Consider the following 121,243-nt stretch of genomic DNA (forward strand, 5'->3'; position numbering starts at 1 on the left):
TTTTCATAATCAAATGACAAAAATATTTCTTTTATTTTAATATCGTATGAGTTGTGGCACTATCCAAAATGCACATATCTTCATTATTCATCTTGAATCTCATTGAAGACTGGTAAATTTATTTATCTTCATAAAATAAAAATGCATTGTAAGAAATAAAATAAGTAACAATTTTGCTAGAAAAACATAAGTCCCTTTTTTTTTAAAGTTAAATTATGGTAATTTAGAATTTAAAAAATTATATGATTCAATTATGATGAATGTTACAATAATTTAGTTTATGAAATTATATACTTATTAACCTTAAATAAATATTATACACAAGTATTAAAAACAAATATAAAATATTATAAAACATTAATATAATATTATTCATCATGTATAGATAATTTATTTATTGACAAAAATAATACAATCATTATATATTATTAATGTCTAAAACATTAACAAGAATAAACAGTTAGTATAATGACATTAAATAAGGCGAATATTATTTTTAGTAACAATATGATATTAAGATTAAATAATAGCACACTAATAGTAATTAATTACAACATTGTAAAATAGCACAATGTAATAAACAATATACAATTATCATAACAATGTGACCTTGATTATTTTTTTTTTCTTCAAATACATAAACGTAAAAACACAATAATTCGAAGTACATGATAACATATTGAAAAACATGAAATTAAACATCAATTAAGATCCTTAAAAAAATCTTCAACCTCCAAATGAGTAATATCATTGAGGTCATTAAAATCATCATCCCTTAAGGCCAGATTTGTTTCAATATTATCATTATTCAAAGGCCTTGCCTCAACATTATTTTCGAACGCCAAGTGTGACTCTATCCGAGCATTAGAAGAAGAGGCACCACCTCTATTTGTCTTTCTTTTAAAATAATTTTGATAAAGTCTTACAAAATGCTCAGGCGTCCGACATTCATTTTTCCAGTGGCCTTTCATGCCACAACGATGACAGTTACTTTTTGAAGGGCCATTTTGAGAACTGATATTGTTCTCCCTTTTATGTTGACCACCACCACGACGATTATTATATCGTCCTCTGCCATTGCCACGCCCACGCACATTATTGTGACCTTGATATTTATTCTGTCTTCTTTCAGACTGGCCATGTGCTTTTACCATATTTGCCTCCGGTAACGGAGCAGTTCCAGTGGGACGGGCTTCATGATTTTTCATTAAAAGGGCATTATGTTGTTCAGCCACCAGAAGGCATGATATCAATTCAGAGTATTTTTTAAAACCCTTTTCACGGTATTGCTGCTGTAATATTACATTAGAGGCATGAAAAGTAGTTAGTGTCTTTTCTAACATGTCCTCATCATTTATATTTTCCCCACATAATTTTAATTGGGAAGTTATTCTAAATACAGCAAAATTATACTCAATTACGGTTTTAAAATCTTGAAACCGTAAGTGAATCCACTCATAACGAGTCCTTGGCAATACCGTTGCCCTGAGGTGGTCATACCTCCCTTTTAAGTCTTTCCACAATTCAAGTGGATCTTTCACTGTCAAGTATTCCATTTTTAGGCTTTCATCTAGATGATGACGAAGAAAAATCATAGCATTTGCTTTATCTTGACTTGATGCTGTATTTCCTTCAATTATAGCATCACCAAGACCCTTAGCGGTAAGGTGAATTTCAGCATCAAGTATCCATGACAAATAATTTTTACCAGAAATATCAAGTGCCACAAATTCCAATTTTGACAAGTTTGACATGATGAAAATTAATTTGAAAGTAACAAAGATAACTTAAAAATTAAATTTCTTTAGTAGATATACCTGATATAGAAGTTAATTTTCTGAAAAATTAGAGCTTCGTGCTGATAACGTGTTGTAATATAAAATAACTTGGCAAATATAAAAGAGGGAGAAAAGAAAAAACAGAGAGCAGTATATTTTCTTCTTCTATATCTGTGTTCTTCATCCTTTCGATGCTAAGGATATTTATACACATATAGATGGTTTAAAGGAAGAAGAAAATTAGTGGGTTGCCCACTTTCAGTGGGCCCCACGTGTATATAATAAGATTAAGTGGACAATCCACTTCATAATAGTTATTTATAGATGAAGAATATAAATTAATAAAAAGGTTAAAAGGTATGTAAAATCAGAGCAATAAATTGATATCCATACATGTTCATTTTAGAGGAAAACCAAAAATCAACAAAAAATGTGGAAATATTAGTACATATAGCTACTGTGAAGTACCTCCGTCCCATATTAGATGGACATCTTACTAAAAATATTTATTCCATATTATTTGATTACTTACTAAATCAAGATAGAATTAATTAAATTTTTTCTATTTTACCCCTACAATTAATATGACATTTTGAATATAAACAATTCGCAATACTAGCTATTTTCATACTCTATGTATATTGCGTTGATATAAACAAAGGGCAAAATGGTAGAGTCTTCTAATATATTAACGATTTTTTAATCACCGTACAAAGTTGAAAGTGCCCATCTAATATGAGACGGAGATAGTAAATAATATACTTATCCACATTAAATGTTCATGTATAATTCAATAAATGCCCGATACATATCTTTAAATATATGATCATCATTAAATTATAGTTAATTAATATTTTCTCACATCAATTTATTACTTTATCATGCTAAAATTAATATGGTTTGGTGTAAATAAACTTTCTGGAAATAAATTAGTGGTAAATTTAGACCTTGGGGTTGATCGCATTCAAAAATATAGGTGCGCATTCATAGTACTCTATGTAACCTAATCACTATATAGTCATCATGCATTAAACAAATTAAATTCATAACACTTAATTAACGCATATGCATGTCCAACATCTTCAAATATAATTTTCCTCAATTTAATACTGTCTCCGTTCATTTTTACTTGTCACTTATTTCTAAAATAGATTTTCATTTTCGGTTGTCACTTTTGACATATCAAAAAAAGACAATTATTTTTCCCCATATTATACCCTTAGCATTAAGTACTATTCCCCAAATCATTTTTCAAGACCTAATACTACTAAACATCAATTAATAAAGATAGTGTAGTAAATAGCTATATCAATAATTATGTTCTTCATGTATTTGCAAGTTAAACAATGACAAGTAAAAATGAACGAAGGAAGTACAATGTAAAGATAGTGTGGTTTTCGATTTCTTCAAGAAATTAGGTATATGGGTTTGTGTTTGGACTATAGTAAATTGGGATGAGTGGCAGAGTCAAAAAATTTTAATAAAAAAAAATTCAAAAATAATAATAATAAAAATGCAAGAAGAACGTCAAAATCCAAACTTGAAACCTATGATCTAAAACAATTGCATTCCACCTTCTCTCCTAACAAAATAAATTTTACCCTATATATTAACATACAATAATTTTTCAATCGAAAAGATTGAATTGTGTCGATCCCTTCTGATCAAAATTGGAACCTTAGTTACACCTAAATGGTGCTAAATTCAATCAATTGTGCAGTATTAATTACTCTCTCTCTGTGTGTGTTTGGACGGGGGGGGGGGGGGAGGAGGAGAAGGGCCTAATTAAACTTGTTTTAAAAGATAACCCTACAATTCCAGGACAGCAGAACATGGAAGCATGTTAAAAACATAGGCAAGGGTCGTGCTATTTGCAGTTAAGCAGTCAATTAAATCCACCACAAATGATAAAAGCTAGCTTACCTATTTTCAGGAATTGTACATATATAGATTATGATTGAGGTTAAGACAAAGAAGCCTAAAAAATAATAATAATAGTTAGCTAGTGAGGTAGCTTTATTTGGTATTGATTAATACTACACGCAGTTGTACTTTTCCAAGCTAAATGACTTGAGTAATAGCGGCCAAAAATGAAATTCTCAATAGGGTCCGTTACAACTTTATTATAGGCTTATTCTATTAATATGATAATAATATTATAGGCTTATTCTATTAGTATATAATAATAATGAGAATGAATATACTATGGGGTCCATTATTCTCTGTATAAATACGTCCCATACATAATTGAATTCGTACGGATGAAATTAATAATTGTAGTTATAATTGTACTGCAGAGAATTAGAGCTAGAAATAAATAATATGCACGAAATGCCTACTAACCATGTTATGGTTACGTGAACCCAATTAATCAGAACAATCGTCTTAAAATAATTGTTGATCTAGCTTGAAGACGTTGAAGTGACCGAATTGGTTGCCTAATGTAATATACATCTCTTGTTTGGTTTATTGGTTATTACACTGGAGCAAAATTTACCCCCGAAAAATAGTGACCAAGGATCGGCTATTACCATGATAAAAAAAATCTCTTCCTGACTTTATGACTATTATACATGAAATTTTTCCTGACTTTTTCTTCCTCAGTATTATGCCATTAACAAAATTTAATTGCTCCAATTGATTAAAAAAAAGATTTAAAAGTAACTGCATATTGGGAGGAGGTGTTTGAATTATTTGAACTATTTTAGTTTTGTAATTGTTTAGTTTCTGGCTAAACCGACGCTTATTTCCTTAAAAAAGATCCTTAGGAAAGTTGAATATTCACATTTTAAGTCTTCAAACTAAAAAATATAATGCATGACAAGTTTTTACAAATAATTAGTACTGAATTTATTTTTAAATAATTTCCACGATGAACAAGCTAATAACATTACCATATTTTACTTAAAATATAGCGGTGATGAAAATACAAAATGAAGAAATAATTTTGTCTTGGTTGTTTATCAAGTTAGATATTATCATTTTATTTTGTTTTGTTTAGGTATCCTGTATTTTGAATTTATTGACCCGATGAATCTAGATTCACACCCGTATTTTCAATGCTCGAATACTACGATATGTCTGATTAAATATTATATTTGGATAGCAACTTGAATTGAGTAGTGTCATTGTCTTTGAAGAATACATCGGTGACAAAACTCGACAAGGATTAAATGTGTTGGAAAGGCATATGACAATTTAACAAATATGTAGTACAGACACCAGCTAGCTTAGAAAAGATTGAAGAAAATATTAGATATTGGAATTGAAGACTTGTTGTAGTACTTACCAGAACTATCTAACCTTTTGGATTTTTCTGTAACGCGTTTAATTATAACACAGCTAATAATAAATACACTTAAAAACAGTACATTGGTTAGAAAACAAGTTATTAGTGAATTCTGATTTGAACTTTCAATGAGAATATATCAACAACATCACTGTTAATTCTGTTGGTCAATGCAATCCCAATTGTACTAGCTGTTTGAACAAAGAAGTACATAGTATAATTCAATTTTGATGTTATTTATGTCTTTATTCGTTGGGAAACCACTACTAGAAACAAAGGTTTTTTTCCAACACGAATCAGTGAGAAATTTGTGTTATAGAACATAATTTTCCACTTATTTTTCATCGAATTAGCTCACTGAAAAAATACATAATGAAAAACAGATTTTCACTGAAATAATGTTAAACTTCCTAAATTTTACTATTTTTTTTCTCTCGCAAGATTCAATCAAAATAGCCGTACGAATAGCCACTCGACAATTTTCGTCGGAAAATTTCAGTGGAGAAACAATGATTTTTTAGTAGTGGACAGGCTGCACCTCTAGTTTTGGTATGAATGAACCAAAAGAGTGAGTTTGAAACAGTGCCATTTACAAGCTTTAGTACTGTTTGGACCTTATCTATTACTACTTGAACAAACGCATATGTTTCAATTCTTATCAAATGGTAAATTGTTCTTTTGTCATTTGGATTTACTATTAGTGGAAAGGTAATTATAAGCTAGAAATTACAGGGTTATTTCGACTTCTTTCTTCAATTCATTTGAGTTTAAAATCCAGTCAATGTTTTTAATGGAGTATTAATAATTTTATGTCTACAGTCAAGGATAAGAAAAGGACTATGAAAACAAAAATAAAGGGGGGAAATTAATAAATCAAGCATTGACTGGCACTAATTTATATTCAATCCCGTACCTGCCCCCACCTTAGACCAAACCAAAAAAATAATAATTCAGCGGTCCATTTGGGTTCTTTAAAATAAGCCAAAAAGAAAAAACGAAGCGCCATTATATAATTTTGAATTGAAATTTGTAATATAATAGATGTTACATGGTATTATAATACAATACGTACCTTTAGAACCCTTTAATGATGATACATTATTAAGTCATTTACTATAAGTAATTGTTAAATTTTAGTGTGGATGAGTAACTTTGAATTGCTGATAAATAACTTATAAATTATAATAACCGGTTAAATTATATTAGACGTGGGTAAGATTATTTCAGCAGGCTTAAAAGTTGAGAACTTTTACAACGGCAAAATTTTACCTCAGTAACAGCAAGTAAAAACCACTGACACATGAGGTTAAATAGAGTAGCAGTTCAAGTCAGTGAGATTAAAAAAAACAGAAGAGAAACGCACACTATGAAAAAGGAACAAAAAAAGCATCATTGCTAACTTGCAAAGCTTCGTACACAAAAGATGAACGTCCACATGATCAAGGGCGGCTTTGTCCACTTGCCACACAATTGCATGAAATAATTATTTTATCGATTATTATTTGCTATTTTTCTTCATATAAGTATAAACTATCAAGTAACGCTACTTAGTCTTAAGCAAATATGAGAACTTGCACATTTTAGTGTAAGGGACTTGGAAGAAATAATTGAATGTGAAATACAATTACGTCTTTGTTATTCATTCTATTAGGAAAAAAAAAAAGGAACATATATCAGGAATATTTGGAGGCAAAAGAGTAACTTCCAAATAAAAACACGATAGAAAAAATATTTAGGCAGAGCCAGGCTGTGAAACTGAGCCATAATTGGATCAACAGATATATTTAAGAGTATTAAATGAAAACCCAGAGAAATTTGAAAGCATTATCTGCCAAATGCCATATGGCAGCATGATGATGATCATGTTGATAGAGTTTAGAAGGGCAATAAGGTCAAATTGTGTAAAGGTTGAAGAAAAGGACTTTAAAGACTTCTGGGAGGCAGCATTGCCAGTACATAATTCCACTTTCTTACATTTAATCTGACAAACTCCACATGCCCATGTATCTGTTACAACTAGTAGTGACTTGAAAAAGAGAGATCCATTCTCCAGACTCCTTAACCCCCTACCCCCACCCCCCCAGGAGACCCACCTCTCTACTCATTATTTTGTCCACATGAAAGTGTGTAGAAAATGACCCACCTCTTCCACACATTAGGCGGACCGACTCACCTTCTTCATATCCACATAACTTCTTCTATGCATATACATATTTATATTTATATGTATTTTATCGTTGTTTATATCAAATTAATAAATATTAATTTTATTTTAATTTATGTTAGAATAAGATTAGATTACAGTATGATTTAGAGTAAAGAGAATTAAGTAACTATCTCTTTCTCCCAATCTGCCCGCCATCTTCTCTATCATTCAAAGCCAGCTACAAGCTGCTGCCTCTATAGTTTTTATATATATAATGCATATGCCACATTCATTGCTAACATTTCCACATTTCACACACATAAAAACTCTCTCTCTCTCTCTCTGTTCACAGGACATAACCTTTGTTAGGCAAGAAACATTCTTACCATTTTGTTGTGTGAATAAAACATCTGTTCTTGGGTCTGGAGATTTCTGCTACTCTGCAGCTGCATATTATTCTCAATCTCGAAGCACCACATTTGTGCTAAGTTTACTCTGACTACGTTTCTCTGTCTGTCCCTGCAAAAAGCTTCGTTTTTTTCCACCGGTAAGTCTTAACTTTCACCTCTAAAACAAATAAGGAATGCAATTCAAGAAAATGAGTTGCTATTAATTTTTATTAATGAGTTCAATTAGGCAAGTTTTTGAATATCCTCTGCTTGTTGTTCATAGGAAGTGCACAAGGCCATATGATTTCTGCCAATTTTGGACATTGAGAAAGCAAAAAAAACGTCTGCAAGAATGTTATCTTCTATAACAGAGGAAAATAAAGATCTGCATAAGAAAATTGGATGCATGAATGGATTATTCCAATTGTTTGATCGACACCATTTCCTCATTGGCAAACATCTCCATGGTCAAAATCACAAAAGGCTACTCCCAGGTACTCTTCCTGACCAAAAAAGATACTATATTTTTCCTATTTTGCATTCCTGCAAGTGAACAAATCAAATACCATAAAGCCTCTAAATTCTGTCAAGTTTGTTCTATTCTCCTTCTATTGTGTAGAACTTGTCTTTGTCAAATTATTATAGTTCTGTGACTTAGATTCTATAACTGAATTTCTGAATATATTAATCCTATTTTCCAAAAAAATTGAAAATTCGCCCAATCCTATCATATTTCTTGGTACGAGGGAATAATATCTTAAAAAAAAGTGGAAATACGTAATCATGGTAAATTAGAGGACCTGGCTTCAAGAAGAGATGAAAGGCAATAGAAAACCACTGTTTATGGATAATTAGCAATAATAACAGAGAGAGAAACAAAGTACATCATCAAAACATTTCATTCTCAAGATTATTATAGATGACTGGGGTTTAGAAAAGGCTGGAAATGTAGGAACCTAATCAAGGAATCAAATATGCAAACTTGGCTTTATTTTGAAGTATTTGTTCACAAACTCAGTTTTTTCATCAAGAGAAAAGAACGAAAACAAAAAAATTAAAATTGAAGATTCCCATACTCAGTTTTTCACGTCTTTGAAAAACAAATCGAACAAATACTTTTTTTGAAACTAAAAGAGAAATTTGCAAAATTCATGTTTTGGGAAACATCAAATAAATGCCACCTTAACATTCAGAATTGACTACTTAACCTAAGCAATTATCTTTAACATATGCTAACTACAAGTATCAGCATTCTGGTTCTTTTTGCCCTCTTGTATACTTCCATACACATTTAAAACAATCTTGTGTTCACGTATCCAAATACAGATATACTATTTCCAGTTAAGGAGTAGAGCATACAAAAACTGGATTTTCACTTGCTGAAGCATAAATATTCTGCATACACATTGTTATCTTGATAGAACTCTCATAAATCATATAGTTAGTCCCTTTAGTTTAATTAAAGTAGGAAATCTCACTACTGGTTCATGTGTCCTGAAGGTGCCATGGACAGGATGGAGACCAAATGTACAATGCAACCGGCTACGGTAAGATTTTGAACAAATTCATTCATCGAGATATCACTAAGCTAGCACACAAAACAAACTTACCAACCTTTCAATTGACAACTGCAGGAAAAGACTCCAAGGGAGGTAGCCAAGAACAAATTGTCGCATTCAAGTGAGTCATCCAAGGCCAACTTAAATCTTGAACAAAGTAAAAGGCCACAACAAGAGCAACCTTCCAGCAGTCAAAGAAACTTACTAGAATCTCCTTCGAAAACCCTGCCATACAAGCAACCAAGTTCTCCATCTCATTCTGGCCGGCGATCTCCTGATTTACGGGATGTTGTAAAAGACTCAATGCACAGGGAAGCCCGTAGTTTAGCTGTAAAAACTGTCACCAAAATAGAAGGTAAAGTCCATGTAATGAAGCACATTGATTCTCCAAGGCCATTTCAGCAGCCAAACTGTGGGAGGCCATCTGATGGAACTAGGCATGTAACTGCTAAGTTTCGTGAAGCACCTCGTAATTCAAGAGATGATCTAAAGCATTCACCAAGAGATCATCCACGTTTCTCATACGATGAAAGAGACTCGAGAGAAGTGATGCGTTCTTCAATAAGGCTAAAGGACCTTCCCAGACTCTCACTGGACAGTAGAGAACAGTCTTTCAGGAGCTCTGCCTCTGAATCCAGATCAAATTTTCTTTTAGGGGATCATAAAAGATCTTCTAGTGTTGTAGCAAAGCTGATGGGATTGGAAGCTTTACCAAATCCCATTCCCTCAAATGAAGTTGAGACAGTAATACCTAAGTCTTTCTCTACCAATGATTCTGTTTCAGTCTCGACAAAAACAGCTGAAAAGAGCAAGAATAATCAAGTCACACGGTTCCCTCAGATTAATGAAAAGGATTTCGGCTCCCCACGAATGAAATCTACCAATTTAATCATGAGAGTAGCATCAACTTCACGGCTTCCACTAGAACCTGCTCCCTGGAGGCAACCGGAGGCCAGCAGAACCTCCTACAAGTCATCTGCAAGAAACACAGATGTGGAACTGTCGATTCAGAGGCCAAAGCTATCTTCCTCTGTCTATGGTGAAATGGAGAAAAGGATAACTGAACTTGAGTTCAGAAAGTCTGGAAAGGATCTCAGAGCTCTAAAGCAGATTCTTGAAGCAATGCAGAAGACTAGAGCAAGGTTAGATGTCCAAACAGAAGAGCAGGCAGACTCTGATGCGAATTTGGAAATAGTGCAGAAAAGGCAGCAATGCAACCTGCTATCTCCAACCATAAAGGGAACTCGAGCACCAAAAAGGTCAGAATCTTTAAATATAACTATGAAACAATCCAAACTAAGTGATAACATTAGTATTGCTTGTTCCCCTTTCTTAACTGCAAATGTCTCCAAATTTCAAGAACTCTTCACTAAAGACCTTGTATATAACAGAGAGGATACAGCTGACAAGAAAACTTGGAAAGATGTGACACCTAGAGTGAAAAATGTCAGAGAGTCTGGTTGGCTTCTTCCTTCACCAGACAAGAAGACCAAAGAAGGAACATCAAGGGCAGTGCAAAACCCGACATTACGCCAACCAAAGGAAGGAAGCCATCCTGCATTAGGAAGGAATTCTGGAACTGTAAGTCCAAGACCACTACCGAAGAAGAAGCAATCTTGTCCGACAACTACATCACCAGAGTTCAGCAGGGTAAGAAGGCAATCAATTAAGCAATCCAAAGAATCAGGCTCTTCAAAAAAGAGAATGCAAGCAAAACCCAACAATCTGTTCCGAGTTGATGAGGAATTGAGTGAGATCAGCAGTGGCACAAGAAATTTCAGTGAGCAAAGTGATGCAACTTCTTTACAATCAGAAAGCAACAACAGTTTGAGCTCCCATGCAGATGGAGAAGTCACAAGCAGAAATCATTCCTTTAGGGTCAATGCTAAAAGACTAGAGGACTCTAAAGACAAAGTGAGTGACTTATCTTCATACATATATCTACTTATCCTACACATGACCAATTACTGACTTTTAACTTTTTTTTTCTTCATCCAGAGTAACATGGTGAGGCTGAATGAAGACAGACCAATGGCTGAACTTGCAATTTCTACAATTGAACAGCCAAGTCCTGTCTCAGTGCTTGATGCCACATTCTATGAAGAAGATTCACCATCTCCTGTGAAGAAGAAAACGACTGCATTTAGAGGTATAGCTACCATTAGTTCTGTAAAGCATCTGCTTTTGATGCAAACTACAAACAATCATGACTGTCCAGAAATAAACACTACGAGGAGAAAGGAAAGCATGTTGCCAAAGAGAGGAAAATCTAACATATTGCTTTGTTGAAAAATGACTGAATACTCAACACAAATAGCTCGATTAGTTAGCTAGTTTGAAGTGTTCACAAAAAGCATGTTAATATCTCTTATTTACTGTCATAGTTTGGCTTAGGCTTCTAAACCCCCTAAAAAATTGTAGCCTTTTGCTAAAACTCAAAATGGAAAAGATACACCTAGAATAGTTATCTAGGTGTTCAAATACTTGCAAAGAGCAAATTTTTATCTGCCTTGAATAAGATTAAGAATTACATGAGATCTCAAGTTAGGACAAGCTCCTACGACTGATTAATCTAGATGTTTATCTGCATTTTCACTATTTTAAAGAATTTGGTGAATAGTTTGCTTGATGTACCCAAAGCATAGGAGAGAAAGGCAAACCACAGCAGAATTATGTTACAATTGATTTTGAGGTACAAGCAGGATTTGCCTAATTATCTTTTATGTCCTTTCCACCTGAACAGTTGAGGATGCTGCTGATGAGTTATGGTACCTAGATTACCAGGACCATTCACCTTACAGCACGAGGATAGATCTTGGCACTGAGATCACCACCCAGAAGAAATTAGCGCGCATTAAGGACCTGGTTCACCAACTCAGACTTTTGGACTCCAGCTACGAAGCAAGTACGGACCAGCTTGGATCCTTGAGCCAGAATCATAATCCTGACCACAGATACATCACCAAAATACTACTGGCATCTGGCCTTCTCAAGGACGTGGACTCTGTCTCCACAGTCATTCACTTTCAGTCGTCTGGCCATATGATTGATCCAAAGTTGTTTCATATCCTGGAACAGACTGAGGAATGCGTTATGTCAGGAAATGGACACAGTAAGACAAGTGCTCGAACAGAGTTTAATCAGAAAATGCACAGAAAGAACGTCTTTGACACAGTCGATGAGATACTTTCCCGCAAACTAGCTTCAGAAAGCTGTTTATTGCAGGGACAAGATTGTTTAAGTGCACAGAAACTCCAGAAAGAACTGAAGTCAGACATAGACCAACTCAATGCTAAAAAGGTTGGCATGGACTCTGAGGAAGATGAATTGATAAGTATCCTAAATGCAGATATGAGGCATCAGTCAGATGATTGGACAAACGGTGAAAGTGAGATTCCATCATTGATTTTGGATGTCGAGCGCTTAATATATAAAGACCTTATTACAGAAATAGTTAGTGATGAGGCCAGAGAGCAGCAAATAAGAACAAGGAGGCATTGTAGGCAACTATTTACTAACTAAATATTCAAAGCTTATGTCCTCAATTTCATGTACAAATCTAATGATTTACTTTTACATATGAGATGCTAGCTAAAGCGAGATATAAGTGTGTCAAGGCAAAATTCAATCAGGCAAATGGAAAGCAGAAAAACAATGCCGTTTAATTTGCATAAACAGAAATGCTTATGTTCATATTTTAACCAAATTTCTGGGTACGTACTGTCAATCTTGTTTGACTGAAGTTATTCCAATCTATAATTTTTCACATAAACTCAAGTAGCTGTTTCATTTGAACAAATAAATATGTTCTCTCGGCACCACATTGTAAAGCTGAATTCAACAATCAAATCTTATCAATGATCTTTCTAGGGTTACGAAAATGGGAGATAACTGTAGATGCAATTTCACAAACTATCCAATATATATTTGTCCTGCACTTCCATATGATCATTTACGAGTACTTCTCCAGTTTTTATTAAATATACATTGTGTTTTACACCAACTTGCCTTTACCTCGAACTCGTCCCCACACCTTCCTTGACCACCAGCCTTCTGTTGAATTCAGCCTGAATCGAGAGACCGCCCAAAAGAGAGGAATTTTATTATTTTGTTCAAAATTTACCCGCACAAGTAAAATATAACGAGCAATTATTTTCGTTCCTGGTTGGATAAATAAAGGTGCTGTTGGCCTCCAATATTTTTGAGAAAAAACTTAAAAAAATATTGGAAAGTAGTATCTTATAATTGTTATTACTTGGTAAATATATGTGACAAACATCCAGGTTTTAAGTTCTACAAAAAATTAGAATTTTGGGCCAAGTTCTAATATTTGAGAATTTTTTAAAAATTTAAAAATTACCTCAAATTTTTATATTATATAAAAATAGCTCTCATTTATTAATTCCAACTAATATTTTATCGATCAACTTACTCCATTAGCATAGTCAACCAACATCACAAAAGAACATCTCTATCTAGTATAAAAAAATAGTTTGTCACTAACTTCTCCGAAAAATAATAATAATTTGAGTGACAAGATTGAAAAAAAAAAGAATAATTTATTTTAATGCGATTAATGTATTGTTCTTCTCCGTATTGTTATTTTGTTGTTGTTGTTAAATTTTATCAATTATTTTATAAGACTTTTTTTAATAGAACATGTTTATTATAAAATGATAATACAAACTTATAAGTATTTTTAAAATTTACGAATACAAAATAATATTTTTTGATATAGTCAAATATTATTGAGAAAATTTGTCGTCAAACGCATGATGAAACTTCACTTAAAATAACTTGTCAAGAATATTCGACAATTTGGGGTTAAACACTAGCTAAATTTATTGTAGAAATTAACCAATTTATTTGTAGCTAAATAAATATGAATACAACGTAAAAATGTGCAAGCTTCCGTAGCATAGTGGTAGTGCGTTCGCTTCGTAAGCGAAAGGTCGCGAGTTCGATCCTCGCCGGGAGCTTATTTGCTTTTCACGCCTATTGTCTATTGCACCCTCTACGTTGGGCCTTTATTTTCCTTTTGTGTTATTTGGGCCGCGAGCCTATTGTCTCTAGCATCTTTTGCAATTGGGCCTTCATTTTCTCTTCCTGTTAATTTTTTGGAAAAATTACCAAATTACACACCTTATATTCCTATATTTTCAATTATTTTCTGCCATGTAAAAATTTTAAAAATCTCTCTTCTTGTACATAAGAATGATGTTGATACATCGCGATTTGATACATAAGTCCTTTTCATGATACATCGCTAGCGATTTGTATCAACTAGCGATGTATCATGAAAAGGACTTGTGTATCAAATCACGATGTATCAGCGTCATTCGTATGTATCAGAAATCTGGAAAAAAAAAGGGAATTTGGATAATTACCAAAAAAGTCGGGATAAATTATAATTGAGATTTTTCACTATGAAATTTAAGTAAAATACCTAAAAAAAATTCCCACTTCCTGTTAATTCGATTGCTTTATGCCTTTATGAATGCCTAAAGCATATGGAAACCGGCTTAAACACATTTTTAAACTTATTTTGATGTTTTTCAAATACAAAAAGTATTTTAAGTCAAATGAACAAAATCATAAATTGGGCATTTTCAACGTAGAAGTTATTTGGAGATCAATTATTTAACCTTCTTATTGCTTGCATCTTTGAAAAATTCTTCCTTTTCCTTCTTCCATCTATACAAAGTATTTATGTTGTGCAATATAATTCACCATATATATAAAGGTGCATAAGTCGTTAAAAATATAATTCACCGTACATACGAGCTTAAATTAGCATGTTTATAAATATAGTTCACCATACATATATAAAGGTGCATACTCTAAGTTAGCATGTTTAAAAGGAAAAATGCGGACTTATCAAAACATTTGGGGGGATCTTAATATGATTTGCTTGATATAGTCTTGACAGACTAAAAAAAAAATGTGTTTATTTGTTTGGTTTGGGTTTAGTCAAATTATGAAAGAACAAATAAACAACAAAGGAAAAATGATTTTATATATGTTGGACATTGAGCTGATTATTGAATTACGACTCATAATTTAGCTCAATTTGATTTGCCTATTTGTTTCACTTAAGCAAACATCGAAATGGTCATGACCCACCTCATTGTTTCTAATTTGACTCATTTTAATGCGCCTAATTAAATATTTATAGTCCTCCTTCTTCCTCTCCTTCTACGTACAAACTTCTAATCATATTTTTCATAAAGAAATCTCTGATCAATGATACACAACTTATTCATTTGATATCTACACATTTAGATACTTCATCTGTTCATTTTTACTTGTCACATTTTACTTTTCAAGAGTTAAATTATATGGACTTTGATCAATTTTTTAAGATGTATGTTTTTACCATGTATATTATTTGAGAAGACTACAACTTATAGTATTTTTTGCATAGTTTTAAAATATCCAAATTAAAAATATTGGACTAATTTAATTCAATTTAGGTCTGAAAATTAATTAAATTAACTCTGATAAAGTGAAATGTAACAAGTAAAAATAAAAAAAGTAATCGAAATTATCAAAGAAGGCGGAGCTAATCATATTTTGTCTGGCATATAGGCTACAGGTTGATCCATCTATATATAAAGCCACAAGTTTCCTCTCTTATGTCTGCCAAATTAGAATGTAAAACTAGCGTAAGAATCCGTAAATTTTAAATCCATAAATAAAACTTCTTAAAAGGATCGTGAATATTTCTTGAAAGGGTCCTGATGTAAAAATTCCCTTGAATTATGGCAAAATTTTCAGTTTACTAAAGAAATTAGAAGCACATTTGGAATTTTCTGAACTTCATTATATGAAAGAGTGAATGTACAATAGTGATGATCAGCTACTTATACATGCTGTCTAACAAACTCTAACCACCTCACCATAACTAACCAACCAACTGAATTATAATTAACCACTAAGCATCTAACTAATTACAAGTAATGTCATCTAACTACTTTAACTAACTATTTGAACAACCGTCCTCATTATTCCCCCTCAAGCTAGGTGTACTAAAGACATTAAAGACACCTAGTTTGGATAGTAAAAAATGATGTTGAGACCTCCCCAAAGCCTTTGTCAGCAAATCAGCCTGTTGGTCTCTTGTGTTAATGTAGCTTGTCTTTATCAAATCTTGTTGTAATTTTTCTCGGATAAAATGACAATCAATCTCGATGTGTTTAGTCTGCTCATGAAAAACAGGATTGGTAGCTATTTGCATAGCTGCTTTACTGTCACAATGTATAGTAGTAGGTCCATCTATATTCATTTCAAGCTCTTTGAACAAGTTAGTTATCCAAACCACCTCAGCTGTCAATGTTGCTAGGCTCATATATTCAGCTTCTGTAGAGCTTCGAGAGGCTGTATTCTGTTTTTTTGATTTTCATGCTATTAGTGACTTTCCATTCTTCAAAAGATATCCGATTACTGACCTCCTAGTAGTGGGGCATGCAGCCCAATCTGCATCACAAAAGCCAGCGAGGTGAATCTTCTTTTCTAAGCTCATGAGCAAGCCTAAGCCTGGTGTTGTCTTGATGTATCTCACCACCTTCAGAGTTGTATTCCAGTGAGAAAGCTTTGACTTTAGCATAAATTGACTTAGGCATTGTATAGAGAAGGCTATGTCAAGCCTCGTATTGGTGAGATAGAACAATTTGCCTATAAGTCTCTAATATTTCCTCACATCAGTACACAATGCATTAGTGCCATCCTGAGAAAAATAAGCACTTGTAAGTTTCATGTTACTCTCCAAAGGTGTTAGTGATGTTCTAGCCCCTGCCAAACCAGCTTCAGACACTAACTATAAGGCATATTTCCTTTGGTTTATCACAATGCCATGTTCTGATTTATAGAATTCAATACCAAGAAAATATCTCATCTCCCCCAAATATTTGATCTTAAAATGATGTAGCAAAACCTGCTTTGTCTCCTGAATTAGTTTAGAATTATTGTCTGTGATTAAAAGATCGACCACATACACTAATACTATCACCATTGTTGTTCCTTTCCTTTTGGTAAATAAGGAATAATCCAGATGATTTTGAGTGTAACTTGAAGAGGATAAAGCATATGTATGTTTGGCATTTCATTGCCTAGATGCCTGTTTTAAACCATACAGTGACTTGACAAGCTTACAAACTTAACAGTAACCGTTTTCACTACAGGTGAAAAGCTTTCTTGGTAGTCTATCCCTTCGGTCTGTTATTTGGTCTTGAACACCCATTTATATCCTATAGCTTGCTTACCCGGATGTAACATCATAACAGTCCAAGTACTATTTTCTTCTCGTGTAGTAATTTCTTGCTTCATAGCTTCAACCCATCTTGGATTTTGACAGCTTTCCCATAGTTCCTTGGCTCAATATCTATAGACATTTTACTCAAATGTGCTTGATAAGGGGAAGAAAAGTGATTATATAATACATACTTTGCTATAGAATGCATAGAATCTGTCACATGACTAACATAATCCTTTATCCAAATAAGTGGATGGGATGTTTTTGTAGAAGTTCTAGGCCCAGTAATGGTTATTTGACTAGTCTCGGTAGACTCATTTATGACTGGAACAGAAGTATTACTATATCAAGCTTCATATCAGGTAATTCATCAATAGGTTCTGCATTTCCCATCATATGATTGTACCCATGATCAGAAAACACTAGTGGTTCAGGATCTGGTTGCATTGCAGATTCATTTGTCAATGATGAATCAACTCTTATGTCATCACAGTGAATGTATGTTTTTTTGGGAAAAATTGGTATGTGTTGGTCTTTCAACTTGCTGAATAGAAATTTATCACGATCTAACCCCGTAGGCCGTGACTAGTGCCCGAATCGGACACTCATATACACGTTTGTTATCTATAATCGATCAATTCCCATATGGCATAAAATTTATATAGACGAAGTGTCGTCTCAAAATCGTCACATATACATATATACCGAAACCACTTGTCTCCTGGAGAGTTATAATTATCAAAAATAAGATAGCATAGTGCGTAAGCCGACAAGGCTGCCACTACAAATGAGAACGTTCCAAAACATAAGTCATACTAGTACGATCGAACAACATCTATATAAAACCCACACATGTGTCTACAGACCTCTAAGAGTATTAACAATAGCATATGACGAGATAGGGCCCCGCCGTATCCCTAAATAAACAAATAAATACATCAAGAAATTGGTACCAAAAGTCTATGCTCCAGAATGATGAAGCACTCCAAATCAGCTGAGTGAAAATCCTAAGCTGGCAGATCCCCAAAATAATTATCTGTACCTGCAGGCATGAAACGCAGGCCCCCGAAGAGAGGGGAGTCAGTACGAAATATGTACCGAATATATAAAGCATAAAATACCATAAAGGAGATCATATCTGAAATAAAGATTCAGGAGATAAGTATCATAATTAATAAATCACTGTATCTGCGCCTTATGAAATGAAGTCATGCATATCATCATCATATATCGTATTCGGCCCGTTATGTGACTCGGTGTCATAATTATATCGTTATATCACCATATGTATATATATACCATACCCAGCCCTCTAGCAAAGGGCTCGGTGAATAGAGTAGTGTACACTTATATCGTACCCGACCCATTATGGAACTCGGTGCCATAATTATATCGTCATATCATCATAACATCATATTATCATATCACGTACCGACCCTCTAGTAAGGGACTCGGTGAATAATATAGTAAAATCTATACATGATAAATATCCGGCCTCTTGTAGGACTCAGTGGATAATACAATAGCAATATGCACGAATAGATATCATTAGCAACTTTGTGTAATTTGATCATTATCGGAGACTTAATGGAATAAGCAAAACAACCCATCATTTGAAAACCAAGACAATAGTCATTCCAAGTACTCTTTCATTGTCAATATGAATTACACCAATTATGGATTATACTAAAATATGAATTATTCCACAACATGAGTTATACCAACTAGGATGGCTGGAATCATACACATGAGTCAAGACATAACAATATAAATTCTAGAAATTAAGGAAGTTAGCCATCCGAGTGTATCTACGAATGAGAGTTTCTTTGGAATTTAAGCATGCATCTTTCGTTTGTTTCATATGGATCATTCCAAAAGAAAGAAAGGTTAGCTTTACATACCTTTAGCGTTTATACGTATATGCTGCCCAATATTGTCTCAACCTATATTAAAACGTTAAGCACTACGGTTAAGCTAGGGAAAGGCATAAAACGTACTTTATCGTTAGTAGGTTATTTCTAAAAATTTGGTCAGCACCTTTCCTATACCGCTCACTTTTCTCCCTTCCAAACCAGCCATATAATCATCAAGTAATATCAATAATCTAAAATATTGACATAAAACAAGATTTATTATTGACAATAAGCCTAGAATGTTGCCACCCGAATTATGTTACCAAAATAGTAAGTTCGGAAAGCCGAGTACCTCAAGTTGTATCTACATTTTGAAACTTAAAACGGCAAAAATGGACTTGATGACCCTCATGAAACTTTTAGATGTCTGTCTTAAGTTTTCAATCCAAAAGAATTCAATTCAAAACTCATTTTCTACAAAAATATATCATCAAAACACTAACAGTTATACATGAGGGATTTTTCAATCAAATATCTGGACAGAACTTGTCTTATGATTCATCCCTTTTTTTAGACATAATAACAACAAATATAGGTTCCAACATAAACATAAGAGTTGTAGATACGTGTATTAGCTTTCCAAAATATATTTATTTTCTAAAATCAAAGATCTACACAATGAGATATTCAAGAATTACTACTAGCTACGCAATCCCAAAAACGGATTTAAACACTTACAATCTCCATACACCTTATTCCTCCAAATTCAAGAATAACAACTCATCAGTAACATCAAAACAATATCAACTATTATTATACATCATTACTAAGCTAACTCCATTAATTTAATCCACCTAAAATAACTCCTTAACCCATAAATCTCAATAAATCACCAAACGAGTTTATAACGCTATTTTCTCCATTCTAATCCGTTAAAACTCTAAATAAACTTGTTAACAATGAAAAAGAGACTTTAATATTACCTCAAGTGTGCAGCAAACACATTAACACTTCTCCTTCTTGGCTGAATTTTAGCTCAAACTGAAGACAACGCGACGTACAACACTTTTCTCTTGCTGAGCTTCGAGATTCGGGGCTTAAATTGTGGTTAATTTTGGTGTTTCTCTTTAGGGTTCTCCTCTCTTACTCTCTCTGGAAATTTTTGAACATTTTGTTGGTCTAAAATTTGAAGGAAAAGCTAAAAAAATTGATTTAATGGCATGGGTATTGGGCCTGACCCGAGTTGGAATCGGGTTGAGCCAAATTCACTATTTATTTCGGCCTGTCAAACCTAAAAAGTTCATATCTTTTCATCCTGATATTATATTCCAACCCACGATATATGGTTGGAAAGCTATTTAAATTATCTACAACTTTCATTTTGAGAGTTTTCCCAAATTCTCAAAATTTGAAGGGGTTATAGCCTCCCGAAGTCAGATCACCCAAAAACGTGACTTAAAAAAATCTTTTTGATGGCTTCCACTTTGAATTGGCTCAAGGGTCCTTCTTGAGTTGTGTTTAACTTCACATATATTATCCATATAACTTGTCATTACAAATAATTTATGCCATTTTAAAATTTGAAATTAAAGGTACTTGAATTTATGTCTATTAGCTCACGAATAGTCCAAGATGCAAAAATATGGAATATAACATATGTGTTCTTTGAAAACAACATCCTTGCCTACCACAAACCTTTTCAAGCTCAAGCTATATAGTAAATGCCCATTTTGAGTAAGTGAATAACCCATCATAACACAAGTATCAGCTCTTGGGAAATATTTATCATCTTTAACCATCTTTATTGCATAACACATACAACCAATGATTCTCAATTGATCAAGGCATGGCTTGGTTTAATGAAAGAATTCATGAGGTGATTTACCTTGTAAAATATTTGTGGGAATCATGTTAATTAAATACACAGCTGCTAATATACATTCTCCTCAAAATTTAATAGGAATAGACCCTTGAAATCTAATGGCTTTTACAACTTCAAGAATGTGTCTATGCTTCTTCTCTACCACTCCATTCTGTTATGGAGTGTGTGCATAACTACTCTCATGAACTATCCCTAAAGAGGCAAACATTGTACTATATTCCTTATTGAAAAACTCAATACGATTATCTGATCTCACCCTTTTGACTTGCCTATTAAATCGAGTTCCAACTAATGCAAAAAATGACTTTAAAGTAGCAAACACATCACTTTTAAACTTCAGTAAAAACAACCAACTTATCCTTAAATTATCATCAATAATTGGCAAAAAAAATCTGAAACCATTATGTGTAGAAAATCTATATGGTCTTCATACATCAAGATAAATCAGATCAAAGATATCACTAGCCCTAGCCACTTGTAGGAAATGGGAGTCTAGTCTGCTTAGCTAAAGGACATACTACACAATTGTCACATGTAGCTACAGTACTACCCTTATTTATTAAATACAACTATTGTAAAACTCTGAAAGAAGGGTGCCCCATCTTGTTATGCCACAACATGCAATGTGAATCTTGATTATTAGTCCTTATCTTTGTCATCAAGCTGATACTAGTCTGTCTTGTAGGCTCTAAATATGAAAAATGACTAGGAAAGTAGTACAGTCCCTCAATTTCTCTACAAATCCCCTTCACCTCTCTATTGAAGAGGTCCTGAAAAACACAAAACTCAAGAAAGAATCGAACAGAACACTTTAGTTACCTAGTTAATTGTGATACTGATAGCAAGTAATTTTTAAACTCTGGCACCACAGGACATTTTCTAAGACATCTTCAGCTGATATCATACAACTTCTTGAATGAATAACTACTGTAGTTTGACCATAAGAAAGATGAACTTTCCTCACTATGTTACTATTAGATTCACTGACTGTATCCAATTTATCAAAGTTAGATGTCATGTGGCATATTGCTCCTGAATCCACTATCCAGTTATCTTGACCATTATGACTAGACTCATCTTGATCATAGTCTTTCATGGTATTAACATAGCTCTCCTTTTCTGTAGGGACTAATAATGCACTGAGATTTGTGACATTAACTGCCATGTTAACCATATCTCCAACTTTCTCTTCTTCATTGATCAGCCTTAGTATCTTCTGATATTGATCAGGAATATAAGTATACTTCAAAGCTAGTGCCTACAAGTTAGTTCTAACAGACTCACAATAATTTGAACCTTGTGCACCATATGAGTTGAAAATAGATTTTTTCTCCTCACTAATAGGTCCAAAAGCATCACTTCTTATTTCTTCATCACTTTTGTCCTCTTGAACATAGCTAGTAATGCCTTTTCCTTTGTTTGGATTTGCTTCTCGTGCAGTGTTTGTGAATCTAGATTCATCATTCTAACCAAATTTCTTCTTAAACTTCCAATCTTCACGGTATCCAATGAGTCTGTAGCAAATATTTTTAGTGTGTCCATATAGTTTACAGTGATCACAAAACAAATTCTAATTCACCTTCTTCTTATTATTGTAGTATCATCTACTTTCATTATCTCTATCACCTCTTGTGTTTCTAGATACATAATTGCCTGCATAATAGCTCTTTCCTGCATATAATGCTGTAGGTTTAATCACATCACCTCCTACACATATACCTGAATTGATTCTATGACTCTCATCTGATACTATCATTGCATATGCCTTACTAACAATTGGAAGTTGATTCATCACTTAGATTTAGCTGCGTGCATGTCCATACATCTCACTTAAGTTCATCCGAAAAGCAAACAACCTCAAATATTGCATGTGATCTATGTAAACTCTAGATCTGTCATAATTGCATGATAAAAGAGGTACAAGAGCATCAAACATATCCCACAACAATCTCAATCTTGTAAAATAAGCTGAAACAGTTTGATTACCTTGGTGACTTGTACAAATCTCCTTGTGAAGTTGATAGATCCTTCATCCATTGATCTTATCAAAACATTTCTTCATATTTGCCCATACTGTCGCAGCATCTGAGGCATACACAATTTCACTTAGCAACTCCTTCGAGACTGTATTCATAGTCTAAAAGAGATCAAACGCATTGCATTTTTTCCATTGCTCTTTTAATTCTGGTGCATAAGGATTCTTTCGGCATTTTCCAAGCACAAATCCAAGCTTGCCTTTTGCTCTTAGATTGATCATCAATGATCTACTCCATAATGAATAGTTTTCTGATCCAGTAAGATGAACAATGGTCAACATACATCCAGGAGTATCCGATGGATGTAGATACAGAGGATTTTTCATTTTCGACTCAATCAACTCAAGTGCTTCTAGAACTGGCCCAGTTGATGTTGTTGCTGTATCATTCTCTATCACCATTGTAATTGCAGAAGCTTGATCTACTCAATTCTTCTTTTCATTAATGAAGATCCAAAATCGAACTTCAATTTTGAATTAAAAATCACTGATTCTCTGCTCTGATACCATAAAGAAATTAGGAGCACATTTGGGAATTTCTAAACTTCATTATGTGGAAGAGTGAATGTACAACAGTGATGATCAGCTACTTATACATGCTGTCTAACAAACTCTAACCACCTCACTGTAACTAACAAACTAACTGAATTATAATTAACCACTAAGCATCTAACTAATTACAAGTAATGCCATCTAACTACTTTAACTAACTATTTGAACAATCATCCTCAATAGTTACATACCTAAATTATGCGAGATTCTTATTCGCCCCCCTCCCCGACCCTCTTTAACTTAGTTCAGGAAAAGTAATTGGACCCTCACCTAGTTTAGATGTGTAAAAAAAAAATGAAAAAATTTAAGTTCATAGATAATAGGACATGCACATGATTTAGGTGTGCAACTAACAATTTTTGCCATAGTCCAAGTTGTTCTTATGACTTATCCAAAATCATACAAAGATATGAAAGATGCCAAATTGAAAATACTCCCTCCTTCCATTTGTACTTGTTCATTACACTAATAATAAATGTCTATTTTTATTTGTCCACTATTAATTAAAATCAAGAGATAATTTACCATTTTATACCTATGTTGCCCTTAATATTAAATGCTACTATTCATTTCCAATGAATTCTCAAAAATATTGAATTTATTATATTCAAATGGTTATATAACAAATTTATCATTTTATAAATTATAATTTCTTAAAAAATATGTCAAGTCAAATCTGAACAACGAGTAAAAACAAACGGAGGTGAGTATATTTAGCATTAATTACCCCTTAATTATAGATAATTAATAAACAATAAGATAGAAACGATAGCATTTTTATTAGTCCTAGATTGCATCAACTAACCCTTGATCATAGACTAGCTCAAAATTTTTAAAAAGTCACGTTAGTAATAAATTTCTAGGTTTTTAATATATTAACAATATTGTACTACTGTATTAGTATTACAGTTGGAATGAGAACTAGGGTTAGGTAGCTATAGGCTAAATAATGTAGTTTACTAATTAAATAGGTACATTATTTTCGTAAAAAGATGTTATGTACATCCTATACATACATCTAGTCATCTATATTAGAGCAACAGAGAGAAAAAAAAAAATCCTGCATTTTATCTCAAAATTAACAATACCTTATAATATTAATTATTCCCCGCATATCCTTTTTTAAATTCTACGAAACCAAATATTTGCGAAAAAAATATCCATTAATATTTTTGTTTTTAATATAATTCATACTTCATTATAATCCATTAAAGTTGTTTGAAACTAAAGTACTCATGTGAAAAAAAGACTAAACCCTAAAAGCAAATTACCTACTGGGGACCCGCCTAGAAATATGAAAGCAATGCATGCATGTGGTCCTTTTTTCTTTTCTTTTCTTTTCATACGTACATACAGATTAAAAGAAAAAAGATGGAAAAAGCTTCCAAAACCCTAATTATCTTTTTGTACCACACTTCTTCAGTGATCTCTTCATCTTCTTTCGTCATATCCTTTTCATGAATTATTAATAGGACCACAAAACTATCTTTTCATTTCACTCCATTTTAAGCTTACAACATGTATATTTTTTGTTGGATCCCAAGGAAAAATAACATATACTAGTAGTAGTATTTATTTATACTTCAAATCTCAATCTCTCATCTGTCTCTTTCCAACTTAACGAACACCCTTCCCATTTTGTACTAAATCTACTCTTATCCCTATATCTTTCTTTACCTTCTCTTCACCAGCAGCAACTACTCTACCACATTCGGGTTTAGAGTACGATGGTCCAAACTGACTAATTTTCGGGGTGAAGATGATAAAATTTACACAATAATTCAGAAAATACGTAAAAAGTATAAAAGAAGTATTTGAAGAAAATATGACAATATCAGTATAATTTAGCCGAATAGATATAGAGAATTATCAGTTTCATATAGCAAGTCAACTTTAGTTGATTGAAATCAAAAATTTTAATAAGGGGATTCAAAAAAATATTGGAATTTCAACAATTTATATTGAGATTTAAAAAATTACTCTATTACTTATATACTAACATATACAATTTTCCAGCGGAGGGGATTTAATTGAACCTTTCATCATCCATAGCTCTGCCACTGGTCAACTTAACCAAACAGTGTAAAAATTCTTTGTTGTCCGTGCACAAAACATAAACTCATCTAAACGATCAAAATGCTGAAATTTTAAAAGAAGAAGAAGAGGAAGCCATCACTAGCTTAGGGCTCCTTGCTAGGGTTATGTATTTAGAAAATGTTGCATGAAACCATAATTAATTGCTTCACTGTGAACTGTGATGCCAAAAAGATATATATTGTCTCTGATTAACCGTACGTACAACTTTATATAGATAATACATTTTGAACCTGGGGTGCATTGAAGCAATAAGTGGTCTCAAACAATCCAATCATGAGTTTTATAGCTATAGAACTCATATATAGGAATAATTATGACCAAAAGAACATACATTTGTTGTTATATACTACTATATATTATGCTAGCTAGAATCGAATTATTCACTCACCGAGGCACATACCGTTGATGACCTGCTCTGATCTTTTATGAAATGATGAAATGAAACATCCGATCGACCAATAATATGTCTGCTTGGGTATCATGTTGAAATTATATGACCAATACGTTCTTCGTCTAAAAACTTAAGCTGTTATAAAGAGCACACGTTTGACAAGAGAGCAATTATTTAATGTCTATGGGAACTAGTACTACTTGACATGGGATTTTCTGAACCTGAATTATTCAACATTTGAAAGTTGATTTCTTTCGGATCAAACTCCGATGATGACGATGCTCCAACAATATTATGTTGATGGAAAAATTGGGGCAATCCTGGTGGATAAACAACAACTTGATTATGTGAACCTAATGGCATACTAGACATTAAATTGAAATTGTGAATGTCTTGATGATCATGTTGATGAGATAATGAATTTTCTGAATGAGCTAAGGATAAATTTGAAGGATCCCATTTCAAGAAATTGGAATTGTACCCCAAGGCATTATTATTACTATTATTAGGTGGTTCCAATGGAACATTATCCCAATTGATGCTCTTATTTTGATGAGAATTACCTCCAATTCCTAACATAGGATAAAGATTAGGGTTCAAATTTGCAGGAGGAATTTGCAAGGGAGGCAATTCGTCGATTTCATGCTTAGCTGCATCAAGTAACCAATCAACAACTTTACTTGGCTGATTAAGCCCTAATCTGTCTTGAAGATCGTATAATTGAATAGCAGTGGGAACTGAAAGCCTTACACGACGATCTCTTAGCCCTCTAACAGTGCAAACTTTGCTATGCCTGTCTTTACCACCAAATGCTCGCGATACACGAACAATTCTTGGATCCTTTAACCTTGTCCATGATGTTGTTGAATTAGACCCCTTGCTCATATTTCCATCGTCATTCGGGTTCCCCTCTTGCTTGTTCACTTCTCTTGTAATCATCTTATAATAATGTCTCTCATAATTGAGGGATGAAACAGCTTCACTAAGGTTTAATTTTCACTCAGACTAAAGTTTCGTTGTTCAATCTTCTTCCCTGATTTCTGTTTCATACAAAAATAAATAAAATTAAATATCTATTTAGTATAGACAAGAAGTAAGACTTATAATACCCTAAAAGAAATTTTCTGCAACTGATACAACAACAACAATAACGCTACTTAGTCATCAGATATTGAGTATCGGTAAAACTTGTGATAATGTTGATACTCATTAAAAGAAAATTAAGACAGATATTACTAGTATATATATATATCCAGCTTTCTGAAGAGAAAATGGAAATCATGAAATTTTGCTAGTGTTATAAGCACTTAGAAATTAATATGTACAAATTAATACTCATGAAGATATATAAGATATACTAGTAGTAAAGTCTCTTTTAAATTGGCTTTAATTAGGAAAGTGAAAAAAAATATATGATATGAAGGTAATAAAAGAATGAAAATTGGCATGCCCTATAATTTAGTGGAAGAAAATACCAGAGTAAACAGACTTACGCAATTCAGCAAACAGTTGCAAAGAAGAAATTCTCTTTGATTTCAGAGAAGAAACAATATATGGAAATTTGGATTGTATGTAGTAAGAGAGAAGATGCTGGACTCCAACCGACCATTTACATATTAAAAAGCAATGGACCACAGGTTGCCACGTATAATTTAGGCATATCTAACAGATAAATATTACATCTGTTTCAATTTAAAACGAATTTATTTGTCTGATTTTAATTTAGTATGATATTTAAGTTGAATTTTGTGTCTTAAACTAAATATAAATTAAATGTATTGAAATACTTTTTAACATGTCATATGAAAAGTTAGAATTAAAAAATTACAAAAAAAAGAACGACATTTTATGCAAAACAAATTAAAAAAATACTCCCTCTGTTCCATTTTAGTTGTCATGATAAAGTATGCACAGTCCTTAATAAAATATTAATTATGAACATTATTTGACTAAAATAGCCCTTATTAATTCTTTAGTCTTTATTTATTTATATGTCTTTTTATTCTAGAATAATTAATGGTAAGTGCAAAGATGGAGAAAAATAATTAATTTTCCCTTAATTGTTTAAATTGATAATTATTTTGAGATAACTATTTTTAATATATATGACAACTAATATGAGACGGAGGAAGTAATAACAAAAATAAATTTAAAGGAGGAAAGTATTATTTATTTTGCAGGCCAATTTTCTTAATCAAATGCTCAGCACGCTTGCTGAGCTATCATGGATTACTCTAGCTTAGTTTTTAATTCTTTGCTATTTTTTTCCAAAAATAGGAGGTAAGTTTAATTACCAGTTAGAAACAAGTCCTTAATTAGTAAAAGGTCATTTTAATTATGAACATTTTTTTTTTAATCTTGGGACAATTGAATAAAAAATGTTGGGGACCATTTATTCAAGTAGAGAAAAGTTGGGGTTGATGCTTTATCGACAACTACAAAAGGTTGAATTCGTATATATCACATGGGTCGACTGAAGCACGCCTTACCATTCTCATTAATTAAATGTCTCACCAATATCTATCAGTAACTCAAAAGTAATTTGTTCTATATTTGTGTCAAATTAACCTCATAGTATCTCAATTCTAATTAACCTCATAGTATCTCAATTCTAACATGTTTATAATTTGACTTATTTTTCAAATTACAAGTTATTAGACTCACTTTTTATGGACGGTTACTTATAGTTATCTTTTAATTAATTTGATAATAAAAAAAAATCCTTTTAGTTGGTTCATATTTAATCTGTTAAGCTTTGTATTAGACATGGATGAATAATAGTACTACTTTATTTACAGTTATATTCTTAATAAAATGAATTATAATTACATAAATATTAATTATTAAATAATCATTGGGTCTTACTCAACCTCAAAAACTAGTTCGAATGGGGAAATATTGTCCAAAGCCATTTAAGAAGTCCAAAGATCTCATCCATCACCGATATAATATATCATCCCGCACGCTTAGATGTCCCGTCCTAGGGCATAGACAATATAATCTATCTAGAGCTCACATCCTCTGATACCATGTTAAATAGATCTTGGGCCTAGTTAATTCAACTCCAAAAAATAACTTAAATGTGGGAGAACTTCTCAAGGCTATCATATATAAGGAATCCATGGATCTCATCCTTCACTTATGTGGGATATCATCATCTTCATTTATTTTAGTTCACAAGTTTTAAAAAGAATTCTTTCTTACGCACTCCATGCAGTCAAACGCCACACACAAATTCATTGTCCTATAGATAGTAATTTCTTGGAGATGTTAGCAAAGATTTTCTCTCATATATAAGTAGTAGAAGAAGAAATATATCAAATATGATTAAGGAATATAGTAGTATAATCTTTACTAGAAGAGAAATTAAAATAAATAAATCATGTCATGGTGATAGGTACATAGATGAAAGGGAGAGGAGGAGACTTTCCCTTAAAGAGGAGGGACCAAACTTGTTTACAATGCCCACTAAATATGTGTAGATGAAGGACCACACTATCTTCGTATTGCAGAGAGATTTTGCACGGACCAACAACTCACATATATATAACTATATGAGATAAAACTAAATTAATTGAAGGAAATAAAAAAAATAAAGAGGTATTAGGGTTCTGTTATAACTCCGAATACTACAAAATTAGGTTAGAAATTACTAAGAAAAGTAGTACTCCTTCTACCCAATTCATGTGATCATATATCTTTTATTCTTTTAATTTGCCTGGAAAAAAAGGTCATATATCTATAATTAAAATTAACTTAATTATAAAATTACTATTTTATTCTTAATAAATAATTTATAATCATAAAAATATTAAAAATTTGTTGTAGACAAATCAAACGATGTCACGAAAATTAGTTAAACAAATAGAGTATTTATTAGTTGATCTGTATAAGGCATAGAAAACTCAAAAAAAAAAAAAAAATTGTTTGCTCTGCAGTATATGAACAGGGAATTAAGAGGTATCAAAATGGATTATAGTGTAGTGGTGGGACTGTTTCACTCTTAGTCAGAGGTGTCGAATTTGAACTTTGAGTACGTAGAAAATCATATTGAGAGCGCCACTCCTAAATAGACCCTACAATGCATAATTCATATTTAATTGAGGCTTCAATATGAGCTCCACACATTAAGCGGGAAAGAAACAAAAAGAAGGGTGGAGAACATCAAGAAACTAGTAGGAACAAGTAATTAAAAAGAGACAGATGATATGCTATTTGATTATTTTTAGGTCAAGCTACGTTGCAGACGTGATTTATAGTTGCCAGATCAATGATGGCCACACTAGGCAGTTTCACAGCTACTCATCATTCATTTGAATATACAATTACTCCACTATTTCAATTTACATTTTTTTTCAATAACTCTGTATTTATAATACTTTACGTGATATATTTAAAATTATAAAATGCAAGAGACATATTAATGCATTACACGTATTTATAATTTAAGTTCACACAATTCAAATGTTTATTTTAAAAAAAATATCCAGTTAAAATAAGACGTATAGAATAAAATCTATACAGTCAGGGAATAATTGAATTTTGGTTCGATTCCATAGCCGCAAGTTCCACCGCCCCGGTCCTATATACTGAAAATAATGTTGAAATTCTTTTCTGCACCATTATCATATGCATCGATAGATAGCTAATGAATTGGATTCCGTATTCAACTTTTCTTTTCCTCTTGACGTTTAGTTATTATTATCAATGACAAATAATGTATAGGGCTGCACACCAAAATCAAATTAAAAGTGACATTGGCCAAACCATAACGACTAAATCGCCCTATTACTTGTCAGTGCCAAATTAAAAAAGTACATACGTATTACTGGCATGAGACCTACAATTGTACTATATACGCCAGCTAACCCTTGCCTAGCTCCAATGATATGAATCAATTTAAGATTTAGAGTCATTTTGAATAATTATTATTTTTAAGTTGTTTTTTTTAAGTTGAAAATTTTAGTTTTTTTAAAATCTATTTTGACTTAAAATGAATGTTCAAAAGCACTTTCTTCATTAATTCAAACATCATAAAAAAGTTTAAAAGCTATTATAACTTTAAAAGTATTTAAAATAAGTTTATCCAAACAGGATATTAGCATTGGATAGTCAGAAAACTAAATGGATAGGATACATTATGAACTACCAAGTAAATCGCTACCCTTCAAATATGTACTAAGTAGATTTGTTTTTGTCTAATGGCTTGCAAATTACACAGAAGATGTAAATAGCATTAGACAAACTCGATGTAAAGAGTTTGACCGAGAGGGTGATGGTGTTAGGTTTAAATAAGGTGTGAATTTAAAAATGAGGGGGAATCAAGTGAAAGGAAAAATGAAAAGTCATTTTACTTTTATTGATAGAACAGTGGAAAAATTTTGCCATTATATTAGAAAACATTTCTTTTAGCTTTTAAAGAGTTAAGTAGAGGATGCCCCCTCGTGCCATCGTCATTAACCAACAAATAATACAAAAGAACGAGGTTTGGATGCGCTTCTCTCCTTAAAGGGAGTTCGTCGAGGGTGAGAACGAGAATCGAATCGATTGAATCACAAAGATCTATTCACTTATATAGAAGAAGAATCGAAAAAGGAGCGGATGGTTCATGTAGCAGTGGAAGTGTCAGCCGTCTTTTATGAAGTCTGGGCTTTCGAGATCAAATCGTAGCCAAAGTCTTTTTCTTCAGCTTTGCAAATAATTGATTGATAATTTTTTAGACAAAATGTGTTTATTCTCATTATTTAATTTCCCTTTTCTTCATATTAATTTGTTGTTATTTATTAATTAATTTACAAGTTATGAATTAATTAATTTGAATTAATAAATTTGCGAAAGGGAATTAACTAATTAATTCGCAGAACTGAATTAATTTTCATAGAACTATTTCGAAAAGGACCTGTTCCTTCCGAACAAATACTTCCTACCCAAAAGACACCATGCATGTTCTAAACAGATAAGTCTTTTTTGAACATGTGAGTTAGCACAAATCGTTGGCTATAAATAGAGAGGTTTCCTCTCAGTTTTGTGCATCAAATTTTCTCCTTCTTCTGCATATATTTTTTTAAAAACAAAGTAGAGTCCTTGTGTGACTTCGTTGTTGACTTTTGAATTCGCTGAAGTTATTAAAGTGTGAGGTACAACTACTTTTTTAATAGGTATATCCATTTTATCCTGGGAGAAATAATCCACAACCTCGGATATAGTAAAGAGATTAAAAATTCTTAAGGACAAACAGTAAATTCTATGAATTCGAATATTTTTTTTATTTTTATCTTAACAGTATTTCTAGTTTATTTTTCTGAATACAGGAAATAACAGTTGTGAGGGAGAATTGAAAATGACACAACGTTAGTAATTTCATGGGTAGAAATTGATGTCGACTCTTATTATGAAATAAAAACTTGCTTCAATTATCTAGTGAGAAATTGAATCCTCAGGCTTGTTTAGTGTGGTGGCTAAGGCAAAATAATTTTGGGATAATTTTTTAGTATTCGTCAATAGCTTGTTTGGTTCTAAAGTGTGGAATAATTTATTCCAGGATTAATAATTATGATTGAGATAAATAATTATCTCTACTTGCGGGTGGAATACTAATCTCGAAATAACTTATTCCGGAATAAAAATATAAAATAACAAAAGTACCCCTTAAATCCTCTTTTACACATTACTTTTATATACATTTGTATTAAAATAACTTTTAATACCATTTATAACAACATTCACAATCTTCACTACTTGTTATTTTATGATTATATATTTTTTCATTAAAAAATTACCCTATATAAATATATTTTTTATTTATGAATATATTATACATTGAATTTATTTAATTGATCTTTATGTTTATTTATATTTTGATTTCTTTTAAAATGTTCACTCCACTATTAAATTACATATTTTTTATTAAATAGTCTTATAATCACTTGAAAATTTGTATCTTATATATCAATTAAAATAAAGATAATTTTAATATGTTACAATATATGAGTGATATGTGCTTAAATGAAGTGACATCAACGATAAAATCTCTTTTACTTTAACAAACTTAAAATGAAAGATTTATTTTTAATCTAAATAATATGGATTTTTATATTTAAAAACATATGGCATAATTATGAAAACGCACACAGAAAATTAATTAAGTTAAATAAGATGAAAAAATTATTTTAAAGAGTGAATAACTAAAGCTTGCAAAGAAAGTGTAAAAAACTAAATGAAATAAAGGGTATTTTTGTAAACAAACAACTTATTCTTAAAAATTATGCAATGCATATTATTTGAATATAACAAATCAAAAAATCAATAAAAAATTACCTCAACATAACTTATCCCATCATAACTTGTATTCAAACCAACGACCCCTTACATATCATATTTGATTGCAGGTTGACTAACCTCGTATTAAGCATATCTATAGTGTGGAGAACAAAGTTGCTTGTGGATATGTAGTACAAAGTATCTTTTGTTACCAAAAGAGAAAAAAATAATCAAGAATTGAGACTTTTCAAGCAGAAAGTGAAGATAGTAAATTAAGGAACAAAAGGTGAGAGTTTAGAAATTAATTCAGTCTGGGAAAGGAAACAAATATTGCAGCTTATTTCTTGGTCAAATCTTATCTGATTTAAATTATACTACTTATATGATATCTGGTAATACTATAAGTTTTAATTATAATATAATTATTTGTATTTTGATTCAAAAGAAAAATGACACGTATTTTAAATGATTCACTCAGAACATTTTTTAAAGGGTTACGTGGTACGATTAGTTCTAACAAAGAAAATATTTAGGTAAGTGTTTACCTAATACATGACCGCTCTGTAATAAGTATCCAACTGCTTCTTGATAGAATTGTACTCCCCCTATCCAATTTTAGGTGACACGATCAAATTATTGTATTGAATTTTACATAGAATTTTTAAATTTCTAAAATAAATTTTACATATTTAAATTTTATATAAAAAGTAGTACATATAAAAAAGTTATAATTTAAAATATTTATAAAAAGACACGAAAAAACTGCAATGAATATTTTTTCAAACTTTTTAATTTTATTTTTATTTATTAAATTTCTTTTATAAAAGTTTTATAAAAATTCTTACTTCATTCCCTCTCCCGCTCTCAGCTTCAAATAATAATTTAGATATTTTATTATTTTTTTAAAAAAAAAATTCTACCCCGCCTCACTTAACCTTCCACTTTCAAATTTTTTTCTCGTTTTATATTAGATATATACATATGATTTTAGAAAGAATTTTTTACTTGGCGCAAAACTTTTCTTAAAATAAAATTTTTATTTCTGTTATATTCGGTACGCAAGTAGAAAAAAGTATTTTTTTCCTAAAAATATATGTATACATCAAACACAAAACTAGAATATATATATATATATATTAAAAAAAAATTAAGAGCTGAGGATTAGATGGGATAGGTATAATTTATTTATTTTTAAAATAAAAATAATAACATTTTTTAGGAAGGAGTGGGGGAGGAGGAATAACAAAAATTTTAAAAAATAGAAGGACGGGGATTTGGGGGCGAGGGGGAAAGAGGTGGTGGATTGCGTGAGCAAAATATTTTAAATTTTATTTTTTAAAAAAAATAATTTCCTTTTTAAAAATGTAAAAAAAAAAAAAAAAAAAATTTAAAAAAATTATTTTTTTTAAAAAATGTACCACGATGTGGGATTCCACTGGGTTGTTGTTGTTGTTGTTGTTGTTTAAAAATGTAATTTCTTTTATAAAAAAAATTCTTTTTTGTGAATAGAAATACTTTTGTCTTTAATTTTTAACTAATATTAATAGTTTATTTAATTTTTATCAAGGTGGAATATTTAATCCATGTGGAATGTCATGTGCCAAGGTTTTTTCAAAAAATAGAGAGAGTGTATTACACACACCACTGAGGTGTGTTTCTCAAACTAATAAGTGATAATTTAAGTATGAAATTCACACTTCCAATAGTTTAGGTATCAAATTTTAAAAAAATGATAGTTTAGGTGTGTTTTTGACACTTATCTCTTATATAAACTATCATAGTAATTAATAAAGATAATATATTAACTAAGATTCTTTTGTTAGAAAGTCACTCAACTTAGGGTTCTTTTCATAGAAAATCACTCAACTAATGGTTCGTCTCACAAAGTGTCACTCAACTTTTTTTATAACCTCAAAGTTTTTATAACCCTAAAGTCACTCAATTAAAAGTTATTTTCACAAAAAGTCACGCAACTAAACTTTGTTCTTACAAAAAGTCACTTAACTTTCTTTATAATCCTAGAGTAACTCAATTATGAATATTTTACCTACAAAGTAACCGAAAATATTTTATTGAGTTTTTTCATTAAGTTATAGACATGAATCCTTTTTAAAAACCATAATTGTAAAAAATAATTCTTTAACCAACAAAGTGTTGATATGTAATTTTTTAAATTATTAATTACTCATCAGTAGAAGCATTGCATATTAATTAAAGATAATATTGCACTCAACTAATTAATTCACTAAATTATTAATTCCTGATGAGACAGCAAACTAAATTGCTATAATTAGGGAGAGAAATATTTGTATGCATATTTCTACATAGAAATATTGCATTCCAATGTCAGTAGGTTAAAAAAATTCACCTGATTGGAAATCATCAAGTAAATTTGCTTGAATGATCTATTATGTCCAGAAAAAGGAAAATTTAACTATTTCTGAGTGCAAATCAGAAAACACTATGGTCAGGCATATTTCCCTTTCGATGATTAATAATTTGTTATACAACCCATATGAAGAAGGAATATAATTGTTAGTATAATTTATTCCCACTCATTTATAAGTTATTATACGTTTTCCACTCATTTATAAGTTATTATAGGTTTTGTCATAAAGATATTTCCCTCTTTTCTACCAAACACCTCTTTCTATCTGTCGGTTGAATGAAAATGCCTCTTTTTCCAAAAGGAATCTTAATGGCACATTCAGTTAGTTATCGGAATTTTCGATTATTCATTTTGTAATCTTCTCACTCATTTTCTCTTTCCCACACATACTTAGGGAAGGCAGGATTTAACTTCCCTTGTTTGTACTTATTCAAGTAATTTCATTTTCAGTAGGGAGAGCTATAGCTTCACCAATAAAAACTGATAACTTTGATCTAAATTTTATATTTATATTTAAATATTCCTTTGATAATATGTATAAATATTAATTAATTAAAAACTCAATAAATTGCATTTTGTAGAATCCAAAACTCATGATCATAAGAGAACTAATCATATAAAAACTTCTTATGTTGTAACAATATATATATAACTTAAACTACTTGCTCTGTCCGACAATAATCGTTCATTGTTGGCTTGACATACTCCTTATAATACAATTAATAATAGGGTTAATATTACTATATTATTCTTTGAATATATTCAATTTAATGCTTTAAAAAAGTTATTAGATATTGAATAGTATTTAATAGCAAGGGTAAAATAAACACAAAAAGATAAATTATCTTTTAATTTTTCAAACTTGACAAATATTGTTGGACAACTATATTTAATATTACACAAGTAAAGATGAACGGAGAAAATATAAAATAACTCTTCTTATAGAATTAAATCATTAATGAAACAAACAAAAAAAAATTAAGAGTTTAGAAGTAATAAGGATCGAAAATATGAACTCAAAAACCAATTTCATTTGAAGCTCCGACATGTTTAAGGGTTTCCCAACTTTTTCTTTCTTTCTTAGAAGCTGTTTGGACAAGTTTTTTTTAAGCTGAAAATCTCAATTTTTCACTTTTAGTTTTTTTAAAGTTGTTTTGCTTTAAAATGAGTGTTCAAAATACTTTCTTCATTTACCCAAATACCATAAGAAAAAAAATTAAAACTATTTTAAATTAAAAATACTTAAAATAAGCCTATCCAAATAGCCTCGTATACTTTTAACATGATTCATTTAAGCTAGCTCATTCTCAAGTGGTCAAATATCATAGTATACAAGATAGAAATAACAGTAGCTTCTTTATACTGTAATATTTTTTTTAAAATATCGTATAATTAAATGATCTGCGCAGAAGTGGGGAAAATTACAGAAAGAAAGACAGAAGGTCTTAAATAGTTGTGTCTTGGGATTATTAAGACATAAGGAAATGCAGTAAGCAGTAGTTCACCTTCTCTGCTGTATTTTGCATTATTCACAGCCACTGACCCCTACTCATTCAATCTCAGTTTGATACGTCACCCTCTCCTTTTCCTTTTTTGCCTCGATATTGAAGTTTTGACTAAATTCGAATCGCGTATGGTAGGATTTATTTGAGGGTGACATAACATCATTTTCTCTATACCCAAAACTTGAACCCAAACCTCTGATTAAGAATAAAACAGTTCTACCACGGCATCACAATTCATGTTGGTACACACCCTTTTTGCTTCATTTTTAAAATTTCTTTTCACCGTCTAAAAACGAACAAAATTAAATTGCTGTCTATCACACACAATTCACAGTATCTATGACCAAAGATGAGACAAAATTTTAAAACTTAGGTGCAGTACATTAAATTGCGTTAATAGGATAAAATTAATCTTTATCTTTTTTCACACACATATATATATAGAGATATTGTTGGATCCATTGTGATAACAAAGACGATTGGAAATTACTTTAGGTTGACATTAATTCTTTCTCTTTTTGAACTTCCCTAATTATTAAAAAATTTGGCTCCGTTATTGTGGCAGAAACTTCATATGTTCCTTGATAAATAAATTTAGCAAATACTATTTGTCTACAAGGCAAATAGGCCAATCATCAAGAATTGAAAGGAGGCTCTCTTTTTTCCTATAGTTATTCAAGGATGCAATAAATCACACTACTACTTTGTTAAAAGACATATGATATAGGCCTAGAAATATGTATAATTATTGAAACATTTGATAGTTGGATTTGTACGAAAAGAGTCTTGTGTTTGCTTGAGGGTAAAGGAAAGTGCTATCTCATTTCCAAATTGGGTTAAGATGTGAGCCATACAACAATGTGTTTGTTTGATTTTTGGGGCATGCGTGATTATGTCGTATAGTGAAAAAGAGGAGAGTTTTCCCGTACTATTATTCCTTTTAACAAAAAAACACTCATCTTTCTTATTTTGTTCCTGTTCATGGCCACAATACTCGTAGCTTTACCCCAAACTTTGAGCTTTTCTACATCACTTTATCTCGTCTTTCCTGCAATTGGACCAAGGAAAACTTGTAAACGTCTCCACAATCAAGCATTCCATTTAAAAACAACTCTGAAGACATCGACTCTCAACAAGGACGTTGAGATTATTTGAGCAACAAGGTACATGCAATGCCTAATTGCTTGTATAGGTAGAAAACGCCCCTATATTTAGGCTACTACTAACAAACAATTAAGCCTTCCGTTGGATAATTGTATCGCATTAGAAATAGTTTAGAGTTGGTAATTAATAATGACAATTGATGAGATAAAAGATCACTAAGCAGTTGGCACAAACACAACTCAAGAAGACCTTTTCATCTACCTATCTTCGTTTTGTATTAGCTGGAGGGGTTTTGGTACAAGGAATTGGCTTTATTTTACATTTGGAAAACTAGCAGTGTGCATGACCTCCATTTTTGTAAGTAAAATGAATTTGCCAATTGAAATTCTCATGCTCTCCTGTCTAAATTATAGGAATCAAGAACCACCTTCTTGGTAGGGAGTTAATTCCGGTGATAAAAAAGTTCAATAGAATATGAACAATTTCAGTAGCCACAACTAAAATTGATTTCATTATTTATTGAACTCCATGGCATGATATCAGACAAAGCTGCAACACCATAACCTTTGGGAAATCAGAATCAGACTATAGCTAATCAGATGTGACATTCGACTAACTTCACTCTTTCAAACACAAGGTAGGGAATAATCTGCATAAGCTAAATGAACAAAATTATTCAACTGGTGAAACTTTTCAATCTAAAACCAAATTGCTCTGAGAATATATATCTCAACATTTTTAAAAAGGCAGTACATTTGCAATACACTTGGCTGACACTGCAAAACATCATCAGCAACGATTATTGACAGCAATTGGAGTCTTCGCCACAAGTACGCACCCTGGTAGAGAGGGAGTTCAAGTAGTTACATTTGTATGTGATAATATCAGCACACAGTTAACGAAATCAAATTCTCCAAGAAGACTAAAGAAAACAGAAATAGTTTTTTGGAAAGATAAAAGAAAGGCTACTTTTTTTCCATTATGTGGGGTTGCCACAACAGCTAACACTTTTTTTCTAGTTACCTAGACTGCAGAGATAATTTCTATGCGCAATTATTCATCCTTTAACCATTCAAATACTAAATCAGGGGGAATCAAATGCAAGGAAAGGTGTCACTGTAAACTGCACATAACCTTCACTTTATGGAATTTCAGAAACTTTTGTTTTTTCTTATATTTTGTCCCTGTAATATTAAATTGAACACCTTATTCTTGCAAACGAGGAACTAACTACACGTATTCTTGCAAAAGAAGAACTAACTTCTGGTCATTTCTTTTTTATGATTATGTCACAAGATATATGATGAACTTAAAGTTCAACAAAACTTGTGTTGCAAGCTCAATCACTGCTCAAGATTGGCACGACCAATCCAATTGTCACTTTTCAAGGTCAAGTCTAATTCAAGCCTGCTTGAGTAGTAAAGCATACCAAGCTTGAGTTTCCAAGTAACTGGTTCGTAAGACAACCTTAAAAACAACACACACTTGTGTAATCCCACAAGTGGGGTCTAGGGAGGAGAGGATGTACGCAAACCTTACCCCTACCTTTGTGAGGTCGAGAGGTTGTTTCCGCTAGACTCAACCTTGAAGAGCCTACCTACTTATTTTCTTTTTGTTTCCAACTGTAGACCAGGTATAAATACCAAGCAGTCCTTATCTTCAATGTTTTTTCCTCATTTACCAGTAGGCCACCTCTTCTCCTTTTCGTGTTGCTTCTTCCCATCAACCTCTCTCCAGCACATTTTTGTGACTAGGTAGATATTATATTAGTGTTTGGAAAACTCTATATTCCCCAGACCCCACGTTGTGGGAATTCACTGAGTCGTTGTTGTTGTTGTACTCATTAATTGGCCTAAGATCTAAATTAGAAGTGCAGTTAGCATAGATATATTGCCAGCCATATAAAGTGATAAAACAGATCCACGGTCTTACTACAGTATCAGATGCATTGCATTTATTTCTGTTTTTCTATTGTTTTAAGATTTGAGGATATGTTAAAACTTTGTAGAACTCAGTTCTTTTCTGATTATTCCATACATGAGAGTTGTAGGATTATTTTTGTTAGGATTGTTTTCATAATCTTTTACCATTTCTAGTTTGGTTAGGTAAAAGTTATTTAATTGGTTGTGGTAAAAGCAAACCAAACATGATCGTCAAGGTGCGCGGAAGCAGGCCCAGACACCAGGGTTATCAAACAAAAAAAACTGATTGTCTCGAGCTCGGGCTTGATTAGACTCGAGCCAACCTTGAGCTTATCTCTCAATGCACCAAGTGAGCTGAATCTTGGCTTAGCTCATTTACACAACTAAAGGGGCAGTAGATTTTACGGCTTGGAGGGCTAGAACCACTCACAGTCTCACACACACTGTGAATGTTCCAAGTTTATAGCATTGTTTGCCTCAACATAAGAACACCACCAAACGTGGATTCTAGACATGCTCTCAGCTGGCTTGCTCTTTCATCATCTCCAGGAGACTAGCCATAGAACGAAATTAGCTTAAAGTACCTAAAAGATCTCGATGACTACTTTAATCTAGACAAGTATCAACAGAAATTGCCGGATATTACTATATTTACATAGACAAAGTGATCAAGATGCAACCATCATGAAATATGAAAATTCTATCTATGCACCCTGTTAGCATGAAACTGAATTATCTCAACTGAATTTTAACCATTTTTTAGTTTCTTTGTTATTGTAGCTAACATCTATTTGTTTTTGTAACTCAGCATCTTCTTGATTCCAGCAATGAAAAAACTTATTTCATAAAAATAAACTTATTATCGTTTCATTAGATTTAAGATTTGCAATTCCGTACTCGTCTTCCTTTCTACCCAATCTCTTGACCTAAGCTTAAGTACAACAAATTATAAATCTCATCAGAATGATAGTCGCCATGTCAACTATAATGTTTACATTGATGAACTGTTTTTATAAGGAAAAGCTACATGTTATAAAGATACATCGAGATAACTTTTTTTAACTGACCGAGTGTGGTCAAAGGTGGCTTAAGCCCTGAAGTGAGGCACACAACATGTTGAGCGCTTCACCTTGCTTAATGTGCGCTTCAATGTCGTCATCAAGGCTCTAACACATACTTTTCCTTACCAATTAGCATCTCCGGGAGAGGCCACACTAAACAATTGATATTTCACTTTATCGTAATTTTTTCAACTTCTTTGTCCATATATTTGTTGTTCATGCTTATTATAATTAATCTTGGACTAAACATTTACATTTGTACTTCTTTTCCATTCGCGCCTTTTATCATTAAAGCTCACTTTATTTGTGTTTTGCGCTTACAGCCCCAACGGACTTTGGAGCCTTTTGCGCTTTTCGCTTGTGATAACACTGAACTGATACGTTAGGAAAGCTGACTAGAATAATAAACCTCATTTTAACAAACCTCTCTCACTGTTACCTATTGACACACCTGAATCTTCTTCTTCAACCCAGCAAACAAAGAAATAGACAACTACATGATTGCTAATTCGTGCTCAGAGATGATCTGGTGCTTTAAGACAAAAGAAGAAAAAATGCATAATATAACGTCAAACTAGTCAATAACAAATAAATTATGAAAAAAAAATGAAATTAAGCTAATCCCGTTTCAAAACCTTATCAACTAGTGCTATTTCGGGTAGATATTAAGTGATACCAAAGATGAAGCCAATTTAGCAATTTTAAGTCTTTCTGGCACATGTGGTTTTGTAATAGCACATTATTTATGTGTTAAAAGCATCAGTTCTGGTCAAATTTGAACGGAATGTTTAATTGGGTAACATAAACACCATTATTATCAGCTTTAATTTGGTGTTTTCCCATGTAAAAAGGGAAAAGGAAAAGACTTGAAATTTCTAAAACGGTTGGGACTAGGGGTTTCCCGCCAATTTGAAACAAGGACAACCGTAGAGGGGAGGACATAGAAAAGAAAAAAGAAGAAAAACTGGAACAGGGGTCAAAGGTGCTCATGTCAGTAGGGGGAAAATGGGAGGGCGCGTCCATCAAAAGCTAAGTATTGGAAAGGGTAGCAAGGAAGGAAGCAACCATCATTTGGAAGAACCAAAAAGGAGGCAACAGTAGCTCAATCTGGAGGGCAGAACAAATGGGAGGCAATGAAAAGGTTATTAGAAAGGAGCGACCTTTCAGTTGGAGAGAAGGGTGGTTAGGGTGCCACTAACTACAGAAGGGCGAATGCAGAGAAGGATAGACACAGCAACTACAAGGTCTTAGGTAAAGAAAGGAAGAAGCTCCTTTTAGTTAAACATTCTACAAACTTTGGCATATTTTATTGGTCTGTCAACTTTCTTTTCTACTTTAAAATGGAAAAATCCATTTCTAAAAAGATAGAGTGAATGAGAAAAATAAGGAATTGGGAACCGCTAAGGAAAGGGGGTTGAATAAATAGTTGAGGAGTGAAATAGCTTTTTGAGGATAGAAAACCCTCATGATTTTAAATTTATAATAGAATTGCATGTCTCTTTCAAATTTTAGGTTTCCGATGTGTTGATTTACTTCTTGTGATTTATCTGATAGACACCCAACAAATATTCCAGAAAAGAATAATGCTCAAATTGCACAAACCTAGCTACACAGTAGGTCCTTTTAAATCTAATTTCAAGTAAGCCCCCCAAAAAGCATATTTCTGAAACCTACTCGACATTATCATTATAATCTGCTACCAAAGTTTCCACTACGTGCCGATTTATCTTCCCACAAGGAGAGGGATGGATAAAAATCTCGTCAAGTGCTTAAAACATCAAATGTAATTAACTTTCCTTCCCAAAAATAACTCTGCTCTTACTAGTTATCACTTGTTTCAATTAACTCTTAAGCATCATCTTCAACATTTAGTACTCGAAAATATCACAAAAACACAACCTACATACCATCTTACACCTTGTAGGACTTCCATATGTCACCTACTTTCATAATCAACCAAACACTGCAAAATGACGTAGAAATGTTTTCCATGAAAAAAGAGCATTTTCCTCCAAACCAACTGCGCTCCTAAAGTAAGACTGGATACTACATCTTCAGATTACATGTCCCGACTCCTTTACTGAAGACGAACCAAAGAACCGCCAATTCAAGACAAATGACATAAATCCCCAACAATTCTGATCGAAGAGAAGCTCTAAATTCCTACTAAATCAGAACACCAGCTATCCAGCTCAAATAACTATCTAATGAAACAATGAGGACTTAGAGAACTCTGAATTTGTGCCTTAAAAGCAAATTACTTATCAGTATCGAATGAAATAGGTCCAAATAGAACATAGTACAAAAGGCAAAGATAACAAATGGATACACGGTTGAACGATTGATTGATTATTCAAATAACAAACTCAATTTCCAACAATGATAAATATTAAACGGATATAAGAAAAACCCTAAAATCGAATCCCAATACCTTCATTTCGAGGAATATTAGTAGTTCATCCCTGTAATCCTCTATCCCCAATTGTTTTCTTTTAAAAAAGGGAAAAAATTACCTTCATTTCTGGTAGCCACCACCAATAGCATTCTCATCCTCTTCAACCTTAGCAGTCAAATAAGGCTTAGGAAAATCATTGACATCAAACTTGTACTCCATCCTCATCTTCTCAACATCAGCTTTGTTGAGGAAGGTGCGTCTGATTGGAGGACGGTTACGTCTCTGGTCACGAGAATAGTACTTGATGTCGAAGACGGTTTCAGGATCGGATGTGGGGACGATGGCCTGAGATTGGGTAGTGGCGGGACAGAAGATTCTGTACTCCGTTGCCTTGGGTACAGAGGATAAATACTCGGGGCTTGTTTGGGGTCCAGTGAACTCCCATGGCTTCTTCATCAACCGTTTTAGGGTTTGGATCATCGATTTGCCTGACGAAGCCATTGAAGAAATTTGCTCAATGGGATCTGTTTGATTTTGCGCTTTAATGTTATGTCTTGCACTTGGGTAGGGATATTTGGACCTAAATGGCCTTGCTCGTTTTCTTTTCTCAAATGTTTTATTTATACCTTTTCTCATAGCATAATAAATTGAAAAAGAAAAAAAGGGTACTACAAAATTTTAATTTTTAAAAATCAACTAGCAAATTTTTAAAAGCAAAAGTTCGATTTTCAAACATTTTAACATGCAGAAAGAAATATTCATATAGCGGTAGATTGGTGAAAGTTCAATCATAACTTATTACGATCCATATTATGAAATCTATAATTTTTTCTCATCAACTAATTGAGAATTTAATTATTTTAAGAAATCATTAAATATTGACATGACGCAGTAAATAGACTTGGTGCACATTTTATTTTTCAAAGACAGAGTAACATAATAGAAAATTTAGAGGATAAGTTCTTTTCTTACAAAAGAAAAATATTAGGTTAAATGCTAATATTTAGGGATTTACGTGGTATGATATATATCAAATTTCCTATCGAGATTAAATTAATATCATAGTTTTAGTATTGTGATATTTAATATGCATTTTTAAAAAGTGGTGTTTGGTATTGATATTTGATATTTATATAAAAATATACCAAATATCATATTGAATGTATAGTTACATATACGGAAAAGTGTCTAAAATGCCCTTGAACTATTGGAAATGGTACAAATCTATTGGACCTAAAATGCCCTAGACATCCATCTTTAGGTCCAAAAATGACATTTACTTTAACGAAAAAGGGCATTTTAGGCCCAATATATGAATGAAGGTCATTTTTGTATCATTTTCAATAATTCGAGGCATTTTAGACCCTTTTTTATAATTAAAATTTTGTTAAATAAATTTTAATTTATAATTAATTTTAAATAATTAAATTGTAACAAAATTTTAATTAAATAAATTGAATATTTTTTTTAAAACACGTGGCTGCTATCTATTGGGCCTAAAATAATTGCTTATACATTTAAACTTTGACTATTGTATCTTGATTGAAATTTTTTGTGTGTGAGTGGTTGACAAAGAGATTACTTTTATTTTCTTTTATATATTTTTATATGAAGGTGTTAGTATTATATAATGAAAATGTTTTTCCAAAATTCAAACTCATAATCTTTTATTATACAAGTATATGTAAATCAAAATTTATTGGAAATGAATCAAGAGTAGGAATTCTACGTTGCTTAGAATAATTTTTTTTTATATTTATTTAATTCATGTTAAGTTAAGATTTATTTGTTTTATTTCATATAAGGAGGTTTTCTAGTCCTAGTTAAATTTGATTTGTTAGTATTATAAATAGAGGTGACTTATTATATATTTTTAAGATAGTAAGATACAAAGAATTTTTGAGTTATTAAATAAATTCTTGTATCTCTTTTCTCTAGCGTAATTACGTTCTTTTATATAATTTTTGTTGGATCTTTTACTTATACATATATTAGTATGTTGTATATTTTTATTTCCTTCAAAATTGATCAAATAACAATTATGGTAAAATATCAAAATCAAACTTGAATACTAAATTACGCACCAAATTAAATTTAACATTATAATAACACCGTAACCAAGCAAGCCCACCCCGTACTCGTATCGTTTCATCAAAGTTTGAAGCTCTCCGTCTTTTGTTTTAAAATAAGTAAAAGAGAAGGGTAACATTCGCTTAATTGTCAGTCCCTTTCATCGGGTTAACTACATATATATTTGCTTCCGTAAAACTCTTCACTCAAAGCGCGCGCGCGCACACACGTTTCTCTTTTCGACGCAATCACTCACTCAAATCTACAAAATCTATCCTCCTTTCACTGCCTTCCATATCTTCCATTTCAGGTAATTTTCTTCCTTAATTACACTTTAACTGTTTGAGTTTCTATTTTATTTAATCCTAGTATCTAATCTATCCCATCACAATTTTCCTAGTTCAAAATTCGTCCTGTTTCCTCCTGATCAGTGCCTACTTCTTAATCATGATTAATGTCCAAGCTTATATCATTAACTATTATAGTATTTTTTTGGATGTTGATTTAAATTAATCCTGTTTGATTGGGAATGTGGTTGATTCATGGTTGTTGTAAGTTGTTGGTGACTGTTTGTTTTTTTATTGTGAGACAAGGCTTTATAGGTTGACAACCGAAGGCAGATCTGTTAATTGTACCATCTTTTGAGTTCTGCCAATCGTCAAGACTAATAAAAAATAAAATGAAGAGAAATGTAACTTTACCTCCTCGAACACAATGATTTCTCAGAACTGTTGATGTTGTATTTATGAATTTATATAATAACTTGAAGTTAATATATAGTAGTAACTTGGTTCACAGTTAGATATTTATATATATATATATATATATATATATATATATATATATATATATATATATATATATATATATATATATATATATTGTGAATTTCTTAATACAAATACATGGTCAGATCATAAGCTAATGGATTCATGTAAACTCATACTTTATAGGCTAGGTTTCCTCTGTAGTGCCACTTATCCTCAATGCTACTACTAGTTCTTTTGTGTTTTGTTGATTTGTAAACCACTCATGATTTTGACATAGACATTTTTGTTCTTTATTTGGAGTGTGGTCGTCATCGCTCCATCTTATGTAGTCTCTTATCTCTATAGCCTTGGGAGAATTTTAATTTTTTCCGATAGAAGTTTTCATTGCCAAAAAGATCTATATAGGAAATACCAATCAGTTTGGGATATATTTTAGTCATGTTAGTACTTGCCTTTTGCCCTATCAGCGATTTTATGCCCGTAGAAAATATAGAGAACTTTTAGCATTTTTTATTATTTTTCTTTATTATTGCATTTCCTCCCTAAATTTGATATGTTTTACTTGAGCCGACTATCGGAAACCATCTCTCTACTTCACAAGGCAGGGGTAAGGCTGTGTACACATCATCCTATCTAGACCCCAACTGTGGGACTACAGTGGGTTTATTGTTGTTGTATAATTATTGGTTTAAGATGTACTTAAATAGAGAAACATGGTCAGTAACATATTCATAGCACTGATCCAACTTGTTTGAGATTGAGGTGTTGTTGTAAGAATTTTTCTCGACTTGAAAAGAATTTATAAAAAAAATGAAAAAGTCTAAATCACTGGAAAGAGTGGCTAGCTTTGTTTCTGAGGATGCATTCTTCTCCACTTTTATGTTGTTGTTTTGAGGTCTTAATGAGTCTACATTAGGAGTTAGTTCTCTTTTTGTGTAACTAAGACTTTTATTGATTTTTAGGTATACCCTGCCTGCAGAGTCATCTGATTTTGGGATTTAATCAGGATATGCTAACATGCATGATTTCTCAACCTCAACCCTTGATTAGTTTCTTCTTAGTAATGTTGCTTTATTATTTCAGACTATGAGCTACTATGTTGTGCTTCTCTTTTCCTTTGAGACTAACATGCTCTGTGGTATTTTGTCTTATCAGTACATATTTTTGCCAAGCTGATATGTTTTACTTATTCGCATTACACATCAGGGGTGGTCTTTTACTGACTATTGTCTTGCCAAAATTTTGTACAGAATGGCTATGGAAACTACAGCTTTGCCTTCTGCCCCTGCTGCACAAGTGATTGGAAATGCTTTTGTTGAGCAGTATTATCAAATTCAACACCACTCCCCAGAGTTAGTATACAGATTTTATCTGGATGCGAGTGTCTTAAGTCGCCCAAATTCTAATGGTGTGATGACATCCGTGACAACAATGAAAGTGAGTATAACTGCAATTTTTGTTCCTTCTACTATACTAGAGGACTTTTATGAATAAGAAAAAAAATAACTATTGTCTATGGCTAATACAAACTTTTATCTACTGTTGGTCTAATAACATAGTAGGTGAAGGTCAATAATTGAGGGACACATTTGGACTTCTCCATAGAAGAAATAGAAGACTATAAATAGATTGTAGAATCCTGAATCTAGTGTGACTTGGTATTAGTGAAGAACTAGTTGCATCTGGATGTGGAAGCACAAGGAATTGGACAAATGGTAAACTATGTATAGGACTTAAGACCCTAATCCTTGAGTAGTGTTATTGCAAATACTTGTACATCTTTGACTTTGGTTCACGACTGACAATATGAATGAAAATGAACCACACAAATAGAGTAATTGAACTGCTAGACTTTTGCAGTTGCGAGTCACTTTCAGAAATTATTAAGATGTATGAATATATCGCTAAACCCGTCAACTCTACAATATCTTGAAATATCCAAGGTGCTAGGTTTAGAGCTCCTGAGCTGGCATTTAAATGATTTGCAAGAAATTTCTTGTTCAAGAAATTTGGTACTCCATCTAATACTTCTAATGCTGTTCAAAATGATCTTGGAGGTGGAAAGTTTGATTTATCTTCTGATGGAACATCCAGAAACTTGTATTTTGCTGGGAGATTTGTCATTTATCGTTTCTCTGAAGTTTTACTATGAGAAGAAACCGTGCAAAATAGTGAAGTGCTTTGTGTATTTTTTTACCTTGCACCTTGTTCAGATATTTCTCGTGCCAAGTTTGCAATATAAAATGAAATTTGATTTCTTATCCCAAATGCTTACTGATTTTTCCTTATTGGAGCAGAATATCAATGACATGATATGCTCATTAGGCTACAAGAACTACAAGGCAGAGATAAAGACTGTAGAGGCACAACAGTCCTATAAGGATGGGGTGATTGTATTGGTCACTGGATGCTTCACTGGAAAGGATAACACGAGAAAGCAATTCACCCAGACGTTTTTCCTTGCTCCACAGGACAAAGGGTACTTTGTTTTGAATGATGTTCTTAGGTATGCAGAACAAAATGAATCCGATAATAGTTCAGAAATGGTTAATGGGGTCAAGGATGTACCACCCGTGCCTTTGACGCCTGATCCAGGTTGGATATTTTGTCTAATTCCACAACTTTTCTTCTTTTTCCTTTTCAAATTGCTTATTTGTCTTTCTTGTTCTGATTCTAGAACCAGTTCATGTGCTTGAGCCACCGAATCACAAACAGCCTAGCTCTCGTGCAAAAGAAATTCGAATTGTTGAGGAGGATGAGAGACTAGTTGGTGATGAAGGACATATTGTGGTGGGTGCTGAATCCCATAATGAAAACCATACTTCTGAGAATGCAGAACCAGCTACTTCAGTTACCCAAGAAGATGCTCCTAAGAAATCTTATGCATCAATTGTAAGTTCTCAAACAAAGAAAGGGCCCACCAAAATCTATGTACCCTCTAATTCAAGAATGGCTCCCGCAAAGGCTGAAAAGCAGCCAGTTAAGTCAGTAACGAAAGCTCCTGCTCGTGAATCATCAATTCCTACTGCCTCTGGGGGTACTGCACCTGAATCTAAAGATGCTCAGTACGGAGGTATAATATCGAAAAATTCTTGCACTTGCATGATAATATATCATTCCTTACTTTCATTTGTGAAGCATCCTACTGGGATGCTAAATTAGGATAGAACTTTCATATTTGATTTTAGGACGTGGCGGAATGCTTAAGTAGATGACTGTTTGAGGTTCTCTTCATACTATGGGTCATTGAATCTACTTGCATTATCATATTTGACAGTTTATCCATTGGCTTCGTTTTCTTATTGCTTACAATCTTATTAATAGTATTGTGCCATCTAATTTTTACTTACTTTTGATTCTTCCAGCTGAGGGGCACTCCATTTATGTCCGCAATTTGCCTCTAAATGTTACTCTTGCTCAACTTGAGGTTGAATTTAAGAGATTTGGACCCATTAAGCAAGGAGGCGTACAAATTAGAAGTAATAGGGTTGGTCCAGTAACCATATTTTACACATTGTCCTCCTCTCATCTACTTAATTTTATAGATCTTTAACACTATCTATTGATTTCCTGTTTTTGCAGCAACAAGGATTCTGCTTTGGGTTTGTCGAATTTGAAGGATTGAGCTCCATGAACAGTGCAATACAGGTTTGTCCCCCGAAATCTTTTTTAGAGGGGCCACTTCCATGTCAAGTTAAAATCTGTCCAGCATCCAGATCGTGTGTTTGTGCGATGAAGTGTCAGATTGAAAGAAATTCTAGATTTTTAGGAATCCATAATTTGTTGTAATTTATCGAGTCATGTAAGATGTCCTAAATAGAATGGAATGGATCTGGAAGATTGATATAGCCAATTCCAACTAGTTTGAAATGATGACATAGTAATTGTATAATTTGATAAATTTCTAAGCTAATGAGTTTGCATTTGATGATAAGTTTTCCTCCCTCCTTTCTTAGTTATCTTGATGCCTGAGGGGATTAAGTATTTTCTTTGCCCCATTTTATTTTTTTATTTTACGTTAAAACATGCGTTATTATGGCTATCGTTACATCCTTCGGTACCATGGTTTAATGCACGGATTCTTTGATTCAGGCATCACCTGTTACCATTGGAGGTCTTCAAGCTGATGTTGAGATAAAGAGACCTACAACTAGAGGTCAGTTTACAGACTTAAACCAATAAATTAGTCATTAATTTCTCCTCATGGTCTTTTATTTTTACTGTCAAAATCACTTTTGTTGTTTGGACTATAACTTCTTTACATAAATGATACGTCTGCATTTTCAATATCCTATTGCAGTTGGTAGCGGGAGAGGTCGTTTCCCTCAAGGAAGAGGAGCAGGGTACCGAAATGACAATTTCAGGGGCCGTGGAAACTTTACTGGAGGTCGAGGTTATGGTAGAAATGACTTTGTTGGAGCACGTGAGTTTTCAGGGCGTGGAAGGGGTCAAGGAGGACGAGGTGATGAAGGTTACCAACAAGGAAGAGGGAGAGGCGGGCGGAGAGGTGGCCTAAGCCAGATTCCTGCTTCAGGATAGTTTGGGTGGACAAGTTTTGTGTGGCAAATTTTGACCGACTTGTTTTCTCTCAAGCTTTTTAGTATTGGGCATTTTTTCTAACAGATTTTTGGTGTAGGTAATTTTATGTTTCACAGGATAGAGCTATGTAACTTGCAGAACTTTTAATGTTCTTTCTAACTACATAAGAAAAGGCTTTTGTGTATAAGGTTTCTTTCATCTGCTGAATCATTGGAGAGCCTAAAGTAACCAATTTAACTGTAAAAGTCGTGAATTAATGTGAACATATATATCATGCAACTATATTATTTACCCCATGTTTGTTCACTTCTTAATACCCCTCCCTGTAGAAACTATAGAAAAATTATTTACAATCTTGTGCAAAACTATCGTCTTTCTTGCTTCATTAATGGCTGCAACATGAAAAATTTCAGCAGCTTCATCACAATGGCTTGACATATTACTCCATATTTCCATTGGGAAAATTCTAAAATAAGTTAATATTATAAGACGTTATTTGAGAGTTGAGAACAAGTCTTTGAAATTATTTTTTTAAATATAAAAAAATATCAGTTACTTTTTTTTTTAAGCAGATCAAATAACTTCAGCAGAAAAGAAATAACTTCATAATGAAAAACTAGTACTCCTTCCGTTTAAAAAGGATTGACTTACTTTCCTTGTTAGTCTGTTTCAAAAAAAAATAACTCATTTTCTTTTTTGGCAACATTTTAATTTCAACTTTTCACGTACCAAATAAAACTAGGTCATTATTTTTGAACGGATGAAGTAAATACTTGCTTCTATTATTATTTATATACCAAGTCAATTCAAATTATTGATTAGCGATTTAATTAAGTAAAAGTATAGTATATTAATCAATTAAATGTTAGAAGTCTATATACTAATACAACTATATGCATCTATTAATAGTAAATACCCGAATAATGTTTTTTTCTTTAAAAAAAACTATTGAAAGCGTGTCGAGCTATGATTTGGTAGCACACAAGCAATTGTATGAGTATGAATATTAGAAGTATATGATCGGAGCAAGTTGCTCTATTTATATCTTCAAATGAGGCATCGCTCTTTCCGCTAGCCACATCTATTTTTCCCAAACGTGTTGTTTAATCATATACATCGACAAAGGAGAAATACTACTTACTAATTAATTAAATAGAAAAGTATAACAAATTATCTATTTTGGGGTGTGGGATTGGGAAAATTGTGTACATTTCGATTTGTGACAATTGATAAAGTAGCACGCAGCAACAGTAAAAAGATACCAAATGCATTTTGAAATTTTTCAAAAAAATCGGCTTTCCATTTAAACAAATCGAACAATCTATTACCTCCTCCTACACATATCAAAATTGATTTTTTTTTCTTGGAAGTTCAAGTATGGTTATGTTCGGAAAAAGTTAAAAGATTTTTTTGGTTTTATTCTAATATAATCAATGTACTATTCTCTTAAAATTATGAGATTCGTTTTATCTTTGACTTTTACTTTTAAATTTATATTCTTCAATTGTAGTTTTATTATTTTGAATGTCGCTAATATTGAGTAAATTTTATAACTATTTCGAGTAAAATAGTTAACTGCCGATAAGCAAAAATACTTTAATTATGGATATTCCAATAAGCCTCTTCACATCAGATATTTACTTTTCACTTAATAAGTAATTTAAAATCGTTTAATTAATACCATTTAAAAAATTCTCTTATAAAAATATTGAGCTCGTACATTGAACGGATTTTGAGTAATAAATATAAGGCAGAAGGAGATTCTCCAGGATGTTGGATATTTATTTCTTCATATATAGCTCGAAGGATAGTATAATGCATTCGGTAGGGTTACCTTATATATGCTTCGATTTGATCGGTTTATTTTAAGAAATTTGTATCATACTATTTTTTTTCATTACTTAACTATTATGAATAATTAAAAATATTTTTTTGGAAACCGTCCCAATTTATTTTGATTACTCTCGACATGATTCAAAATCCATTATGATAATAAATAGTTTTATTAATATAATGCATAACTTACGAATTCATACTATTATATATTCGTTGCTTACAATTTCTACCGGAGAGACTTGTATACATGCAATGCTCACACAAAAAAATTTAATTTCCAAGGTAGAGAATTTAATAACGCATGCAGCTTGTGTACTACTTTCGAACCAAAATCAAATATTTTCCTATCTTAAATTTCTAATAATAGAAAAACATAATGTGTAGCATGACTAGAAATTTTTGGACAAAAACATAAACTATATTTGACTAATATTTCAAAAATATAAAGGGAGGGAGGAAAAAAACATACCTCGATATATAGCTTGATGCTGACAATTACCGGAAGATTTTTTTTCGCTAATTGTAGTACGTAGTAGATTTGAGTGTGATTTGTGTCACATCTAGATCTACCCAAGACTCAAAGCTTAAGGTAAAAGAAATTAATGTTCCATTGTTTTTCAAATTAATGTATATTTATACGTGTCAACTTATTACTTATTCATGTTAGATATAATAGATTTTCAATTTATTAAGGACATATCTTAAATGATATATAGTAAAGATCGAGAATTATAATAGATAATTAGTAAATATCGAGCGTTTTCTTTCTTCCTAATAATAGAGTAGAGTTCTAGTCTAGAGATTCTATATTTTATTATTATTATTACTCGATTTCATTGCTAGTCTATTTCAGTTATCTCTAATATTTTTACTGTCAATAATTTTCTTTTTAATATTTACATCATCATAGCATTTTACAGATTATTGCTTTCCTTGACTTCCATGTTTTGCTATCTAGGATCAAGTTCTTAGCGAACTAAAAATATGTCATGTCTTACTTAATTATGTCTATTCAATTTTTTTTCTGCTGTACCTATATACCTTACAATCGGTGAAATAAGGTTTACCTACATTTCATTTTTTTTCATACTCTAATTATAGGACTATTCTAGAGATGTTTTATATATATATAATAAAAAACATTACTTTACGTATTTGATAGAGTATAAATTAATAATTTAATTTTAAAAAATTAATTAAAAAAATCGTTTACGTGTGTTGGGTCGGGCCGAGCAAGTTGCGATAGTTATTATCTTTATCTGACAAGAGTCTAGCACTTTTTCCACTAGCCACGTCGCTATTAGCAACTTACAACTTGCAAATTGATCGAGCTGTTGTTATCCAATCATTTAGCGACACGTATACTACAACCTCCACGTTTAAACGTACAATGAATTGGTGAAAGAGCAAGTTGTAGAATGCAGGGTCCACTATAGATCTGTTTCTTGATTTTTATCCTTAGCGTATTTTTGGGAGATTCTTTTTGGACCACTTGCTCAATATAATCATAGATTCTTTTTTTTTTTTTTGGTCAATCCATGTTCGTATTGAGATTTTAATTAAATTTAAATTATATATTATAAAATTTATTTTGAAAACATATGATATTTTCAATAAAATTTTCTTTATTTAAATAATATTAATTTAAAATTTGTGATTAAAAAATAAATAATTTCATCACTATATCATAATCTCATAATTCCTTTTACTCGTGTGCCTTTCTTTTCAATTTTCCCATCTCACTTTTTTCCCCTTTTCTCCTTTTCTTCTCTCTAAAGAAGGCACCAACAACTATCTAACTAACATTCTTGGATTCTAAAAACTTACATTCTTAACTAGTATTGCTTTCATAAGTGAAATGATAATGTGTCAAATCTTATTTATATATATATTTTTTTATCACTTCAACTTATGCTGTATGAAAAAATAAACTTAAAAATTATTTGAACTCTGTTTTGCGATTATTTCTTTCATAATTATAATATGTGAATCAATATATATACAAGCATTAATGCACTATTCTATTATAATTATCCATCAAAATTTAATCGGGTAAAGAAATCACTTAGTTACTTTTAATGTTGTTGGAATTTAAGCCTTAATATTCAATGCATCAAACTTCATTGACCATTTATAAGTTTCGCCCTCTATATTTGTCTTATGATAGTCAAATTTTTGTAATGTGAAATCAGTAATTTAGTCAAATTTTTGTAATGTGAAATCAGTAATTTGAATTGATTTTTGATGGCAATACATTATACTAAAACTAGTCATTTTGATGTTAATAGCTTTTACCAAACGAAAAATTTAATTGTTCTACCACCCTCATTGTTTTAAAAAGAAAAAGTTAAGGTGTTGGACTATTTTTTCCTGAAATAAATAATTGTGGTAAATAGTACTTGCTATTTATACAATTAGGAGTTGAGGATTATGTATATTTTTTTTCGATAAACTAGACTAAAAAGTTCACACCAAAGGTCAAGCATTATTTAAGAATTAACAACACAAGATAGGTACACTCATGCAAATAATTTATCAACATGCTAAGGAAATAAATACAATATTTTTCATCTGTCTTATGGAATAAACATAATTAGTTGCCAAGTTGCTTTAAAGTAAATACCGACCAAGAGCAAGTTGCATAGGAAATAAATTTTAAAAAATTATCTATGAATGAAGAAAATAAAAGGCCAACTTTGAAAGAAAACAACGTTGTCTGTCAAGCTGTGTAATTGATGGATCTGGGTGACTATGCTAGTGAAATTTATACTATTTGTCTAATCGACCCACTTGGCTTTGCTCATGTGACAGAGCCACTAACTTAAACAAACTTTATTTTTTCTTTCTGTGGTTTCTATTCATTGAATTAAAATTCTTGTCCCTTATCATTTCTTTTCTTGTACTATACAACATATTATGTTAAAAAAAGAAACATCATTAATACTACTTTATTATCAATTGACAAACACAAGTTTTTTTTGCGAATCAACATTCACGTAACTTTCAACAGTGTTTTCTCACTTTCAACAATTGTGATATTCCAATGTGGAAACAAATTAGCAAAAGATGCGGTTTTGACTAACTAAAGTTATTGGAAGCGGAAGTAACCAATATTTAAAATTTGTGAATTTTAAATTAATAATTTATATATATTTAATATTTAAGATATATAATCTAACTCGAAGCAATTTTTATAGTCTTAAACTATTTTTAACTTATGAGTTGAGTTAAACTTAATGTCCATTTTTCTTATATTATGTTCGCAACTTTTGATTTCTCAATGTTTGGCCCCATTGGGCAGATTTATTGCCTATGTTATGTGAACTCATGATTATTATGTTAAATTAGATATTTTATTTATATATTTTTTTGGATTGATCTAATATTATTTATTTGACACTCTTGACTTCAAAAGACTAAATGATGCACTGGATTGAATATTAAGTTATTTATTTAGAGAAACAAGGATCAATATTTACTTAATATTTATTTTTTCTCTTTTTTTAAGTGGTGCACCCATATCCATATTATAAAAATTTTAGATCTATCTTTATATATTGAGTTCCACGTAAATTATTAAAAGTGTGTTCTTGGATAATTCACATTTATGGACTAGTTTTAAGGATCTGGTTAGACTAACGATTTGAAATTTTTCTATATAATAAAATCATTTTAGGTTAAAAGATGAACAAATTTTAAACGATACATTTAATGTGTCAACATGCCAAAAGTTTTGTGTGTTTAAACATCTGAACTCAGCTAAATATTGCTATGTATGTAAATAAAATAAAACAGGGGTCACACCCACGGTATCTTTTTAAAATGCAAGAATATTAATAAAGGAAAATAAATGTAAGAGACGAAAAGTTGCCGTTATTAACTAAGCCTTGATAGGAGAAGAAAATACTAGATTGCCAAAATTGATACGTGTCGACAAATTCAGCCATGTATGACAATGATACACGTCAATAGCTGTTCCCGATAAAATAGTTGTAAGCCAGTCACTAAAAGGTAACCCATAGGTCAATCCTACCGTTTTGAGTGACCACAAAAGAGAAAAAGAAAAAGCTCTAGATGGTGACCGTCGCGGCATTTCTCCGCTACGTGTCGCTAATATATCTCATTAACCGACACGTGGTCGTCTATTCCGGTTATACCTTTATTCTTGTTTGCAGTTAAATGAAGAGACACCTTAAGGGGACGGTGGCAAACGTCCCTTTAAACCAGGTTGTCTAAACCACGTGGGTAAAGACCTACCACGTGTCGGTTTCTAGTGCGTTTAACGTTTCATCGTTGAGGGTGTTTTAGTCATTTCAATGCTAAATAGCAATATTAAAGTAGTCGTGGATACATCAAGTTGTTCTCTTTCTCTGTTTTTTTTAATTTATATTTCTTCTGGTCCCTTTATATGGCTAAAGTTTACTCTGTTGCCGGCGAATGTAAATTTTGGAACTCCGGCAACTACATTCTCTAACGTTCCTTATAATTTTAAAATTTGTTTGAAGTTTTTGTTTTGTTTTCCCTCTTTTGTTAAATGGCTGAAGCTGAAGAAAATAGAGAAAAAAGATGTCTTTCAAGAGATCCGTTGCATAAATTTATCAACGGAAACAACAACTTACAAGGGAAATTCCATGAAATTCCGAATGAAGAGGATGATTTGGAGTTGAGTTTGGGACTTTCATTGAACGGACGATTCGGTGTGGACCCAGAAAGGGCTAAGCGACTGAAACGCTCTTCTTCAATTGCAAATTTTGTGTTCTCCGGCGGGGATCAAAGTAATGGCCGTTGTTCATTCTCTGTTGGTTCTATTGCGAGGACGTGTTCGTTACCGGTTGAAGGTGAGGAGGAGTGCAGAAAAAGGAAGGAGCTGCAGTCCCTGAGGCGTTTGGAGGCTAAAAGGAAGAGGATGGAGAAATTACAGAATGTTAGAGTGGTGAAGGATAAGGTGGATTTGGACGAGCGTCCTGAAGAAAATGGTTACAGTAATAATGGTCAGGTTCCAGTTGGAAATAATGGGAATTCATTGCCTTTGTCACAGGGGTCGATGGCTTCTCAGGGAAGTGGTTCTTCAGGAATTTCTGATTTTGGGAGTCAACCCATACAGGGTATCACCAATTTTCCTCTTTCCTTTTTGAATTTTTCCTCCTTAATTTTCTATATTCCGAATTAAATTCTGTACCTTTTTTTTTTTGGGGGGGGGGGGGGCATGTACGTTTTGTCATAATTTGGACATAGAATTCTCGAATTTATAGTCGTTAAGGTCTTTATTTGCCTGTTCTATTATGTGTTTTGCCCTCAATTTGCCATTTGATGTTCTTTGAGAAGATGCTTTTCATTACCGTGTCTTGGACCATAGCACGTGTCTACTTGAAGCTATTTAAAGACAGAAAGGACGAATTTTTTTTAGTTGTTTTGAGTTAAACGATTATAGATCGTGTGAAGGAATTAGACATTCTAATGCAGCTTCTGATAAATTGATGCGACTTGGTAGTTGGTAGACCTTATGTCTTTAACATTTCTGTTGAATTATGACATAAAAGAGCGTCATTACAGCCTGGTTTGATACGGGTTCTTCCCTACCGAGGAGTTCATCAGTACTCGGTAGAGCGGTTGCGCCTCATTAGCTCCTAAATTATATGATCTCGGCGATGTGCACTAAGAATGATTATTCGACCAACTAGCTTGTTGGGAAATTGTATATGGAGTAACAAACTTTCCCTAATTTGGATTTCTATTTTAGAATAAGTGATATGGACTGATGGTTAGTTGCCAAAGGATTAAGACGACTCCCTGTACCTCGAGTCCATTAGGAACTTTCCTTTGGTTTAACCTGACTTCGCTGTCTGTCATTAATGTTGCGGGTGTTTGTGGAATTCACTGCAGCTTTTCCTTGTTTCACCTCCTAATATCTAGTATTCCTTGAACTGATCCGACATGCTGATTTGGCCCAAGAGCATTTTGATACATGGCCACTTACCGTTGATACTTTGGCCATATCATGTGTTATTTGTGTGGGGGGGAGGGGGAGGGGGCATGGACCTACACGCAGCTTACCGGGTACTCAAGCACCCACAGAACAAAAAATTTGCTGGGTGCTTTGGTTAGGCGGCTGCATTGAAAGTGTCTTTGGTTTCCCGAGTTTGATACTCGGGTGGCGCAAATGCTCTATTAGTAAAGTCATTATCTTTTTCTGCTTGAAGCCAAATATAATTTTTTCCAAATACAGATTCTTCTTCCCTAAATTTCAGTGATTCTTACTTGTCTTTCTCATACTCATTTACAATTTCTTCTTTTTTGCTTTATTTACTTTTATGTTTAGTTTCAAATTTGCTTTTACGTATATGTAATTTTTGGAACAGAAAGAGAAAAAGAACCAACAAACACTTCCCTTGTTTTTCCTTAGAATTTTTGGCATTTTGGTTAACAAATCCTGCGGGCGGATTCTCTTTTTTTTTCTTTTCAAAGAAAGTTAAAAGGTTATTATTTTATGTAACAATACTATTGATTGTACTTTTTCATTATTTTTTTAATAACCATGGTTAAATAATTGTGCACTTATACCAAGTGATTTGTAGAAATTTTATACTAAAAGAAACAAGCACCCATGAGCTTAAAATTTTGGATCAGTCACTGCCATTGCGTGTTACAGCAGTAGAATTTGAGTGTAATTTATTTGGAGTGCTGGCCAATAAAGAATTCTCATGTTCAGAAGATGCATGTTATGGAGATGAGTATACTTTAGGAATGAGGTTATTCGGGAGAAGGTGGAGTGATATCTCGGGCAGACAAGATGAGAGAAGCAAAACTGAGATGATTTGGACATGTGCAGAGGAAGGATGTCGACCTTCCAGTTAGAAGGTGCGAGCGGTTGGAGTTGGGAGGTATGTGAAGGGGTAGCGGTAGACCGAAAAAATATTGGAGAGAGATAATTAGACAAGATATGGTGCTACTCCATATTACAGAGGACATGACCTTAGATAGAAATGAATGGAGGTCGCGGATTAGTAGGGGATAAAATGGTGTCTTGTTGTGTGTCGGTTTAGGGTGATCGTAGGTCTAGGCATACCTGTATAGTTGTGTTGTTATTGTCTTTGATTATTATATTACTTTGCTATCGTTATTATTTTTGTCTTGTAAAATTTACATCGCTTTTTATTTTTTTGTGCCATTATGCTATATATATATATATATATATATATATATATATATATTATTTTTTTCTCTTACTTGGACTGTGACTTTTGAGTCGAGGGTCTTTTTTGAAAACAACCTCTCTATCTTCATGAGGTAGTAGTAAGGTCTGCGTATATTTTACCCTCCTCAGACCCCACTTATAGCATTTCAATGGTATGTTATTGTTGTTGATTTGCCTGATCCTTGCACTTCATTTTGGATCAAATGTCGTTTGAGGGGAGTTCTGTTCCCTATGTTCTACTAGAATTTAATCTCTTCTTGACACTAAATGTTCCAAGGCAAAACAGCAACCGCTTGCCGAGGAGTCTTGATTGCCTATGATTTGCCTTGTCCTCGTCTTTGAGAGGAGTTTTATTGCCTATGTCGTAGTAGAATTTGACCCGTCCTGCGACACTATCATATTCCAATTCAAAACAGCTACCAACAGCTACCACTTGCATATGAGTTGTATTGCCTATATGTGCTCTTAGGCCCTTTGAGAGGGAGCTATGTCATCTAGATTCTAGTAGAATTTGATCCCTCCTTCGACACTCTGTTTTCAATTTAAGTAGCAACCATTTGTAGTGGTGAACGTGCTTGCTCTGGATGCTCTAGCATGATGTCCTCCGGGGGCTCTCTCCGTCACGATGTTTTTAGCCTGTTAAGATTTGAAGTGAGTTTTGATTTCCGTATCAAGTTATCTGTCCTTGCAGGTGTTTGATAGATTGTCTTCACTGTCTCTCTCTTGCTAACAAATTTTGGAAGGAAAGAACTGAACCTGTTATCCATTTCCATCTAACTATTGCAGGGTCAGGTGACAATACTGGGGCAAATACTCCGACTAGCATCAAGCCGTCAGAGCAAGAGCATGAACGGAAACAAGTAGCTAGACCACCTAAAACCACAAGTGAAAAATCACCGAGCACATGTAATGGAAGTGATAGCAAGGAAGCAAAAGAAATGTTCAAAAACTATATGCTTAACATGCCTTGTGTTTCCACTACGGGCGATGGGCCAAATGGTAAGAAGATTGAAGGATTTCTGTATAGATACCAGAAGGGAGAGGAAGTGAAAATAATGTGTGTTTGTCACGGTAACTTTCTCTCCCCAGCTGAGTTTGTGAAGCACGCTGGTGGCGGTGATGTTGCAAATCCTTTGAAGCGTATCGTCGTCAATCCTTCTCCTCTGTTGAGATGATGCCAGCGGATATCTATAATGGTGCATTAAACAAAAAAGGGCAAAAGCTTCAAGCATTCAGCTTTGCTATCATCGTTCAGCTTCTTTTGTAACATGAACCAAGGTTCTTTTATTTTTCGGTAGATTGTAGTTTTTTGCGGGATATTGCATAATCAATGGGCAAGTTTATCCCCTTTCTGAGGGGAAAAAAGATTAAGAACTCCCATTGGCATTTATCTTTTAGTTATTCGTTATTTTGGAAGTCCGTATTAATTGTACGTACACTAAGGACTGTCCAGTGCAGTTGGTTCTGCTCTCATTCGGAGGAATCATAAACAGTGGAGTCTAACAAGCTTGCTCGGCTTCTGTTCTATATTGGTGCAGTTTCATGGCGTTGATTCAAATTACCTGAAAACTTTCTTGGTGCTTTTCTCTTCTATGCGGCTTGTGTTCCTAACGAACAACCTCTTCCATGTAAAATATATTAGTCAATGATTTTCGATCACAGGTACAGCTGTTTAATTTAATTATTTTTTTCAAGTGAAGTCAGTGTACTCTTTTTGAATTTAAATCAACATATTCTTTTAACCTTTGTAGATTATGGATGCTTTTAAAATAAGGTATAATAGATAAATCTACCTTCATGCATCTTTGGTCTTATTAATAGACATTTAAAATTGTATAAAATTAAATAAGTAAATATATATGTCTTATGTGGCATTATACGTTGTTATTTTGCATCTTATGTGGTATTTTATGTATTATATCACATAAAATTTATGTGTTTATTTATTTAATTTTATATAATTTTAAATATCTTATATAATCGGAGGTGGTAGATGTCGTTGAGGTCATAAATGTCAGGTCGATCTTTCAAATGGAATAAAAGTTGGGGGTTTGTTCGCGGAAGCCATACAAATTGACCACGTTTTGGGGGGGTTTGTTCGCAGAAGCCATACAAATTGACCACGTAGGCTTTGTTCTGTTGCTAACACTTTGTGGGGATAGTTGTTACCTGCTATTTCATTATGACATATTATATTATTTTGTATTATATCTGTTAATTTAATAAATATAATATTTGGATAAGTTATATTATTTTTTATTATATCTGTTAATTTAATAAATATAATATTTGGATAAGTTATATTATTTTTTATTGTTATGTAATGTCAAATTAACAATTTGAATGTTAAATCTACGAAAAGTAGAGTACAAGGAAGAGTTTTTATGAAAATATACTGTAAATGATAAAATAAAATTATTAAATAAAAAATTAAAGATAAAACGAGAATAAGGTAACGATAAGATCACATTAAATTGATCGTTATATAAAATAAGATTTTTTGTTGTTATTTAACGATGAATTTAAATCATATGATACAATACAATTTTAAGTAAACATGATATTTAAATTAATGATACAATACAATACAATTAATAACAACTAACGATTTTTTATTTTTTTTACCTAAATCAGAGGTCTGGCGTCTAAAAATGTGGAAATCTTTAAGCTAGATTTTCGGGGAACAATTTGGATCTATATCCTCTAGGTGATTGTGTTAACAAAATATGCGTAATTACATTTATGTGTGTTTTGTATATATTTGATCCACAATCTTGGAGAATGTATAGAGGAAAATGGTATCGTTCCTGCTACGTCGAAGTAATAATATAAAAATTCATCTTTTGGCCTTGAAACACGAGGTAAAGTACAGGATGCATCAACTTTCCGTGGACTTCTCTTTTAATTTGCTCACATTATTGTGGTAGGTGTACCAACGAGAGTTTTAAAGTAGCTGTCAGATAAATATCTATGTGAATTATCCCAACCTGAAATTAAAGTAGCATAACTCACTCCAAAACAGTTACCACACGATCCCTTAGTACCACGTTTGGTGATATTTTAATTGTTATGTATAAAATCATCACACATACGATGTTTAATTGTCAGTGAAAAAGTGAATTATCGTAAATTAAAATCAGCACATCATGTTTGGTAATATTTATTTGCTATGTACAAAACTCATCACACAATACAATGTTTGATTATAGTTACCAATTACAACCCCACATAATTGATGGAGTACACGTTTGAGATAAGAGTAATATAAAATAACTAAATTCTACCTAATTAGTTTATTAATCATTAATCCATGCATAACTTTAACCCGCAATCAAAAGGACCCTTTGTTGTCTTAATTACTCTTAGCGCATCCGTAGCCTAAGTCTAGCTAATTGTCACGATAAAAGTTAGATTAGACAAAAAAAATCCAAACATTCCGGAACAATTCAAATATCATCTCTAATATTTTTTGTCGATGCAAATTTAAATTAATCGGACTTTAATGTGGATATTGAACATTTGAAAAAAAAAAACAACTTAACACACGAATGCGGTTTAAAGGGAACAAACAAGACAGTAGATTAAACAAAAGAACGAAATCGTGTAAATAGATTTAGATCTATAAAAGATTCACGAAAAATGTCGATACATTTAATAAAATTACCGAAAGTGGATAGATATTCTTAACCGTTTGCACATGATGATTGCTTTTGATAGGATATGACGTGTGGGCTTAATGTTTACCACAATATGTGTCTTTATACCTATCTGATCTAAATCTAAAGGCTAAAAATTGGTGTTTGTGATCTGCAAATCTTGGAAACTATTAATGGAATTGACATTAGAGCTACCTTATTTCATTGTACTCTCTAGCAAGGACAAAAGTTGTAACAATAAAATGTAGAGAAAATGTAATATTAGTTAGCTAATATTTGGTATTTTGATAGGAAGTGGTAATTTGCTAATTTCTGCCAATTTTACCTAATAAAGTGTCTACCTATGACGTCTAAATGTAGACAAATTCAAATATCTGGAATTCTGGATTTAGTGTTGCAGAGGAACATGACACAATAAATGGAGATGTAATTACTGAAAATAATGGAGCAGCCGTGCATGAGTGTTTTGGCATAGGAAAATATTAAGTACACGTTTGACCATGCGATTTTATCTCATGATATGAAATTATGAGATTAAATCAGCGATTGGACATGTAATTTTATATTGATTTTATATCATGATTTCATATCATGAGATAAAATTTCAAATTCACCAAAAATCATGATTTGAAAATTTCAAATCATAATATGAGATTTTTCAAATATAAAAATTGATCCACAAATTTATATTTTATAAAAATAACCTATATTTAATTTATATATATCTACTAGTCATTTATTTCATATATAAATAAAATTTCTAATTCATATAATTAGTTTTAAAACCGTTTATATATCTTCTATAACAATTATTCTCTCTAATATAAATTTATTTTTACTTCAAATCAATTTTGAGCTCAATCTTTTAACTAAGAATGTGAAAGCCTAATATGTCGTTTGGTCATTTCTTATATAGACTCTTAAATGCACGATTCAAGTAATGTGACACAATTACAATAATGCAATTTGTTAAAAGAGGGAGATAAACTTATATTTTGAGGGGAAGGAATTTCTTAAAAAGAAAAACAATCTCTTAAAATTGGTGCAAAATGTAACAAATGCAAAAGCTTCACATCCACTACAGATATAACCACGGTAATCCACTTTCATAAGACGTTTATATGAATTTTTAATTAATTTGTTCTAGAGATTTGTTTTGCTAAAAATATTTATATAAATCTCTTTTTACGTGTCGGTATTTGGTTAAAGTTATAAGATATTAGACATGCAAATATTAGTTATTTTATTTTATAATTTATATTTGTATAAAGTAATGCACCGTAACTTATACATCTATTAGTTAGACAAGTTTTTAAATTAAAAATCAAACATTACTAATTTATACTTTGAATAACTTATTTCCTAATCAATTGCCAAACATTGTATATTATACAAAAATAGATACAAGAATAAGTTGCTTCTTTACTAGCCAACAAATGACCCCTATGAGTATTATATATACTTATTACTTTCTCCATTTTACAGTAAGTGGATTGTTTAGGCAATGTACTCTCATTAAGAAAAAAAGATAGGATATAAATTGAATATCATTTTTTATTTTTGTCTTTTTAGTTATTCTTAAAAATAGAAATAATTCAAAGTAAAATTATAAAAAATATAAACGAGAGACAAAAATAAAAGATATTTTCAATAATTTTTGAATTTTAAATAATTTATTTATTTTAAAATATAATTTATTTTAATAATTCACTTATTTTAAAATGATGGGCGTACGCAACATAATAGACTATGAGTAATTAGTCCAGTAATACACATATTCAAAAGAAACTTTAAAAAAATATGAAAACGGACTAAAAAAAGAAAGTTTAACGAACAAATTAAAAGGAAGTAGTCACATAAATTTTGATAGGCGAGAGAGTGGGAAAAAGAAAACGCATGTTGTCTTGACCACACCACACCTCTACGTTTGGGACAAACTCTGCATCTTCACCTCCTTTCTTCTTCTTCTACTTGCTTCATTCACTTATTCACTCACTAAACCTTTGCTTGATCTTCTGCAACAACTACGTTTTATGCCCGGTGAAAAACTACCCCCATCTCAAATTTACGCATTATTAGGGCAAAGGATTCAATCCACCATTCCAGATCGAGCGGGCAAGCATTGATCGCATCTCGCCGTCTCTCTGCCTCGCTTGCCTCAGATCTGTCTCACTTCTCATTCGCCTCTCGGAGCTTGTTATATTCGTAAGGAGTTTCACTTCTATTCTACATTTCGTTCTCTTGACTATCTCGCATTCAACCTGATTCAGTTTTACCTCTTTAGCTCACTTAATAATTTATGATTTCTCATTTTTTTAGTTAAACTTTACGTGCTGCAGATGCCTGCATTATTGTTATTTGTACTTGTTTGGAGTAGTGTTTTTTTTCTTTTCTGGATTATGTTTTAGCGTGACAGTACTTTTAATTCAGCGCCGTAGCCTTTTTTTTTCTTTAAGAATTTACTTATATGCTTACCTGTGTGGATTGTAATCACTATTCAACATTGGAAAAATGCTGATGAATTGATAAATGGAAACTGCTAATTTCGGCTCGCCGCACTGTAGGCTATCATTAGTTGTTTGAAGTTTATGCCTAGTTTTTAAGTTTCGCTTACAGAAAGTGGGAATAACAAGTTTAAAGTTGAAGTTGAGGCAGCTACCATTTTTTTGTCCATAAATTTCTACATTTCATGCTAATGTGCACCATGCTGTTACTGCAACTATCATTTATTGAAGTTATAAAAAGCAGTATTATGTGTGTAGTTATATTACTCAAGCTGCTAATTACTTTCTGCATACTAACAGACTCAGCGCTTCTGAAACCCTGGCTAGCCTCTACGCCACTAGCTTGTCTCTGCATCTTCTTGAGGTAACCAGACTTCGCTGGATAATTATTTTTTTTTGCATTTCATGGACTGATCAGATGACATTATGGACACACACAAAACCGTATATGATGGTTGCTTTTGCAGTAATTGTGTTTTTTTCAATGTCATACATGTTTCCTCTTCATCATGAAGTGAGTTTCTCCGCTTCTGGTGAAAGTGCTGCTTTATCTGATGAGATTGTTCTAATTGTTTTGTCAATAAAGGATAGTTCTTTTTAGAGATCTCTTCTTTTAATAATATTTTGTAAAGAAATGTTCCTCACTTTATCATATCTTTCCAGATTCTATCAATCCCTGTTATGACAACAGCGTATTCAGAAACAGAATTGGCTCATCATACATCATCTTTTAGTGAATAAACAGCAGTTCAACTGAAGGTGTACCTCTTATCTGCAAACATATCGCGGATTTGTGTTACTTGATTTTTGGATTGGAGGTCATCTCTTAGATTTTTAGCTAGGTTGGAAACCTGCTAGCAAACCACAAAGTGGATAGAAGAAAAGATGATGATCAGCAAACAACTTGTGTTGACGTATATATATCTCCTTGTCTATATAATGCTATCCTCGGGAGTTATTTTGTACAACAAGGTATATTGTTTTCTATAATGTTCTGTGAGTTTCTTTGGCTTTAATTTTTTTGTTTTTTGGTATGATCACTGTTTGTTGGTTAGGTTATTCTTACATTCTACATTTTCAACTCAATAGAAAATGTTCAGAACTAAAAAGGGACAATTAAGATTAACATTGTGGTTCAGGCAATGTATGTGACGGACAACCAAAAGTGACAAGCTGTTATGATTTGCTTCCTCTGGCTTCCAAGGAGTAATGAGGAAGCCAGGAAGAAAAGTAGGGGAATTTTTATCAAGCCATTTGCTATCCATAATCAGCTTGTTCAATCAGTCTAGATTGAACAAAAATTAGAAAATAGTTTCTTATGTTCCATCCAATCACACCAAACAACACGAAGGGAAGAGAAAATATTATGGTGGGGAACCGACCACAGTGTGAGTAATAATCTAACTGTGGCTTTTGATGTGAAAACCAATGAAATTGGCTGATGATTAAATATATTGTACATGTTTGGTCTATGTGTCATCGAAAGATGGGCATTGTTCTAAAATCATGGTTATTGAAGGTACTAAATGGGGAGTCCAGGTCAGCATATTGGGATAGAGGTTGTTAACTTAAAAAATATATAATATTAAAGCAGTAGTTGTTGTTAACTCAAAAAATATAGAGGATAGGTTTCCCTCTAACCTTTCCTCTTGTGGGATTTCAGTGGGTATGTTGTTGTTGTTTCCCTCTAACCTTTAGTATTATAACATTATCCCCTAGTTAAAAGATAGTCCCCTTAACTTCTGTTAAAGATACTTGTTGCATCTCAAACTTTCAGAACTGTAGAAACATCATCCCTTAACATCAATGTTAAAATTGAAAGCACTCGTTTAGTTACTCCTTTCTAAGTTTTCTTTTTTCCTCTTGTTCTCCTCTTTTTTCTTCCCCCGTCCACTTACCCTTTTGAAGTTCCTTAGGTTTTGGGTCCAATTATGTTTCTGCTTTAGCCGGGTAAGTTGTGGGGAAAAAGGACTGACTAACATTTAGAGCTTCAGTTTTTTGGTAACTGGTTTAGACTTTAGAAGGAGGCCGTGGAAAGGGAGAAGTGAAAGAGAAAGGATAGATGGTCTTGGGAAAGCCATGCTCCAGGATAAGCAACGTGTTACTAACTTCCACTTTCTCACTCTCATTGTTCTTTTGTTGTATGGTGTTTTTATTTCTGTGATGCACTTGTGCAATGTCGTTTTAGGAAAAAAAGACAATACTGCTGCTCAATTTATTTTCTGCATCATTCAGGGTTTATTCTTAATCTTGTCAGTGCCATTAGTAAGAGCTAATGATTCTTGTTCTGTTTTTTTTTTCAGTGGGTACTTTCACCAAAATATTTCAATTTCCCATTACCAATAACACTTACCATGATTCACATGGGCTTCTCTGGATTAGTAGCTTTCCTTCTTATCCGTGTCTTCAAGGTATTGTATTGTTATTGGTAATTACAGTTTTATTTTTCTTGCAGCATTTCACACTCTGCTCCTCGATGACAACTTCTTGCTTATCTATTAATTGTTGACCTTATTGTAGAAATGTTTTCTTGTTTGGATCGTTATGCATCATTTTCATTTTACTAGTGTAGCAAATTTTGAAGCGACTCATCACATCTTAATTTTCAACCTTTGTTACTTTTGTGCTTTTGATGTGATCTCTGTCTCTGGGCTTGCTTCTGAGCGAAACAGTTTCTATCTAATGATTTATCGTATTCTTTAACCCCTTGAGGCCTGAGGAGAGGTTTATGCGGATCATTGTGGCGTCCGGGCCAGCTTACGCGCTCCTCGACTAATTCCACGAGGTACCTGCTATCTCCCACAAGTAGAGGTACCTGGTAACTCTAAGATATCTGCGGTGATTCTGAAGAACCACTTGTAGAATTCCTCATTTTAGACACCCAGTTGGGCCTTGTGGAGAGTTCTCAGTAGATAAATTGATTTGTATATTTATTCATGTTTAGATATCTAATTTGGCATTTGGCTGTCTTTAGCTTCTTAATTTTGATCACGGATCACTTTTCATCCATTGGAGGGGAAACTAGTTTATATAGTGCACAAATTTCCATTCCATTTGATGTATAAGACTAGGGGATCAACTGATTTCCTTCCATCCATGTTAATTTTCTGCAGGTTGTATCTCCTGTCAAAATGACGTTTGAAATGTAAGAAGTTGGTCCTTTGCATCCACATTGCCTTCAGATGTAATGATGTATGTTATCTTATTTTACTATTTATTGCTGAATCTGCAGATATGCGACGTGTGTGATTCCCATTAGTGCTTTCTTTGCTTCAAGTCTTTGGTAAGATTCTACTTTGAAGAACTGAAAGGCTTGCTTGCCTTTGGTTAGAATGTTCAATTGCATTTTCTAAGGTTTTATGTGACCTCATAATTAGTAAATGGTTCAATGATGGTTTGGCATGAACTTTGTGATAAAAATGAATTAACATCTAATGCGTACTAATCAATGATCATGCACTTACAATGAAACCATTTATACCATTGGATCTAAATCTACCTAAACAAGTATTTTTATGTGATATTATTGTCATCTGCTTCTTTTATGCTTCTATTGAGTCAAGGGTCTCTCGGAAACAACTGTCCTACCTTGGTAGTAGTAAGGTCTGCGTACACTTTACCCTCTCCAGACCCCACGTTGTGGGATTTCACTGGGTTGTTGTTGTATTATTGTCATCTGCTCTTATGTTAAAAGAAAGATCTATTAGATTGGCATAAATTTTTCTCATCGTACATCTGTCCAACTGACCAAGTCAGCCTTTTGGAACTCACTAATAGAAAGCGGAAAAAAGAAGAAAAGAATGTTTTCTACTGTTCCTGTTTCTAATGATGCAGGACACCTTGACTTTTTTTGGTTATCTGATTAATTGTGTTTAAACTTTTCAAAGCAATCTGGACATTTGAGGTCAATGAACTAGCTTTGAGCCAAATTAAGCATTTATATAACCTTGTATGCCATCTGTTACAGTGGTTTTATTGATTGGTTTCAAGAATATTGCCAAATGCTTTTCCTTTGTTGACTAATTGTCTCGTAGAATAGTTCTTTTGCTACGACAGAGGAAGAATTTGGCTGGTTAAATTTTCTTGCTCCTCCTTGACACTTTTCACTTCTCTGGGGAAGTAGAGGAGGAATTATTGTAAAACTATGAGAATTGGGGTGATACGAAAATGTGGACACTTCCGTGCATAATTAACATTTTTTGGTTTGGTTTGTCTGGGCAATTGATGTTCTCCACGTACTTTGTCTCCTTGTTTGTCAAAAAAATATTTTCTTTGGGGAGTGTTTTCCCATTTGCTTCAGTTGCTATATGTTTGATTACTCACATGAGTATGAGGTTCTAATAATTATGTTTCTTAAAAATGCATATGTTGTTTTCTTGTAGGTTTGGAAACACAGCTTATCTGTTCATTTCTGTAGCCTTTATCCAGATGCTCAAAGCTCTAAGTATGACTGGGTAACACTTTTCTACGTCTGTATCCTTTGTTTGCAAATGTTCTCATTGGAGCTTTGTGATGAAATTACAGTGCCAGTTGCCACCTTTGTCATGGCTGTTATTTGTGGAACTGACAAGTTAAGATGCGATTTATTCCTGAACATGCTGTTGGTCAGCGTCGGTGTTGTAGTATCCTCTTATGGAGAAATTCACTTCAACATAGTTGGTACAGTTTATCAGGTCACTGGAATATTTGCTGAGGCGCTTAGGCTGGTCTTAACTCAAGTTCTGCTTCAGAAAAAGGGGCTAACTCTCAATCCTATCACCAGCCTATATTACATAGCTCCATGCAGGTATGTAATAGATGATCCTATCTCATCTAGTTGAGTTATTTGCTCTCATGTGGTGCAGTTGAATGGATTATCCTATGTTGAGGTCTGTATGGTTCCAGGTAGATCTCGGTTTTTAATGATTCCAATCCCTCTCACCTTGCTCATTCTTCACTTTGGAGAACGGGATAAAGTAAATCGAGAACACATACAATTGGAAACCTTTTCCATTCATTTCATTCCTGCCATATACCTTTCGGGATGGACTTGAGCTACTTTTTCATCTTTTTGTTAGTTGGAGTGCTCATTATTTCATGACATTATGACTGCAATGTACCTCAGATCAGCTTACTGCTGATATTAAAACTTGAAAGGGCACTTATGTATCGCATTTTTATTAAATTTATCGTTAGTTTCAAATTGCTTGAGAGTATGTCCTCCTAACTGTTATAGCTCAAGTTGGAAGAGTGTAACCACACATTTCTTTCTTGTGGAATTCTGACATATATATAATTATACCTTTTTGGGAACAAGTGACCATACTTATATTTCTGTTAGCATGTAGTCGTGTGTTTAGCCGTGTCCTGCATCTGGCATGACTTATTAGTTATTACTGTGTCCTGGCTGGTCCGATGAAGTAAAAAGAGGTAGAAATGATGCTAAGGGGATTGGTATTTGGTTGCTAGTTTCTTTATCTAAAATTTGTTCTCTGCAAACATAGATAGACACATACGCTGCTATGTTTGTGCTCCTCTCTGTAGTTATGTTTATCTCACTTGGCGAGAGATTTTCTGTAAAGAGACAATTGCTGCTATATGTCTCCTGAATCTGATAATAAGCAAGTATGAGAGTTATCTCTGTATTCTAAATGTCTGTTTTTATTTGGTTTTAGAGTCTTGTGCAAGTGCGTCCGTATCATTTCTTGGGGTTACTTATGATGACATGTTTCAACGTGCAGCTTTGTCTTTCTCTTTGTCCCATGGTATCTTCTGGAGAAGCCTGAGATGGAAGTCTCACAAATTCAATTCAACTTCTGGATTTTCTTTTCAAATGCACTTTGTGCTCTTGCTTTGAATTTCTCAATTTTCTTAGTAATTGGTAGAACCGGTGCTGTAACCATCCGAGTTGCCGGTGTCTTGAAAGATTGGATACTTATTGCCCTTTCAACACTAATTTTTCCAGAGTCGACAATAACCACTCTTAATATTGTAGGCTATGCCATTGGTAAGCTTAATGTTTCTTCTTATTTATGGGAGCTTTGTGCCACCAAACATCTTGCTAAAATATTTCTGTTTTTGTATAGCATTATGTGGTGTTGTGATGTATAACTACTTGAAGATCAAGGATGTTCGGGCTGTTCAACTTCCTGTAGATAGTGTTTCTGATCGAATAGCTAAGGTCTGATCTACTGACTTTCAAGTTTCGATTTCAGAATTTGTGTTATTTTTTTTCGAGCTTGTGTTCTTATTCTTTATTCATTACTTCTTGTTTTCAATTTTCCCCAAAAGGAACATCAGCATATGATGATCCATGCTTCTTTTGTTCCTTTGGGAGCCCCAGTTTCCAATTTGGAAATCATTCTAGCTTGTCTATAAAGGAGTTACCTAATAAAGGGAAGAGATAAGACATGAGCTAGATAATAAGCTAAACATATAATCAACAGTTGTTCTTTTTAACATAATTTGAGCTTGCATGGTTGCTTAATTATATATGTCTCTGTTCATCATGGAATCTTTAGCTTGCATGCAAACAAAATTTCTAGTAAAGATGGGTTTATTGCAAGCAGTTCCCAACATTTTCCTTTATGCAATTTGCCTCTGACAGGAACTTAAGATGGAGAAGAAGTCATCCGATCTGTATGTACCAGACGATATTGTTAAGAACAGTGGAGGAAAAGGTTCAAGGAATGGGTCTCCGGATTCAATAGTGGATGAGGAAGCACCCTTTGTTCCTTCAAGTAGGGTCTCTCATCTTGGGCGAAGCCCACTTAGCAGCTATTCAGCATGAGAACCGTTAATTTCTATAAATGTCATTTTGGGTCCATTTGTTAGAATCACAGTATCAAACAGATTGATGAGAGTGGGTTCTTGTTCATACACCCTCCACCATTTTGGTAAGAATTGCATTTCTTTGCAGAGTACTACCGCCATTAACATTGATACTAGTTATTTTTTGTAATATTGTTTTAGGCTTGTCTTATTCAATGAAATATTGATTTTTTAACATCACATGATACTCTCTCAACCCCACTTAGGTAGCTTGTATGCTTATGCACGGCATCCATAGCTGTGTTAACTTTTATTATGCCTCGGCAAAGAAAATCTTGTTCGTAGATTTTAGCTGAGGCAACTTTCTGGGACTGGTGTAGAAATTGACAGTACTTCAGGTTCTTTGTACGGTTTTCTGATATCTAAACTGATTCATGAATCCAATTCTTTTCTTTGTTTGCTGATAGACTTTAAGTAATTGCTAAACTGGGTTAACATATAATGTTTAATTTTACCTTGCTAGTCATCTATTCTAATCATTGTTGAACCAGTTATCCTCTGTTAGATACCACCATGAAGGAAGTCGATAGTAGATATTGAAGTGAAAAGCAACAATCAGCTTGCATATCAATTTTTTTATTTTTGTAGTGACTACGACCGTTAATACATAGCTCTCACGTGATTTTCTTTCCAACTAATGTTATCAGCTGACCAAATTTGAATTGGCCTTGTAGTTTCAAAAGTGATTTTTCCCGATAAACAAGAGATTTAGTTTTGTAACTAATTACAAATGTTTTTTAGTTACATGACTCTTTTAACAGAAATTTGTGAAAATTTCTGAAACACATGAGATAACTAGAGTCATCTTTTTCTTCTATTCAAATTATATAAGTGGAGTAGATCATTTCCTTCTCCTTTTTAGTATATCCTTCTTCCTTATATGATCATTCTAAATGCAGATGCTCCGTTTCGTTATTTTTAAAGAATGCTGAGTAAGCTATATTGGATGTATAGAGTTAAATTTCAATTGCATAGACCAAATGATATGGACAAATATAGCAGCAAGAAAACTACTAAAAAAAAATTCATTTTTAAGTAAAAGGTTGATATATTCGGACTATTATATCATACATTTGATGATCCAAAACGCCACACGGTGAAGTCAAATAGATGATTCGTACACATATCCAATGTATTGGCAAAAGTATAACGAAATGAGAACTATTTGATTGAACACGTGGCAAACATAGAAAGAATTACAATCAATCGTTGAGTCAGTCAAGGAGAGTCTATCCAAGGACATGTTTGACCATCAGAAAATCAACTCCCGAATCTATCTTATTTGCATCGGATAATACGGTCCCGGAACGATCCATACACTTAGGTAAAAGATAACTCAAACAACAACTAGATTTTGAGATATTCAAAGTTTCATTTAATCCCATTAAATGTTACCATATAATGATTAAAACGGACGAGAAATATAAAATAATATCACTGAATTTCTTAAGAAATTGTTCTCTTGATTACTTAAATCTATAACCTCATGGTTGAAGGAGGAGGACGCTTAGCATTTGTATAACTCTTTCTTGTCTCGAAATTCACTTGATTACGTTGGACTCTACACATATTTTCTGTTAATTTTTTAATGGTTATCAAGTGTTTTGAGCAACTCAATAACATTTTGTATTCTCAGTTACTTCAATTTGATTATCCGTTCAGTTATTTTCATAATATCCTTATTTTTATCTTTGCCTTATCTAAGATTAACAATACTTGAATTAGTTACGTTGCATGTAACTTGATAATTAAATAATTTAACTAATAAACAAAATAGACGAATTTTAAGCTAAACATACCACAGTTAATTATGGAAACATATCTGATTGCAAGTCGATTCAAATTAATCCCAAAAAGGAAATTGATTTAATAGATTTCCGAAAGATAAATGGGGAAAAAAGAAAATGGATTTAATAGATATCCGAAAGAGAAATGGAGAAAAAAGAAAATTGATTTAATATATTTCCCAAAGAGAAATGGAAAAAAAAGGAAATTAATTTAATAGATTTCTCAAAGAAAAAATGGGGAAGAAGATTTAAATGTTCACTAAACAATATAAAAGTTGAGATAACCAATGAATTGAACTACTAATATTGTTGTTTTGATCTATAACATTGCTCTGTAGTCTTTTTTTGTCTTATTTTTTCAAAAAGATGGAAAGCGCGCAGTTCAAAAAAGTGATAGCGGGAGCAGATCAAAATCAGCCTGTGCAAGTGCCAAGAGCGATGGCCGGAGACGGATTGAAGACGTGTTTTCCTGGCGGAGAAGCGGCGGGACCTCCGTACGCGGCGGCAAAAACATCGGTGTGGTGGGATATAGAGAATTGTCAGGTGCCCAAGGGATGCGACGCCTATACAATCGGTCAGAATATAAACACGGCATTAATGAAGATGAACTATCATGGACCAGTCACCATTTCCGCCTATGGCGATACCAATGGCATTCCGTCGTCCATTCAACGAGCCCTCTCTAATACTGGAATCAGTCTCAATCACGTCCCGGCCGGTACAGAAATTAACAAACCTTCTCCTATCCTTGCATGAAAAAGATCCTTTATAAGCTATACGAACTAGTGGAATCAAGTTTAATAAGTCGTGTTAATCCATTTCCTTTAGTGTTTTAATCTGGCTTTTCTTTTAAAACTATTGTTGAAAATGATTTTCTTACGCAGAGGGTCTATTGAAAATAGCCTCTCCATCCTTCAAATTAATTTTACATGAATAAGATTTGCGTACACCTCATCCTCCTCAGACCCCATTCGTGGGAGCCCTCTCAGAAATTTAATAGCTAGCTAGCCCTAACAGCTTAATCTTCTTGGGATTGGTAGTTTTTGGTTACATCATTCTTTAGTGTTTACACGCCAAGTGCAAATTAATTCATTTAATTTTGTTTGATGAATAGGGGTTAAGGATGCTTGTGATAAGAAAATTTTGGTGGATATGATACTTTGGGCAGTGGACAATCCTGCACCTGCCAATTATTTGCTTATTTCAGGAAGCACGGATTTCTCCCATGCCATTTATCAGTTACGAATGAGGAGATATAACATTCTTCTAGCACAACCTTTTAATGCTTCTCATGCTCTTACTGCTGCTGCCACAAATGTGTGGCAATGGACAAGCCTTGCTGCTGGAAGATATCCACGAGAAGTTGCTTTTCGTACTAACACATTGCGTCAAGAATCTATACCGACTCCAATTTTTGAACCTACATCAGCAAACCGACCTGCTTATTCCAATGCCTTTACCAATACCAATGCTAATGCTTCCGGGGCTCAAAGTTTATATAATCCTGGAAGCTATTTTGATACTAAAACTAAAGCTATTTACGTACCTAAGAACAAGAATCAACTGACTATGACCGGCATGTCAAGTATGCCAGCTAGAATTGAAGAAACTAGTAGCAGCTATTGTCCACACGCACCAGCTGTTGAACCAATTTTGTTTGTACCACCTCATGTTTTGGCAAAGTCTGATAGTTCAGAGAACTACAACAGTAGAATTGAAGAAATTAGTAGCAGCAATTGCCCACACGCTGCACCAATTCACTTTGTGCCACATCAAATGTGAAATTAGGTCTTGAGTCTAACTCACATCCCAAAAGCTAGCTCAAAAGGCTGGAAGATTATTCAAACCTTATAAAAAGACTACCCATCTCATGATTAACCACCAATGTGAGACTTTTTTTCATTCTTCAACACCCACCACACGCTCAGGACTGGACATCTAGTGCGTGGACAATTTTAATTTAGGGGCCAACATTGGATGAGATGGATCTTGCTCTAATACCATGTAATTTTACAAGATTTAGTGAGTTAGACGAATAGAATGTTAGTTCTTCATGAACTCTAAGAGGAGGAAGAAGAAGAAAGCAGTAATACAGAGAAAGGATTAGAAGTGGAATGGAGAATATCTCATTTCTATATTTCGTGTATTGGATGATATTGTTGTACATGTGTCTATACACCAAGTTAGTTAACTGACTAACTTTAGGAAGCTAACTTACTTTCGGAAAAACTATTCATTAACTACTTAACTAACTAATTTTAGCTAATGAGGAGCCTTGGAGTAACTGGTAAAGTTGCTGTCATGTGACCAGGAGGTCATGGGTTCAAGCCTTGGAAACAGCCTCTGGCAGAAATGCAAGGTAAGACTGCGTACAATAGACCCCTTGTGGTCGGGCCCTTCCCCGGACCCTGCGCATAGCGGGAGTTTAAGTGCACCGAACTGCCCTACTTATATAGTTAATTACAGAATTATCCACTAAGACATCGCTTTTAGCTAGTTTTGGGATCACTAATACTAACAAGATAACTAATAAAAGGAAGAAGGGATCTAGAGGATAAGCTAAACAGTTATTCTTTTTAACATAATTTGAACTTGCATGGTTGCTTAATTATGCATGTTTCTGTTCATCATGTAATCTTGATCTTGCACGCAAAAAAAAAAAAAAAACTCATGTTTGGAGGTGAAGAATGCTCACCATCTCAACTTTTTTTTATCTCTCGAAATTCATCCGATTACATATGAAACTTTACAGCATGTAGACATGAAACTTTTTGTTGATGTGGCATATACATAGATATATTATATGAAATGAGAGGGGTGTTTTAAAAATCAATTAGTCAAATAGGGGGGGGGGGGTGTTTCAAAACTAATAATTCTTGTCAAGTTCATGAAGGAAACTAATTAACAACCTCGTCTTTATTTTATTTTAAAAATATTATTTATTACTTGTTATTTTTTTATTGGGTGAAATAAAAAATTAATCCACCTCCGTTAGATTTTTTCCTTATAACCTACCTCCGTTATATTTTTTTCATTATAATTTATTCGATCCAAAATAATATACAACCCCATGACCTTTTTTTTGACAAACAAAAACAACAAAAAAATAATCAAAAGATGCCAAAGACCTGTTTAATGAATATAACTTATTGTTAAATTATTTACTTTGGTGTAAATACATAAAAAATAGCGATTGGTCTTTGGCATCATTTTTTCCGTCATTTTTCTGATTATGGATCCTTCAGCTTCTTCTAAATTGTGTGTCTATGTTTTGAAGGAATTGAAGGAGTGTAATTAATTATCTTTAAATTTATCGTAATTGGAGTGGTGTCGTGACAGACTTCAGTCTCAAGGGCCAAGAATTAGTTCAGTTTGTTTTACATTCTTTAATTTAATACAAACTTCTTTCTTGAACATGCTCCAACTATTTCTATTACTCATTATAAATATTTATTATAAGAATTATGATTACATGATTACTTTTTTAAAAAATTTTGGTCATAATGCGGATATATTATTTCAGGTAAACAATTGTAGGAAAAAATCTGATGGAGTGGAGGTGGAGAGTGCTTACTAATTGAATAACCCATTCTTGTCTTAAAATTTATCTAATTATATACGATTCTACACATATTTTCTTTTAGTTTTCACTGTTTGTCAAGTGTTTCGAACAACTCAATAAAATTTTCTATTCTCAATAACTTCAATTTGGTTATCCGTTGTTTTCATAAAGGCATCATTCTACATTCGCCTTATTAAGGATGAACAAAATTTGAATTAGTTACATTGCATGTGACTTGATTATTAAATGATTTAACTGGTTGAAAAAATAAATGAATTTTAAGTAGCTAAATATTCATGATTCAACAATCAATAATGGAAACATATCTAATTGCAAGTCGGTCCTCTTTTCCAGGAGTAGGCAAAAAGAATTAATCCCAAAAAGGAAATTGCTTTAATAGATTTCCCAAAGACAATTTGGGAAAACAGAAAATTGATTTAATAGATTTCCAAAAGAGAAATGGGAAGGAAAAAAAAAGAAATTCACTAAAAATTTCCCAAAGAAAAAATGGGGAAAAAGAAAATTGATTTAATAGATTTAAGAATTATGATTACATGATTATTTAAAAAAAAAAATTGGGTCATAGAGCGGGTATATTATTTAGGGTGAAAATATTATAGGATAAAATTGGGATGGAGTTTTTATTTCACCCATGTGACAAGATCGGGGGTATTTAATTTTAGTTAGTCAACTAAAGAAGTGTTTTTAAGACGGTCAGTAGTTTGAAGACAAAACTAATAATTCTTGTCAAGTTTAGGATGTTTTCAACACTAATCTCAACTTTTTATTAAGAGTCTCACGGCCCTACATGAGTTTGAAATCATTTGCTATGCCATGTGGTAAATTAAGAATATCTTTAAGTTCAGTTAGTCAAGTAGATGAATGTTCTTAAAATTGTCAATACTTCAAAAACGAAAGTCAGAAGTATTCTCTTTGCTTTATCAAGGGTTAACATTATATGAATTATTTGTGTTGCATGTGACTTGATTATTAAATGATTTAACTGTTTGACAAAATAAATGAATTTTAAGCTAAACAATCAACAGTTATTTGGGGAAAGATATCTAATTGCAAGTCAATTCAAACTAATCCCAAAAAGGAAACTGATTAAATAAATTTCTCAAAGAGAAATGGGAAAAAAAGGATTTTTTTAAATTAGATTTTCGAAAGAGAAATGGCAATAAAAGGAAGTTTGATTCAAATTATTCAAAAGATTTCCCAAAACAGAAATTGTGAAGACTATTTAAATGTTCACCAAGAAGTTAAAGTTGAGACAACCAGACGAGCTACATTGATAACCTATGTTATTTAGTTTTGATGATCAACAAACTATAGGACATGATATTCGGACCTCGTCGACCTGGTCCCATGAGCAAGTTAAGTTGCAGATCAACCAGCTGTAAAACTGCCATTCTCTGCTGGGGTTGGTAGAGCCAGCAATGGATCCTAGGTTGTGTGGATCTCCAAGGTATATACAAAAACCTTGGAAAACCAAGTCAGTAAGTTTTTCACTCTAAGATTTGACAATCAAAACGTGTGTTGGTGCTCTCTCAAGAAAAGAAGAACTTCAACAAAATCTGCTCGGGACCTGATAGAGCTGCTCAAGATATTCTTCGTTGTAGTTGTGTTGTAGTTTGAGTTTTATGTGTAACATTGTAAAATCAGTTCCTGATGTATAAAGGAATCTCGATTATTTGCAGATGTATTGTTTTACTGTGACTTCATTGCTAGAGTTAGTTTTGGAATGAGTTTGAAAAGTCTACATCATTGAGAAGCAGTGGTGTAGTAGGCAATAATTACATTGCTTAGGCTTGAGGCTTGTAATAGTGTTGTTACAAGCAAAGGGTGAAGAGGGTTAATAATTAGGTACAATAGGTTGTAATGGTTTACTTTACTCCTGCACCTTAATGAAGATTGACAGCTGAATCCTGAAGGTCAGGTTGTGTTTTTTTCTATCTTGAGCAAGGAGGTTTTCTACGTAAACATTGTGTGTCATTTTACTTTTCGCACTCAACTTGAGCATTCTGTTGACTGATTGTGTCAAAGGACCTGATCCCCTGACTCGTGTGGTGGACTCATATATTCTAACAATCTACTGTCTAGTTTAGACGCTTTTTTTTCCTCTCATTTTTTCAATAAGATGGAAAGCGCGCAGTTCAAAAAAGTGATAGCGGGAGCACTTCAAATTCAACCTGTGCAAGTGCCAAGAGCAATGGGCGGAGACGGATTGAAGGCGTGTTTTCCCGGCGCAAAAGCAGCGGAACCACAGTACGTGGGGGAAAAACATCGGTGTGGTGGGATATAGATTATTCTCAGGTGTCCAGGGGATGCGACGCCCATGCAATCGCTCTGAATATAAACACGGCATTAATGAAGATGAACTATCATGGACCAGTCACTATTACCGCCTATGGCGACACCAGTGGCATTCCCTCGTCCATTCAACAAGCCCTCACTAATACTGGAATCAGTCTCAATCACGTCCCGGCCGGCAAAGTAACAAAACCTTCATTTACTACATGAAAAAGATGAATGGTTATAGGCTATACAAAATAATGGAATCAAGTCTAATAAGTCATGTTAGTCCATTTCCTTAAACGTTATCATCTTGCTCTTTTAAAAAAACTTTGTTGAAATGATTTTCTTGAGCATCTATTAGAAATAATTTGTCTAGCTACCCTACTAAAAGGTTAACGTGTCCCTATAAGAAATTTGCCTTTATGTACTTTTAAATTGAGATCACTTGAAATGAAGTGGTATGTAGGATCTATACAGCTAGCCCTAGCTACCAGCTTAATTTTGCTTGGGATTGGTAGTTTTTGTTTACATCATTCTTTAGTGTTTGCACGCCAAGTGCGAATTCATTCATTTAATTTTGTTTGTTGAACAGGGTCTAAGGAAGCTAGTGATAAGAAGATTTTGGTGGATGTGCTATTTTGGGCAGTGGACAATCCTGCACCTGCCAATTATTTGCTCATTTCATCAGGAGACGGTGATTTCTCCAATGCCATTCATTAGTTGCGGATAACGAAATATAATATTCTTCTGGCACAACCTTTTTATGCTTCTCCTACTCTTGCTGCTGCTGCCACAAATGTGTGGCAATGGACAAGTCTTGCTGCTGGAGGATCTCCACGAGAACATGTTTTTGATACCAACACATTACGTCAAAATTCTATACTAACTCCAATTTCTAAACCTATATCAGCTATCCAACCTGCTTATTCCAATGCCCATGCCAATACCAATACCAATGCTAATGCTTCTGGGGCCCAAAGTTTATCTAATCCTGGTCGCTATTTTTCTACTAAAACTAAAGCTATTTACGTACCTAAGAACTCGAATCAACTGGCTATGACCGGCATGTCAAGTATGCCAGCTAGAATTGAAGAAACTAGTAGCAGTTGTTGCCCACTCGCCACAGCTGTTGCACCATTTGTACATCATCCCAATGCTGGCATGGGTAATTTATCTGATAGCCCCATATACTTGTATTACACTCCTAATTTAAGATTGACAAAATAGGGAAATATGGGTGACCGAAACTGAAGTTTACTAAGCCAGATAGTTTGCTTGAGGCAACTAATGGTGGAAATTTTCTTGCAGGTAGGGGCGATTTATGTGGTTCTATGAACAACGGTGATTGAGGAGTTATCTGTATAATTTTTTTTTTTTTGCGAAGGACAGACATAACCATTCATATTTCCAATTGGAAGATGAACAAAATAAAAAATTCATGAATTTACTCTAGCTTGAAATTAATACAAAAAATTTATATTCAAGAGACTTTATGGTGGTTGATTCATGTACTAATATGATGATTTACTATTTAATATTTAATTTACTAAATAGTTTATAACATTTAAATTTAATATAGGGGTAAAATCGTAATTTAATTTTTGCCTAACATTCTTCCCACTATATATATATATATATATATATATATATATATATATATATATATATATATATATGATGATGATGATGATTATGTAGTGTTGTGATGTATAACTACTTGAAGATCAAGGATGTTCGAGCTGTTCAACTTCCTGTAGATAGTGTTTCTGATCGAATAGCTCAGGTCTGATCTAACGACTTTCAAGTTTCGATTTCAGAAATGCATATTTTTGAGTTTGTGTTCTTAAATCTTTATTCATCACTTCCTTTTTTTTAAAAAAAATTTCCCCCAAATGGAACATCTGCATATATGACGATCCATGCTTCTTTTATTCCTTTGGAAGCCCCAGTTTCCAAATAGGAAAATTGGGGATTTATATATTTAGACAATCCTTCTACTACTGAAGTTAATATGACCATGGGGCTATGCTTTAGCAACTGGATCTTTATGCACAGCAGTGTTAACCTGTTTGGAAAGGTAAGCTTCATAGATTTCTACAACTAGTCTGGGATCCTAGTCCACGAGTTCTTTGTATTCTTCTCGCTTTCTCAGCTTGTCCATGTTTTCCATGATCAATGACAACGCTGCATCAAGCAACTTCTTTGCATTGTGTTGGTGAGCAAATCCATAGTTAGGAAGTGAGTTCTCCCAGTTTAATTAGGAAATTAGAAACTTCTCACAATATGTTTCAGATGATTCACTTGGTATTTTTCTGCCAAAACCAAAAGGTCACAAGCCATAAGCTCATCCAGGCAGGCATCAGCAGTGTATAAATAGGTCACAAAGGCACGAAGTGCATCATATGACACGTCACTGATTTTAATAGTGCCGCTGAGACTTTCTTCCATCTCATTTTCAAGCATAGCTCTGAAAACCGGGGAACGATTGGCAAGGAGAGCACGATTTGCAGGAACGGGAACAGGGTGAGGGGTGGAGTTGCCAGATTCATCATGGGAAGCGACCAAAACGATGTCGGAGAAGAAGGTTACAGTTCGTTGGTGTTGTTTGTGATGGTGGTGGGATTGTCCCCAGAAACGGAGAAAGTTGACTTTGGCTTTAAGATCTTCGATCTCACGCTTGAGCTCTTCCTCAGTCTCGCTAGCTTCTTCGTAACACTCCCGGCAAGTGCTGGCGTCACAGGAGCTGTAATCCTCCTTGCATGAAACGCACTTCATTTGAGCTCGATGATATTTCTTCTTCATCGTCTACACCGAAGTCCACTGACGGCGTCAATGATCGCCGCCGGTGATGCCCCCGTCCCATCTTCTTTTTCCTTTTATTTTTGAGCTTTTTACTCTCTATGAACAGGGGTTAAGGATGCTAGTGACAAGACAATTTTGGTGGATATGCTATTTTGGGCAGTGGACAATCCTGCACCTGCCAATTATTTGATCATTTCAGGAGACGGGGACCCATTCATCAGTTACGGATGAGGAGATATAATATTCTTCTAGCACAACCTTTTAGAGTTTCTTCTGCTCTTGCTGCTGCTGCCACGAATGTGTGGCAGTGGACAAGCCTTGCTGCTGTCGGATCTCCACTAGAACTTGCTTTTGGTACTAACACATTACGTCAAGAATCTATACCCGCTCCAATTTTTGAACCTATATCAGCGAACCAACCTGCTTATTCCAATGCCCATGCCATGCCCATGCCCATACCAATACCAATGCTAATGCTTCCGGGGCCCAAAGCTTATCTAATCCTGGACGCTATTTTGATACTAAAACTAAAGCTATTTACGTACATAAGAACTCAAATCAGCTGACAATGACCGGCATGTCAAGAAACTAGTAGCAGCTATTGCCCACACGCACAAGCTGTTGCACCAATTCAGTTTGCACCACATCATTTTTTTCCAAAGGTCTGATAGTTGAGAGAACCACAAGAGTAAATTCATAGAAAATAAGCCTGCTCGGAGTACTCAATCCCAACCCCCTCTTGATCGAGATAACTTTGTGAAATTGAACTCTCACCAGAACAATATGCAACCTCCGTTTCAACGACCTGAAGATTCTGCTGATTTTTCTACACCATTTGTACATCATCCTAATACTGGCATGGATAATAATCTTTGCAGGGTATTCAAATAAAATAAAAAAATACTAGAAATCAACCATAAATACCTCAAATATGTGTTATTGTCAATGAGGTAAAATTGGACCGTGTGGTTAGCAGCAAAAGATTTGTTAGCTATGGAATAATCCTTACAATGTTTTCAAATAAAATAATTTTCTCTTATTCAAGTTCTGTTTTTTTTTTCTTTCAATTTTGCTGCTATTTTCTTAGAAAGGAACATTTTTATCAACTTTCGTGGCATCCGAACAAAGATCGAGATATCAAATGTCGGCGCTTGAATTCCCCTGTAATAAATTTGGATGAAAATTTATCGTGATTTTATTTCAACCTATTGTTATATGCTAATGAAATTTGAATTTTTCTTATGCTTAATAGAGTCATTGCAATTTCAAAATTATATTTAAGACAGACGAGATTTGATTTTGCAATTAATTACAAGCATTATTCAGTTGTACAACTCTTTTCGCATAAAAATAGTAAAAGATTAACTTTGGAGATTTGTGAATGGAACAATTGAGATAATCGTAGGATCATCGATCTTCTATTTAAATTATAAGTGTACATAGAAGATCATCTCTTTCTTCATTGTATCATCATCATTCCAAATGTTTTGCGACTCTTCTAATGTGCTTACACTGTTCTAAATATAGTAAGGCGAGTCTGGCCGTATTTTATATTAAGCATTCAAATTGCTCCACTTAAGTAATACGATATGAAGGAATTGGAAAATAAATTTTCAGTTCTAAAAACCTCGGTTTCCATTATTTTTTAAGAAGGCTGAGTAAGGTATGTTGAATATATAAACTTCAGTTGCATAGACCAAGTGGCATGGACAAATATAGCGGCAAAGAATCTACTGAAAAAGTCATTTCTATGTAAAAGTTTTATATATTCCGACTAATGTAAACTATACAGACTTGTGTTAAGTTCATGAGAGTTTTCAATATTACTCTCTTTAACTTATGAAGTGTTAACAATATTTGAATTAGTTAGGTTGCATGTGACTTGATGATTAAATGAATTTTACGCTAAACATTCTGTGGAAACATATCTAATTGCAAGTCAATTCAAACTAATCCCAAAAAGGAAATTGATTTTAAAAATTTCTCAAACAGAAACGGGAAAAAAAGGAAATTGATTTAATATATTTCCCAAAGAGAAATGGGAAAAAAAGGAAATTGATTCAAATCATTCATTAGATTTCCCAAAGAGAAATGGAGAGGAACATTTAAATGTCCACCAACAAGATAAAAGTTGACATAACCCAGCAACTGAGCTACCGAAATTGTCTTTGATTGATAACCTACTCTCTAGTCTTTAGTTGCTGTTCTTCCTCTCGTTATTTCAATAAGATGGAAAGCGCGCAATTCAAAAAAGTGATAGCAGGAGCAGTTCAAATTCAACCTGTGCAAGTGCCAAGAGCGATGGCCGGAGACGGATCAAAGGCGAGTTTTCCCTGCGTAAAAACAGCGGAATCGCAGTATGCGGTGGCAAAAACATCGGTGTGGTGGGATATAGAGAATTGTCCGGTGCCCAGGGGATGCGACGCCCATGCAATCGCTTTGAATATAAACACCGCATTAATGAAGATGAACTATCATGGACCAGTTACCATTTCCGCCTATGGAGACTCCAATGGCATTCCGTCGTACATTCAACGAGCCCTCTCTAGTACTGGAATCAATCTCAATCACGTCCCGGCCGGTAAAGTAACAAACCTTCATTTGCTACATGAAAAAGATGCATGGCTATAGGCTATACGAAGTAGTGGAATCAAGTTTAATAAGTCGTTAGTCCATTTCCTTAATCGTTATAATCTGTTTTTTAAAAAAAAAATTGAAAACGATTTTCTTAAGCATCTATCAAAAACAGTCTATCTACCCTGCAAACAGGTTAAGGTGCCATCCCTAGACCCCATTTGAAGGAGTCCTTTGAGAAATTTACGTTTTTGTACTTTTAAAATGAGATTAGTTTAAATAGAGTGGTAAGTAGGATCTATACAGCTAGACTTTCCTACTTAATCTTGCTTGGGATTTGTTGTTTTTGGTTACACCATTCTTTAGTGTTTGCACACCAATTGCAAATTCATTCATTTAATTTTGTTTGATGAACAGGGTCTAAGGATGCTAGTGATAAGAAAATTTTGGTGGATATGATATTTTGGGCAGTGGACAATCCTGCACCTGCCAATTATTTGCTCATTTCAGGAGACAGGGATTTCTCCAATGCCATTCATCAGTTGCGGATGAGGAAATATAATATTCTTCTGGCACAACCTTTTTATGCTTCTCCTGCTCTTGCTGTGGCTGCCACAAATGTATGGCAATGGACAAGTCTTGTTGCTGGAGGATCTCCACGAGAACATGCTTTTGGTACCAACACATTAAGCCAAAATTCTATACCAACTCCAATTTCTAAACCTATATCAGCGAAACAACCTGCTTAGTCCAATGCCCATGCCAATACCAATAACAATGCTACTGCTTCTGGGGCCCAAATTTTATCTAATCCTGGACGATATTTTGCTACTAAAAGTAAAGCTATTTACTTACCTAAGAACTCGAATCAACTGACTATGACTGGCATGTCAAGTATGCCAGCTAGAATTGAAGAAACTAGTAGCAGTTATTGCCCACGTGCACCAGCTGTTGCACCACATTTTTTCCCCGCAAGGTCTGATAGTTCAGAGAACCACAACAGTAGAATTGAAGAAACAAGTAACATCTATTGCCAACGCGCACCAGCTGTTGCACCAGTGCAGTTTTTACCACATCTTTTTTGCACGAAGTCTGATAGTTCAGAGAACCACAACATCAGAATTGAAGAAACAGGTAGCAGCTATTGCCCACGTGCACTAGCTGTTGCACCGCAGTTTGTACCACATCTTTTTTTCGCAAAGTCTGATAGTTCAGAGAAACAAAACAATAAACTCATAGAAAATAAGCCTTCTCAGCATACTCAATCCCAACCTCCTCTTGTTCGAGATAACATTGTGAAATTGAACTCTCGCCAGGACAATTTGCAACCCCCGCTTCGAAGACCTGAAGGTTCTGCTGATATTTCTACAGCATTTGTACATCATCCTAATGCTGGCATGTGTTAGTTATCTGATAGCCCCATAAACTTGTATTAGACTCCTAATTTTAGATTGACAAAATAGGAAAGTATTGTGACCGAAACAGAAGTTAACTAAGCCAGAGTTTTCTTGAGGCAACTAACGGTGGTACGTAATTTTCTTGCGGGTATGGGTGATTTATGTGGTTTTATGAACCAGGGTGATGTATGTCCTGAGTTTTCCTTCCTTCCATCCTCATCGGGAGCTTCTAAATCTCTCTGTGGTAATTCAGATTTGGATCTCCAGCTGCCCGAGTACATTCAAGATCTTATAAGGGTCATCCTTCTTTCTTTGAACACTTGGAAGCTCGAGAAGATTGTGCCTACCAAAGAAAACATTGGTTATTGTATACGTTATGGTAGCCCTAAATATCGTCATACTGATGTTACAGTAGTCTTAAATACTGCATTAGAGCAACAGATGATATTAAAGTTAGGACAAGTTGATTTCGATCTATATGTTGGTAGAACTGAGAGGATTTGGAAATGTGAGAATCCACTTGGTGGCAACCCTAACAAGTATCAGGATGCAACTTGGAATGCGATTGAGAAATTTCTTTTTTCAACTGTTGGACGTTCAGCAATAGCAGCGTCTGAATGCAGGTAAACAATTTGTGCTTCATGGTTTTTCTAATGATTCTAAGAGTTTTTTCTCATGCTCTGTCTACCTTCCAGGTATGAAGCCGCTTTGATTCTTAGAAATGCATGCCTTAAGGACCTTACATTGGGCGAAGTACTTCTAATCCTTGATATGATTATCACTCTCAAGTGTTGGATTAAAACTCATTCTGATTGGCAACCAATTACTGTCACTCTTCCAGAAACTAATAGTGATAAGGATACCAGAACAGGTACCTAGTTGAGAGATCTCTTTTAATTAGTATGTTAGCATGTCATAGTCATGCCATATGTTTTCAGAAATGGATCAGATATCTTTGAGTTACGGATTTTTAAAAGAAGCTCAATTCCATACCTGTGTTTTGTAGATATTTGATTCACAATCTTCAAGAATGTATAGAGGCTAATGGTATCCATCCCTGCTACGTCGAAATAATAACATATAAACGAAAAAAGAATTTCAGTTCTCCTGAAAACCTTCGTTTCCATTATTTTCTAAGAATGCTGAGTAAGGTATGTTGAATGTATTAACTGCATGGACGGAGTGACATGGACAAATATAGCAGCTAGAAAGCTACTAAACAAAAATCATTTCTAAGTAAAAGATTGACACAGTAAAGTCAAATTGATGATCCATATACATATCCAATGTATTGGCAAAAATATAAAGGAACGAAAACAATTTGACCGGACATGTGGCAAGCATACATACATAGAATTGCAATCAACCATCGAGTTGTTCAACCATCAGAGAATCAGCTCTTGGACTCATCTTATTCGCACCGGATAGTAGGGTCTCGAAACGATCCATTCAAAAAGATTTAAAGTGCTCACGAGTAAATAACTCAAACAACTATTAGATGTCGAAATTTTTGGATTTCATTTATTCTCATTTAATGTGCCCAATCTTAGCCATGTAACGACTAAAAAAAGCCCAAAAATTTCAAATATAGTTACCACCAGCTTATGTTATAAATTCCCCCACCTCCTCAGTCCCAATTATTGTAAGTATAAAATTTATCCTAATTTTTTTACCTTTTCCTAAGAGCTCTCATCCTTTTGATGACTCAAAAACATAGTCTTAAGGTTAAGGTGGAGGATGCTTACCTCCGTACAACCCCTTCTTGTCTCGAAATTCACTCGATTACACATGACTCTATACATGTTTTCTGTTAATTTTCACTGTTCATAAGTCTTCTTAGCAACTCAATAAGATTTTCTATTTACAATTACCTCAATTTGATTATCACTTCAATTGTTTCATAATGCCATTATTTCTACATTCACCTTATCAAGGATTAACAATATTTGAACTTTTTACTTTGCGTGTGATATAATTTTAAATGATTTACCTGGTTGATAAAATAAACTAATTTTAATCTAAATATTCAACAATTAATTGTGAAAACATAATCTAGTTGCAAGTTAATTCAAACTAATCCTATAAAAGGAAAATGATTTAATAGATTTCCCAAAGAGAAATGAAGGAAAAAAGGAAATTGATTTAATAATAGACTTCCAAAGAGGAATTGGAAAGAAAATTACCAGATTGAAGATTAAATTTTACGGAGAAATAAAAATTTAGACAACTAATTTGTTGAGCCAGTAAAATAAAAAGTCTTTAGTTTCCCTTTTTTTTTTTTCTATCGTGTTTTCAATAAGTTGGAAAGCGCGCAGTTCGAAAAAGTGATAGTGGGAGCAGTTCACATACAGCCAGTGCAAGTGCCAAGTGCGGAGTGAGAGAGGTATAACGAAAAAGTTTTTTCAAAAAAATCATCAGAAAAACGAGGTTAATGGTAGCTGGGTGAGAGAAAACCTTTGCGGCGTTGTAGTCGATGGCCGGAGACGGATTGAACGCGGGTTTTCCCGGCGGAAAAGCGGCGGAACCGCAATACGAGGCGGTAAAAACGTCGGTGTGGTGGGATATAGAGAATTGTCAGGTGCCCAGGGGATGCGACGCCCATACAATCGCTCAGAATATAAATGCGGCATTGATGAAGATGAACTATCATGGACCAGTCACTATTTCCGCCTACGGCGACACCAATGGCATTCCCTCGTCCGTTCAACGAGCCCTCTCTAGTACTGGAATCAGTCTCAATCACGTCCCGGCCGGTATAGTAACAAACCTTCTTCTATCCTTGCTTCATTTGCTACATGAAAAAAGATCTTCATAAGCTATAGGAATTAGTGGAATCAAGTTTAATAAGCCGTGTTAGTCCATTTCCTTTAACGTTTTAATCTTGCTTATCTTTCTAACCTTGGTTGAAAATGGTTTTTCTTAAGCAGAAGGTCCAGTGAAAATAGTCTCTCTACCCTTCAAAGGTTTTACATGGATAAAATATGTGTACACCCACCCTCTCCAGACTCCAGCCCTTGAGAAATTTAATAGCTAGTCCTAACAGATTAGTCTTGCTTTTCCTGGAAACTTTTGTTGAAAATGATTTTCTTGAGCAAAGGGTCTATTGGAAATAATCTCCTTACCCTTCAAAGATTTTACAGTACATACACCCTGGCTACTCCAGACCCATTTGTGAGCCCTCTGAGAAAATTAATAGCTAAATCTTGCTTGGGATTGGTAACTGTTGGTGACATCATTCTTTAGTGTTTGCTCGCCAAGTGCAAATTGTTAGAATTAATGTTTCAATTAATCTTGAAACAGTTCATCCGATATAATTTCTTGGTTTCCAAAATAAATGAATGTTAACTTTAACAATTCCTTCTTCATTTAGTTTATATATTTTAGTTTCTTGGAAGATACATGTTTTTTTTGCTAATATTCATAAACCTATTAATAACTCTTACTTAATAGAAAAAAATTCTTTCAATAACTTTTATCCTATAAAATAGTGTTTCGTTTCTTTGAAAAGACAAGCACTTCAAAAAAACACTTTCCCTAGAAAAACATTTGAGAGACATTGATCAAATGGTGAAATCGCCTATTCAAGAATAGAAGAGCAACATTTTTGAATGTTATTTGTTTTGTGGCTTAGTTGAATCCCAAAGATAGGAGATGTTATTTTTCCTTCCGTTTGCTCTTGGAAAAGACTCCAACTACCTTCAAGAAACATATTAACGTGCCTCTAAGTTTCAAATTTCTTGTACTATTATCATTTATCATTCTTGCTGATTGGCTGTGAAGTATGCTTGTAGATGTTCCTTTGTGGAGTAAGCTAGTGTCATCTTTAACTATCTATTGCGATAATCAAAACACTATATTTCAGGCTGCAAGTGATTGTTATAATGGCAAGTCGAGACAAGTTTGTTTCAAAAACAATTATCTGAGAAGATTACTATAGGATGACATAATATCGCTTTAATATGTGAAGTCCAGATTTAATTTAGAAGATCCTTTGTCTAAAGGGTTATGCAAAGGGTTAGTGGTGGAAACTTGTACTGGGATGGGAATAAAGCCTGTTGTAAATTAGCTATACTTTATGGTAACCCTACTTATTGATGTAATCTTGGGTACAAAGGAAAAAACAAGTGAAGTTACAGCTATGGAGCACATCAATAAAATTCCCATTTCCTAAAAGAGTGAGTAGATGTGCGTAGGTTGAGATCCTTTCCTCTTAGTAAATGTATAAGATGGATCTTGGTTGGAGTTAGTAAGAAAACTCTTGATAGATTTATCAATATTCCTATTAAAGAGGAGTATGAGATTATATTTTCTTAATAAGTGTATAACTTTGTTTAGATTGAAGTGTGTAGGAACACTCTTGATAGATTTACGTTTACTTTGCTGTAAAGGCGGATGAGATTAAATCCTCTTGATAAATTCATGGACTATTTGGTCGGAGTATGTATAGTTACACTTGATGAATTCACCGCTCTAAGTGCGAAGTGGAGGCCGCTTTAATAAGATTTTAATAGGAAAATCTTAAATCACTTTGATAAAAGGATTTAGGACACATTGTCGTAAGGTATCAAAGGATTTCGATTTTCAACGAAATAAGTAATATGAGTGGAGTATTTTTCTACTTCATTCAGTGAACTACTTAGTTCAAGATTCATTCACTAAGTAGTCAATGATTTAGAAAGTCTTTGCTAGCTAATGGTTCAAGTCCAAAAGACATCATTATTGATGCATATTACTAAATTAATGTCTCAAAAAATTTCAAACTAAAATTTCTTGAAACAAGTGGGGGATTGCTAGAATTAATGTTCAGTTAATTTTGAAACAGTTCATCCGATAAAAGTTCATGGTTTCCAAAATAAATGAATGTGAACGTTTAACAATTCATTCTTCATTTAGTTTTTACGTTTTAGGTTCTTGGAAGTTACATGTTTATTTATAATATTCATGGATGTTTATTTATAATATTCATGGACCTATTAATAACTCTTACTTAATGAAAACTTTTTTCTTTACAAGAACTTTTATACTATAAATAATGTTTCTTTTCTTTGAAAGGATAAGCACTTTAAAAAAGCACTTTCCCTAGAAAAACATTTGAGAGACGTTGATCAAATGGTGACATCACCGATCTAAGAATAGAAGAGCAACATTCTTAAATCCTACTTTTGGGGGGCTTACTTGAATTCTAAAGATAGAGTTGGTATTTATTCTTCCGTTTGCTCGTGGGAGAGACTCCAACTGTCTTCAAGAAACGTATTACCGTGCCACTAAACCAAACAAGTTTTATTTCAGATTTCATGTACTGTCATTCATATGATAACTCAAATTCATTCATTTAATTTTGTTTGATGAACAGGGGTTAAGGATGCTAGTGATAAGAAAATTTTGGTGGATATGCTATTTTGGGCAGTGAACAATCCTGCACCTGCCAATTATTTGCTCATATCAGGAGACAGGGATTTCTCCAATGCCATTCATCAATTACGGATGAGGAGATATAATATTCTTCTAGCACAACCTTTTAGAGCTTCTCCTGCTCTTGCTGCTGCTGCCACAAATGTGTGGCAATGGACAAGCCTTGCTGCTGTCGGATCTCCACGAGAACTTGCTTTTGGTTCTAACACATTACGTCAAGAATCTATAGCGACTTCAATTTCTGAACCTATATCAGCGAACCAACCTGCTTACTCCAATGTGAATGCCAATGCCAATGCCAATGCCAATACCAATGCTAATGCTTCCGGGGCCCAAAGTTTACCTAATCCTGGACGCTATTTTGATACTAAAACTAAAGCTAATTACGTACCAAAGAACTCAAATCAACTGACTATGACCGGCATGTCAAGTATGCCAGCTAAAATTGAAGAAACTAGTAGCAGCTATTGCCCACGCGCACCAGCTGTTGCACCAGTGCAGTTTGCACCACATCATTTTTTCAAGAAGTCTGATAGTTCAGAAAACCAGATCAGTAAATTCATAGAAAACTTGCCTTCACAGTGTACTCAATTTCATCCTCCTCTTGTTCGAGATAAATTTGTGAAATTGAATTCTCGCCAGAACAATTTGCAACCTCCGCTTCAACGACCTGAAGGTTCTGCTGATTTTTCTACACCATTTGTACACCATCCTAATCCTGGTATCCGTAATTTATCTGATAGCCCCATAAAATTGTATTGCACTCCTAATTTTAGATTGAAAAAGTAGGGAAGTATTGTGACCGAAACTGAGTTTAACTAAGCCAGAGTTTTCTTGAGGCAACTAACGGTGGTAATTTTCTTGCAGGTAGGGGTGATTTATGTGGTTTTATTAACCAGGGTGATGTATGTCCTGAGTTTTCCTTTCTTCCATCCTCATCGGGAGCTTCTAAATCTCTCTGTGGTAATTCAGATTTGGATCTCCAGCTGCCTGAGTACATTCAAGATCTTATAAGGGTCATCCTTCTTTCTTTGAACACTTTGAAGCTCGAGAAGATTGTGCCTACCAAAGTAAACATTGGTTATTGTATACGCTATGGTAACCCTAAATATCGTCATACTGATGTTACAGTAGCCTTAAATACTGCATTAGAGCAACAGATGATATTAAAGTTAGGACAAGTTGATTTCGATCTATATGTTGTTAGAACTGAGAGGATTTGGAAATGTGAGAATCCACTTGGTGGAAATCCTAACCAGTATCAGGATGCAACTTGGAATGTGATTGAGAAATTTCTTTGTTCAACTGTTGGACGTACAGCAATAGCAGCATCTGAATGCAGGTAAACAATTTGTGCTTCATGATTTTTAATGATTCTAAGAGTTTTTTCTCATGTTCTGTCTGCCTTCCAGGTATGAAGCCGCTTTGATTCTTAGAAATGCATGCCTTAAAGACCTTACATTGGGTGAAGTACTTCAAATCCTTAATATGATTATCAATTTGAAGGGCTGGATTAAAACTCGCTCTGATTGGCAACCAATTACTATTACTCTTCCAGAAACTAATAACGATAAGGATATTAGAACACGTTCCTAGCTGAGAGATCTCTTTCAGTATTTTAGCATGTCATAGTCATGACATGTTTTCAGGAATGGTTCTGATATCTTGGAGTTACGGATTTTATAAAAGAAGCTCAATTTTATATAAGACAGTATGGTCAGTGCCAACTTGATGACGGCATAGGAACGAGAGCTTTTTTTTACTTATGTGGACTTCTTTTCAAGACACTTGCTGCTGATATAGTGGACAGATTTCTGCACCAACCAACCTTATGTTAAAGGGATGCAATTATTATCATGCTTCTATCGACCTAGCTATGCTGATGGATCTCATAATCTTTCATTCCAGCAGCATGGTTGCTGCTATCTTCTATTTCTTTATCTTAAAATTTCCTTTTCGCTGGAAATTTTGTTTACATCAGAAAAGTCTACTACTGCTTTCACATTACTAGGATTTGGAGCATCAAGGAACAGGAATAATGTGTTTCAGTTACCTGGTGAGTAGAGAACTGACCAGAAGCACAAAGGTTTTGGGTTGCAGGTTGACAGGAATATTTTTAGTCACTGTTCTTCTAGCTAGTATATAAATCTAGAATAGTGGCTTATAATACAGATCCAGTAACCTTGTTTTTGAAGCTTTGTCCAATGGAGTATATAAATATACTTGACAGGCATTTTCATAATCTCATCCTTTCGCCTCTTCTTTTTGTTTCTTGGATCTTGTGACTATAAAGTACTTTTGTAGATAAAGAGTATCTGTAGATTTACTTGGCAGGCACTTACATTTGTTTGCATATCATGCTTACCCTTCCTCTATTTCTGTTTCATTTGTGTGGTATTATACTTGTTAATAGTTTGTTGGGGTTATCATGTCTGTTGGATGGTATCTGTTTTCAGCTATAATCCTGGATAAACTACTGGGTTAAAATGTTTCTGTAAGTTCCTGACAGGTTTGGACGTTGTCCATGTGTCTGGTACATATGGTGAAGTAAAATTCATTGCGCAATTTGCTTTTTCCTGATGGCACCAGCATTCAAGGTATGCATTATTTTCTTTGGTGTTAACGCTATAACATGGTTAGGAGCAAATTAACCTGCATTTGAAACGGATAAACTAACACCGTTGTTGAAAACGCATCAAGTTACTAGTATTCCTTAGAAGAGCTCATCAGTGCATTTTGTTGCTCTGCAGAGCTTTCGGAAAAGCCTTTTTCTTTTGGCTAATGTACTCAATCTTCTATCCTTCTCCACTTAAACAGTTATATAACCAGAGCGGTGGCGGTACGTGGATAATAGACCGGCCCCTCTATCCTTCTCCACTTAAATGCAGGGTTCAATTGCGACATATGCCTAACCCAAAATTATTTGTGCTAAACTTATTGAAAGACTATTTCATTTGTTATTCACCCGTGTAATATATGTAACACCGAATGCCCTCTCATGTATTTGACATGGCAAAAGAAAATTTACAATTTACGGTGAAGACAAGCGTTCTAACTTCTAGGAGTCCTCCTTGATCAAGACCAAATGAATTAGTATTTCTTGTGTACAACCATACAATGGACAAGGATGAAGAAGCCTATGTTAACAACATCGAGGCCAGCAAGAGAAACAAGAAAACCAAGTGGTCACTCCCAGTTTAGGCTGTGACTCTGGTGGTTTTGACTCTGGCTTCGAGTATGACTGTGATTGTTGCTGCATTTGATCTGGTTGTGAATCTGGTTGATGCTGATGTTGAGGTTGAGGTCTCTCCATTTTCGCAGAGGGAGCTTTGAGTGAGCCAGTTTTCCCAGCATCGTTTAGTAATCTGCAACAAACCAAAAGGTTATACACAGTCCAAATGTATTTCCTGCATGGAACAAACTACTAGCAGAGCAAACTTCACCCAAGAAAAAACAAGAAGAAGATAGATTCTAAACTTCTACAAGTTAGTAATATGCTTATTTAAAGAAAACTAGCATGTGTTCTTTGATATTTTGCTGCTATGATCGACACTTTTTTATATCTGTTAACAAAACCAGGAAGGCTAACCCTCATACCTTGTATACAATACAGAACCAAAATATATATGAATCATCAAGCAAGTAAACGCACAGACCATGAAAGAGATTAACGCGTGCATATAACAACATACCCAGAGTAATCCCACAAGTGAGGTCTGGGAGAGTGGTGTGTACGCAGCCTTACCCCTACCTTGAGAAGGTGGAGGGGTTGTTTTTGATAGACCCTTGACTCAAGTAAAGAACATCAAAAATCAAGTATGTAAAGCAAATTCAATAGTGAAAGAGGTGAACTTGTGTGTCATAACTCATGATTTAAAAGAGTCTAAATTACTAAACGTTTCAGAATGGCTTCAGATATTAAGGAAGGACAATCCTTGTATTTTGATTAGAATCAGAACATACAGAATATGATACCCCCACACGTATAGAAACAGAAAGGAAAACCATAGTGCATTGCATATGGGAGTCGCGAAAAGTAGATCTTACACTGGAAAAGCAAAGGAACTGCTGCTATTTCCACTCTCATTGGAAAGGCGAGGCGAGGAAGCGTAACTTGCCTCAAACTGGGGAACGACTTTACCATCTGACTTGTTGAGCGTTGAGGCAGAATGTAGAAATTCATCTGACTTGTTGAACGCTGAAGGAGAATGTTGAACTTCATAGACATTAGATGTCTTCTTCTCTTTGATGTTGTTTTCATAATTCTCCTCTGGGACTATTTTGGGAGATTCGATAATCTTTTCTTGCATACGGGGACTCTCCATTTTAGTTTCACTCTTTACCTCTTTATCTGTTGCCACTTCGACAAGAGGAGGAAGGTTAGGAGGCAAGTTTTTCTTTTCATTGGATTTAACATCAGGTGCATTATATGGAGAATTACTCCATTCCTCCGGCTTTATAAGTTCACCAGATCGGTACATCATGTTGAATTGATCTCTAGAGAAGCTGTTATTTCCCATATGAATACTAAACAACGACTCATTTGAAGCAGTACTCCATTCCATACCACTGTTATTAGGCTTGCTTGAAAATATAGATGATGGAATCCGATTAGGATCATAACCCGGAGGATGACCCATGGTATGCATTGGAGGAGATTTCATTGGTACAGGGTTGACTCCATTCCATTCAGGAGTCTGAGGGAAAAAATCAGGAAATTGTGGAGCTTCTTCACCACGCGGAGATGCACTTATCATGCTCCATTGTGATGTATGATTAGGAACATGATCAGGAGAAGATGAAGATGCTGATAAAGAAGCATCCGCGTCTCCAAGAGGGTCCTTTCGACTATTACTTAGTTCTAGTGATGACTCGGATGAAGTAGGAGATGAAAGAGGTGATGAGGAAGGAGATAAACCGGATGTTTTCACTTTCATAAGTGGTTTGATTTCCTCAGGTTGTTGCATTGAAGGCTTATTACCACTACTCCTGTTCTCCATTTCTCTTTTGTTCTTTTCCAATCAATAGAAATCTTTCGCGCTTAATGTAGTTTGAGTGAATGGTTCTCCTGCAGAACAAGAACAATTCACCAAAATTGCATAATAGACTCACAATTGCCTGATGTTAAAACAGAATTTTTGAATGATTGTCATTTTCACATTCTGGGAAATTGGAAATGCGTAAAAATGACAAAAAGCTTACACATTTTACATCTCTAAAATTCTTGGAGGAGATAGAAAACACAATTGTATCCTGACTTGGAATCTGCTAAAGAAAATGAACATAATAAAGCCTTTACATTGGATTGTAATCAACATAAAGCATCAATTCGTTAGCAATTTAAACAATATACTGAATAATTCTCCTTGTTTTTTAGACTCGTTAAACAATCATCTCAACAACACCAATCTTAAGCTAGTTGGGGTCGACTATATAATTCGTATATATACATTGAACCATCGTCAATAATTTGTCTGATTCAAATTCAATTTTACCTTGCCAAAAAAAGAAAAGAAAAAAATCGTTCAGCTCATTTTACAGGTTGCAGTTTTGGTTAGAATTTCGCGTTCAAATGCGAATTAATTTGAAAGAAGAAAACAGAAGATCATGCTAATTATGAATTAAAACAGCCAAAAGCAATTGAATTTACCTAAAATTTTACGAAATTCCACTAATCATAAAAGCCAAATCTTGATTACTAGCTGTATCCTGTTTTGCTAATGATAATCCAAAGATTAAAAAAAGAAAAATAAGATACAGCTACTTACCCCTCAAGATTGTGAGGGTAAGAGAGAGAATAATTTAACGAATTCAATTATTTAATTTTCTTAAGAGGATGATTAACTTGAATAGGAAATGAAAAAATAAAAAATGAAAAATGAAAAAAGATTTAGGGCTCAGAAAGAAAGTACTAAAAACCAAAGAAATAAAAATAAAAAGGAGTTTAAGGGTTTTATTTTAGGTAAATCATTGCTACAGAAAGGAAGGCTAAGCGGCGATTTCGGTTATGTCTAATCAGTTTCTCCGTTTAACCAACCATTGGCGCCAATTTTATCTACTCCAAAGATATTCTCGATATTCGGGTCGGGTATGAAAATTTGGGCCAATTGGTCATATATGACCCAAGTTACACACTAATTAGCGGGCCAATTGGATGATCTATAATTTTTGTATAACTTACCTAAATCATATAGTGTAAAAGGCTAATTATCATTTTTTTTTATCATTTTTCAATTTACAGAAATTCCTTAAAAACATGATAATTCGGATACATTAATTCAGTAATTCGAATACATTAATTCAGTAATTCGAATACATTAATTCAGTAATTCGGATACATTAATTAATGTTTTATGTATCAACAGGTAACATTTAAAGCATGATACATTGGACATAGAGATAATTTATGAATCAGAATTAATGTATCCGAATTACTGAATTAATGTATCCGAATTTTTGAATTAATGTATCCGAATGAAAAGAAGAGATTTTAAAAATGGATAGGAGTAATAGAAAATATGGTAAATAAATTAGTGTCATTAGGTAATTTTTCCTTAATTTTTGACATTCAAATTAGCAAGTGTTTTTTAACTTTTGCCATTTCAAATGCCTATTGGAGCATAAGTTTTTTAAAAATTGAAGTCATATCCAGACATAAACTATTGAGATATTATGAATTGGAATATAAGCTTATGCTCCCAAAAAAAATATTTGTTATGATGGACATAAATTGACAGCTTAAAGATTGTATGCACGTTGAATTTAATATATAATTTATCTTATTTTCTATGTCACTAGCTTTATAACAACAATCTAACTGATAAATAGTATGGTAGAAAATACGAATCCCATTTTTTTTTTGTATAGTTTACGTAATTATCATTAGATGATGACATAATAGTAGTATAAAAATGGATTATTTTCACCCGTCTTTGTACTATATTATTCTCCTTTAGTTTAGTCACTTAAGGTGTTTGTTCGTGGTTGATTAATGTGATTTATTTTATGAAGTTGTCTTAGAATGAACAGGGGAGATAAAACTCCCCTGATCTATGACGATTTCTGCAGAAGCAACAGAATTCCCAAATAGACGAATTTTCATACAACATTTTTATACTATATGTGTAGTTTGCAGTTGTGAAAAAGTAGAGAGGTTGTTTCCAAAGATATACGAATTTTTCAAAAAATTTGTCCTAGGGGAAGACAAGTCTATTCATTTCATTGCAAGAGGTTTTATAAAGGTGAAATTTACACCAAAACAAGTTAAACATGATCCCTACAAGTCTGGTGAATTGTATAAAATAGAGAAATAACAATGCTGCACCCCCACCCCCCCCACCCCTTTTACATTTGGAGGCTGAGAAATGAAAGGAAAAAATAAGCATAAACCCGGGTAGTAATAGTTTATTGAAGTCACAACAAAACATGATCAACAATTTAAACTTTGACAAAGACCAGACTCCTGAAGCTGTAAACCTTGAACCATATGTTGATGAAGAGGTCTATTTTTGGAGGGCGGCAAGAGTGTGCTGGCCTTTCTACTTCTACCAATTAGAAGCCTCTTCGAAACAGGAGACATCATTTGATCAGTTGGACTTGTGTACCTGCACAAAACCAATTACTTTGTGTAACAATTCTTATACGCCTCAATCAAAATATGTTATTGCTGTACATTCAGTACTATTCGCGGAGTTAATAAGCTAACTATTATGATTCCCACGGGCGGAAGCACAAAGGTGCAATGGGGTTCAAATTATACTATGTAAACAGGGCAAAAGCGACTATTATGTTTTGCATATATATATATAAGTTGCTCAATCCCCTTAGCATAAGAACTTCGACGATTTCAATTGTGCAAATAGTTCAAAGAGAAGAGAAGAAAAGTAATTAGTATACCTCTCAGGGTATTTAAATGGCTTGGGGACCTTAAGGCAATCAGGTGTATTCCCACTTTTGATTGGAGAATTCAGTTGAACAATTGATGGTCGATTTAGCGGCGGTGTTTTTGGTTCTGCTGCAACAACAATCTTTTCAGCAGCTTTATTCATCGGAGCTTTTGATACAACTGTTTCCTGGAGGGATTCATTAATGGGAGATTTTGGTACAACTGTTCCCGTAATTCCCTCCATTGATGTAACTATTGTAATAACAGAGAGATGGTATGGAATTTTAATCTGTAATTGAATAATGGATTTGGAGAACAATTGAATTGAGAAAGAATTGAGGGGAGTGAATTTTTAATTTATATTCAGAAAGACGACCGTTCAGCAATAGGGATTTCAACGGTCGAATTCTTGAGACAAACCCAATTTTGCTTTTTATTTTTTTATTTTTGTATAGTCGATTAAAAAGAGGACAATTAGACTACTCTAGAATGTCTTTTAAATCCAACGGGAAAAATGGTTCTTTTCTTCTTTCTTTTTTTCATTTTCTTTTGGGGAAGTTTTTTGTAGGCCTCCTACTTCTAATTTCTACTTCATGCGTGATAAAAATATGAGTATGTAATTTCTCATATCTGCTTTAATAGATAAAATTATTTGATAATCAGTGTTGGTAGAAGGTAACATGTACTTAATCAAATCATGAAGGTATGCAAGTTGGTTTAATACTAGAGTTATTCAAAATCGCACTGTAATCAATAATTTAGTTGCAAAATAAATTTATTGACATTAGATTATTGAATTAATAGATGAGGAGCATTGTGAAAATTTGTAGTTAGCAACTTAACCGTGCAGGGTACTCCCTGCTAATTCCATTTTCACTTTTATTCATTTTCCCTGCTGCTTTTTTCGAGACAAAATTTAATTAAAGTTTTTATGTGAAGTAGCTTGGTATGTAACAGATGGATAATCAATTTATTCATATTCAATTAACTGATATCTTATTAGTTAGGTTAGTAAATTAGTGTAAGACTCATTTGGTATAAGGAATAATTATTATTGATATTATTTTAGGATGAGTATATTCTATATTTGATTGTGATATTATCATGGAATAACTTATTTCAAAATTAATTATTACGAAATTATAATATTATTTCTTATTTTGGATGAGATAATGAACCTAAAATAATTAATTTCGAAATAACTTGTTCCGCAATTAAATGAGACGCAGTATAGCATAGTTGAATGGCAAGTAAAAGATAGTGCGCACTTTTAGAAGTGATGTTTAATTATCGTTTTAGGTCTCCCCTTTTAACAAGTCAATGCATATGTTGGATCACGGACCATAAGGTCTTGCAAACAACTCAACTGTTTAAGGAAAGAAAAAGAAAACGGAATTGTTCAATCTCATGAAAAGCAATTACAAATATTGTTATAATAACATCCTCAAATTCGAATATTAGCAGACAAAGATAAAATACACTAGGTAATTATTTACAACATCTAATATTTAATTAATTGCTGATGAAAGATAACAAATTTTTGTACTCAAAAATAATCTGAACATCACGATTATAATAGAAAAATGATGAAACAGATTAAAATAGCCTTTGTGGTTGGAAAGTGAGATTATCCGGCAATCACATTGCTCTAAGATTATGATTCATAGAAAGAGTGAGAGAAGAGTCTATCAATCAAATCTAGTATTTTATTTTTATTTCCCAATGAATAAGAAAGGTAAGACCACTGGTTAATTTTTTAGGTTTTACACCAATTTCTGCAACAATTCAACTAATTTGAAGCAGTCAACACAACAGTAGAGCAGGTTAAATGTTGCTGTTTACACTTTGACACCACCAAAATCGATGAGATGAAGAGCTACCTAAAATTGGCAGGAATCATTACTAGGTCTATTCATTACACCATTTTATCTTCCAAGTTGCCATACGAAGAAGTCAAAGATATTTCTTCTAATTTAATCTTTATACTAATGAGTTCAATATTTGCAAGTTGATTTCTTTTTTCATGCTTCAACGGAATTGACACCACTTTTTTTTTTCATGCTTCAACCAAATGTGTCCAAATATCTAGGCAACATAATTAAGTTGATTATCTTTTTCAAAAAAAGAAGTATCCTAAAAAGTTGAAATGGGGTACGTATTTTGCACTGCTAACAGGACGGTTGACATGAAACTCATGATGATTTGCAAGTGAAATGACTTAATAAACTATTAAAACTTGTTATTCAAACTTCAAATAATTTGATATATAAACATTTACTTTAAATAACTTCTAAATTAGTACTAACACTTATTTGAAAACAATATGCAAATTTCTTCATTGTACTGATAAAAGTATTTAATACATGTATATCTTTTATTTATTTAATGTATATAACTATAATAATTTATTTCTCCAACAATAGTGTGTTTACCTTTGTGCTCTTGCATTTCTTTAAATTTATTTTGTAAAAATAATTTTTATGAATTAGCATACACTCATTTTCTGTAGATCTCACTTATAAAATCAGACTAAATATCACTAGTACTGCTGTGACCACAAATTCATTCACTTGCTTGGGCTGCACAAACTTTCTGTCTCTTCATGGATTACAATCTTTTACACCTTCTACTACGTTAGTCTTGCCAATCATTTACTCTACGACATTTTTTTTCCTCATAAATTAATGATTTGGTTGGAAATGGCAGGGAAGTAATTAAGGGGTCATTTCATAGCTTACAACTATATATGTACTCTCTTCGTTATTTTTTAGTTATTACAATTTTCTTTTTAAGAGTTCTAACGATATAATTTTAACTAATATTTTTAAATGTATTTTTTCATCATATATATGATTATTATTTTTTGTAACTTATAGTATTTTTGTATAGTTTTTGCTTACATAAATGTTTGTTTTAAAATATAATTTAATTTAGCTTCAAAAATTAGTTAAATTGACTCTCAAAAAACACAATGTGACATCTAAAAAGAAATGGAAGGAGTATTAGTTATTTCATCTTCTACCCTAGAGATAATACACAAATTTATTCATGGCTTATACATATATTAGTTACTCCATCTGTCCCATTTTATATGACTCACTTTCCTTTTTGGTCAGTCCCAAAAAGAATGACACATTTCCAAATTATGTAATATTTTAACTTTAAAATACCTACTTTATCCTTAATAAAATGATTTATAGCAACACAAATATCTATCACTTATTTTGGACTACATATTTCAAACGTTTTTATTTCTTTCTTAAACTTCGTACCAAGTCAAACTAACTCATATAAAATGAAATGGAATTATATAGTTTTAAATTCAAACCAAATGTAGTATGAATTTTATATAGGAATAACTTACTAATTCCTAACTAGTTATTATTAAACTTAATATAACTTGTATAAAAATTAATACATAAATTCAAAAAATTTAATTGCTACCAAACGATCCCTCCTGAGTGAAAGTGAGAGAAGAGAAAGTTTGTTCTTGTTAATTTCTTGTTTCGTTGGAAATGAAAATCAATTCAGGAAAAAGCTGTAAACGAACGTGGCGAAAAACAGGTAGATGATGAATAAATAGTTCACACCACCAAATCAATCCAAATCAAACTAATTTATTTATTTATTTCATTTTGAAAATCTTTAATACTATGAAAATATATTATGTGGATTCCTCTAATAATAATTAAACTATAAACTAATGTTATCACAGCCATGACATTCATGTCAAATTATTTGTGGGCTCCGAATTATATAGTTCCTCCAACTTAGTTCATCATCATTAATATTGCTTGGTCGACTGCCACATTATTACCTTTCACGTTTTAGATTATCAAGGAGTACATTGGACACTTGTCAAGTTGATTCTTATATTATGAATATGGAGTACAAACTAATAAAAATAAATACACGTTGTTCTTGTAAAATTTTCCGATAAATCAAATGAGCTATTTAAACTGCTATTTTTTATTTCTTTGTAATTGATATTTTTATTGGACTCTGATTAATTCATTTAATTTATGCAAATGCCCCTTTTTTATGCCACCATTTAGATCTTATCCCTATTTTCAAAAGTTGTATAAATATAGCCCTTGATCCGATAAAATCATATGTAATCTAATGTCTACGAGATTTTAGATTGTGGTAATACATTTTTTTATATGATTTTCAGTTTTCTCAAAATATATGTTAGATCATGATGTAAAATGGTGATAATCAGTTTGCAAGAGAAATAAAGAAAAAGTGGGTCAATTACTAAATAATTGTTCCAAAAAAGAAATAACTTGTGAAAATTTATGAATTTATTTGAATTCACGTTGTGTAAGATATATTATATGAGAAAGCTAGCAGCGCTCCTTATAAGAATTTTTTCAATACTTAAAAAAGTTAAAACCTCTCATTAATAATGAAAAAGTTTATATTCATTCCACAATATTTTTGGATACGCGTGCTAGGTCAAATAAATTATTATAAGCAGTAAAAGTAGAAAAATAAACATTTAAGAAGGAAAGACAGATGAGATGATAGAGAACAACTCATTTCCACTCACTATATAATTAGAAGCCAAATGATTGAGACGTAAGAAAATTGTAAGAGAGGTGGATGAGGAATGGGGTTACAAAGTGATGTTAGTCAATATTTTCATCAACAAATTGCTAAATTTAGGGGAAAAGGAACCCCATTTATTTTGGCTGGGTTTATTCTCGTGACATTAATTCCCTTTACAATCAAAACCATAAATTGTTATAACTTATTTTAACTTATAGCAATGCAAACCCAAAATTGCTTATATATATGATCATGACCATGACAACTTTATATCCTTTCTAAGATTCATCCTTTTCAGAATTCAGTTAATCCAACTGCCTATGCATTATTTGTGTGGTCATCACTGCCACACAACATAATGACATATACTACAATAGATTCATATTGTAATATCTACATTTAAGGATTTTGTGCACCTCTTAAACAATATATTTAACAACCTGTATGATAAAAATATATGTTTACATTAACTTTATATCTCTCTTTATACATTTTACTTAATTAACACCCCATATAAAAATAAACTCTTCTGACGTACATAACTTGATGTAATTTTACAAAGAGTGTACTGTTATAATGAATATTACTATTTTCATAAGTAGAATATTGTTATAGAAAAGCAAAATATAACATAAAAAATTAATACGTAAGAAAATTAGACCACTTTAACAAGGTTTGACCGTAGAATGAATTTCTATTTAAAATTAGGAGTGAGAAATTTTCTCTGAAAGACGACTTCAATTGAAGATTCAAAAACACGGATGTTTTTAATTGAAGGTTAACTTTCAACAGACATAACAATGACCAAAATGAAAATTGGAAGATAACTAATAATGGAACAAATTCGAAAAATTTTAAACACCCCCCCCCCCCCGTTCTCTTTTATTCGTGCGTTTTGCTTCAGAAGAATTAATTTGACTATTTTTCATAGCTAGCTTGAATTAAAATTAATTTAATACTTTAAATTTAAAATCTAAATATTTAAAAACTATATAAAAATTTCATAAATTGCAATCTTTTTTATATTAATATAAAAAAAATTATATCTCAAAATATTGAGAAAAGTTCATACAATTTGATATTCAAAAAACAAAATGTAACATTTAAAAGGGAACGGAGTGAGTAGTACCTTATAAATAACTAACTCTATGTACTATATTATCTTTTGATTCATAATGAGTTTCCAGCAATTTAATTTACGGAATTTATTGATGCTACTTTCACGAACATTATGTCAACAAGTGCCCTCCAATGTTCACCTGTAGTAGTAAAATTTAAATGAAGAGGTTTATTATGCATCCAAATTTAGGTCTTTGTCCATTAGGAAGATTATTCTTTCTTCGTCGTCGAAAGAGGGAAAAAAAAGTGTGGGATTGATAATCTAATTCCTCTTAGTGGTCTGAGTGATCCTCTGATAGTCATTTATGAGTTAGATCAGGTTTCATTCCAAAATGAGCTATCATTAATTAGTGATAACATGCAGCATATGTACTTACTTAAGAGTGTATAGGATGGATAAATTATACTGAACCAATTATCTATTCATTTTTATATTAAAAGTCGATATTTTATTTTACTTATCCATTCAGACAAATCAAGAGAGTTTTGTTAAATTTTTTTCATACTATACTTTGTATCAAATAACTACATAAATTAGTAGTGATAAAATTTAGAATTTTAAAATATCACTAATAAGATTGGTTTAGTAAAATACACCTCTAATTAAAAAAATTCCTAAAAGGGTTTGACCGATCAACATTGTCACGACCCAATCCCGTAGGCCGTGACTGGTGCCCCAAGTTGGGCACCCCAACGTACCCTTATCCCAAATTAGCCTTTTAACCGAATAAACAAAGGTAGTAATTAGAAAAAAAATTGCTAAATAGATCACAAAAATAGATGTAGGCATGAGGGCTGACAGGCCGTTACAAAACACACACAACCCAAACCATATATACAAAACCCACAATATAAATCTATCTACAGACCTCTACAGATGATATCATAGTCATATAACAGGACAGGGTCCCGTCGTACTCCTGACCAAAATATCCAAATATACAGAGATAAAGTCAGTACCAAAATACAAGCTCTGAACAAGGGAGCACTGTCAACGACGCAGCAAATATCCTAAATAGATGGATCAGCAAATCGAACTTCGGTACCTGCGGGCATGTAACGCAGCCCCCCCGAAGAAAGGGGGTCAGTACGGAAAATGTACCGAATATGTAAAGCATGCACTGTAATATATAAAATCATAATCTGAATAGTATATGTAAAACATGAAATCAATGTTTAGAATTTCAAAATGCTTATCAAAATTTCAAACCATATATGCACAGACATATGCCATATCCGACAGACTCGGTGAACAAAGTGTGGTTGCCCTCCCATCATCGGCACCACGGCACAGCATAACACCAGAGTAGGGAATATCTCCGTAACAAATCATATCATATCAGATGGCCATATCAAATCATATCATATCACAAACATATATGTACATGGCACAGCATAACTCCGTGGCATAACAAACATGAGTCGAGCAAATATGAAACATAGATGGCATGCAGTTAGTATATTAAAAATACTTTTTTTCTATTTATTCATTTATCTTTTTAAGAGATAGATCCTTTTTTTAAAAATCTCTTAGAATTAAGTACTACTTTTCAAACTTATTAGAGTACTAGAAATTAAATTTAACATATAATTTATAAAATTACTTACTTAGTAAAAAAAAAATATTCTTAAAAAGAAAAATAGAAAATCAGTACTGAATTAGTAACAGAAACGGAGACAGTAAATAGCATGAAGCCTTTTATCTTAAAAGAAATGGAAAAAAACTCAAATTATTTGAGTTGGGAAGGATTTTGAAGGAAATGATCATCTCCTCTCTTGCCTTCTTATAATTTAAATGATAAAAAAATCTTTTTGGATTTTTTATAGGCAAAATTGAAAAAAAATATTATATAAAAAGGCATAAAATTTAAAATAATTTGTAAAGAACTAAAAAAATCATTTTCCCCAAAATTTTGACTATTTGCAACAAGAGGGGTCCAATAATCACAAGAAGAATTAAGGCAGGATGTTCGGCACTATTTGTCCCTCAAAAAATATAAAATATAAAACCATATGATACGCATTCGTGCAAAAATCTACTTCCTTATTAATTACCTCACATTATTATTTTAATTTTCTCTTTGTTTGGTTCACTTGCATCAGACAAGACAAGAGATGATAGGATGTGTTGTGCGATGATATTTTAAGTCGGCTAATATAAAAATTCTTTTTTTTTTGACAATAAACGAATACTTATTACTTAATATGAATATTTAAAAAATTACAAATATACTTTGGACCTATGCAATGTGTTAATTATTTTGTGTAATTAGAGGAGGGGGTGGGTTGCGGCCCTTCATAAATAATACTCAGATAATGAAGTTTTTGGACGATGTGTGCCCACGATATATAGAACGAGGAATACTAATTTGGTTTATTCAAAATTTCAAAACTATAGTGTAACCTATTAAAACCAAAGTCAAGCGGCTTGTTATTGTAAATCAGTAAATGTACCTAACTTCATAATCAGTATTATCATTATCTGCAATAATAATTGGATGTACACTCATCATGTAATCAGTGCTTGGACTTGACTATGGTCCTCAAACAATTTGTTTTTTTTTTAAAAAAAAAACAATATTCAATTGACCGGCCAGAATTGTTTGTGAGAAAATAATTCTTCTAATCAATTATAAATTTAATAGAAGAATTATATTTCAATTTTTTTATGTATAAAAATAAAAATTTCTTATATGTAAAATTTACATACATCTAAATCGTAAAGAGATAGGAAATCTAACTCTCTCAAATTACGCCCCACATGTGCAAGGATTTAGAGGAATATTTTAGCTTATATGTAATGATGGTATAAATAATTAATTACATTATTTATGTATATTTTTTTTATTTGTTTTATTAATTTAATATTTCAAAATATTATTTTTACTTGTTCACTTTTATAAATTAAAGAGTGATCGATGTGCTTTTATTTTTATTTTTACCAATGAATCATCTTATTTGAGTACGTAAATGATGTAATGTGGATACACTAACAAATTACAAAAGACTTTTCGCTTCAGCCAATTCTTCTTTAATTCATATATATGGGACATTAATGTAGTATTAATATTTTCTCAAAATGTTTTGTTCATTTTATTTTTCCACCCAGAAGCCACACTGTCCCCGGTCTGTGGCAGATTTAGGGTGTGATTGATATGAAGAAAATATTTGTTATGAATTCCTTTTCTTTTTAGAAGATTTGTTTCTAGGAAATGAGTGTATTTCTTATTTATTTGTTAGCATTTGATAATAAGTAAAAATATATTATTTTTAAAAATAAAATATATATATATATATATATATATATATATATATATATATATAAGGATAAATTATCAAACTATACATTTTTTATTATCATATTTGTTAAAAGTCTCAATTCTTTAAAAAATTTACCAAAATCCCTTATTTTCAGTTTTCCCCTTCATATACATAACTCAAAAAACATTCTCTCTCCTCTAAATTATTTTCTCTCGTTCTCTCTCAATCTTCAAGATCCAAAAATTTAAGGAATTTACTGAGCATATCCCTAATTTATCTCCTAAAATCACTCACACGAGTTAGACTATCATCTCTTTTTGATTCTCAACTGCATTTTCTCTCTATTTTCATAGCTTTGTTGCTTCTGATACATATGACCTAATTTCCAATGAACAGTCTGCAAATTGGATTCATTTGGAAAAATTGGAATTTATTTATTCTCTTTCTCCTCTTTCCCTTTCTTTTTCTTTCAGATCTATCCTTCTTCCATTTCATATTTCTCCTCTGTAAGTTCTTGTTTTTTTTCCTGTTTTTGTTTCAATCAAACCAAATTTCTATATTCATCTCTTTCCAAAATGTTCTATCTTCTTCATTACAACTTCTTTACCAGATTCTTTGAATTACCCACTAATTTTTGTGTGTTTTTTTAGCTTATTGAAGAAAAAAATTGTTAATGGCGAAAGAATTAGTGATTCTAACATTGCCGAGCGGAGGGGGTTGTTGTTATTTTTTTGTGTTTTTTTCAGCTTATTGAAGATTTTCTGCTTCTGATACATCTAGTTTATGTATCAGATTCTCATGTATCAAGTTTTAATGCTTCTGATACATCATATTTTTGTAACAGATTCTCATGTATCAAGCTTTAATGCTTCTGATACATATTGTTTATGTATCAGAATCTCATGTATCATGTTTTAATGATTCTGATACATATTGTGTATATATCAGATTCTCATTTATCAAGCTTTAGTGCTCCTGATACATCTTGTTTATGTATCAGAATCTCATGTATCAAACTTTAGTGCTTCTGATACATCCTGTTTATGTATCAGATTCTCATGTATCAAGATTCACTACTTCTGATACATCTTGTTTATGTATCAGATTCTCATGTATCAAGCTTCACTGCTTTTGATACATCTTGTTTATGTATCAGATTCTCATATATCAAGCTTTAGTGCTTCTGATACATATTGTTTATGTATCAGATTCTCATGTATCAAGATTTAATGATTCTGATACATTCTGTTTTTGTAACAGATACTCATGTATCGAGTTTTAATAGTTCTGATACATCTACAACCTATATCAATACAAGATGTTATGTATGAGATTCAGCACTGCATATTCATGTCGATTCACTTGATGAAAATCGAAATTTGGATTGAATTTTTTGTTCGCAGTTATGCTCTGTTTTTTTAGTTTTTCTTCCTTTTCATAACTGTTACAATTTTTTAAGGATTATTTCCCTTAATTAGCACGATAATTGATTGAAACCACCAATCCTAACTTAAATTACGTCATTATCCATAAATAACTCCACAACATTAATTATTCTACATTCAAAACCTGATGTATCAGCAAAATAAGTAATGTATCAGAAATATGAAGAGAAAAAAAGAAAAATCGAGTAATTTAAGAAAAATAAGGGATACATTGTAATTTGACTTTTTCACTATGGGATTTAGGTAAAGTCCCCCATATATAATCCAACAAAATACTATGACAATGGAATGGAATAGGAAGGGAGTTCGAGGGCCGCATGGGCTGTGATGGGTTGGAGAGGGGGATGGGGTTTCAAGGTGTGGAGTTGGGGGTGACGTTGGGTGGACAGGGAGAAGATAACGAATCTAAATTATCATTTATGAAACTTATTTTTTCTACTTCTATTAGAATAGTCATTTTTTTTATTTTTAAGAAATATTTATAATATTTAATTTTGATTTCCATTATTATTAATTACTTCTTCCATTTCAATTTTGTGATTTTAAATTAAAAATATATATCACCAAAATGGTTTTTAATTTGTCTTAAATATGTTATTTAAAAAGTAAAATTAGTGAATTGTCAAAAAGAAAATATTTATTTTAAAACCTACTAAGAATAAAAATAATATGACAAATAAATTAAAACTAATGGAATATTAAGTAGAACTTCTATTTTGTGTGCTTACTTAAAATTTGACAAGTAAATCGTGACAGAGTGAGTATATTAACGAGATAATTACGTCACATGGTTATTCGACAAGTAAATCATGACGGAGTGAGTATATTCAGTTTTTGAGTGTATCATAATGTATATTCAATATATAGCTCATGTATAAGTAATCTATTTTGTATATTCAATGTATACTTTCTATGAATTTTGGCAAACTATATTGTTTAGTCACTATATATTTTCTATAATTTTGACTATTTTTTATATAAATAAAATATAATTATATTTATTATAAACTAATTAATTTATGATATATATTTGAAATTATTTCCATATTAACTGGCACAAGCAAATGACGAACGCGTCTATATCATCAACTCATGCAATAGCTGCTGTAGTTATATAGCAACCCGTTATCTCTCTCCCCTATTTATTGGAGGCTGACCGGCCATTAACATTATATTTATACCCCCGCCCTTGATGACCTATATTATCATCCCATCACTATTCACACACAACTAGGAACCTTTAATTTCTGCTTCTTCTTCTTTCTTTGTGTTTCCTTTATGGCCAAGTACACCAACAATATGGCAAAAGGAAAATTACCTTTGCTTTTAATTTTGGCAGCAACAATACTATGTGTGAATGCTGCAAATTTAAACAAACATCACGTAGAAGAAGAAGAAGCTGACAGAATAATATCGCTGCCTGGACAACCGAAGGTATCGTTCCATCAGTACTCAGGGTATGTCACTGTCAATCAATTTGCTGGAAGAGCTCTCTTTTACTGGCTTACCGAAGCTATTGACGAACCACTTTCTAAGCCTTTGGTTATTTGGCTTAATGGAGGTAAGATCTCTATCTCCCTCTCTCCCTATGTCTCACTCAGTCACTTATAAATTTCTATGATACATATTAACTGAAACATCAATTTATAATCACTTAATTTTTTTTTTTTACACTAGAAGTTTGTTTTCCACTAGTGTGCAAGAAAAGTGGGGAGGTATGGTTTGTTTGTTTTCTAAACGTGGGGTCTGATTATGAAAACAATGAGAACTCAAATTTTATCTTTGTGAAAATTTACGTCCTACTCTATCGTTCACTTTTACTCGTATATTTTAAAATATTAGTCAAAAATTTATATCTTGGTGAGAAAGGATAAGCAAAAGTAAAGAGAGAGTATAGCTGTTTTCGCGCATACTCACAGCACCCTATCTGACACATAAATAAGCTCCTTGGGGAAATGGAACACTAATTATGATTACGTGAACTGCTGGTTACTGTTTTATTCATCATTTATTTTCTTCTTTTGGACCTTTTTCTTTTTCCTGCAATTAAAAGGAGATCTTTATAAAAAAAAAGTTTGTATTTCTTGTAACTATATATGTTTCGGTTTCAAACTCTCTATGTGAAAGCGTTTATTCAATTAGTTAGATTCCAATTCAAAACGGAAACCGGATATCAGAGAGGGATTAAAAATCTCACTCTATTGAACAGTTGTCTTGAATTGTACATTTATTTCTGTTAGTAGTATTTTGAAATTAATTAATCATTGATTGTGTGTTTGAGTTATACATTATGTCTGGTTTATAAATTGCATTTAAAAGTCATTTTGTCGGTTAATTGAGAATTTTAGCTTAGCTAGGATAATGGAGTACTGGGGTATGGGAGAGGGGGCCTTTTAGTTTAGTCATGACTAAATTGTCGACTGATATGGTCCATTATCCATGAACAGATAACACATTACCTTTGCCAGTTGCTCTTTCTCTCTCTCTCTCTCTCCACATTAATATTTGCACGCAGTGAAAAATCAATGCTGTTACAACCAACTCTTTTAAAATACAGACCTCATTTAATTTCCAACTTCATTTGGTTCCCAGACTGGTCTTAGATAGATGCCCACACCAATTACGCTTCCGCAACCACCTTCCTCATGTCAGCTACCTAACTGCCTGATTTTAAAAAAAAGGTATTCAGAATTTAAATTTCGTAAGTTCAATCGTTGCACGATTTCATTTCAAAAATATTGGGTTTAGTTAAACTGAGTTACGCATTGTTGTGGTCATCATGATCTTCGCATAGGACATTTTTATAAGGATCGTAATGGTGTCAACCAGTAGTTTTGTACTGTGGCTTTATGGTGACCTCAGACATTGAAAGAGTCATGAATTCAAAAAGTAATACTCCTTTAAACTTTATAGTCTTGTATTAAAAATGTCAAATATATCAAAATGATCTTTAATTTTATGATCCTAATTATATCATGTGAAAAGTTGAAATTGAAGAGTTACTAAAAAGTGGATAAGTCATTTTTTAAAAAAATGGACTAAACAACAAAAATTGAAAGGAGAGATTATTTTTTTTATGCTAAGGGGATATTTATGCAAAAAAAAAAAAGGGGTTCATTTTTACTCAATTTTCATAGTGTAATATTTCAACAAAGGGGTTTAGTTGGACCCCTTCCAGCCCCGTCCCTGACCTCAGAAATTGGGGTGTCTTCAAATCAAAATAGGAAAGATTCTTTACCGTGAATTTTGTTGAAAACATTAAATTCTAGCCAACTAAACGTAGTACTGTTTGGGATCTGTCGTCATTTTCTTATAAATGAGGTTTCAATTTCCTGACCATATTGTTCATTATTAGATACATGTGCTGATCTCAACCATCTATGATAAAGGATACAGACCCTTCTGCGGGGACCCCTTATATATAGTCCTACTGGTTTCTGCTACTACTTCAGATTTGTGGGCTGACACTATATAAATTTTTTAACCATAGGTGAATTCAAGATTTACATGTGATGCGTTTAATCTTTGAACTTTTAAATATTTAATTCATCGTATACATTTGAAAATTTTTAATCAGGAGTGAAAAGTTCATATATAGCAATCAATTGAGGTACGAAGATTTCCTCTTTTAAAATATTTATCAATGTCTACAAGAAACTTCATAATAAGCTTGATAGACTTAAAAACTGGATAAAATAACATGTTATATACAAAATTGCACTTATTGTGTAAAAACTAAGTATTTACATTGGAAAAAAATTCAATTTATTTTCCTTTGTCAGGTCCAGGATGTTCTTCAGTGGCCTATGGTGCATCGGAAGAAATAGGTCCGTTCAGAATAAACAAGACGGCTTCAGGTCTGTATGTGAACAAGTTCTCATGGAACAAATTGGCCAATTTACTATTCCTTGAAACTCCAGCAGGAGTTGGATTTTCCTACAGCAATAGGTCCTCTGATCTCCTTGATACCGGGGATTATCGCACTGGTACGAATATATTGTTGACTTAAATTAGGCCCTCTTTTTTTTTTTGTCTTATTGCTATTCAATTGGTTTAGATTTTTCTTATCCATCCGTTGTGTGCCTGAAATGTCTCAATCTGTAGACTTATTGACCATCAATTTGTGGTCATATTTGGGTGCTTACTCTAACTCCTTGTGTAGTAAACATGAAGTGATGGACTCATGCCTGCCTCTGACTAAACGTGACAAATGAACAAGTGTTTTGATCTAAATGGGCCAGTTTATGGATCATAATACAACTCGCTCAATGTGACCCAATTTTCTCTCTTTAGCTTATAAGTCATAAGCTATAAGTGCTTATAAATCATAAGCTATAAGTCCATCCAAACAGGCCCTCTTGTTAATCAAGTCAAAAATTACGAATAGATCATAATCCAACCCATATAAACTTGAACGGATGGAACATATCACTAAAACAAATTAATCATATTTGTTTGCTTATTCTCTAACTAGTAATCTAGTTAACATGAAGTGATTGTGGCAAACGTGCTGAAGACTTTTCCACTGTGTAAATCAATTGTGCCAATCAGCGTCATTAAGAAGCACATGAGAAAGTGCATATTAGCACTCAATTGCAATGTGGCCTACCTTAAGAGTTTTGGAGTCAATGCTGCAATTGTTGGCCACCTTACATGTTGCTGTCTGGAGTCAATTTACTATCACTACTATTCAATCAATCAAACAGCTAATCTTTGCCACTGATAAAAAAAATCTTCTCCAAGAAATCGATACGACTTAATCGTTGAAAAAATTATACCACTAGAGTACACCTTATTAATTAGTACTCTGTTCTGTCTTTGTCCAATCGATTTTGGGAAAACCGTATCCGCACCTGATTTTTGCAAAACTTTGTTAGTTCATCTTAGTTGAGTGATTAATTCATGTGGGAATATACATGATTAATTTGAATAAGATGATGAGTCTTTTGTTTATTTTTATCAGCTAAGGACTCACTACAATTCCTTATCCACTGGATGGATCGGTTCCCACGCTACAGACATCGTGAAGTCTACATCACCGGAGAGAGTTATGCTGGTCATTATGTCCCTCAGCTAGCCAGAGAAATAGTCCATTACAATGCCAAATCTAAGAATCCAATCAACCTCAAAGGATTCATGGTAATTTGTAAATGTCTACAAATTTGGAGTATTAATTAATTGCTATAACATCTTGAAACTTGTGGATATAATTTTTGATTTTGCAATTTTGAAAAAACAAAATGCAGGTGGGAAATGCTGTGACAGATAACTACTATGACAACCTAGGAACTGTGACATATTGGTGGAGCCATGCTATGATCTCTGATAAGACATACAAGCAATTGGTGAACACTTGTGATTTCAAGCGTCATAAAGAATCAAACGAATGTGAATCATTGTACTATTACGCGATGGATCAAGAATTTGGGAACATCGATCAGTACAACATTTATGCTCCTCCTTGTAACAATTCTGATGGTAGCACCTTTACTAGGCAGACCATGAATTTACCCCACCGCCCTTACAAGGTACATATATGTTAAACATAACCTGAAAATGCAATATTTTATAACATTTATAAGGTAGCAATAAAATTCTATATATACTCATGGATTTTGCTGGTTGATTTATTCGGATTTCCATTTGTTAGATGTTCAAGCAGCTATCAGGATATGATCCTTGCACGGAGAAGTATGCGGAAATTTACTACAACAGGCCTGATGTGCAGAAGGCTATGCACGCGAATACAACAGGAATTCCATATAAATGGACAGCCTGCAGGTATACTTAGTTTGAATAAAATCCCACTAATAGTTGTTTTATGTTGCAACTGATTCATCTTGCAAATATATTTACAGTGAGACACTGAATCGAAACTGGAACGATACAGATGACTCGATTCTCCCAATCTACCGAGAACTAATTGCTGCTGGATTGCGAATTTGGGTTTTCAGGTATGTGACATTGAGTTGATTGCTTATTCTCAAAATTCCAGCCAACTCAATTTGATCATTTTTTTTAATTGCAGTGGTGATGTAGACTCAGTTGTACCTGTTACGGCAACAAGGTATTCTCTAGCACAACTCAAGTTATCCACAACAATTCCATGGTACCCTTGGTATGTCAAAAAACAGGTTAGTAATTTTACTTATATGCACTGTTAACGTATTTCAACTTTTTATGTGACATGAAATATGTTGAATGTTATGCTATGGTTATTTGTAAGGTGGGAGGCTGGACAGAGGTATACAAAGGGCTAACATTTGCAACAGTGAGAGGGGCAGGTCATGAAGTGCCATTATTCAAGCCAAGAGCAGCTTATCAACTATTCAGATCATTTTTAAAAGGAGAACCACTTCCCAAGTCATGATAGTGGTGACATTAAAATTATTATCTATGGTAAAAAATGTCAATTGTTTCCACTCGTGGCTAAGAATGAAAAAATGCCAAGTTGAAGGAAGAGAATTGTTTCAACTTTTAAAAGAGAATTGATGGGAAAGAGGGAGATTACAATAGGACTTTGGGTTGGAAAAAGAAAAGGTATCAATTTGTTGCAAGTTGTAACAATATTAGGTAGATGTGGTCTGAATTCTACTCCACGTGTTTTAGGAAAATGAATTTTCTTTATAATTCGTATTTCAATAAAAGAGGTTAGATTCTTAGTAGTTAAATTTCGTCAATCCATCCTTACTTATTCCTTTTTAATTTAGCACACTTTTTAAGAAGACGGTAAATAAAATAATAATTTTATTATATCATATTTAGTATAAGTTATTTAAACAATAAAAAACAAATAATTCTCATAATAAAATAAAATAGATATAAAATAATAAATTATATTTTAATTTTTAAATAATATCGAATTTGAGTCTTCCGCGATTGCCGATTGCTGTATTCGAACTTTTTGTGTATTCGTCATAATGTGGGACCCATAATGAAGTCGGGCATTTGCACAAATGATCCTTTTGAGGCCACTAAATTAAATTCTATCTCCGCTAAATAATGAATTCTAAATAATGGGATACTGTTAAAATCATCTTCTTCTTTCTTTTTCCCTATAATATTGACATTAGAAGGAAGAATTGTCAGAGTTTTAGTACTTTTTATATAATTTTAAATATTTAAATTCTATTTTAAAATATTATTCAATTTAATTTTGAAATATTAATCAAGATGACTTTCGATAACAAAAAAATGTTAAATAAATCAGAATAGAAACAGTAATAAATTTGATTCAATTCCTTTTAATGGTGATTTAATCCACTGAACTAACCAAACAAATCATAGAGGCCTCAAAATTATGGTAAGTAGTTCAATTGAATTTTCTTCGCTCAAAAATGACTTATGTTCGCTCTTCAAATTAGGAAATTGAGCGTGAAAGGTCAAGAAATTAAACAGTTAAAGCACATGACTATTTTAGTTTCTACATTTGGGCTAATGGAACTTCTAGCAAAATTCTCAGTTTCTTATTGTCTTTTGAAGTCTAAAATTACGTATACTTTACCAGAATGTTTTTTTTTCTTCCTTTTAACACTTTTATGCTAATTCATTACTGTGATATCAAAAAAGGTACTTTGAGAATTTATAATCCAAACTATGGTAAAATACTTGCAATCCATGAGAAGAAAATAAAAAAGGGAAGAAAGATTTTTGTGTTTTATTGGTCGAATTGGAACGTGGAAACGTGGAGATCTTTATTGTATTTTTCTTGATCAAACGAAAGAGACATTTTAACAAATTAGGAAAAGGACAGAACTGATCAAACATTATGATCGTCCTTCATATAATCTAATTTAGACCAACAACGTGGGGTCATTATTATTATTATTATTATTATTATTATTATTATTATTATTATTATTATTATTATTATTTGTACTTCTTTATACCAAGATAATATTACTTATTTTAAAATGTACTTTAAGATTAATTAAACTAATACGGAATCCAAGTTGGATTGCTAATTCGAAGAAATTAACTTAATTCGGGCTGATAGAAAATTGTTAACTACGAATTATTTCATTCTATTTTAACGACGAATTATAATTCTTAAAATTTCTTATAACTATTTTAAATAATTTTACCATCCATTTAATTTAAATTTTAAACATTAAGGTTGCTGTCACCCAATACCTTCCCTCATTTTGTTATATGCCATAACATAAATTTTAATTGCTTTTTTTTTATACCTATAGATGGAGTATCTATAGTTGATTTATCTTATTATATAGAAATAACACCAAAATTAGAGTGAATAAACATATCAAGTGGATAATATCGGCAAAATGTAAATGCTCATAATTTCGAATCTATAAAAAATAGTTAAAGTCTTGCATATAATAAAGTTAAACACCTCCTTTAGCCAAAAATATTAAAGAACTAAGTTCGAGGTTAGTTAAATATTCGAGATTGTAACCAAAAGAAAATTTATGAAATCTCAATTATTTATGATAAATAAGTTGGTAACAAGTAGGGCTGTTCAAAACCGTCCGCTACCGATAACCCAACCGCAAAATTGGTTTATTGGCTTATTGGTATTGACTTATCGGATTAACGGGTGGGGAATGGATTTAAATTTTATAATTAACGGCTTATCGGTGTGGGGAACGGATTACTCAATTTTGTTATTGGATAAACCGTTAACCCGTTAAGAATTTATTATATTTTACTATATTTTTATCCCTAAACATATAAAATATGTATGATAATTATAATTTATAAATCTAAAATAAGCCTCAATAGGCCAAACTCATTTAATTAAACAGGCTGTAATGACCTTGAGGGTGATTTTCTTAAATTTGTACAAAACACGCGTGAACAGTAACACGCGTGAACAGTAACTTTTTGGGCAGAAAATGCCCCTTTCTTCTCATTTCAATATTTTTCAACATTTGTTTGAGTTCTTGAACTCCTTGAGGTGATTTGAGAAGAGATTTTCGAGGCAAAGTGTTGGGTAAGTGATTTTTGACCTAAAACCTTCCTTTTTCATTAAGTTTTTGACGATTTTAACTCTTAAATTTTAGTTTCAAACCCCAAAAATCCTTGTTTCTTCCCTAATCCGAATTTAAGGAAAATTGTGATTTCCAACTCGTTTTGAGCTCTATTTTTATGGGTTTTTCAACCATGAGTTCCTTATTACCAATAGAATGGGATTGTTCAATAAATTTACAGATTTGACCCTTTTCGAAAATAGTTAATTTTTGGACCATTTTACCCCCGGTTCCGAAACCTATCAATATGGGTGTCATTGGACTCCTTGTGACGTGTATGTTTCATTGTTGATAGTGGGTTGTCATTCCGAGCGCTGAATTCGAGAGTTACTTGTCCGGTGGAGGTATTCGAGTGCGGTTTCGGCAATTGAGGTAGGTTTGGCTATCTTTCTTTGAGATTGAGATGGGGTAATTAATCATTCATATGTTATAGACTTTGGGATGGGGTTGTAGTATGAGTTGAGAATGTTATATATATTATGATGTCCGTGTGGAGGCTTATTTATTAATGTGTTGCCGTGACGGGGTTTATTTGTATTACATAGCCCGTGTGGGGGCCTTATTTGTTATCTTATTTGCTTTGAGAGCATGTGAATTATGATTTGCCTAAGAGAGAGGCTTGAGTATATTATTTGACTTGTGATGCCGCCTAAGAGATTGAGTTGGGGGTTTTGAGCATACTTGAGTATTGAAATATTGTTGAGAAAGGGGTGAATATTTAAATGAAAGTGTGTTCTTCCCGTTACTATTTATTGAGGGTGAATATCATGTGTAGGTTAAGTTTTGAGAACTTTGAACATTATACCACATGTGAGTTGATTATTACTTCCATGCATATGTGTTTTGATGCATTCATCCTCATTCATCACATCATGAAACATGGGAAGTTGAGAAATATGGAAATTCTTTTTGAGAAAGAAAA

The 121,243-nt window shown here is 32.8% G+C and overlaps 11 protein-coding genes, 1 non-coding gene and 3 pseudogenes across 23 annotated transcripts; 10 read left to right on the top strand and 5 right to left on the bottom strand.

The window, feature by feature from the left end:
- The first annotated feature begins 7,343 nt into the window (after positions 1 to 7,343).
- LOC129874019 (protein LONGIFOLIA 2-like) lies at positions 7,344 to 12,867 on the top strand. Its single transcript, XM_055949235.1, has 7 exons — positions 7,344 to 7,760; positions 7,886 to 8,096; positions 9,103 to 9,149; positions 9,237 to 10,420; positions 10,553 to 11,075; positions 11,160 to 11,310; positions 11,905 to 12,867. Exons 2-7 carry the CDS (start codon positions 7,955 to 7,957, stop codon positions 12,681 to 12,683), a joined length of 2,826 nt encoding a protein of 941 aa, XP_055805210.1. The 5' UTR covers positions 7,344 to 7,760; positions 7,886 to 7,954; the 3' UTR covers positions 12,684 to 12,867.
- Positions 12,868 to 14,068: 1,201 nt separating this feature from the next.
- Positions 14,069 to 14,140, top strand: TRNAT-CGU (transfer RNA threonine (anticodon CGU)). Its single transcript has one exon. It is a non-coding gene; the product is annotated as a tRNA-Thr (tRNA).
- A 3,974-nt stretch (positions 14,141 to 18,114) lies between these two features.
- LOC129873360 (transcription factor TCP13-like) lies at positions 18,115 to 27,814 on the bottom strand. Of its 7 annotated transcripts, none has more exons than XR_008762713.1 (4): positions 27,716 to 27,814; positions 26,232 to 27,262; positions 19,314 to 19,355; positions 18,115 to 18,454 (listed from the first exon to the last, which is right to left on the bottom strand). XR_008762713.1 is itself a non-coding variant. In XM_055948440.1 (3 exons), exons 2-3 carry the CDS (start codon positions 27,159 to 27,161, stop codon positions 18,420 to 18,422), a joined length of 411 nt encoding a protein of 136 aa, XP_055804415.1. In that variant the 5' UTR covers positions 27,162 to 27,262; positions 27,716 to 27,814; the 3' UTR covers positions 18,115 to 18,419. The 7 variants fall into 7 exon arrangements, 1 of the variants encoding a protein (XP_055804415.1); XR_008762711.1 differs by having other exon boundaries at positions 26,220 to 27,262; XR_008762709.1 differs by lacking the exon at positions 19,314 to 19,355 and adding an exon at positions 23,134 to 23,682 and having other exon boundaries at positions 26,220 to 27,262.
- Positions 27,815 to 39,068: 11,254 nt separating this feature from the next.
- Positions 39,069 to 44,530, bottom strand: LOC129874022 (uncharacterized). The gene is made up of 2 exons (XM_055949237.1): positions 43,977 to 44,530; positions 39,069 to 39,319 (listed from the first exon to the last, which is right to left on the bottom strand). Exon 1 carries the CDS (start codon positions 44,492 to 44,494, stop codon positions 43,979 to 43,981), a length of 516 nt encoding a protein of 171 aa, XP_055805212.1. The 5' UTR covers positions 44,495 to 44,530; the 3' UTR covers positions 39,069 to 39,319; positions 43,977 to 43,978.
- Positions 44,531 to 45,828: 1,298 nt separating this feature from the next.
- LOC129873297 (nuclear transport factor 2-like) lies at positions 45,829 to 51,533 on the top strand. Of its 2 annotated transcripts, none has more exons than XM_055948365.1 (8): positions 45,829 to 46,238; positions 47,949 to 48,135; positions 48,996 to 49,293; positions 49,376 to 49,771; positions 50,064 to 50,185; positions 50,281 to 50,346; positions 50,791 to 50,854; positions 50,999 to 51,533. In XM_055948365.1, the coding sequence occupies exons 2-8, from the start codon at positions 47,950 to 47,952 to the stop codon at positions 51,235 to 51,237; spliced, it is 1,371 nt and encodes a 456-aa protein (XP_055804340.1). In that variant the 5' UTR covers positions 45,829 to 46,238; position 47,949; the 3' UTR covers positions 51,238 to 51,533. The 2 variants fall into 2 exon arrangements, with proteins under 2 accessions (XP_055804340.1, XP_055804341.1); XM_055948366.1 differs by lacking the exon at positions 45,829 to 46,238 and adding an exon at positions 47,095 to 47,305.
- Positions 51,534 to 57,452: 5,919 nt separating this feature from the next.
- On the top strand, positions 57,453 to 61,795 carry LOC129873945 (ninja-family protein AFP3-like). Its single transcript, XM_055949143.1, has 2 exons — positions 57,453 to 58,178; positions 61,055 to 61,795. The coding sequence occupies exons 1-2, from the start codon at positions 57,608 to 57,610 to the stop codon at positions 61,441 to 61,443; spliced, it is 960 nt and encodes a 319-aa protein (XP_055805118.1). The 5' UTR covers positions 57,453 to 57,607; the 3' UTR covers positions 61,444 to 61,795.
- Positions 61,796 to 65,774: 3,979 nt separating this feature from the next.
- Positions 65,775 to 73,418, top strand: LOC129874148 (probable sugar phosphate/phosphate translocator At3g17430). Of its 4 annotated transcripts, XM_055949390.1 has the most exons (11): positions 65,775 to 66,129; positions 66,729 to 66,792; positions 67,092 to 67,400; positions 68,732 to 68,839; positions 69,542 to 69,573; positions 69,661 to 69,711; positions 70,811 to 70,872; positions 70,953 to 71,214; positions 72,149 to 72,414; positions 72,494 to 72,588; positions 73,015 to 73,418. In XM_055949390.1, exons 3-11 carry the CDS (start codon positions 67,314 to 67,316, stop codon positions 73,195 to 73,197), a joined length of 1,146 nt encoding a protein of 381 aa, XP_055805365.1. In that variant the 5' UTR covers positions 65,775 to 66,129; positions 66,729 to 66,792; positions 67,092 to 67,313; the 3' UTR covers positions 73,198 to 73,418. The 4 variants fall into 4 exon arrangements, with proteins under 4 accessions (XP_055805365.1, XP_055805367.1, XP_055805369.1 ...); XM_055949392.1 differs by lacking the exon at positions 66,729 to 66,792; XM_055949394.1 differs by lacking the exons at positions 65,775 to 66,129; positions 66,729 to 66,792; positions 67,092 to 67,400 and adding an exon at positions 69,141 to 69,213 and having other exon boundaries at positions 68,753 to 68,839.
- Positions 73,419 to 75,463: 2,045 nt separating this feature from the next.
- Positions 75,464 to 76,807, top strand: LOC129872761 (uncharacterized). Its single transcript, XM_055947665.1, has 2 exons — positions 75,464 to 75,743; positions 76,140 to 76,807. Exons 1-2 carry the CDS (start codon positions 75,464 to 75,466, stop codon positions 76,805 to 76,807), a joined length of 948 nt encoding a protein of 315 aa, XP_055803640.1.
- Positions 76,808 to 80,799: 3,992 nt separating this feature from the next.
- On the top strand, positions 80,800 to 84,578 carry LOC129872762 (uncharacterized; annotated as a pseudogene).
- LOC129874072 (BTB/POZ domain-containing protein At4g08455-like) lies at positions 82,857 to 83,660 on the bottom strand (annotated as a pseudogene).
- A 1,410-nt stretch (positions 84,579 to 85,988) lies between the features above and the next one.
- LOC129872763 (uncharacterized) lies at positions 85,989 to 88,537 on the top strand (annotated as a pseudogene).
- A 1,395-nt stretch (positions 88,538 to 89,932) lies between these two features.
- On the top strand, positions 89,933 to 95,015 carry LOC129875238 (uncharacterized). Of its 2 annotated transcripts, none has more exons than XM_055950688.1 (4): positions 89,933 to 90,411; positions 93,012 to 93,791; positions 93,938 to 94,412; positions 94,483 to 95,015. In XM_055950688.1, exons 1-4 carry the CDS (start codon positions 90,132 to 90,134, stop codon positions 94,664 to 94,666), a joined length of 1,719 nt encoding a protein of 572 aa, XP_055806663.1. In that variant the 5' UTR covers positions 89,933 to 90,131; the 3' UTR covers positions 94,667 to 95,015. The 2 variants fall into 2 exon arrangements, with proteins under 2 accessions (XP_055806663.1, XP_055806664.1); XM_055950689.1 differs by having other exon boundaries at positions 93,012 to 93,746.
- A 939-nt stretch (positions 95,016 to 95,954) lies between these two features.
- Positions 95,955 to 98,340, bottom strand: LOC129874179 (uncharacterized). Its single transcript, XM_055949425.1, has 3 exons — positions 98,273 to 98,340; positions 97,118 to 98,138; positions 95,955 to 96,435 (listed from the first exon to the last, which is right to left on the bottom strand). The coding sequence occupies exons 2-3, from the start codon at positions 98,068 to 98,070 to the stop codon at positions 96,213 to 96,215; spliced, it is 1,176 nt and encodes a 391-aa protein (XP_055805400.1). The 5' UTR covers positions 98,071 to 98,138; positions 98,273 to 98,340; the 3' UTR covers positions 95,955 to 96,212.
- A 1,924-nt stretch (positions 98,341 to 100,264) lies between these two features.
- LOC129873832 (uncharacterized) lies at positions 100,265 to 101,294 on the bottom strand. Its single transcript, XM_055949022.1, has 2 exons — positions 100,967 to 101,294; positions 100,265 to 100,674 (listed from the first exon to the last, which is right to left on the bottom strand). Exons 1-2 carry the CDS (start codon positions 101,197 to 101,199, stop codon positions 100,500 to 100,502), a joined length of 408 nt encoding a protein of 135 aa, XP_055804997.1. The 5' UTR covers positions 101,200 to 101,294; the 3' UTR covers positions 100,265 to 100,499.
- Positions 101,295 to 112,463: 11,169 nt separating this feature from the next.
- On the top strand, positions 112,464 to 117,996 carry LOC129874086 (serine carboxypeptidase-like 25). Its single transcript, XM_055949311.1, has 8 exons — positions 112,464 to 112,892; positions 115,114 to 115,317; positions 116,295 to 116,470; positions 116,578 to 116,859; positions 116,982 to 117,112; positions 117,190 to 117,285; positions 117,360 to 117,465; positions 117,558 to 117,996. Exons 1-8 carry the CDS (start codon positions 112,610 to 112,612, stop codon positions 117,699 to 117,701), a joined length of 1,422 nt encoding a protein of 473 aa, XP_055805286.1. The 5' UTR covers positions 112,464 to 112,609; the 3' UTR covers positions 117,702 to 117,996.
- Positions 117,997 to 121,243: the final 3,247 nt, after the last annotated feature.

The sequence above is a fragment of the Solanum dulcamara genome, chromosome 11, assembly GCF_947179165.1.
Source record: "Solanum dulcamara chromosome 11, daSolDulc1.2, whole genome shotgun sequence".
NCBI lineage: Eukaryota > Viridiplantae > Streptophyta > Magnoliopsida > Solanales > Solanaceae > Solanum > Solanum dulcamara.

What these genes read in the sequence shown, in the direction of transcription:
- LOC129874086 (XM_055949311.1), top strand. Translation starts at nt 112,610, where the DNA reads ATGGCCAAGTACACCAACAATATGGCAAAAGGAAAATTACCTTTGCTT. An exon ending in TACCCCACCGCCCTTACAAG is followed by an intron (nt 116,860 to 116,981) that starts GTACATATATGT and finishes TCCATTTGTTAG; the next exon opens with ATGTTCAAGCAGCTATCAGG. An exon ending in CTTGGTATGTCAAAAAACAG is followed by an intron (nt 117,466 to 117,557) that starts GTTAGTAATTTT and finishes GTTATTTGTAAG; the next exon opens with GTGGGAGGCTGGACAGAGGT.
- LOC129874022 (XM_055949237.1), bottom strand. Translation starts at nt 44,494, where the DNA reads ATGAGAAAAGGTATAAATAAAACATTTGAGAAAAGAAAACGAGCAAGG.
- LOC129873360 (XM_055948440.1), bottom strand. Translation starts at nt 27,161, where the DNA reads ATGATTACAAGAGAAGTGAACAAGCAAGAGGGGAACCCGAATGACGAT. An exon ending in TCCTATGTTAGGAATTGGAG is followed by an intron (nt 18,455 to 26,785) that starts GTAATTCTCATC and finishes TCATGCCTGCAG; the next exon opens with GTACAGATAATTATTTTGGG.
- LOC129874179 (XM_055949425.1), bottom strand. Translation starts at nt 98,070, where the DNA reads ATGGAGAACAGGAGTAGTGGTAATAAGCCTTCAATGCAACAACCTGAG. An exon ending in AGTTCCTTTGCTTTTCCAGT is followed by an intron (nt 96,436 to 97,117) that starts GTAAGATCTACT and finishes GGTTTGTTGCAG; the next exon opens with ATTACTAAACGATGCTGGGA.
- LOC129873945 (XM_055949143.1), top strand. Translation starts at nt 57,608, where the DNA reads ATGGCTGAAGCTGAAGAAAATAGAGAAAAAAGATGTCTTTCAAGAGAT. An exon ending in TGGGAGTCAACCCATACAGG is followed by an intron (nt 58,179 to 61,054) that starts GTATCACCAATT and finishes TAACTATTGCAG; the next exon opens with GGTCAGGTGACAATACTGGG.
- LOC129873297 (XM_055948365.1), top strand. Translation starts at nt 47,950, where the DNA reads ATGGCTATGGAAACTACAGCTTTGCCTTCTGCCCCTGCTGCACAAGTG. An exon ending in TACAAATTAGAAGTAATAGG is followed by an intron (nt 50,186 to 50,280) that starts GTTGGTCCAGTA and finishes CTGTTTTTGCAG; the next exon opens with CAACAAGGATTCTGCTTTGG. An exon ending in CCATGAACAGTGCAATACAG is followed by an intron (nt 50,347 to 50,790) that starts GTTTGTCCCCCG and finishes TCTTTGATTCAG; the next exon opens with GCATCACCTGTTACCATTGG.
- LOC129875238 (XM_055950688.1), top strand. Translation starts at nt 90,132, where the DNA reads ATGGCCGGAGACGGATTGAACGCGGGTTTTCCCGGCGGAAAAGCGGCG. An exon ending in TCTCAATCACGTCCCGGCCG is followed by an intron (nt 90,412 to 93,011) that starts GTATAGTAACAA and finishes TTTGATGAACAG; the next exon opens with GGGTTAAGGATGCTAGTGAT. An exon ending in TGTACACCATCCTAATCCTG is followed by an intron (nt 93,792 to 93,937) that starts GTATCCGTAATT and finishes ATTTTCTTGCAG; the next exon opens with GTAGGGGTGATTTATGTGGT.
- LOC129874148 (XM_055949390.1), top strand. Translation starts at nt 67,314, where the DNA reads ATGATGATCAGCAAACAACTTGTGTTGACGTATATATATCTCCTTGTC. An exon ending in TTCTTTGCTTCAAGTCTTTG is followed by an intron (nt 69,712 to 70,810) that starts GTAAGATTCTAC and finishes GTTTTCTTGTAG; the next exon opens with GTTTGGAAACACAGCTTATC. An exon ending in TTTCTGATCGAATAGCTAAG is followed by an intron (nt 72,589 to 73,014) that starts GTCTGATCTACT and finishes TGCCTCTGACAG; the next exon opens with GAACTTAAGATGGAGAAGAA.
- LOC129872761 (XM_055947665.1), top strand. Translation starts at nt 75,464, where the DNA reads ATGGCCGGAGACGGATTGAAGACGTGTTTTCCTGGCGGAGAAGCGGCG. An exon ending in TCTCAATCACGTCCCGGCCG is followed by an intron (nt 75,744 to 76,139) that starts GTACAGAAATTA and finishes TTTGATGAATAG; the next exon opens with GGGTTAAGGATGCTTGTGAT.
- LOC129873832 (XM_055949022.1), bottom strand. Translation starts at nt 101,199, where the DNA reads ATGGAGGGAATTACGGGAACAGTTGTACCAAAATCTCCCATTAATGAA. An exon ending in CCATTTAAATACCCTGAGAG is followed by an intron (nt 100,675 to 100,966) that starts GTATACTAATTA and finishes GGTTTTGTGCAG; the next exon opens with GTACACAAGTCCAACTGATC.
- LOC129874019 (XM_055949235.1), top strand. Translation starts at nt 7,955, where the DNA reads ATGTTATCTTCTATAACAGAGGAAAATAAAGATCTGCATAAGAAAATT. An exon ending in GTACAATGCAACCGGCTACG is followed by an intron (nt 9,150 to 9,236) that starts GTAAGATTTTGA and finishes TGACAACTGCAG; the next exon opens with GAAAAGACTCCAAGGGAGGT. An exon ending in GGAACTCGAGCACCAAAAAG is followed by an intron (nt 10,421 to 10,552) that starts GTCAGAATCTTT and finishes TGTATATAACAG; the next exon opens with AGAGGATACAGCTGACAAGA.